The sequence below is a fragment of the Bos mutus genome, chromosome 3 (assembly GCF_027580195.1).
Source record: "Bos mutus isolate GX-2022 chromosome 3, NWIPB_WYAK_1.1, whole genome shotgun sequence".
Lineage (NCBI taxonomy): Eukaryota > Metazoa > Chordata > Mammalia > Artiodactyla > Bovidae > Bos > Bos mutus.
The window spans coordinates 925,437-1,067,156 of NC_091619.1; the positions used below are offsets into that span (position 1 = coordinate 925,437).

Below are 141,720 nucleotides of genomic sequence, written 5' to 3' on the forward strand. Positions count from 1 at the left end.
CTAACAGCCTACTATGTGCCAGGCACTATGGTGGCAGCAGTGAACAGTACTGGCAGGCTCTACCTGTACAGGGCTTAGGATCCAACGAGGGAAACAGACACTGAATACCTAATTACAAATGTGATTAATGCTGCCAGTGAAAATAGAGGGTGCTTGACGGCAATAATGAGCTGATCTAACCTGTTTGGAGGAATTAGAGAGGCTTCCATGCAGAAGTGACATTCAGTGTGAGGTCTGAGAGATGAGCAGGACTTAGTCTAGGGGAGAGGTAGGGGCAAGGGCCAGGGAGGAAAAAATATTGCAGGCAAGGGAACAGGACACGTGGAGGCCCCGATGATGACCCATATGTGGCCAGTTCCAAAAACTCGGAGAAGCCTGTCTTTAAAGGGGGAAGAGGGAGTGTCAGAGCAGAGAGGCTGGGAGGCAAGGCAGAGCCATCCCAGGCAGGGTCTGGTAGCTGATGGGAAGATTCTGGGTCTGATCCATGGGGCTGTAGAGTTACCAGTGAGTTTTAAGCAGGAGAATGAGGTGATCCAGTTTAAGCTTGAGTAAGACCACTGGGGATGCAGACATACAGAACTGCAGAGAACAGAACTGAGCGGACACCAAGAGGCTGTTGCTAGCCGTCCAGGCAGGAGTGGACCAAGGCAGTGACAGTGGAGGTGGAAGGAAGTGGATATAACTTATAGCAGCCGAGAGGAATTGGAAACTGACTGGGGGTGGATGGGGAGAAAGAAGAAACAGTCAAGTGCAGCAGGTCTTTGGTTTAAACAACAGGATGGAAGCTGGTACCCATCCTTTTTCTTTTTTAATCACATTATGGAGGATGATTAACATACAAAAAGCTGCACACATTTAATGGATACAACTTGTTGAGTTTGCAAATAAGTATACACCCAGGAAACCATCACCGTATCTGTGCCATAAACATATCTACCACCTCCAAAATTTCCTTCTGCCTCTTTTTTTAAAAACCTTTAATTAATTAATTTGACTCTGCCAGGTCTTAGCTGTAGTATGGGGATCTTCGATCTTCATAGCAACATTCAGGATCTTTAGTCATGGCATGTGAACCCTTAGTTGTGGCTACGGGATCTAGTTCCCTGACCATGGTTTGAACCCAGGCTGCCTGCATTGGGAGTGCAGAGTCTTAGCCACTGGACCACCAGAAGGAAGTTCCCTTCTGCCTCTTTTTATGTATTATTATTATTTTGAGATAAGAACACTTAACGTAAGATTTACTGTCCTAGCAAATGCTTGAGTACAATATAGCATTGTTAACTCTAGGTACTAAGCTGTACAGCAGCTCTCTAGGATCACCTCCTTTTGTATCTGAAACTGTACCTTTTGACTAATGCCTCTCCTTTCCCCATTCTCATCCCCTGACGACAGCATCCTGCTCTCAGGTGGTACCTCTTGAAACACCACTAACGGAGGAGCCAGGTTTCCATTGTTTTGTTCTTTTTCATCGGTGGCAAACTTTTCATAGGGATTTGCTTTCCCCTAGACCGTGGGGCTTCCCAGGTGGGTCAATGGTAAAGAATCTGCCTGCAATGCAGGCGACTCAGTTTTGATCCCTAGGTCGGGAACATCCCCTGGAGGTAGAAATAGCAACCCATTCCAGTATTCTTGCCTGGGAAATCCCATGGACAGAGGAGCCTTGCAGGCTTCAGTGCAAGGAATCACAAAAGAGTCAGCCACGATTTAGCAACTCAACAGCAACAACAAAAGACCTATTCCCAGAGCCTGGACTCAGGCTCTGTGTTGAGAGGACTTGGGGATGGGGCTGGAGGAAGCTGGAGGCTCAGGGATGAAGGCTGTTGGAGGAGGGGCACTGCCATGCCTGCCAGAGGAAAACTAGGTGCCAGGGCCTTATTGCTGGCTGTGTCTGGGAAGCTGGAATAGAGGCACTGGAGGGACATTAAATCAACATTCTCCATCTGTCCATTTAGGAAATACCACCAAAACCAGCAGCCAGACCCTCCCTGGCAGCCACTGCTAGGCCTGTTCATTGGCAGAAGCTGGGAAGCTAGTGGGATCAGGGAGGAATACTTTGGCCTGAAGCATGGCTGTCTCACATAGGAAGGCCCACTGTGTTGTATGCAGGGAGTTAGGAGATGGGTCCCTGACCCTGGATCTCAGGAGGAATAGAAGCAGTTCTCAAACAGGGAGCATTTCTAGAACAACTTTATAGATGTCCCGATGGAACCTCTCAGCAGGCATCTCTAGGGAACAGCCTTTGCCTCCTTAGTATAAACAAACATTTAACTGTACTGCAGGGCTGTCAGAGCTACAGGCCCAGAGACCCAGAGAGGGAAACTATCTTATTTAAGGCCCTATTTCAGACTTTGAAGATCCTAATTCTCAACTCTAGGAAACTTTACTTGGCATCTCCAAGTTAAGTTCAATGATTTATGCTTTGTACTCTTAAGGAAATGGGCATGTTTCTATCTCTGCACCTCCCAACTCAGTTGTGGTTATCTGTTGGTCTTTCCCACTAGACTGTGGCTTCAACAAGGGGTGCGTTTTATTCATCTTTGTGTCCTAAGTGTTTAGCCTAGTACCTGGGCATAGAGTAAGCTTTTAATACATGTTTATGAGATGAAGAGATGGATGAATGGGTGAACAAACTAATTACTAATTAATTAATCTTAACCCAAACCCTTTGCAAGCATCTATTGGGGTTATGAGGGCTGGAGTGACTTTTTTTTAGTGTTTTAAAATTTTTATTAGTTAAGATTAAATTGTTTAGCACTATTAATTTTCCCTTCAAGCACAGCTTTGGCTACATCCTGTCAGTTTTGGGGTTTTTTTGGCTGTGTTTGGTCTTTGTTGCTTTGCTTGGGCTTTCTCTAGTTGCAAGTGGAGGTTACTCTTCACTGCAGTGAGCGGGCTTGTCACTGTGGTGGTTTCTCTCGTTATGGAGCGCAGGTTCTAGGGCACTTGGGCTTCAGCAGTTGTGGCACACAGGGTCACTGGTCTCAGCAAGCTCGGGCTCAGTAGTTGCGGTGCCTGGGCTTAGCTGCTCCAAGGCACGTGAAATCTTCCCTGACCAGGGATGTCCCCTACATTACCAGATGGATTCTTACCCACTGTGCTACCAGGGAAGTCCAACTTTGTTTTCTTTTTTAATTGAAGTATAGTTTATACACAATGTTAATTTCTGCTATACAGCAAAGTGATTCAGTTATACATATTATATATATATATGCACTCTTTTTCATATTCTTTTCCATTCTGGTTTATTACAGGGTATTGAATATAGTTCCCTGTGCTATATGGTAGGATCTTGTTATTTATCCATTCTATATATAATAGTTTGTGTCAGCTAATCTCCAACTCCTAATCCTTCCTTCCTGGAGTGACATAGTTAAAAAAGTGAAAGTGAAGTCGCTCTGTCATGTCCGACTCGTTGTGACCCTATGGACTGTAGCCTACCAGGCTTCTCCGTCCATGGGATTTTCCAGACAAGAGTCCCAGAGTGGCTTGCCTTTTCCTTCTCCAGGGGATCTTCCCGAACCAGGGATCGAACCCAGGTCTCCCACATTGCAGGCAGACGCTTTACCCTCGGAGCCACCAGGGAAGCCCAACATAGTTAAGGGTTGTGCTTTAAAGTAATGAGTCCTCTTATAATAAGGGTAGGGCTTCCTTGATAGCTCAGTTGGTAAAGACTCTGCCTGCAATGCTGGAGACTTGGGTTCTATCCCTGGTTTGGGAAGATTCCCTGGAGAAGGGAACAGCTACCCACTCTGGTATTCTGGCCTGAAGAATTCCATGGACTGTATAGTCCCTGGGGTTGCAAATAGTTGGACATGACTGAGTGACTTTCACACACACATAATAAGGGTTGGGGCTTCCCTGGTGGCTCAGATGGTAAAGAATCCACCTACAATTCGGGAGACCTGGGTTAGATTCCTGTGGGCTACAGTCCATGGGGTCACAAAGAGTTGGATATGACTAAGTGACTAAGCACATAATGAGGGTTAAGTAAGCCTAACTGTATATTTCCGCTCGTGTGAACCTTATTCAACGTCACTCTTAAACCTACTATGTTGTTCAGTGACCTTAATATAACTTCTGACCATAATCTTAGCTGCCAGCTTGATCTCATGTCTAGCTTGAATGTAAACATAAACCATAACTCTCACAGCCAATCCTGATGCTAAATAGATCTAATGATGGGAAGTTTTAGGTCTCTGAAGAAGCACCAAGGAATGCTAAAAATGGGGAGACTGTGAACTTGGGGATAGGATCCAAGGAACTAAAAGCAAGGGCCAAAGGTAGACGAGAGAGACACTTCCTTTCTCCTTCATAACTCCCCCTTCTGCTTAGTTGAGTCTCTGATTTTCAGATACCGACAGGAGACCAGAGCTACGGAGCTATGATCAGAGCTGTTTGGACTTATGGGTTGACTTTACTGATAAAAGTACTGGAATGGATCTGGGGTGCAGGGATGGGGAGCTGAAGTTAACAAGATATGCACGCAAGTCAATCCTGGCCTAAGAGGCAAGAGACCTGGCTTCTGATCCCAGTCTTATCTTCCTCTACTATAATTTGCTTTGTCATTTCACCATTTCAAGGGAGAATGGGCCTCATGTTTTTTGAGGCTTCATATAGTTCTGGAGCTTGACATTTGAGTCATTAGTTGACATTTCTTTCCATTTTTTCCTAATTAAATCTATTTCCCACTCTCCCCTCCTCAATACCCACACCCCTACCCACTCCCCTCCTTCTGTGCCCCTGCCCAGGGCCCCTGAGCCCTGGCTCTCTCCTCTTTCTCTGAGCTGATCTCCTCAACTGGGCTGCTCATTTGAAGCAGGAATCTTCCAATCCCTGTGAGCTGAGGCAATGAAATCCTCATTAAACCTAATAAGAGATAACTGGTCCATTTAGCACAAATTGTCTCCCCATGTTGGAGCTGGGATGTGATGCAGTGAGAAAGAGGGGGCTGAAGTGGGTGGGAAGGAATGGATCACAGTCGCTCACAGGCAAGGCTGGTGCCTGGTAAACACACCCTGGGAGCCTGTCTTTGCCAAGGTCATTCTTTCTATGTCCCTGCCTCAGAGCAGCTTCAGCCTATCCAAATCACCCCTCAATATTTTAGACACTCCTCCTTAGTAGATGGTCCCTTCTGAAGTCTAGTCTTTAGCCCTTTGCTTCCGTAGCAGCAGTGCCCCCTCAGATAACCTCTGACACCCATGCCTTATCTAAGTAGCCCGATTCCTTGGTGCACCCTCCCCCAAGGGACCACTAAGAGTTGGTCAGAACACTTCAGCTGCTGTTGCTCTTCCTCACGCCCCCAGCCCCCTCCCACATCCCTCACAGTGCAGATCTGAATCTCTCCCCATCACCATTAAGCCTGTCCTCTGTCTCTGCTCCGATTTTCATACATCTCAAAGCAGGGTGACTGTAGCCGTGAAATTAAAAGACCCTTACTCCTTGGAAGGAAAGCTATGACCAACCTAAACAGTATATTAAAAAGAAGACACATTACTTTGCCAGCAAAAGTCCATCTAGTCAAAGCTATGGTTTCTCCAGTGGTCATGGATGGATGTGAGAGTTGGACCATAAAGAAAACTGAGCACCAAAAAATTGATGCTTTTGAACTGTGGTGTTGGAGAAGACTCTTGAGAGTTCCTTGGACTGCAAGGAGATCCAACCAGTCAATCCTAAAGGAAATAAGTCCTAAATGTTCACTGGAAGGCCTGATGCTGAAGCTGAAGCTCTAATACTTTGGCCACCTGATTCAAAGAGCCAACTCATTGGAAAAGACCCTGATGCTGGGAAAGATTGAAGGCAGGAGGAGAAGGGGATGACAGAACATGAGATCATTGGATGGCATCATCAACTCGATGGACATGATTTTGAGCAAGCTCTGGGAGATGGTGATGGACAGGGAAGCCTGGTGTGCTCCAGTCCATGGGGTCACAGAGTTGGACACAACCGAGCGCCTGAACTGAACAAGGCTGGGCATCGTAACGAAAAGGAGAACAAGAGAAAACAGACTGGTATAGCAGCAGGAAAGCCCAAGGCCTGGTATCTGGAAGAACTTACACTATTACCTAGGTTCTAAGACACAAAACAGGAGCAGGAGTGAAAGCAAGCCCCTTTGCTGGGGGGTACTTTGGAAGAAGAGGTGCTTCTCTCACTGCTCTGGGCTGTAGTCTCTATAGCAGCGGGAGAGACACGGAGACCTCCAGCAGCTCCTCACTCTTAGGGACTCAGGGTTTCCCTTACGGTCAGGATTACTTTCCAGGCTGAAAATCAGGATCTTGGCCTTTCCCTTTTGAGTTTCTGATAAGCAGCAGGAACACAATCCTCCACCCCCTCTGGGGGGAAAGAGGACAATTTATAGAATTGTTCTGCTGTTCTTAGCCCTCATTGAAACAAAGAATTCATTTCCGTCTCTCAGGGTGGCTTCTGCTGCTGATGGTCATAATTTGCCTTCCTCTCACTCCCTGACCTCTTGATCTCTTTGCTTTTGTGCTCAAAAAATTATTAATATTTCTCTTCACTCCATATACAACCTCTGGCTGCTTCTCTCCTTTTTTTCAGGGTGAAGTTGCATCCTTAGGGATTACTTCCTCCACCTCCACACCTGCACACTTCTCTGTGGGCAGGGCCCCGGGCATGGGGATAAAGATTAATCCAGCAGGAGGAAGACTGGAAAGGTCCCTGCTTTGGGGACCTCCCAAATTGAAATTAATCACAGCTAGCATTTACTTCTCACTCGGTGCTCTGCACTGTTGTAAGAGCTATGTGGATATTGACCCATTTAATCTTCCCAACCACTCCATAAAGTAAGTACTATTATTATCTCTGCTTTCAGATGAAGAAATCAAGGATTAGAAAGGCAGGGGGGGGGCGGTAAATAAGCTACCCAAGGTAACACGGAAAGTAAGGGGCAGAACCTGGATTAGGATCGCCTTGGGTGGTTTCTATGCTCATGTGTCTTGCTTCAAATATTCTGCTGCATCTCTGCTGTGGAGAGGGGTTCCCAGCTTCTTCCTTGCCCCTGGGGAGCTCCAGGCTGAGAGGACATGCTTAGGTCTTGCTCCAAAGGCCCGAAGTTTGATGGGGAGGCAGATATCCTGACCTGGGGAGGTTATGTCTAGTCTGATGGAAAAGACACAGGCTTTGCTTCCAGGACCATCCATCAGATACTGGAGACTCAACCCCACGATGTCCCCAGTTTGATGAAAGTTATGTGATTAAATTCCAGTAGACTCAGTTAATCCAATTAGAATTGTGAATATTACCGTGAGAGAGATTAGAATGGAAGAAAGTTGTGAGAGCTTGACTGGGGTCCTCCCTACAAGGAGGGGAGGAAGAAGCAGGATTAGCAGGAAGCAAAACTGCTGGTGGAGGGAAGAGGGTACAGCACCCCATGGTGTGTGGCCTTGCTGAGGTCAATGCCTGGAAAGCAGGGGCTTGCTTCCTGGTTCTCAACCCTGGCTGCCCATCAGAATTCCCTGGGGAGGTTAAATCCTGATGCTTGGGATTCACTACAGAACAATTAATCTTTGGGAGTGAGGCCAAAGCACTGGTGTTTTTTAAAGGTCCCTCAGGAGATCTAATACACAGCTGATGTTGAAGACCCTTGGCTGGAGATGGGGTCTTAAACTTTGGCATCTGGAATGTTGACTGGCTTTTGTGGAGGGGAGTCTGGAGAATTGTGTTTGCTGTGAACAGAGCTGGTAAGAATCAGAGATTAAAGGGAGCAGGCAGGGTGGGAAGTTAAGGGACCAGGAGAGGGGAGTGAGATTACTATTTGGCTGTTAAGGATCTAAAGAAATTTAGCTTCTCTGTTGCTGGGGTTTCGAAGTGAGATAAAAGGCCAAGGGAAGGGTAAAGCTCTGATAACCCAGTCCCTCGTCACATTGAGAATCACCATCAAACCTGAATAGCAGAAGGTAGACAGGAAGCACTCACTAAGCGAAGAATATTCTCTTCCTTGGCTCTGGATTTTTTTCTTCGAAAATTTTCCTAAATAGTATTGCCGCCGGCCTCCTTTCCATGCAGAATAAAAAGGAGAAAAGGCTGTCTCACAGATGATATTCCAAGAGCATCCCTTCCTCAGGGCCCTTCTATTATACTTGCTGTTTCTACCTACCTGCTACAATCTCCACTTAGATGCCTGCCTGACCACCTGTATCTCTCAGTTTCTTCAGGTATCTGCTTAGATGTTATTTTAGCAGAGCAGCTTTCCCTGACTCTGGAAAGAGTAGCAATTGCTCCTTTCCTTCCACTCCCTATTCATTGTATCTTGCTTTATTTGTCTCTCATAGCATTTACTACAACCTTGTGTTTTCTATTATTTTTCTATTGCCTCTTCCTGGTCTCCAGTATAGAATATTCTGAGGGAGGGACTTTGTAAAAAAAAAAAAATTTTTTTTTTTGTTTGTTTTTTCATTGCTATAGCTCCAGGGCCTAAAATTATGACTGGAACATAAACAAACATTGAAGAATGCAAGATGCAAGAATATCTGCAAAATGCAAGATTAATGATGAGTAAATTAAAAGCCCTTGTGTCTGCATGCTGATGCGCGGCTGTTTGTATGTATTTGTGATTATATTTATTCCTATTTCTCTGGGTTAGGTATACTCTTTATTTTTAAACTGTGTGTTTGACCGTACACATGTGTTTTAGAACATATGAAGGACCCTCTGGTCTGTGCATAGAATGCTTCTGAATGTGAGTTTGTGTTTCTGTGTCCTCCTACGTGGATGTACCTGGACCATTCAGCCTAGAGTCAGTTATCTGTGGAAGAAAGAGGCATCATAACTGCCTCAAACCAGCAGAGGGCACCAAAGAGCCATGAACCTTGGCTCCGGGGGCTGAAATCCAGAATCTTGGCGGGTAATGAGGGACCCAGGAGACTTAAGATCTGGGAGGAAAGAAGTGGAGACCTCTCTAGACCAATTTTGTAAAGTTGTGCAATTCCTGTGCGATTTCTGTTATGTATCCTCAACTCATTGCCTAGGACCCAGAGGTTCAGGCACCCCCGGTGCTGTGAGCAGAAGCATCTAGTTAGGGGTTGGGAGAGAGGCTGGCTGTTAAGAAAGAGGAGACCCCTATTGAATGCCTTCATCAATCTCACCAGGAATTCCTTCTCCCCAGCACCCAGAACCCTCAACCCCAAAGGATCTCAAACTCTGTGCCTCCTGTGGCTGTCCTCCTCTTCGCTATTTGAAGCCCTCCAGTTGAGTACTTCTCTTTCCGGAGGGGAAGATAAGATGAACAAAGGAAGGAGTCATTTACTCCTGCCCTCCACCAGCTGAGGACTCCAACACAGCCTGGCCCCACTGTGTGCTGGGTGAGGCCCCCTGGCGGGGACCTCAGACCAATCCAGGAAGCAGCTGGAATTCTCCAGCTTTGCCTTTAGAAGGTGGGAAGAGGAGTGATTCCTTCCCCACCCCCAGCATTCCTAAGTCAATTGAGAATTCCCAATTTGAGAATCCAGAGGTTAGATTCTGGGTGTGGAATTAACAAGAGAGAGAGAAAGAAAAAAAAGGATTTTAAGCATTTTGATTCCATGAACCACCGCCTGCCCACCCCCTCCTCTCCCAAACACGCTTACACACACCCAAACACACACAAACACTCACACACCCTTCCCCACCACAGTCATCCCCTGGGCTAGAAGCTGATCCTCAGCCCATGCCCCGCCTCCCCAATCCACTGCCTAGTTCGGTAGCCTGGGACCAGGGCTGTGTATATAGATGGGAGGGAGGTGCGGGTGGGCAGGGGTCCCGCCGTCTCTGCCCCAGCGCCTGCGACTCTCACGTTGTTACCCGCTTTGCCCTCCACCGCTTTCTCTCTTGGCGCTCCGTCCATCTCAGTTGCAGCGAGGGGTGTGAGTGTGTGTGTGCGCGCGCACTGGGGGGGGCAAGGGGAGGGCTGTGGAGGGAGGCGCCGTCGGAGGGAGAGTAGACGTCAGGAGGAGGGACGGAGGGAGAGAGGGAAGGAAGACAAGGGGGGAGAAAGGGAGAGCAGAGAGCGAAAGAGACCCGGAGAGATAAAGCTCCAGGCGAGAAATAATAAAAGGGCGAGGGGGAAGGAAAGGGGGGCGAGAGAGAGGGAGAGAGAGAGAGAGAGACGGGACCGCGAGGAAGGAGAGATAAAAGAGAAGCGGAGGGAAGGGAAGTGAGTTTGTGCGCGCGAGTGAGTGTGCGTGTGAGTGTGCAGGGGCGGGCGCGGGCGGGCGGGGGGCGGGCTCCCGGGCTCCCCTCCTCCCCAGCCCGCTCCTCTCGCTCCCTCGCCAACTCCGGGCCCCAGCCGCGGGCGGGCGCACGGCGGAAGGACAGCATGCTGAGCCTCCTCGTCTGGATCCTCACTCTCTCCGACACTTTCTCCCAAGGTAAGCTCCCCTACCCCCCAGCTCCTCCCGCTCCTGCCCTTGCTCCCCTTCACGCTTCCCCCGGGGGCCGGAGTGTGCGCCCCGACCCGGGGAACGCCGAGGGGCTCGGCAGCCAGCGGCGGGTCCCCGGGGGTCAGGACGCCACGAGGTGGGGGCTGGGTCCCCGCGCGGAGTAACGGGGGCTGCGGGGAGGAGTTTTCCGTTGATTTGCCCAAGTTGTTTCCTCTGGCTGCGCGGGAGAACCGAGAATCGGGGCCGCGAGGGCCGGGGGTCGGGGTGAAAAAGGGATCCGACCGCTCAAAGTCTTTTCCGGAGCCTCTGGCAGCTCTACTCACCTCCACCCTCTGAGACCCGGAGTCCGGACGCCTGGATCCCGGCGGGAGGGAAGGCTGGGAAGAGGGTGGGATCTCAGATTCGGGGGACGGAGGTGCGCGGAAAGCGGGGGACCCAGGCTGCCGAAGATGTAGCTGAGGGAATCCCGGCCCTCCTTCAGCCTAGCCCCTGGCGTGGCTGAGTCTGAGCCGCGGCTCCAGACTGCCTGGGGCTGCCCCCTCCAGAGGAAGGGAGGGGTGCCTCGGGGCCTCTGGTGGGGATTTGAACCCTTGCCCGCGGAGGCTCCCTGTCTGGAGTGGAGTTCCAAAGGCAGCTTCTGGCCCGCTGGGTATGGAAGTGGCCATTCGCTGGGGCGGCGGGAGTCGGGGGCGGCTAACACCTTCGGGTCAGAAAAGTACCGATGTAGCTTTATTTGGGATCGGCTGGGAAGAGCCTGGGAGATGGAGGAGAGGTTGAGAGATGCGGGAGAGGTTGAAAGAGATGAGGATGTTAGTGTATCCCAAGGCTGGGCTGGCGGGGCGGCAGGGGAACTGAAGAAACCGAGGGCCCAGACTTCAGCCCCTACTGGGCTCTGTTTGAGTGGATTCTTGTCTCTTGGATCTGACTCTAAGGAAGACTTAACCCTGCTGAGCTAGCCGCCCCCCCACTCTACCCCCGCCCCCAAGATGGAGCTGACACAGAGAGATTGACATACAAACACCAAAATCCAGTCCTAGACACCGAGACAGACTATTCACCTACTGAGACAGACATACCCGCGAGCATTCCCCACACGAAGACAGACACATATACACAAAGACACTGACACATCCGAGGAAGACAGATTCCTCCCCCATAGCAGCGTATTCGAGCACCCAAACACACCATAACTCACAGACACAGTACATGTATGCAGTTGGGCGTTTGCGAGGACACAATACGGACCCACACACAGAAACCCTTCTGTGAATCCCAACCCTCCAGCAAACAAAGAAACTTGAACTGGCATTCCTATAGGCAGATACCTATGGAGATGTTCAGGCAACAAAATGGAGGAGGTGGGCTCCTCTTGGGTGGTGGTGGGAGGGTGGATCTGGGAAGAGGAAAGTTACTGGGCACCGAGCACCCTCAGGCGAGGCCCTGCTACCGGTTCCCTTCCTGGCCTAGTGGGTGTGTGTTTAGGGGTGGGATGTTGTATTGGACCCCTCCCCTCTCCTCCCGGCGGGGCCCTCCTGCCTCTGAAGGCAAAGCCTGGCAGAGTTGGTGGGGGCGGGCCTCCCATCATGTCCCTAAGGCTCCCACCCCCCTGGGTCACACACATGCATACTTAGCATTTGGGTAGGGCCCACGTTCATAGTGTGAGTGGGGTGGAAGTGGTGCTGGGGGAAAGGAGGCCTGGTCCTGAGGTTGGCAGGCCAAGCCAGCCACTTGGCAGAAAGTTGGGAGGATGACTTAAGTTCTGACTTTGTTCAGCCAGGCTGCTGGAGGAGGGGGAGGGGAGGAGGGCCCACCGCGGTGGGGGAGGGGTCAGCTGGGTCAGTACTGGTATGTGCTGGGGGCCAGCGTCTGTCTGCCCCTTTCCTGCAGCCTTAATGTGTCAGCAACATGGATACGAACAAGCTTCAAGGAACAAAAGCTGCAGTTCGCAAACAGGAGAGGCATGTGGACTGAGGCAGGATGGAAGGCTCCAAGAGAAGAAGAGTGTTGGGTGCCTTTCTGTCTTGGCGGGGGAGGGGTCAGGGGTTAGCTGAGCTTCCGTCGCCCATCATCCTGCAAGGGTGAAAGCAAGACCTGATGAAAGTGTACACAAGTATTTGGGGGTGGGAGGGGGGATACCAAAGGGAGCAAAAGGGAGAGGATAGAGCAGAGGGGAGAGGAAGTCACTCCTGAGTGTTCCTGGGAGGCTGAACAGGGACTGGAGAGCAGGCAGGGTTGGAAGGAGTAGGGACCTGGGAAGACGGGGATGCTCACGGGACTGGGCAGGAGAGGAGGGGGGCGGTGGCAGGACCTCTCTCCTCAGCCTCCATCCTTAGAAAGAAGGAGTTGTAGGCAGGGACTGGGGCAGTGAGAGGAGAAACTGAGGGGGGTCGCCAGGCTTTTGAGGGAGGGTGATGGGCAAGTGCGGAGAAGGTGGGAGGAGAAGGCAGTTGAATTGAGGGGAGCGGAGAGGAGAGAGGAAGGGAACGTTCAGCCTAGGCAGAGAAATAAAAATCGCGTTTTAAAGAATTTCAATGGGCTTCATCAATCTTCATTTTTCACTAAATAATTTTCTGTATCTTATCTAAATGAAAACCATTATCCTTCCCCCCGTTTCCATCATGCGCTGGCTCCTCAGACTGATTGCGCCGAAAATTGAAATATTTATTCATTTTCTGGGAGATTTTCTCGCTCCCCAGTCTCAGGGAGGAGAAATTGAAAAAGAAAGATTATAGCTAATCAGAGCAATGTGGGATGACAGGCCGGCTCGGGGCGGGAGCTGCCTCCAGGGGAGGGTGGAGGTTGGGGTAGGGGAAAAATGTGTCCCTCCAGCCCCTAGACGTCCCCTGGGCATCCCTGCCACCACTTGGCAGGGTGGCGAGGAGTAATGGGAAGAGGCCCCAGGGCCTCCTAAATTCCCAGTATTCAACTGCCTGAGTACAGCTACATCCAGACAGAGAACAAGAGTCTGGAAAAAAGAGTAGCTGGGAATGGACTCCCTTCTCATCGTGCCCCCCCACCCCACACACACACACACACTTCAGATGGCCCACATTTCTGACCCAAAGCAGGATCTTGAGATTGGGGAAGAGCAGCGGGAGACACGGCAGAAATCAGGATACCTGGTCCCTCTCCTTGACCTTGATTGGACTTCTGCTCAGACCCCAAGAGAAGGGTGTAGACCCAGTTTTCAGGGCCTAGCACTACCTCCAGCTATCGCTCTGGACCCCAGAAGCTCCTGGATCAGGAAGAGGAGGAGAAGCTGTCTAGGCCTCCCACCTTCCGCTGGCTCCCATGGTTGCATGGTTGGTTGTCTCCTCTGCCCGTGGCTCTCTGGTGGGGTAGGGATGAGGCAGCCCAGCCTTGTCCCTGTTGTCTCCTCTGCCCGTGGCTCTCTGGTGGGGTAGGGATGAAGCAGCCCAGCCTTGTCCTTGGCTCTCACCCCATGTTGACCTGAGAACCAAGTGCTCTGCTGAAAACTCCTTTAGAGCTTTATATCCTCTGGGACTAAGTCTTCATTTCTCTTTTATCCTTTCACTTTCTGACACAGTGCTAAGTGCGATGAGTGCCCTTAAATATCTGATCAATTGATTGACTCGATGAGAGCGCTACGGTGTTGGAAGGAGGCAGTATTAAATGGTCTTAAATCACAGACTCCTGTCCAGCTCCCTGGCTAAACCCCTTTCCCCCCAGGCCACTGGATAGTTGTGTCAGCTTGAACAAGCTGTGTGCTTTCTCTGTGACTCAGTTTGCTCGTCTGTACAGTCAGGATAGAAATAACATTTCATACGGTGGCAATGGCGTGTTAATCCACATAAGGTGCATGGAGCAATGTCTGGAAAGACATGCCCTGCCAGTGCTTCTATTAGGACTTCGTGGCTGGACACGGGCAGCCCAGTTGCTTGCTTCCTTTCCAGCTCCTCCTTCTCTTTTTGTTTTCTCACTCCAGCAGCCCAGATTCTTGGTCCTGGGCTCCAGCACCTCTGCCTTGTATCTTTTGTGGAGAGAACTGGGTTGTGGAGGACCCAGAAGGGGAGGCTAACCAGCCTTGGTTGGAGACCTCAGGAAGGGTTTGGGGAAGAAGAGGACCAAGTGGAAGAGGGTGGCATTCTAGTGAGAAGGAGCCAAAGCTCTTATGAGAAATGAGGAACGCTAGCCCCGAGGTGGCAGCGTTTCAGAGTCTGGAAATCATATGGATCATTTATGGAGCCCTTGTGCTAACTACTTTATTTGCATTATCTAATTTAATCTGTACAACAGCCCCCTGAGATCGGCTCTGTAATTATCCCCATTTCATGGCTGAGAAATCGAGGTTTAGACAGGTTGGGTATCTTGATGGTGTTAATGGCTGGGGAATCAGCTCCTCTCAAATACTTCCCCCACCTTCCTTTGACTGGGATCCCACATGCCAGCAGGGATAGATGCTGAGCCAGGACTGGGTCCTTCCTGATCCAGAGCTGAAGGAAAACTCAGAGGAAAAAGGAGAGAGTGCTCATAAATGGAAATTCATTCAAATTCCTAAAACCATCTTTTATTCTGAGATTCTGTCCTACATTTTTGGGTGTTTAACGGGTTTTTCTTTGGTAATATAACAGTGACCATAAATGACTTTTAATTTTTTGCTTGTTTATTTATATTTTGTATTTATTTGACTGCTGCGGGTCTTAGTTACAACAAGTAGGATCTAGTTCCCTGATCTGGGATTGAACTTGGGTCCCTTTCATTGGGAGCATGAAGCCTTAGTCACCGGACCTCCAGGGAAGTCCCGTAAAAAGCGCTTTACTTGGCGAATGGAAAGGTTTGCAGCTTTGTGTTTGTTTCTAAAATTACACACAGCCTTTATAGGTCTGTGAGCCGCAAACTTGGAAACTACCCCTGCAACGGGCAAGACTGACTTGTGGAGAGTCAGGGGGTGGGGGCCCCACTGAGTGGGGGCCTGGGGAGAAAACCAAGACGGTGAGCTTCTAACTCAGCCCCGTCCCTGGCAGACACAGAGGCTGGGGTCTGGTGTTCTCATCTGCTTTGGGAGGCCCTGCCTGCCCTAGGGTAGGGAAAAGTGACTGTAGAAGAGGTGGTCTCCCAACCAAAGCATCAAAATGACTTCTTGTCAAATCCCTACTGTGCGCTCTTCACACTCATTGTTTATTCCTTTTAACAATGCCCTCGTGAAGGAAGTGTTACCCCCATTTTAAGGATGAGGAAACCAAAGCCAATTTTAATTAACTTGCTCAGGGCCATCCCGGGAGTATTAGATCCCAACAGATTCAAACTCTTTGCTTTACTACAAAGCCCATGGTCCCCTGGGCACCCTTCACCGCAGAGGCACCTGTGCGGTGGCCTCCCTTCGGTTGAGGTGGCTTTGGAGGGCAAAAGAGGGCGCCTTCCTGCTCTTCTTCCCCACAGTGACACCGTGCTCCTCCTGGTGCCTGGCTCAGCCTGCTCCCCCAGGGCTCAGCCGAGATGCCTAGACCACCAGCATCTTGCTGTCTTGCTTGGATGACCATCTGTTTTATTTAGTGGGGATGGGAACTCCTTGTCTGTCAGGAGCAGGAGGTTTGTAATGCCGCAGATCTCGTCTTCCCACTTGTAGAGTCTTTTTAACTTTGTGTTGTTTAGTCACTAAGTAAGTTGCGTCGGATACTTTTGTGAATCCATGGACTGTAAGCTGCCAGGCTCCTTTGTCCGTGAGATTTCCCAATCAAGAATACTGGAGTGGGTAGCCATTTCCTTCTCCAGGGGATCTTCCCCATCTAGGGTTCAAAGCTGCATCTACTGCATTGGCAGGTGGATTTTTTTTTTTCAGCCACTGAGCCACCAGGGAAGTCCTGTATTTATATAGTGCGTTCCAATTTTAGCAACTTTTTCACATGTACAGTCTCATTTGGTAGATATATTACAACTGTCCTATGATACGAGCAGTGTAGTTATTATTTCCCCCATTTAATACATAATATAATAGTCTTAGAGAGCTGAAATGACTTGCTAAGGGGAGGTTGGACTGGAGGGAGGGGATAGGGGCAAATGCCTCCATCATCCCAATTTTGGGGATGGTTTCCAACCAAGGATAGGGACATCCCTGTCTATGCATCCAGAGCTGGGAAGGCTATGTCCCTTCCCCATCTACCAGCTCCTGCCTGGTTTCTTCTCAAGGCCTCCAGGCCACTTTACTTGGCCCTGTCCTGGAAGATGCTTTGACCTGGAAAGGGCTGGGATTGGGAGCGGGGGAGTGGCAGGCAGTGGTCAGCAGGAAAGAACAAAGAGGCTGCCATGTCCTCAATTCTGAAATGTTATGTCAAAGAGAGGCTGTCTCAGGAGTCAGGAAAGAAAATGAGTCCATTCTAAGTGAGAGAGAAGGCGGTTCTCTCCTGTGGAGAGCTTGCTTTGTGTTTTGCTTGCATTAGTAACTCATTTAATACCAACAGTAAGGACTTGCCAGGCAGTCTAGTGGTTAAGACCCTGTGCTCCCAATACAGGGGCCATGAGTTCAATCCCTGATCGGGGAACTAGGATCCCACATGCCTCCCAGTGCAGCCAAAAATAAAAATAAATTAAAAAAAATTTTTTTTAAGTACCGGCAGTAACCTGTTAGGAGTTATCCCCATTTTGTGAGTGGACAAAGAAAAACAAAGAAGTTAAGCAGATTGGCCAACATGATATATTTAAGTAGTACAGAGCCAGGACCAGATCCCAAGCAGGGAAGTGGGAGTGGGAGGCAGGAATGATTCCAGAGGGAAGCCCCTGAAGATGGATGGGCACACCCACCCGTTCCACATTGCCGCCGCATGCAAGTCTCACTGTGCAGTGTGTGTGTCCACGTGCACACGTGTAGATTCCTCGTGGTCGCCTGTGCACTTGCATACACAGCCGCTTCTCACCCCCATACACCTATGAATAGATCTCTCTCCCTTTCCCCCGGCCCACCCATTCACCAGAGAATACAGCCGTGTTCTGTGTCCCATTCCCCTGCCAGCCATGGCAGCCATCCTCTGAAGAGTCTTTGAAGGCACGAGTTTTTGTCTTGTCTTGCTCTGAAGATGCACACACTACAAGGTTGTGAAAGTTGGAACCCTCAGGTTCCCCATTGTGTGATTCTGGTCTCTCTCCGTCCTGCAGCCCCCGCTCGTACACCTTCCCACCCACTGATTCACAGACAGTGCAACCTGACCGAGTTCTTTGAGCTCCTGGGATGAAAGCTGACTTTCTTTTTTGCTGAAGATCGCATTTTTCTTTCTCCATCCTGCTCTCCCCCACCCTGCATCAACTTTCTCCAAGCTCCCAATTTCTCCCCCTCCACATTTAATTTCTCCAGCAACTTTTATTAACCTCTGTAGTCTCAGGGAGCTGAAGCCTCATTCCTCTCTGCCCTCCTTGAGTCCATTTAACAAAATTGGGATCATATTGAAATAAATGGGCCTTGTAGCCAGCCAGCTTCCTCAGGATTCAGGGTCTTAAATCCAGGGTGGAACTCTGTAGTACTCCCTAGCAAATTCCATTAGTTTCCCAGGAGATGCTGCTGCTGCTTCATTCCTCCAGGGGCCTGACTCTGGGAAGGTGATGGAAGAATCTCCCAGAAGGCCATGGGGACTGGGTTTGAGGCAGCAAGGGACAGCAGGTATCAGTGCTCTGCGCTGGCAGGGCTGTCCCTGTAGCCTGCCCTACTCCAGGCCAGATTAGAGTCATACATCCCTCTTCCCAACTGGCCATGTGATGCTTTTCTTCTCTGCCTCTTCTTTCCTTCTAAAGCAGTTGAGGGAGTCCATCCTCACTGTGTGGGAAGAGAATCCGGACTTGGTTCCTTTATCCCACAGAAATGTGTTGTGTGCTTACACTATGTTCCAGGCACCAGTGTTGCCAAAAGAATAAAATACTACCTTTGCCTTTAAGTGTCTCGCTTTGTGATTTAGATGCAAATAACTTAGCTTCTGAAGGTGTCAGTTTACTCTTCCATAAAATGGGGAGAGTTAGTTTTTTTCAAGTCAGCAAATGTATATTACTATGTATGAAACATACATTATGAGCTACCAGGGAAGCCCTGTGTAGGCATTATGGGGAATAAAAAAACCCCACGATATCATATGGTCCCTTCCCTTTCAGAAACTAAGATGTACAAATATATGCAAAGGTTCCAGGTAATGCTAGGCTTGGGTGTATTTGGCGCCAGGAGAGCAGTGAGCGCAGTCAGAGCTGGGGAGCTTGCTGTGGGCTGAAGAGGCCAGGAAAGGCTCCATGGAGGAAGCGGGTCTAAGGATGGACAGGATGTGGATGTGGCAGGAAGAGGGAGAGCATTACCAGGCCGCCTGAACTTCCCGAGTCAAGGTGTGGCTGCTGGAATGCGCAAGGCCCATGGAGGCTGGTGGCAGCTGAGGATTTGGGTTAGGGAGAAATAATGGAGGTGATCCAGAACAGTAGTCTGGGGCCTGACCCAAAAAAAGCCTGGAAATGCCAGGCCTGAGACCTCCTGTAAGAAGGAAGAAACAGGGATTTCTGTTTTTAAAGCAAAGGAAGTGTTAAAAACGTTGTGATCCCTACTTCATTCTTCACCAAACCCTCCTCTTGTCTTAAACTCCTCATCTGTTGGAGCCACTATAGAGGTTTGTGTGCGTGTGTGCTCAGTCCCTCAGTCACGTCCAACTCTTTGTGACCCCCATGGACTGTAGCCCGCCAGGCTCCTCTGTCCGTGGAATTCTCCAGGCAAGAATACTGGAGTGAGTTGCCATGCCCTCCTTCAGGGGTTCTTCCCGATCCAGGGCTCAAACACCCATCTCTTGCGTCTCCTGCAAGGGCAGGTGGATTCTAGTGCCACCTGGGAAGCCCACTGTTGGGGTTTACCCACTGTTGAGGTTTACAGCCACTTAAGTTGGCAAAAAAAAAAAAAAAAAAAAAAATGGGCAGATGGTCGGGCTTGACTGGGTGGAAGTGAGCAGAAAAACTTAAGAGAAAATCAGTTCGCCTTGGGAAGTCTCAGATCTGTGACCAGAGTTGGGGAGGCTTGAAATGATGAGACCTTTTTTCTCTTCAAATCCTCAGGTCTAATAAGATAAAGATGCCCGGAGGCAGAGTTCAGTGGTAAGCACTGCAGCTTGGTGGATACCTAGGTTCTTTGTCCTATGTTCTCTGGGAACCTGGGCTGGGTCTGCATTCCCAGAATCTAGGGGATCCACCTGGTTTCATCAGAGGGCCAATCTGGGTTTATTTAGTCCCTGCAGGGTCAATCCTGGGCCATTTCCTCTGGTCAGTGGCCAGAGATGTGTGTGCATTTGGGAGCTGAGCCTAGGAGATTCTTCAAACGTCTTCAAGGAAGCCGGCTCTGGCTTTTCAAATGGAAACCTTTGAAGGAGATTCCCACCATGGGAGTGAGCCATAGGGGTGCATGCCAGTGTCCCACTAAACTGGTGTGTTTTTAATGGCTGGGCTGGGCTGGGCATGCATGTAGGCACCAGAGATCCAAAGGTAAGTGAGATTTGGTCCTTGTCCTTGAGCCACTCTGGGGCGGGTGTGGGAGATGGATGTATAAACAGATATTGACAATACTGTAAGATAAACGCTGGAAGAGAGGTATGTGAAAAATGCTGAAGTCTAGCTATCGGAGAGGGGGGAGTGGAAGAGGCCGCCTGGCAGGGGGAGGGCACAGCCACAGATGTGAGGCCGGGGCTGCGGCTGGAGCCTCTGGAATGCAGCGCTGTTCAAGATATCCCGGGCTTGGACAATCCCTGATTGTGCCCCCTGCTCCGGATGGAAGGAGCTGAGGAATCCGAAGGAGTGAGTGAGGTCCCTCCCAAGGATTATGATTTCCAGGAACAAAGGCAGTTTATATAAAGCGTGCTTTCCCCAGATCTCCCAACCTCTTGTGTCCAGTTCCCTCTCCCCTATCTGTACTCCCACCCTATTGAGCTGATTTCTAAATTAACTTTGTCCTTGGTTGAGTTTTTTTTTTCTTCTCCACCCCCTTCCTAAATTCTCCCAGGAACAGCCTGGGGCCCTGCTCGCTCCATTACCCAGCATTGTCAAGCCATGAGGTGCTTTTAACTGCTTCTTCCCATTCGATTCACTTAACTGGGAGGTTATTAAAAGGAAAGAAGCTGAGATGGGCAGATGGGGGCAGAGAGAGAGAGAGACAGAGAGACAAGGGAGCGCGAGCAGGCAGACGGGTTAGGTGAAGCCCCAGAGAGAAGTTGGGGTTTTCTTCATTGGGATTCCCTGGTCGTCCAGTGGACTCCTGGGTTTTAATCCCAGACCCTGAGCAATTGATCTCAAACCCTATGTGCTGCTCTGAGCCTCAGCCCCCACCTCCGTGGAAAGCTATCCGCTTGACCGCACTTTGGGGATGATTTGAGGGGACTCCCAGAAGCCCCTGAAGCCCGCTCCATCTTTGTCCACCACCTCTCCCACGCTCTCCTGCTGCCAGCGCTGACAGCTCTCCAGCCTCCATCCCCAGTCGGCTACTGCCTGGATGATGTTTGAGTCTACACTGATGTGCCTATCACCCTGCACACATCTGGGACTTCTTCCCTTACCAGGCCGTCGGTGAAGTGAGAATACAAATTCATTTTAATGTCAGTTTGAGCCAAATATAATTAGAAGGGGAAATCTGACTTGGCAAAAAAAAAAAAATGCATTGCAAAGCAAGTTGAAATGACTTCTGGATTATCTGCACTGCTGCTGCTCTCCATTTGTGCAGAAAATTGAGAGAGGAGCCCATATCTAAGGGATTTGGTTTGTGCATGTTGCCTTTGGTTTCATACCAGGGTCGTGTCCTAAGCCTGGTCTCTTTCAACACACCCTTGGAACTGGATAACCCCTCAAGTGCCCTGGGACCTCCTGACCAGAGGGCCAATGGGAAAGCCAGAGAGGCTGCCACCCGCGTGAGCAGGACCAGGTCATGTCACTGGAGCCTCAGTTTTCTCATCTATAAAATGGAGACAATAAGACCTACGTTAGAAGGTTGCTGTGAGGACTGAATGAAGGAATCGATGTTAAGGAACAGTATTTGGAACACAGTCGGTTTTCAGTAAATCATATTGCACAGTGCCTGCTGTTTTTTTACAGCTCATAGTCCAAGGCAGATCAGTAGGATGAGTGAAGAACAAATAATGGTGCAAATACAGATAAGTCTATGTGAACCATGCCAGTGATGTTGGTAATCCCTGAATTTATGGTCTCTGGAGTGCCGTGTGGCGGGAGCTTTGAGATGGCAGCAAATAGAAAGCACCCTGCTTTAGAATTAGGTCTAATCCTGGCTCTGAAGATTCAGCAGGCTCTTCATCTTTGTGAGCCTTAGTTTCCTCATCTGTTAAATGGAGTGATAGCAACCATTTACCTCTACTTTAAGCCCTGGGAAAGCACTCCTTGGGCAATGCACAGTAAGCAGGACCAGAAGGTTTAGGTTTAAATCCCTCTCTCTCCACAAGGTTTCAACTCAGGATGTTAGAACAGTGATTCTCAAACTTGAACATGCTTGTGAAGCACCTGGGGAATCTGGTTAAAAAGTGCAGATTCTGATTCAGAAGATCTGGGGTCAGACGGGATTTCTGTGTTGGCACCAGGCTCCCAGGTGATGCCAATGCTGCTTGTCCTTGGACCACACTCTGAAGTGTTAGAGGATGTGTTTCCTCTAGGGAAATAGAGCTTCAGCGTTCTAATGGGAAGCAAGAAAAAATAGAATTCATTTACCTGAATTCACTTTTCAGCTGGCTTGGTTGTGTAACGGAGCCTGGATGGGTCATTGATTCAGGACCATCGATGTGTTTGTTTTAGAGAAGCAGGTTGTGTGACAGGAGAAGGGGCAGTGCATGCTGGCCTGCCCATCTTCGGCCCCAAGACTAACCTGCACAGCCTTATCCCCAGCACCTCCCACGCTCCCAGCCACCTCTACTGTATCCCACCAAGTGTTCACTCATGCCAACAGCTGCCGGCTGCAGAGTTGAAAAGCAACTAGCCAGTATGTTGGTGGAGACATGCCTCCATGCCCGAGCCAATCAGTCCTCTCCTTTCTTTTTTTAAATGAAAAGAGTAACTCCTCATAACCCAGCTCTCAATTGGTGGGGTTTTGGGGGGAAAAACATGTTGACTGAGCTGCTAGCTAGGGCCTAGGCTTTGTTGGCTTTGGCTTGAAGGTTTGATCATGAGCAAAGTGAGATCTGGGAAGGAAGGTGGATTGTAGACCTACTTGGGGTCATGGTTTTCAGGCAGGAATGGAGGACCACCCCTGGGCAGATCATTTTCTCACACTCATGTAGACCTAATGGTTGTTCAGGCAACGTGATGAGCTAACTCACTCTCTCCCTCCCTTCGTGATCTGGGTGCAGAGCCTTAGGCTGTCGAGGCAGGTCCACAGGCCAGAGAAGAGCACCTCTGCCCTCAGAGTTTTCTGATAAAATGGGTTGCTCCGTATATCTAGGGAATCCTGTCCACTAGGGGAAAGAAGAACCCCCAGAAAACTGACTACACTTTCAGCCATCTTCAAGTGCAAACTACACACATCCATCCTGAGGAGTTTCAGAGTAAACAAAGAAGGAGGTAGGGTCAGTCAGACCGGGCTTCCTAGAACACAGATCCTAGGGTCAGGAGTGAAGGTGGAGAGACAATTCTGGAAGAATCTGGACACCTTTGGACTCTCAAGATCTCTCTCTTTAGGCAGGACCAACTTGAATCAACCTGGATGCATCCATGTTTGTCCTTTTTCTGAAGAGAAGGGAATTTCATTTGCTCTCTCTGCCTGCTCACCTTCAAGTCAGTTAATCCCTGGCAAGCAGAAAGTTCTTCTTTGTGTCTAACCCCAATCCTTCCTGCTCTTTCTGGAAAAAAAAGAAAAAAGCTGTCTTATTGGAGACTATAACTGAGTAAGAGTCCAGAATTCTTTATGCCTGTAAGAATAACATTTCCCCTAATAGGTTCATTTTTCTCTCAGTGCAAGCCTAGAGAGGTCAGAGGTGACACTGTCTTTGAGGCCTCAGTTGAGGTTGAGCAGGTTGTCTCTTTAGGGAGCAGGTCTACTTTCCAACAAACCGCCAAGGCTGTCTATCTTCCCAGTGTCCCCAGTCAGGGCCAGAACTGTAGTGTTCCCAGGAACCTGGCTGAGCCACCGTGCCCTTCCTTGTCCAGTTTCCCCTTCTCGGTGGCTCAGAGCAGCTGGAGGCTGTCGGGCTCTGGTGTCCTTCACCAGGCCATTGTCTCTGGTGGATGGTTTGAGGGCCCCTCCTACCCCCTCCTCGGGGGCCAGGCTGAGAGAAGCTCTGGCATCTGGGGCAGCACTGGGTACCTGGAGGAGAGTGGGGCCTGCAGGGGAGATGGCAGAGGTGAGCCTAGGCCACAGTCAGGACCTGATCTAGCTTCAGAGCAGGAACATCTTCCTCTTGGAATTACATATTGTGTGTGTGTGCACGCTAAGTTGCTTCAGTCGTGTCTGACTCTTTATGACGCTATGGACTGTAACCATGAGGCTCTCCTATCCAGGCAAGAACACTGGAATGGGTTGCCATGCCCTCCTCCAGGGCATTTCCCGACTCAGGGATCAAACCCGTGTCTCCTGTATTGCAGGCGGATTCTTTACCACTGAGCTACCAGGAAAGCCACACAGGGATGTCCTCAACTGAGCTATCCATGCCTGGGTGGACAGAGTGGATCCCAAGTGACATCAGTATGGGCAGAGAAAGAAAGGGATAGGGTGTCTGCCTTTGGAGATCTACTAATCTGATGGAGTGTGGACTAGGATACCAGACTGTATTAGATCAGTGCAAACTTGTAGCCCTAAGCTTGAACTTGAGGGCGGAGGCTTGGTTTCTGCAGCTCACTGTAATAGAGAAGACAGGTTGCCATCTTCCTCAGGGTCTAAACACACAAATATCATCTAAATAAGCGGGGCATTTTGAACCCTGTTGTACATTTGCACAGGAGAAGATGGAAAGAGATACTGGAGCTGTGGGATCAGTTAGGGAAGGTTTCCAGGAGGGGACAAGAAAAGGAAAATGGACCCCAGTGGGAAGGACTGGTAGGGCAGGACCCAGTGGGAAAGAAGAGACTGTTCTTACAGGAGGGTTGGGTGGGATAAGAGTGGGAGCCGGGTGGGGGAGGGCTATCCAGCTAGGGCCCCGTGGGCTGCTGGCTCCGGGAGCTATGAGCTGTGGTGTCGCCTTGTCAAACTGTGGCCCCTGTAGCATTCGCACCGGCCGCGTGACATACTCCCACATGGCCAAGGCGGGGAGAGGAATGGTGTTACAGCAGCTCCTGGTCCCTTGAGGACAGGGGAGAATGTGAGTCCTCGAAGAGGAGGAGCTGACATGTCTGGGGGGAGACAGGCGCCTGGCCCTCTGGTCCTTCTGCAGGAGACAGTGGGGGTGTTCCGAGTTGGCTCTGCTGTGGAGCCTGCCTGGGGGGCAGCCTGTCTTTGTCAGGCTACCCCTGTTTCAAGGGTAGCCACGGCCCGAGGGCCTGGAAGTGCTGCCTGGCGGCCTGGCACGGGACAATCTGTCCACCAGCACAGACGCGCGCTCCACTGCGCAGGGCCTCTCCCTGCCCCCAGCTGGATGCTCCCTGGGCCCCTTCCTCCCGCTGTCCTTCCCTGTCTGTCGGTCTGTCACTCGGCAGGAGTGAAATGTGCCCTGCTCCTGGAGCATTTGGTGCTTGATAATTTGTGGATTATAGCTAACTCTCGATAAAGATTCCCCTAATTGCTTGGCTCACCTCAGGTTCTATCATCAAAGCAAAGCCGTGAGGCCCCCCTCTCGCCCTCCTTTTCTTTTTATTATCTCTTAATTAATCACTCTGGCTTTCACACTTAGCAGATAATTACAGTCTCCTGGGCACGCAGCTCATTTTCATAACCTCCTGCTCCAAGCCCGCAGCAGAGGGGGGAGGGGAGGAAGCGGGAGAGAAGGGGAGAGTGGGAAGAGAGATGCTGGAGGGAGGTGGGGGCAGCTGGCTGCGGGTGCTGAGACCAAGGGAGGGGAAGAAAGGGACCTGAGCGGGTGCGTGGAATGCTGAGCGGAGCACAGGCCCAGAACCCCTGGTCAGCCCAGCAGGCTGGTGGAGGCTCTGCTGGTGGTAGTCAGGAAGTATGGTCATGCTTCCTGGGGGAGGCTCCACCTGGTCTATCAGAGCTAGCACAGCCAGAGCTGCACATCGCTGGCTCCCTTAGCCTCCCTGGTTGTGGGGTGGGGTGAGGCAGGGTGGGATACAGCAGGAGGTGCGAGTAGGCTGGTGACCAGAACACTTGATGAGGAGCAAGAGATGGTCCCAGTGAAGTTCATCAATCCTATGCTGGGAAGTGAAGTCTGCAGGGGTGAGAAAGGATGACAGGGAAAGAAAGGGCAGGGCCACCACCCAGTTAGGACCCAGGACTTGGTCTGGGAACATTTTCTGAGGAGAGCAGGACACAACTCTGGGGCTGAATCCCTAAGTTACTTCAGTTGTGTCCAACTCTTTGCAATGCTATGGACAGTAGCCCATGAGGCTCCTCTGTCCATGGGATTCTCCAGGCAAGAGACTGGAGTGGGTGCCTATGCCCTCCTCCAGGGCATCTTCCTGACCCAGGGATCGAACCTGCCTCACTTAAGTCTCCCCGGCTGGCAGGTGGGTTCTTTACCAATAGTGCCACCTGGGAAGCCCACTCAGGGAATAACCACTCCATAATGGTGATTGGGTGAAGAGGGGGAAGGCCTAGCACTTAGACTTACACCTTTCAGGCACTGTGCCAGGAGTTGACAATATGCTCCATTTCACAGATGAGGAAAACTGTGACCCAGGAAGAAGAGGTAAGGGAGGGAGAGAGCACTGTTCCTGATGGGCCCTCAGCCCCGGCATAACCACAAACCTTGGGGCTTTCCTTGGGCTTCCAACCTGAAGATAAATAGCGAGGAGGATGTCCAGATGATGCATTTGAGAAGACTGAGAGACAGTAGAGTTTACTCAGAGGGTTAGACACAGAGCAGGACTGGAACCTAAAGTTCTGGCAAGTCACCACTGTTTCCCACTGCTGTTCATCTTGTCTCTGAGGGCAGGGCTGCTGGTCTGCAGGACGTGGTGGAGAATGGGGGACGTCCATTCTTTCGCTCTCTGTATTGAGTTTTCTTTCTTCCCCCTAGCACAATGCTTGGTCTTGAGAAAGAAAAGAATTGGATCCTATGGACCTTTTTGCCATTAACTAGCCATGAGACCTCGGAATTGTCATATAATCTGAGTCTCAGTTTCTTCACTGGTCAATGGGAATCTTGGAAAAACTGCAGATGGTGTATGTAAACAGAGTTCCTGGCATATGACAGGTGCTTAACAAATGGGAGCTGTGACTGCTATTGCTATTCCTATTGTTATTACCACTACACATGGAAGCACCTAGCCCATGACCTTAGAAGCCACATCAAACAAGTTAATTTTTTAAAAAGCGGATGAAGGAGGGAGAGTGCTTTTGTTCACCTTCCTCAGTAAGAGACGGCACAAAATTTCTACACTGTGCCACTTCTGGGATGTACTGTTGAGCTGTGACAACCCAGGTCACTCTGTCCCGGTGCAGTTTTTCTTTTCACAAAGAAGTTGTCTGTTTGGGCCAGGGCTACTTCCAGCTCAGAGCTTATTGGCATCCAGCTCCAGGTAGGGTTGACATTCCCCCTTTGCTGACCTCCATGCCTCAGACTGCCCACTGCACCTGCAGCAGAGCCCCTGTGCCAAAGTGTTAAATGTGTCCAGTCTCACTCAGATAGTTTGTAGCTTCTGTCTCGGCTCTTGGTTTCCCAGGGACTATGGTAGGAAAGTCGACATTCAGGAGGCAATGTGGACGGGGCACTGGATTGCGAGTCTAGCTGTGAATTTTAGCTCCATTGTGGTTGTCGGGAAGTGTGCCTTATGCGGTGACCTGAGCCTGTTTTCTTATCATAAAAAGAGAAGGGTAATAATCTCCAAGATTCTGGCTGCACCGTTTTCTGACTCTTTGCCATCCGGGGGGAGTTCACATAAAGGACTGCTTCTTCCTGAATGAGGCCCTGACTCTCTCTGATTTGGTTTTTGAGCCAGAACCAGATGTATTGATTTCAGAGAGCCAGCGTTGGGGTGCCCTCGGAGAAGCATTGCTTGATTAGGAACCAGGGTGGAAGCAAACTTTTTATACATTTTTCAGATCTGGTCTGGACTCTGGGTAAGAACAGAAGTACCCTTCTCCCTGCAAACACACACACACACACACACACACACACACACATGCACAGAGTCTGCCGTCCTGGGAATGGAGATGATCCAGCCTGCTCTGGGAAGGTTGGGGACCCTGGATCAAGGATGTGGGTGCTTGTGTGTGCCTGTTGATAAGAGTTTGTTCCTTAAGAAACGTGCTCTGATCTCACCCTCAACTTTAGCTTTGGTCTGTGAAAAGGTTTCGCAGAGTCTTGTGGGAACATAAACATTTGGCGGATTTCTTTCCCTGAAAGCTATTTCTTCTTTCTTTTTCTGGGAACTTTCGCCAGCAAGATCAAGGCCCCTCCACCCTCCCCTCCTCCCTCCCCTCTGCCTGAGACACCCTACCCCCTCTCTCCTCCTCCCCGCAATGAAAACAAAGTCATCTGGTGGGTACTGGGGATCATCGCAGAGCAAACTCAGCCAGAAGAAAAGAGTGAGGCAAACAGATAGCTCTCCCAAGAGGAGAAATTATAAGAAGGGAGGGGAGAGAGAGAAAATAAGCAAATGGCATCAGTGGTGAAAAGTGAATTCCAGGCATTTAAAATTCTTTTGGTTTTAATCATCTCAGAGGCCGACCAGAGCTGAGCTGTGGGGGGAAGGGAAAAAATGAAAACCAGGGCCCTCTCCTAGGAGCCAGAGCCCAGGAATTTCGGTCTGTAAAGACCTAAAGCCTGCGCTATGTAAGCTTCTCCATCCTCACCCTCCACCTCCCGCATCTGATTCTCAAAAGGGTTACCTCCTCCAAGGGCCTTTTCTGACGAACCCTCCCTTTATCTCATTTCACAGGCTCAGTTTATACTCAGTTTTAAAGCACTGACCTTTCAGTTTTCTACCAGATTGCAAGTTCCCCAAGGCCCTGGATTCTGTTTTGTTCAAAACAAAACAAAAAATAACAAACAACAAACCCCAGCCTCTTTCATAAGTCATGCCCGGGCCTTCTCGGGGAGGGTCAGGGCCCCCAGAGAAGCTTCTGGGCCTGCTTTCCTCATTTGCAAAATGGATTTGAAGAGAGGCGCTGAGCCTGGAAGAATCTCCAGGAGGAACTGGGAAGCTGGGAGGGAGCCTGGCAGGTCCCGGTGCCCGTTGTGTTGGGTGCTTTGGTCTCGAGGTCTGTCCTTTCTTCTTGCCCCCTCCCTCAAGGCTGGGGCTGGGTGTTAGGAAAAGCAGCAAGTGAAGCCCCTGGACACCGGGGTTGGGGATTTTGGGGGCGGGTCACAGATTCTAAGTTCTTCTTGTTCCCTGGCCAGAGGGACAGGGTTTTTGAAAAGGTCTGGATATCTTGACAGCCTAGCCAGCTGATAGGTGGCGAGGCACAGAGAGAAGCCCACCCAAGGTTTCAGAAAAGTGTTAGTTGCTCATTCGTGTTTGATTCTTTGTGACCCCATGGATTGTAGCCTGCCAGGCTTCCCTGGCCATAGGATTTTCCAAGCAAGACTACCGGAGTGGGTACCCATTCCCTTCTCCAGGGGGTCTTCCTGACCCAGGGATTGAACCCAGGTCTCCTGCACTGCAGGCAGATTCTTCACCCTCTGAGCCACCGAGGCCTCCTCTTCTCCTAGGCTGGCCCCTCCCTGTGTGCTCAGCATCTTGCTCCTTTCTGAGCGCCCTCCCTCTCCTCTCATCCTCCGCTATCTCCTTCACCATCTGGAGGCAGCTCTTTCCTTTCTCCTGACCACTCACTAGGTGTTTCTCCCACTTTTCCACGTCCTCTTTCCCTTTCCCTTTCCCTTTCTGACTTTGTTTCTTATAATGCACCTCCCACTGCCTTCCCCCAACAGGACTATAGACATTGAGAGCTCGAGGGTATATTTGAGCTGATCTTAGATTGGGTGACCTGGATTTTCATCCTGATTCTTCTTGGGCAAGTGATATGCTATTTTGGAGCCTTGGTTTATTCAACTGTAAAACAAGGAGTCACTAGCTTCCCAGGTGGTACTAGTGGTAAAGAACCCGCCTGCCAATGCAGGAGACATAAGAGACCCAGGTTCAATACCTGGGTCAGGAAGATCCCCTGGAGGAGGGCATGGCAACCCACTCCAGTATTCTTGCCTGGAGAATCCCTATGGACAGAGGAGCCTGGCAGGTTACAGCCCATAGTGTTGCAAAGAGTTGGACATGACTGAAGTGACTTGGCACTCACAGATGATGCAGATGATGCTGCCCTGGAAGTACTCTTGAGCTTCTGAGCAAAAGGGCAGGATCTGGAGTTCAGACTGCTTGGGTTCAGATCCAGAACCTGCTGCCATCATGACCCTGTGCAAGTCCCTTCACTTTGGTATAGAAGAATAGCAGCATCTGCTTCGTAGAGTGATCATAAAGATTGAATTAAATAATCTGTGTAGAATGCTTCGAAGAGGTATCTGAGATGCTTTAAGTGGTATATGATAGCTCTTATTGCTGAATTGAATCCTAATATTTTGTGGTGTGGAGTGATGAGAAGGGCCCTTGGATTTGTAGTCTGAAGACCTGGGTTCAGATTCCAGCTTCCTTCCCGATTTTCTGTGTGACCTTGTGCAATTTCATTTCAAGTTGTGAAGATAAGTTAATGAAAAGTCTTTGGGGACAAGGGGACCTTCTCTCTTGATCTTGCACCTGCTCCACCCTCTGTGCCTAGAAAGATGCCTGACATGGGCACTCAGGAAATGTGTGTGACCTAAATCATTGAGTATAAGGTACTAATCTATGAACGAGGACATTGAGGCTCTGAATGGGAAAATGAATTGATTGAGATAGATACAGCTAATGTTTGGTGTGTTTGCATGTGTGGGTGTGTTTGTGTGTGGGTGCATGCAGGGAGAGGGGGTGCTGTCGTGTACTGTAGGATGTCTAGCAGCATCCCTGGCTTCTACTCACTAGAGCCAGTAGCAACACACCTTCCATTCACTGGTGTGACAATAAAAGATGTCTCTGGACATTTCCAAGTGCCCCCTGGGATAAAATCGCCCTTAGAAAAAGTGAAAGTGAAAGCCACTCAGTCGTATCCGACTCTGCGACCCCGTGGACTGTAGCCTGCCAGGCTCCCCTGTCCATGAAATTCTCCAGGCCAGAATACTGGAATGGGTAGCCATTCCCTTCTCCAGGGGATCTTCCCAACCCAGGGATCGAACCCATGTCTCCTGAATTGCAGGCAGACTCTTTACCATCTCAGCCACCGGGGAAACCCAAGAATACTGGAGTGGGTAGCCTATCTCTTCTCCAAGGGATCTTCCTAACCCAGAAATTGAACCGGGGTCTCCTGCATTGCAGGTAGATTCTTTGCCAGCTCAGCTACCAGGGAAGCCCTGGAAATCAAGTCTTCTGACCCCCAATCCATAGTTTTCTCTAAAATGCCAGATTGTTATTTCTCCCTTTACCCAAGAATTTAACCTTGACCCGTCTCATACAATTAAGAGAGAATGGTTTATGTTGTTGAGGAGTAAGTAGAATATTTCAATCTCTAGACCATTTTAGGAATGATTAAGTCTCCACTTAAACCATGACTTACCAACAGAGGGGCCAGGGAATGACTGGGTAGCTGGCAAAGACAGCCACTTGGACAGTCCATTGGTGGGAAGTGAGTGGAGGCCCTGACTTTCTTTAGAAACATGTGATGAGGATTTCTGGGAGGTCTACCTCACCTCTGCCTTGAGCAGATAAAAGGAGGCCCCTGTGGTGCCAGACCGTAGGACTAGCTCTTTTGGGTCTCAGGCACCTGATTCACCTCCCACTTCCCTCAAATCCCCTCCTCCTCACCCTGGCCCCTACCCCCACCAGCTATAGCTGCTGAGACTTCTCTGATGTCCTTGGGCACCTTAAAGTACAGAAAAATCAAAGATTTAATCCAGCCCTTGAAAGTTGCCAATGAAAACCAAGACTCAGGAGTATAAGTGATTCACTGCCCCAGAGCAGATAGGAGAAGTTCCGCCTTCACCCTGCCCTGCCCCTCATCCAACACACACACACACACACACACACACACACACACACACAGAGGCCACCCAGCAGTTTGGAAAACTACTGCTTTATCTCCACAGACCTCCCTGTCTCCTCCCCCACCATTCCCAATTGCACAGATCAAAAAGTCCTTTCTTGGTGCCTGGGGGTGGGGTGGGGAATAGATAAGGAATCTATTGCCCATTAATTGCTAGAAGAGTTGAGGTCCAGAGAGGAAGGTGGTGGTCCCCAGAGAATCTTGGGTAACACTGCTTCTGGGACTACCAATAAATCACCTCCCCACCACACACCACCCCCTCCCCAGCCAACTTCCCTTATCCTTCAACCTCTGCCCCCATCCCTCCTAAAGGGCCTTGTCTTGCTGTCATGGCAACCAGGGGATTAGGGCCATCTAGGAAGCCCAATGACAGGGGAGAGGGCTTAGAGGAGAGTCAGGTGGAAGGAGGAAATGAGAGAATGAGGTGATGATAAGGAAACCTAGTCTGGTGGGGGGAGAGCAGGGCAGAGAGGAAGGTGAAAGGAAGGGAGGGGATGAGAGAAACCTCATCCATCCTAAGAGAGAAGGAGGGAGGGGCGGGGAGGGAAGAGAGAGAGAGAAACCTCAACTTTTATTTAAAATCAGAGAGCAGTTGTACGCCTGGAGTCGTTGCCATGGCAACGGCAAAGAAAAGGAGATAGAGAGCTTGTGAAGCCGTGAAAACCCAATAGGGGTAAATGTTTAAAGCCAGGAACAAAAACCATTCAGAGATAATTAAGTAACAGGCTGCAGGTTCCAGACTCCTGCCCATTGTCAGGGGACTTGGCCTGAGATGCCAGCTTGCTCTACCTCTCCTCCCCTGCCTTTATCCTTGTCCTCACTCACCAAGAGGATGTCCAAGCAGCAGCTAGGGAGCCCCGACCCTCCTTCCAACCTTATTCCCTTTAACTGGGGACTGCCCCTCTCACTCCAGTGCCAGCTCCCTGGACCAAGGCTGGACAAGATTTCTGTCCTCCACTATTAGGAAAAATACAGTCTTTGTAGGGGAAACAGCCAAAAAAATGCTTTGGTCAGATAGAAGAACTTGTGGACGCTAAATTGCTAGATGGACAATTAAGTTGCAGACTTTATTCCCTTGGAGGACTTCGAGGTTAAGGGATGCAGATGTCACCGGCAGGCTGACCTCTGTGCTGACTGTCACCCTGTGGGTCTCTGAAATGCTGGAGTGCCTGGGCTCTTCCTTCAGAGGGGGAAGTCTGGGAGCTTTGCTGGGGCTGTTTAACTGTGTTTAATTCTACCTCTAATTCCTCTTTGAATGCTCCTTAGGATTTTTTTTCCCAGCAGGCTTAATCTTCCCAAGCATCAAGATGGCCAAAAGCTAAGCTGATATTTTGAGGGTTAGGTATACTCGGCAGAAATAAAAAAGAAAGAAAATGCCAAAGTACTTTTTTTGTATTTTAAAGGAGTCTCACTCATTCACCTCACTCCCACCCTAGACATCACAACAACTGGCTGTCCCTTTACCCCGTCTCCTCAGGGAAATAATCTTTTGAGTTCTGCCTCCCCCTACCTTCAGATGCCTCCCAAGAAATCCTGGATATCAGAGAAGACTGTGATGTTCTTTCCTTCCTCTCATCTCGGAATGCAGTTCTGAACTGAAGGCCAAAATAGCTAAGTTGCAAGAGTCCTGTTTTATATCGACAGCCTTCCCCCAGCCTGCCACCCACTGTTATCACCCACCTCCAGTCCATTCCTCCAGATACTCTCAATTTTATCCTTAGACCAGCCCGTCAGAGAGTGGCAAACCGAGACTGAATGGTTTGGGCTCCTCGAAGAACTGCTTTTACTGAGCTGAGCCTCTGGCACTGTGCCATCAGCCCGCACTGAGGAACGTTCTAAGGGGCAGCCCTGTGCAATTCCTTATTTTATTCATGGTAGGGACGTTACCCAGAACATGGTTCTGCACATCACAGTGAGCCTTGTGTGGGGATCCACAGAAGAGAGTTCTGTAGTGGCACTTTCCTAAGGTACCGGTTAGTGTTTATTTTATGGGTGCTGTACATTGCATCACTAATTTTGAATTTTTTCCTCTGCACATGCTGCTTGGAAGCTCAAGGCTAATCTTGCAGTTCATCTCTGATGAGGGGCTGAGGATCTTGTGGCAAATATTTAATATATAACTCTACCTGCCCCTCAGTTTATTTCTCCAGTGCTTACTCTCTTTCCCTGTTTGCCTAAGTACCACCATCTATGCACAGTGTCTCATGTCACCTCTTCATTTACTGTTTTTTTTTTTTTTAATATTTATTTATTATTTGGCTGTACCGGATCTTAGCTGTAGTGTAGGAACTCTTCGTTGCGGCATGTGGGATCTAGTTCCCTGACCAGGGATCAAACCTGGGCCCCCCTGCATTGGGAATGCTGAGTCTTAGCCACTGGGCCACCAGGGAAGTTCCAATTTATTGTTTACACAATTGACCCTGTGTGTGCTGCCTCAGGTCTTTTTTGTAATGAATAAATGAAATGAGTTAAAATATAGAAAACGTATAACATAGTGCCTGGCACACAATAAGCTAGCAGCTACTGAAATGTCAGCTACTATTTTAAGTAACAAATAATATAAGTTGTCTGTAATCTTCCTTTTAGAGGTGCTATGATGATGGAGCAGAGGCTGTGGAGAGCTGAGTCCCCCAGATTAAAGTCTGTCTGTAAATACAGTTAACTCCCAATTGACCCAGTAGAGGGAGAGCCTTGACAGAGATAACACTCAGCCACCGTTTCTTTTTGGTCTTTTTTTTTTTTTTTTAACTTTGGGATGCATCATGGTGGTGCTCATGATGATAATAATCAGATTTACTTTGCTTATTAGAGTTGACTTGGATGGCTATTTAAATGAGTTTCTAATTCCCTGCTCACACCAAGACTGGCAACCGAGACATTCTGGGTGGCAAAAGGAATCAACCTGCCTGGGATTAAGATTTTTCCATGGATAATCCCCAGAGTGAGAAGCCTACATGCGAGTAATGGAGAGCTGATAGAGTTTCATTGGATGCCTGACGCCCAGCCAGAAGAGGGTGAAGACTAAGCCCAGGGAAGGTAGTAGGGTGAGACAAGGAGAGGTTGACAAAACGTGACCTCTGCTTATGAGCTTGGCGCAACCTGATCTCTGTCATGTGAGGCTGGCCCTTTTTTTCCCCAGTCAACCTTTCATTGAGTCCTGGAGGAAGAAGAAAGCACAGACACAAGCAACAAAAAACGGTCACCCATAACCAACTTGTTTTGTTCAGCCCTGCATTTATTGAGCATTTACTACATGCTAGGCACTGCTAAGTTCGCAGTATGCAAGGAGAGGAGAGTTCTCTTTATGGCCTCAGAGTGGGCTTCTGGCTCTTTCTGTTTCCTATGAGTTGGAGAAACTGTCCAGCGAGTACACAGTCCTGAAATGAGCACCTCCAATCACTCGTCATATCCTCCTTCCCCCTTCTGCGCATGCATTGCTTAAGTCCCTTTTAAGCTCTTCTTTCTCATGTTTCTCTCCAGCCCTCCCTCCTTTTCTCTGTTACCGTTCCAGGGTCCTTTTCTCTTCAAAGTTCTTTTCACACTTTTCAAGATCTTTCTCTTTTGTTTCTATTAAAATAATTTATTTTAAGAAAGAAAATAGCTTTATATTGTTTTCCCCCTACCTTCTCTTCTTTTTTTTTAAAAAAAAAAACTCTTTCCCAATTACTTGCAAGAGGAAAAAAAAAAAAAACCCAGCAGCCCTCCCAGTCTCTCAGTTCTTTTGCTCAAAAGACAAAAGATCCTTCAGAATTAGAGAGGAAGGGGGAAAAGCAAAAAAAAAGATTCCAGTTAAAAATCTTCATCAGGGTCAAAAACCTGACTGAAAAGCTTTGTTTGAAGGGAATGTGAAGCGGGGGGAGGAGGGAATTGGCAACTAGCAACTCTCAACCTCAAAAGGCAAATATCTTGAGGGTTGGAGGGAATCTGGAGATAGTGAGCATTCCCACTGAAGTATTGGAATAGCTTTGATTTCCTTTTTAACCAGAGAGGCTTCTCCTTCTGAGGCTACTAGAATATGCTGAGAAGAACTAAGGTGGCGGGAAAGAAAGAGAAGCTGGAAACTACCGTTTTAATGTCATCTGGTTGAGAACTGTCAAGAGTCAGAGTCGGGATGAGTGGAAAGAAAATCCAGGCCTTGAAATCTCAGGCCCCAAAGGGCTGCACTGCTGTTCCTGGACTTAATACTTTCTGAGAGCGAGAACAGGAAGAGAGTAAGCAGGGTATAGGCGTTGGGGAGGACCAGGGGAACTTACACCGTGAAAGCCTAGGAGAGATCTGTGGGCAGGTGGGCGGCCACAGGGAGGATGGAGAGAGACGGCTGCCCACCTGGGAATGAAACCTGAGAGGGCGTGTGCTATACGGAAAGAGATGGAGGTGGGGAAGCAACGTTCCAACTGATCATAACTTCTCCAGGACCTACAGGCATTAAAGATTCAGAAATGTCCTCTGAATTGAGGAACAGTGAAAGGAGGGTGACATGGGGCATTACTGAAGGAGTGTCACGAATGAGAAGACTAGAATGAGGAAGAAACCACCACAAAGCTGGACACCTAGACAAAAAAGAAGTGCAAAAAACACAGGAACCCATATAAATGCCTACCTTCTCTACGCTGATGCTGGTAGACGGGGCAGCTTGAGAACTATTTGTGGCCAGTGTTTAAATCCCAGGCTGCTTTTGCCTCAGCACCTGGTATCCAGCCATCGATGGATGTGTGACAAGGGAATATGAGCCCATTTTAATATTAGCCTGAACAAAACATGATTAGGAAGAGAAATTTGCTTCAGCAGTTCTGGCTGCTGCAGCAGAGAAGTTACATAAGGTTTACATAAATGACTTGAGACCATCTTCCCCATTCCCATTCCCAGGTCTCTGACTTGAACAAAGAAGTAGAGGCCCAGAGCCTCCACCCTTGCCTTCTGAAAGTTCCAGAGACAGACATGCTGCCTGGGAGCAGAGCTAAGACCTTCAGCCTATAAAAGGACATTGAACAAGGGCACAGATCAAATAAGTCAGTACATAATGACATACAGGCAAAGGGGAAAAGGGGGAGAGGAGGGCAGGGAGGGGCAGATTGGAAGGGGAAGGAAAAATTGCTGAGGCAAAGTGTGGCTCCTGACTCCTCTCCTGTGATAGGGGAAAAAAAAAAAAAAGAAGGAGCAGAGTTACTCTGGGACAGTTGCAGAAGAACAGGATGGATTTAGGAAGGAATTAACTCTATATGTCCTGTGTTATTATGGCTACAATTTAAGGTGGGCCAAGGAAAGGAGGCGGAGCATTTTGGAAGGGACTCTTTAGGTGATTGGGAGGGACTGAGGGAGTCGATGGCAATGGGGATGACTCTCGGGGTGACGTTCCTGTGGTACGGAGACGTCCTAGACTGAGCTCCACGTGGCCCCCTTAGAGCGAGCTCTTCACTCAGGGTACTTCATCTGGGTGGAGGAAGGCAGGAGTGGAAACTCCAGGCCTAATTGCTAGGTCTCTCTCAGCTCTTCCAGGGAGCACAGGGCAGGAAATTCCTCAAATTCCAGGCTTGTAGGATCATTGCTGAGCGTAACCGCAGAGCAAGGGAAAGAGGCAGAGAGGCAGAGAGGGCGTCCTCTCCATCTTTTTTCCTCCCCAGTTTTAAAGCAGCAGCAAATTAGAAGGGTTTAGCGGGGCTGATAGCTAAGAGAGAGGTCCTAAACATAACAGTCTCCTGTAAGGAAAGTTCCAGGTCTGGGAATCCCAGAGAAGCTAGACCTGGATTGAGTAAGTCTGAGGTTGAAAATAGATTGCTGTGGACTGGGACAGGAATTTTTCCCAGGGATTTTTTTTTTTTTTTTTTTCTTTTTAAAGCTCTAAGGAGTAACTAGCGGAAAGGAACTTGCTTTAGTAGGGCATGAGCAAGAACTATCTTGTTGAAATAAATGATGGTGGAGCAGGGAGAACATTGAAAGAGATCTTGGGGATTTACAGAATTTCGTTTTGCTCAAAGGAGGAGGTCAGTCAGGTCTCCTCCCACAGCACTGGGTGGGGAGGGGAGAATCAGTGCTGTTCCTCATACTGTTCCCTGCACTGCTCATACATCTTCTCAGCCTGCGTGCTCATTCAAACCAGTGACCCCTCTTCCCATCCTGTGCCCTCTGAAATCTGGATTTGCCTCCAAGATATACTTTTAGTGCCTCTCTCTTAAGTAGTCTTCTCTGCTCTCTCCAAAAATCTGTTCTTTCCTTTGAGCTTCTAAAGCAAATTGCTTGAATTTCTTGATGTGGCAGTTATATTCTGTCTTAATCATAGTGAGTTGTTTACCTCGCCTGTCTCACCAGACTGGAGGATAGAGTGTGTCTTATTGCTGTTTGTAATTTCCCTCTTCTCCCCAGCACCAAACAGAGTGCCTCCTGCACAAGTACACACACACACACACACACACACACACAGCTGTTGAATGAATATTCTGGTCATTGGCAGGTCCCCATAATGAAATTTTAATTCAAAATCTGGTTCCTCTTCCAGCTAGCCACTTCTGTTCCTCCCTATCACTTAATATGTGCTCAGAGAATGCAAACACTTTTTTAATATTATCTTCAGTAGAACATAATTAGGTGCCACTAAAAATTCATTATCATGCTTTCCAAAGCCAAAAAGAAATGACTTTCATTATCCACACCACCGGTCTTCCTCAGTGGTACCAATAACAGATGCGAGTGTTTACACCAGCGCTGATGGTGGGCCCCCAGCGGAGGGCAGTGGCGCTCACTGGGGTGGCGGAGGCCGGGGCGTGGCCCTGGGCCGCTGTACGCCTGGCTTCTCAGTGGCTGTGTGTTCCGGGATCTGTCCAGGGCGCTTAGGGTTGGTGCTCTCGCCCTCTGCAGCAACCTAAAAATGGCCAAAGTGGGCTGGCGTCAAGGAAGTGGCTCCACCAAAACCTCAAAAATTCAGTCCAAAGTGGTGTACCCTGGATTTCATTCTAGGGCTGTTACATTCTTTCTTGGGACAGAAATAGGGAGCCTTTTTGGTGCTTCTTCAGACCCTCACGTCCCCTTTTGTTATCAGATCTCTTTCCTGGGTAGCAAGTGCAGGGTTTTCACTGCCCTTGAATGTGGATTCTCCACCAAACAGTTCAGCTGGCTGCACGGTGTCAAAATGACCCCTTGGTTTGGATACTTGTGTCACTGGTGAAAGGATCGCACTGCACAACGCATTGTCTTGGCCTCCTTCCTGATTGCTGAATGAGCTGTGTGACTTTGAACAAGTTGCTTAACCTCCCTGGGTCTCAGTCTCCCCTAATGTGAAGAAGAAAGGGGAAAGCAGAGGCTCTTTTTAGCTGTTGCTTTCGTGTCTATATATAAAGTTATTATGTTTTGAACTTTCTTCCCTTACTTGTGGGAAGACTGAGAGAGGGGTCTTTATGAAGGAGTTTTCTTTAGTCCTTTCTGTGCATTTCAGGGGTAAATTATACCTATACTCACCAGGAGATACATATATAAAAGAAACTACAGATAAATATAACGTAACCTGAGGCGTTAAATACTGAAGGGACTGGACATAATACTGGCTGTGGTTATAGATGGTGTCATTTGGCCAGCCTTCCTTAAAAAGGTAAGTCTAGAGCAGGGCACAGAAGGAAGAGACAGGCTTGGATTGCAAGGGGAGAAAGAAATCCAGTCCAGGTGTGTGGGCGGGTGCCTTGGGGGTGGGGCTCGGTGGGCAGCTATTAAAGCCTTGTGCACCTGGATTCTCATAGGCAGCTATTGTGGGTTCTTGAGAAGTGGGTCAAGATAATGAAGTTGGAGAGGCTGCAGTCAGATCTCTGGGCAAATGGAAGTGGGGAAAGTCAGAAGCAGGGAGGATGCTGAAGGGGCCATTATCATCCAAATGAGATCAGTGGGATGCCTGCAGTGTGGAAAACTTTGTAAGTATCTGGAGGAAGGCAGTCTCAGAATTATATCAGTTCAGTCATTTAGCTTGTGCTAAACACCTCCTGTGTTCTGGCATGTCAGTTCTGGAGGTGCCTAGTCCATGAACCAGGATACTGAAGATCGGATAAGGGATGGAACTAGTCCAGTGCCACAGAGCTGATTCTGCTGAAATCAGGGCTGGAAATCTCAAATGCTGATTCCCATTCCAGTGCTCTTTCTATGACAGCTAAGTACCACCCAAATTCCTTGAACTCAGTTTCCCTATTAACTTTGACATAGCTTCTGAGAAGTTCCTCTGAATTTAGACTATGTGACCTTAACACACCCCAGGAGCTCTGCAAACGATGGGCTGTCCCCAACAGTCAAAAGTCAGGACTTGCCCCAGATGCTCTGCCAGCTGCCAGAATCCCAGGCTCTGAGATTTAAACTCCCCACACAGCTTCCAGCACCGATTGCCCAATAACTTGATCGGAAGGGAGGAAGGGGATCCAAGTGTTCAGGCAAGTACTGCTCTGCTGGGCTCCTCTCCTGCCTGTCCACATCTGTATCCCTTTGAAGAATGTGAGAACATCTGCAAGCCTTCTGCTGAAGTGCCATGGGCCCTGTTTCCAGGCTGCTTCTTCCTCCTGTGGTTTCTAGTCCGGCTGTACCCGGTGGGGGTGCAAGTGAGGGGAGACCTAGGACTTGGTCCAGGAGGAGCCAGGAGTGACCGCCCTAGATGATGTTAGGGTCCACAGATGTCTTCTGGAGTTCTTTTTTGGAGCCCTGTGTGGCTCCCACAATTTCCTCTCCACAGGTTTGGCCTGCAGCCATGAAGTGGGCCAAGCAATTGCTAAGTTCCTGGCCTGGAAGTCCATGCCTTTCTCTTCTGGCCTTGGAAAACAGTAGAAGGAGCAAGTTGTACCCCTAAGTGATTGTTTTACATCCCCATTGTCTTTTGTGAGTGATAGGGAGTGACAGGAGGGGGCTGACCCCAAATGGACATGGCTGCGCTTTATCATCTTTGTCAACAGAAACCTCGGTCATCTTACTGAGGGTGAGGGCACCGCTGCTTCAGAGGGTCAATAGTGTGTTTTCATTTCAGTTAGTTTCAGTTCGTCAAGCAATTATTGAGTGCCAGGCCCTGTTTGGTGCTGAGGAAACAGAGATAAATACAGTATAGTTGCTTGCCTTCAAGGCACACAGTTGAGTAAATTTTTATTTAAGACCAACAACACATATCTCAGAGCAGAGACTGACTACAGGGAAAGGTATTTGGGGATAGAGAACAAGGGACAGTTATGGAAATCCCCTACTAGCAGACCAGGCCAGCTATTCTGCCTTCTCTGAGGAGCCGGCAGCTTCAGGACAGAGGAAGAGCACAAGAGGAGGAGTTAGGAAACGTGGGTGTCTTCTCCTTGCATCGCCATACTGTATGCACCAGGCAAGTCCTTAATTGCTCTGGCACCGTGTCCTCATTCTAAATTGTGTGTGTGTGTTAAGTCTCTTCAGTCATATCAGATTCTTTTTGACCGTATGGGCTGTAGCCTGCCAGGCTCCTCTGTCCATTGGATTCTCCAGGCAAGAATACTGGGGTGGGTTGCCATTTCCTCCTCCAGGGATCAAACCCATTCTCTTGTCTCCTGCATTGGCAGGTGAGTTCTTTACCAATTCTAAACTGAAGGGCAATTAAATAATTTCTTAGATCGCTTCCATCTTTAAGAGTCAATCCAGGAAAACTTCCTGGAAGAAGTGCAATTTCTCTGTTTGAAAAAGGGGGAGCGGGGAGGAATATTAAGTTACTGTTCTGGAAAAGGTATCCCTGTTGTGTAGTATCATCTGGAAAAAAAAAGGTGGGAAAGGATGGAGGGAGGGAGAGAATGGAGACAACAGATTTTTTTTTTAATATATCTTTTAAAAATATTTATGTATTTGGCTGCACAAGAGACTTAGTTGTGGCATGCAAGATCTTCAGTTGAGGCATGTGGGATCTAGTTCCCTGGCCAGGGATTGAACCTGGGCCCCCTGCATTGGGAGTGCAGAATCTTAGCCACTGGACCATCAGGGAAGTCCTGTGACAACATGTTTTGAACAGATACTGTGAATAAGTAGCAAGGGAACTGGCAGATCTGGAGGATGAGTGTGGAAAGGCTTTTGGACCCAGTGCTTAGATCATAAGGGTTTGTAGAGAGAAACTTGAAACAGACCTAGCAGACGAAATCCGGATGTTTTCCTTAAGCAAGTATCCCCTCCAAGGCGCTGCAGGGTCCGCCCTGACCCCAGAATAAAGGCAGCTCACCACCAGCTGTATTTTTAGGAGAGAGGGCGGTGTGGTGAAAACTAAGACAGTGATTCCTCAAAGGCTGGAATGACTTGCCCTCAGCTGAGGAAACAAGACCAAAAAAAGCGGTCCTCCCAGCAGCTGTGGGCAGCCCAGGTGTGGATGGCCGATACCCTGTCACCAAGGCGGCCATGGCAACTCCTCCAGAAAGCCCCTTTGTATCTGCCTCCTCTGAGTGGAGAAGACATCGTGGAGTTTCTTCTCAGTGGTCCTGCCTCCACAAGCTCTTCCCAACTGTGTTTCATGTTGGGAACTCCCTAGTGGGTTGTGAATGGAAAAGAGCACTTAGGATGAGACAGGTCATGAGTGTCCTCCACCAAGAATCCCCCCATTCTCTCCTGCCCACCAGAAAAAGGACAGAACGTATACAAATTCCTCAAAACGCACCTTTCTTTCAGTGTGCTGGGTGCACTGAGTGGGAAAGGGGAGAGAGTGAGCCAGAATGGAGGGGCCCAGTAAGAAAAGGGGAAAGAGAGAAACAGGAGAAGTAGACCAAGAAAGGTGAGTGAGAAAATAAAGAAAACATGGGCTTCCTTGGTGGTTCAGTGGCTAAGACTCTGCACTCCCAAAGCAGGGGTCCCAGGTTTGGTCCCTGGTCAGGGAACTAGATCCCGCATGCTGCAATGAAGATCAAAGATTCTGAGTACCCCAGCTAAGACCCGATGCAGCCAGATAAATAAAGAAAAGAAAAGAAAGAAAGCAGAAGAAGGAAATGGAGCAAAAGAACAAGTGAAGTGACGTTAAAGTCGCTCAGTTGTGTCCAACTCTTTGTGACCCCATGGACTACACAGTCCATAGAATTCTCCAGGCCAGAATACTAGAGTGGGTTGCTATGCCCTCCTCTAGGGGATCTTCCCAACCCAGGGATCAAACCCAGGTCTCCCTCATTACAGGAGAATTCTTTACCAGCTGAGCCACCAGGGAAGCCCACAAGAACAAGAGAGGCAAGGAAATAAGGCTTCTGAGGTTGAGCATGTAGCAGGAAGGGCAGGTGGCCCAGAGAAATCGGCTGAGACTGGAAGCTGGGAGGCCAGAATCAAGAGAAGAGGGTCTTGGGGGATGGGAGGAAGGAAAGGTCAGGGGGCAAAATAGCCAAAGAAAGAAGAGCAGAAACAGTGAGATGAGGAGGGAGAGGTACAGCCAAGAATGGTACAGAAGAGAAAAAGGAGCAAAAAGGTTAATGAGGAGGGGAGGCCAGAGGGGTGAGGGGACCGAAGAGGGACCCAGGAGCAGAGAGGAGAGGGCAGGGAGGGAGTCGCAGAAGAGGCACGCCTGGCTGGGTTAATGAGCCGCTCTGCCTCTCCCACTCCCCAGGAGAAGTGCACTAATTATGCCTCCATCCTCCCAGACAGGAGGAAGTTGGGAGGGCTCAAGAAATGCCCTCACCCAGCTGAATGGCCGGTGGAGTGAAGGGTGGGAGGTGGCCAGGCTGGGGTCAGGGGCAGGATGGCAGCTGGTGCCCCTGCCCCGGATTAATCAGGCTTCCCCCGGACTGGTGGTGGGCGGGCACACTGCCAGACGCGGGTGGTGTGGTAGGAGGAGGCACACCTATCTCAATTGGCCTTGTGGACTGCTGTCCTCTTGGGGATGTGCTAAGAAAGCCAAAGAGCTCGTGAGAAGAGGGGAGGAAGGAACTGCAGACAGGGGTTTCTTCTCCCCGGCATGGGATATTTTCCCCTGCCCAGGATCACTGCTGGTACTGATGCTCTGCCTCAAATCTCAAAGGCACTAAAGTGAATCAGAGGCAGGTGAAACTCTAGCCTCAGGCTGCCCCAGTGTACCCCCTACTTCTGTTCTGCTGGGTATCAGAGGAGCCAAGTTTCATATACTAACACCTGGACTCACTTATCTGCACTCGTGTATTATACGCCCTCTAGGTGCCGTGGAGGACGAGGGGCAAATGGGAGCCTACCAATGTCCCCTGAGTGGTTTATAACCTAAACCAGGGAGAGATGGGGACAGTATACTTAGGGAAATCCAAGGGAGTGAAGCACTCTATGGAATTCCAGCTGTGTAGCTTTTAAGGTCTTGAGCAAATTTCTGAGCATCCATTCCCTTGTGCATGAACCATGTGCCAGGCACCTTTCTGAGCAACATTAGTACATCTATGCATTAATGATCTTCGGTTGTCCAGGTATTTTGGCATCCCCATTGGACTGAAGGGGCTTCCCTAGTGGCTCAGAGCGTACAGCTTCTGCCTGCAATGCAGGAGACCTGGATTCGATCCCTGGGTCAGGAAGATCCCCTGGAGAAGGAAATGGCACCCCACTCCAGTACTCTTGCCTGGAAAATCCCATGGACAGAGAAGCCTGGTAGACTACAGTCCATGGGATCGCAAAGAGTTGGACACGACTGAGCGACTTCACTTTCACTTTCACTTTTGGACTGAAGAGGAATCTGAGGCACAGAGACTTGTGCCTAAGTGACTTGTCCAAAGTCTCGCAGCTAAGACATGACAGAGTAGCTGTGATTGCAGTCCATCTGGCCTAGAGATCGTGCTGCCCACTACCTACCCTGCTCTAAGGCCTTTCTCTGAGATGGAGATAATGAACTGAGTGCAGGGCTTCGGGGAGGAGTGGATCAGTCGGAAGCATCTAGCACACACTAGGTCCTTGATACCTTTGTGTCCTACTGGAGCAAGGCAGTAGATGCTGTATTGCCCTGTGAGTAGCAGAGCCAGAAAGCTCAGAGCAAGGACAACTGACTTCATTTTAGGGTGCTCTGGGAAAGCTTGACCATCAAAGAGAATTAATAGGAGTTCAACCGTAGCGGCAGGGTAGGGGTACCCCCCCGGGAAGGAATGATAATCCGGAGACCACTTCAAAAAGGACCAATACTCCTGCCTTCTCACTCCACCCCCTTGCTGGTTTTACTAATTCAATTTCTTCCTACTCCCTGCACAACCCCACCCCCAACTATTGCCAAGTCCGTAACAGAAGGCCAGCTCACTCTTGCCTCTAGGCTTGGAACAAGCCACCATTGTCACTACCTGGAATGCCCTCTCTCACTCTACTGCCTACCCTTGACCTTCACTGCCTGCAAAACCAGCCACAGCATTCTAGGAAGAACTGTGACTTGATTTGTCTGCTGATCGGAGTCTCTCCCGCCTGGGCCCCTCAGAGTGTCCTGCATGATCATCTGCAGTAGTTGGTTTATTTTATTTTATTTTTTTTGTATTTATTCATTTATTTGGCTGTGTCAGACCTTCATTGCATCATGTGAGACCTTTCATGTGGTGAACAGATTGTCTCCTTGGGGTGCGTGAGCTCAGTTGCTCTCAGGCATGTGGGATCTTAGTTCCCCGACCAGGGATTGAACCAGCATCCAGGGAAGTCCGCTAGTTGGCCTATTGCTTGAACAATCCCTCCCTAACACTGGGGAATGTGTAGTTAACTGTGTGTATGTATGTCCCATCCAGAATGAGTAGAAATGGGTTGTTGGTGGTGGTTTTGTCTCTAAGTCATGTCCAGCTTTTGCAACCCACCCCATGGACTGTAGCCCAATGCAGCTTAAATGAATTGAGGGTTAATTTGGGCTATTTCTTTTAGCTGTTGCAAAGGTGGATAAAAGTCCAACTTATCACTGTAGCAACTGGCTATCGCAAAGATCTCTGGTGTATTCCATTTGCCAGTAATGTGCCAGGCCTTCAGCCAGCACAGGGAAGCCAGTGAACAAGAGGGTTTCCATCGCTGGGGGGCAGAAAGCACGGGAGGCGTTTTCTCCTGAGAAACCTCAGGGTCAGCTCAGATGACATTTTTTTCATTAATTTTTCTCTCTTTCTTTCTAAGTAGCAGGTATATAACACCTTTCGGTTTACTGTTTCACAAACCCTTCTTTCAGTTCTCATTACAGACCCATGAAGTAGGTATCATCTCCATTTTATAGGTGGAGAAACTTACCAAGAGAGGATATTTACCTTCTCCGGAGCCAGGTAGAGCCGGGATGCAGATGGTGCTCTCTCTCCAGGTACTAGTGCGTGTTCCCCTGCACAGCACCGTCTCATAAAAATTACCCTACCTGGAGGCTTCATTTCTCTGTAAGTTAGAATAAATGACCTTTATCTCTGTGGTCATCTGCTCAAATCTTTATTAAGCACATAATTGTGTCTGGCTCAGAGTGGATGCAGTACAAAGGGGTACGTATGGCCCAGCCCCTGCCCTCTGGGGCCTGCAGTCTAAGCCAAGGCACTGACATGGATAAGCCTGTACAGGGCATGCAGGCAGGAGAATGAAAACAATAACCTAACATGAATCGACAGCAAAGTATTTAAAGGCTGTGCGAGGCAAGGATGAGTACGTTTTAGGGGTGGGACAGGATGAACAACTCTTGCCAAGCTGCCTGGGCAGTACTCCACAGTGCCAGACCATGGGAGTGCCTTTTCAATCCCCATCCTAATTCTCTCTCCTCTTGCTATAACAAAGTGTGTGTGTGTGTGTGTGTGTGTGTGTGTGTCTGCACATGTATAATTCTTCAGGCTGGCAGTGCACAATTTGGGTTGGTTGTAAGGCAAGTAGTTATGGGAGTCCTATATTTAGATAATGATGGGGAAACTTTTAGCCCTCCTGTAGCAATATAGTAAAATTTACTCTCCTTCAATATACATCAAGTTTATCTCTTCACATGGGCGCTTTTATGAGATGGAGTGAGCACCTGTAATGTAGGGAACAGAGAGAGAGAGAGGGAGGGAGGGAAGGAGGGAAACTGAAATCAGAAAGATATGAATTTTAATCCTCAACCTGCTAATATTTAGTCACATTCATGACACTGGGCAATTTATCTGAGCTGGCTGAGCCTCAGTTGCCTCGTGTGCAATTGGGAAAATTATCTCTGCCTTGCAGGGCTGTGGAGAGAAATAAGTGACATTGTGTGTATAAAGCACTCTATAACCTGAAGGCCAAACGTATTTTTGTTAAATTTTTTAATATGTTTTTAGCAGATAATGCACATGGCACAACATTTTTTTAATGTGAGAAGGTAAACTGAAAATCTCTTTCCCCTTGTTGCCTTCTAGCCACCATTTCCCTCTTCCTTGTGTAGTTTGATCCTCAAAATTTCTGTATAGTTGGCAAGACAGGGTTTTTTATCTGTATTTTTTAGGAATGGAAACTGAAGCCCAGAGAGGTTAAACAGTTTGAAAACGGTGGAATTAGAACCCAGGTCCTCCTGTTAATAACCCAGCTCGTTGTTCTCTATATGTTACACCAGAAGGCTTGGTCAGAGATGCCCCCGCAGGGTGCTGACTCTTGTGATTTGAGGTCAAAGACTCTTTCAAAAATCTTATGAAAATTGTTGACCTCCCCTGCAGTGCCATTCAGATTCTCCCATATAATTTTATGTGATTTCTGTAGAAGCCCTCCCCATAATGCCTTCCTTATATCCTCAACAAGGTGTTAGCTTCATGGGACTTCTCTGGAGAGCAATGGCACATGCCCAGAAACCTGCAAACAGAGACTGCTCCCCACGAAGCCCAGGGTTCTGGAGTCAGAAGATCTGGGTTCAACTCCTGGCTATGTATGCCTTAGTGACCTTAGACAAGTCTGTTAATTTCTCTGAGCTTCACTCTCCTCAACTATTAAATGAGGTTGGTATTCTCTGCTCCCAGTGAGTTGGCTACTGACACTTATAAAGTCATTGTGCAAACTGAAATTATACACAAATCTACCTTGCAAGGCCTGGAGGAACTGCCGCAACCAGAAAGTAGAGTCACACTTGGAACTTCACCCACTGACTTGGAAAGTGCCCGTTCTGCTTGGTGGAGGCTGTCTAGCTGTACTGCCCCCTGTGGAGTTGGCACTCAGAATCGAGGTCCTTAGAACTAGGTGTGAGTGCTGACTCATGTAGCTCTCAGCATCCCATCATCAAATTTCAGCTCCATCTGCTTGTCCTGGTCCAGAATGAGTGATAATCCCACTCTTAAGACATGTCTCAGTTAAGACATCTGTAAGATGGAGCCGCAAACAGCCTGGTAGACGCAAGGCTGCTGCCTGGGAAAGCTTCCCCTCCCCTCCCCCGTTCACTAATGATTATGGGAGGTTTTATCCCCCCAACAAAAGTGTTAATTAGATATCATTCTGAACAGGGATATTACACAAATGGATTAAACTCAAACCAATCAACAAGCCAGTTCTGGCTTCAGGTCTCCTGACTGTGGAGGGAATTGAAGACGGTGATGGGAAACAAACAGTAGGGTGTCTCCCGTAATACAAAATAATATGCAGGAAGGTTCCCTTGGCTTCCAGCGCCATGCCTTTGACAGCAGATACTTTTCCTCCTGCTTCCTTTGCCTTCATATTCCTTCCTCCTTATTCCTTTCTTTCTCCTCCACTCCATGTGCATATGCACACACACCGTCCTGGACTGCCCAGTGGACTGTGGTACTTCCCAGGTAGCCTAATCTTTAGGCTTGGGGCCAGGGTGGGGATGAGAAGAGACTCTGCTGCTGCTGCTGCTGCTGCTAAGGCGCTTCAGTCGTGTCCGTCTCTGTGCGACCCCATAGATGGCAGCCCACGAGGCTCCGCTGTCCCCGGGATTCTCCAGGCAAGAACACTGGAGTGGGTTGCCATTTTCTTCTCCAAGAAGAGACTCTACCTGACCCCAATTCTAATCCTTTCTGTCACTCATCATGTTTCAATGTGGATTCGTTGATAAATCTTTTACAGCCATTAGTTTTCTTATCAGAAGATAGAGTACAGAATTTTTGAGTCCCATGGGTGTGCAGTAGGTACTTAGTAGATAGTCTGCTGAGTTCAAAGGACTCAGCGCCTGGAAGCATTTTGTGGCCTCGCAGTGAATTCCTGGTTACTGGTCACTCCCTGTGGGCAGAGAGTAAAGAACCGGAAGGGAGAGTCCCATTTTGAGCATTCCCATTTGATTGGGCCTCCCTGGTATCTCAGATGGTAAAGAATCTGCCTGAAATTCGGGAGACCTGGGTTCAAGCCCTTGGCTGGGAAGATCCCCTGGAGAAGGGAATGGCAACCCACTCCAGTATTCTTGCCTGGAGAATTCCATGGACAGAGGAGCCTGGCAGGCTACAGTCCACAGGGTCACAAACAATCGAATATGACTGAATGACTTAACACTGATTGGAGGAACAATTAGAGAAGCCTGAAAAGTCTTAAGAACATGCAAATGAGAACAAGACAGGGTAAAAGTAAGTATTAAATACTTGGCTTGTAGTGGCAGCTGGGGAACTAGAGGAGGAAGGAGAAGTCAGGGGAGGGGGCAGGTTTTTTTCACCATGGGAAGAAAGCCCCTTACACAAGCCTGGAGAGGATTGGGATGGAGGCTGGGTCTGTGTGGCTGAAAGCAGGAAGTGGGGACCAGGAACAGGGAGATGAGGTTGGTATAGCCAGGGGGCTGGTTGTGTAGTGGAGGCTCTCTGAGGGCACCACTGACTTTCTCAGCACCCCAGTGCCTGATGAATAGTAGGTACTCGAATGAGTGTATGAAGTTGGATTTGGTGTGATGAACTGTTAGGGAATTAGGACCCCACCCATTATCTCTGGGATCAGTAGGAGTCAGAAGGGTACTGAAGACAGAATTTTTATATTGCTTTCCTTAGGAATGGGGTGCAAAGGGTATAGTGTGGAAAAGGAAGTCCATTCAGAGCCTTCCCATAATGTCTGAGGAGAGATGAACTCTGGCTATCCCTTGCTCTTTTTTCCCCCCCCCAATATTTATTTTTTTATTTGGCTCCTCTGGGTATTAGTGTGGGATCTGTAGTTGCAGCATGAAGTAAGAAAGTGAAAGTGTTAGTTGCTTAGCCCTGTCCGACTCTTTGCAGCTCATGGACTGTAGCCCACCAGGCTCCTCTGTCCATGGAATTCTCCAGGCAAGAATACTGGAGTGGGTTGCCATTCCCTTCTTAGGGGGGATCTTTCCGACCCAGGGATTGAACCCAGGTTTCCTGTATTACAGGCAGATTCTTTACTGTCTGAGCCACCAGGGAAGTCCAGCATGCAAATTCTTAATTGTTCTTAATTGGCATATGAGATCTAGTTCCCTGACCAGAGGTCGAACCCAGGCCCCCTGCATTGGGAGCACAGTCTTAGTCACTGGACCGCCAGGGAAGTCCCTGGATATCTCTTTCTTTAACTCCAGATCCATCTGCTCTACCAAGTGCAAGGGCCCCCCAGCCCCGACCAAGCGCCCTTTCACTGGTTGTCCACAATCTTTACAAATCATCCCCGCCAAGGATAGGAAGTTGGGGGAGGGGGGGTGCTCTGCTCCCTTTTTGGAGTACCTCATCCCTGTTCCTATAACTCCGCTTTACAGGAAGCATCATGGTTCTTTCTGAATGGTCACCTGCCTTCTTCTCTCACACCACCCCCCGATTCCAGGCCAGATGGTGAGCTTTTTGGTCTCATTATTCTGCCGTACCTTCTCTTTCTTGCTTTGCAGCTCATTTTATTGTTGATCCCTACCACCACCCCAATCAGCAAGTTGTTTGATCATTGTCTCAAAGCCGGCTGTTGCAGAAAGAATCCATTTTCTCTTGTTTGGCCCTTGAAAAATGGTCACTAGGACTGTGGAGCTGATGCTCCAGGAACAGAATATGAAGTTTTTCTTCATCCTTCTCTTCTCTGCTTCTCGGAGCCTCAGATTCCCATAGATTTTTCCTCTCCCAATTTCCATTCTATTTCATAGCCAAGTGGTTGGCATTCTTCATGTCCATGAACCCCCAGGCTCTAATAGGATCCTGAGCAATGCCTAAAATAGAAGAGTGGTTGTCAGATCTCTGTTATCTAGCTACCTGGGTATTTTACTTTGTGGTACGCATGTGTGTAAGCATGTAAGTGTTATGAGTGCATGTCTTGGGGGTCAGGACATGTGGGTTCAAATTCATAGTCTCCTCTTACTAACTGTAAGACCTCGGGGCATCACCCTGTTGAGCATCAGCTTTCCAGGGCTGAGTTTTTGTGATTCAAAAGCAAAAAGAAAGTGATTTATGGATTATAAAGCTGTTCATCAAGTGGAAGGGATTTTTATTTCTTGGTAACTTTACGTTAGTCCTGTTGTCCCTTATCCAGTCCATAGGGGTCAAGAGACCAGAGGCCTTTATGGATCATCCACAAGTTGGATAGTTAAAGAGCAAACATGTTTTAGATAATGCGGGGCTGCTTAGTTATTACTGCAGATCACCCCTTTGTTTCTCATGCTACCAGATATAAATGAGTATAGTTTTTCACTGAAGAAATTGAGGCACGTTAGGGTAAGTCAACATTAGATTCTGTGTTTTCTACCTAGCGAACATCTATATTGAACTGTGTGTGTTTTGTATTTAATTTTGCCTTTGTGTTGTTTTTCTTGCATCCTTTCCTTCTATCCCTTTATGTATTACCTCTTATAATCTACAAACTGTATCCATCGCCCCTGCCTCCTGGCTAGGTAGCTATTCAGGCGCCCTCCTTACCTCTTGTAAGGGATCAATTACTTACCATCCAGCAGTTTCTTTTTTCTTATGGAAGGAAATCTGTTTAGAACAGCTCCCTTGAGACAGGGGCCCCGGGCAGCGTGTGTCACAGAGAAGGGAGGTCTGTGTGGCTGATGTCCTGTTGTGTGACTTCATGCACACATGCTGACAGCAAGGACTACAGAGGGTTTGCCCCATCTCTGACATCCCTTGTCCGTCAGTGGAGGGCCAAGGATATCAGGAGGGAGACCAGAAGACCCTGCCCTTCACACTAGGTGGGTAGATACAGAGGAAGGAAGGAAATCAGGAAGAGAGAATTAAGGCATAATGAGTACCTACTCTGCACTAGACAATCTGCTAAATATTCTACTTACCCATTTCATGTAATTCTCATGGAGCCCTGTTAAGTAACTTTATTTTCTAGGTGAGGTGGTAAGGCCCAATTAGGTGAGAGTGGAGCTGGAATTCAAACCCAGACCTATCTGACCCCAGGGTTCCTAGTTCTTTTGAACCGGTCCATCCTCTCTCAGGGCTTCTCTGATGAAGGAGACAGGTCCTGTCCCTACTAGATGGAGACTGGCTGATAACTGGAATGGGGTGTTTGGATGCTTTAGCCACAATCTGTATCCTGAAGCAATAGTGCTAATAATTTGGTAAGAACACACTTCTAGCCTTCAGACGAGATCGGGTGCGTTCAGGGTGGTATGGCCGTAGACCTAGCCTTCAAAAAGACATTTTACTACCCCAGTGTCCCAGAAATCTACAGAGCCCTACAGAACCACACACCGCCAAGGAGATCTGGTTTCCAGGGATAGATTTATGCTTTTACAGAGTGTACACATACACACACACATACATACACACCCACTGCCAGCCTGTGCAAAAATTTCAGAGACCCAAGGTGTCGGGAGATACTTCCCTGAAAGTGTTAGTTGCTCAGTCATGTCTGACTCTTTGCAACCCCATGGACTGTAACCTGCCAGGCTCCTCTGTCCATGGAATGGCCAAGAATACTGGAGCGGGTAGGCATTCCTCTTTTCTAAGGGATCTTTCTGACCCAGGGATCAAACCCAGTTCTCCTACATTTCAGGCGGATTCTTTACCTCCTGAGCCAATAGGGAAGCCCCTTCTCTGTATAACCAAGTATAACCAAGGGATACTGGGATAATCCAAAAATGTTGTGGTTTCTTTGTTTTTATTGAAGTATAGGTGATTTATAGTGTGTTAGTTTCAGGTTTATAGCAAAGTAATTCAGATATATTTATATATTCTTTTTTAGATTCCAAGTTTGTTGGTTTCTTTTTTTTTTGATAGAGAAGAAGTCTTGGGCCTTACACTGCAAGACAAGGGGCACCAATAACATAGACTGCAATGCAGAGGGCTCCCCCTGGAGCACAGAATTGGAGTGCAGAATGTCAAAATATGTGTTCATTCGCTTATGAATCATTGTTCCAGACTTATTTTCTGGTTTGACTCATTGAGGCGGATGCAGCGTTGAACTTGTAGTGCTGAGTGTACATATCAGCTGGGGGTGTTGAGGGGCAGTGGCAGATAGTTTAGGCGGTTTGGGGAGCCGCGTTAGGATGAAAAACGCACAGCTCCCTTGCAGACCTGGGCACGATGAAACATGCTTCATGCTTAGGTAACAAGGTCATCTGTTGGGTAACCCGTACTTACAAACGGTGAAGGGGTATAATAGTGTGCTAGAGATGCCGTAACAAAATACCTCAGACTGGGTGGCTTTCACAAGAGAAATTCATTTTCTCACAGTTGTGGAGGCTGGGAGTCCAAGGTCAAGGTGTCAGCAGGGTGGGTTTCTCTGCCTGGCTTGCCGAAGGCTGCCTCCTTGCTATGTCCTCACATGGTCCTTCCTTTGCAGGCACATCCCTGGCATAGCTTTTGCATATCCAAATTCCCTCTTCTCATGGGGACACCAGTCAAACTGGATTAAAGCCCACCCTCATGGTCTCATTTTAACTTAATTACCCTTTTAAAGGCCCTGTCTTCAACAGCAGTCACATTCTGAGGTCCTGTTAGGGCTTCAACAGGAAATTTTGTTGTTGTTGTTCGGTCGCTCAGTCGTGTCTGATTCTTTGCGACCCCATGGACTGCAGCAGTCCGGGCTTCCCTGTTCTTCACCATCTGCTGGGGTTTGCTCAAACTCATGTCCATTGAGTCAGTGGTGCTATCCAACCATCTCATCTATCGCCTTCTTCTCTTCTTGCCCTCAATCTCTTCCAGCATCAGGGCCTTTTCCAGTGAGTCAGCTCTTCCCATCAGGTGGGGAAATTCGGGGGATACAATTCAGCCGGTAACAGGGGCACAGAGAATGGAAACTTGCAAGAAAGAGAGTAAGAGGGTGCATGGAGCAGAAAATGGTAAGTTCTCCCACAGGAAGTGCAGCTTGTGTGAAGGAGATGAGTTCATGGAGCCTGGTGTGACTGCAAGGGCTGATGTCCTCCAGGTCCAGTGAGGGCTTTGTCTCATGATGCCGAGGACTCCTGATGGCTTTCATGTGCCCTGGTCTAAGGCTGGAAGGGGAGGAGAGAAGGCAATTTGAGGTGGAGAGCAGGCTGACTGGACGAAAAAGACCGGAAGAGCAGACCCATGAAGACAGTCAAATGAGCGCAAGGAGCCGGGGGTGAGGGTGGTGAAGGCCCCCAGGCTAAATGGTTTGGCTTTGATCTGTCATGTGTCTGAGGAGCCTTGGCAGGTCTGCAGGGGACCTCTGTGAGCACTGGACATTAATGGGTCCTGGGGAGGTACAGTCTCAGTTCTGCCCTTGAGAGTTGGCTTTCCTATGATAGAAAAGTCCCAAAAGATTCCATGGGGCCACTGAAGCATAAGAGACCCACTGGGGCCGTGAAGCCTGCTAATGACATGGGGCCTTCTAGTGACATGAGGTCTTCTGATGACAAGAAGCAGTGAATTCACTTCTGAAGTCCCTGGCACCTGGGTTCAAATTCTGGTTGGCCCTTAGCCAAGTTACTTCATCTCTCTAAGCTCTGTTTCTCCACTTGTGAAAGGAGTTAATCATATCTCCTTCTCAGGGTGGTGTGAGCATTAAATGAATCGGTGCCTATAAAGTGGCTAGCAGAGTGCCCAGCATACATCAGTGTTAAAACGGACATTAGTTTAAATTGTTAGCTGTCAAGCCACTTTGCTCCTTCCAAGCCTTGTTTGCAGTATTCCTCCTCCAGGAAAGGCTCTCTGACTAGTTGCATGAGACTCATGTGCTCTTGCAGGCTGAACCTGGCAACTTTGGGTTCCCAGGTAGCTGTTAGCTTGTTGTCCTAAGTGTCCTAGAAACATGGTCTCCAGAGCAAGGGCCTAGCTCCTCTTCTCCCCACCTCTCTCCTCAAGGCCCAGAGCAGATTCCTGCCTGCCTGCGGGATGCAGGGCTGAGCCTGGGGGTGCCTGACTGGTTGGCCCCCTGTGACTCACTCCCATTCCCTCTCCAGGAAATCATCCCAAGCTCTGTGTCAGCTAGACACCAGGTCAGACCAGCAAGCCAGCTGCTGGCAGCTCTGCTTGAATTGGGGGCTGACTCTGTGGCTGCAGACCTTCCTGGGAGGCTCTCCTGGGGCTGGCCTCCCCTCTGCCTGGCTGGCTGGGTGGGAGGCCGCTGTTTCTTCCTCAGGAAGGTGATGCTGCCTGAGGAGGTAGAGGTCTGGGCATGAGTCTCTGTTGCATGCCTGGCGCTGTTCTGGGCCGTGGTGATCAGCAGTGATGAGATGAGTGAGGCTCTGCCCTGGTGTGTCTGGAATGAGCTGGTTCATGGCTGTGAGAGTGAGTCCAATGAGTGAATTAACAAGAACATATCAACTAATAATAAACATCATGATGAAGAAAATTAATAGGGTGACACGAAAAAGGCTGACATCTTCCAGTCCTTTTCTGACATTCCTCATTCAAGGAGTGCTTCTTCTTGTGTAATAGGAGAAACTGTTCTCTCTCTCTTTTTTTTTTTGGGCCATAAGTGGCTTGTAGGATCTTAGTTCCCTGACCAGGGATTGAACTGCATGCCCTTTGGTGGAAGCATGGAGTCCTAACTGCCGGAATTCCAAGGAATTCCCAGGAGAAACTGCTCTTAGCTCTCAGAGAACTCACAAACTGAAAACTGAACACAAATAGGGTTCCACAGGGTCTGGGGAGAAGGGAAAAATCCTGTGTCGTGTGGAGCAAACAGTTAACTGGCCCACTTGATTTAAATACTCCAGGGGACTTTGTCTCCTTCATCGCTTTAACTTCACAATCTAGAGAAGTGGGATGCAGTAGGTTCTCAGGGAATACTGTCTGGCTTCAGGGGGCTGAGTCGGGATTAATGGAAGTGGACATTATGGGGAGGAAGAGCTTCATGTTGTTGTTCAGTCGCTATGTCATGTCTGACTCTGCAACCCCGTAAGCTGCAGCCAGGCTTCACTTCACTGTCTCCCAGAATTTGCTCAAACTCATGTCCATTGAGTCAGTGATGCCATCCAACCATCTCATCCTCTGTCATCCCCTTGTCCTCCTGCCCTCAATCTTTCCCAGCATCAGGGGCTTTTCCAATGAGTCAGTTCTTTGCATCAGGTGGCCAAAGTGTTGGAGCTTCAGCATCAGTCCTTCCAATGAATATTCAGGGTTGACTTCCTTTAGGATTGACTGGCTTGATCTTGCTGTCCAAAGAACTCTCAAGAACTTCTCAAGAGTCTTCTCCAGCACCACAGTTAGAAAGAGCTTCATAGACTGTTTAAAAAAAAAAAAAAAGTTTATGGCCAGAGCTGTCCAGCAAACAAAAAAAGGCTGCTTCAGGAGGCAGAGAGCCCCGCAACCCAGGAGGGTTCAGGATGAGCCAGGCTGACCACACGCTGGGCATACCAGACTGGGAACTTCTGATTGAGAAACGGTGGGCAGAGCGACCTTCACTGTCCCTTCCAACGCTGAGACTCTGCCATGCTGTCACTACCTCTCTCCAGGCCCAGCCTGCCCTGTCTTGCATCATAAATGTTTGGACTATGGTGACAATGCCTGTGCCTTGCTTCAGTAGATTTGCCCACAAAGAGGAGTCCTGACTGCTCCACATGACAAGGGAAAATCACCTGAAAATAGACTTCCCTTCCCTGACCCTGCACCTCTGTCCCTGTTTTATTTTTTCTGCATCAAACTGCCAGCAGTAAAATTGCTGGACGCACGGCATGTGCTGTTTGCTTCCTTTATGGCCTCTCATTCCCACCAGTTGGCCAGTGGAGAAAACAATTAGTGGCATTGGCCCGAGACACGGGCTGGAGGACAGGAGAGCAGCCAGTGCTGAGCGGGCTGTGGGAGCCAGCCAGGCTGGGGTGGTGAGGGTGGGACGAGCGTGCACTCACATCGCCATATGCCTACAGCCTTTCATCCCATGCCCACACCAAGTCATCAAGCTGTTTTTCCTCCGACCACTCCGATTGTTCCTGAACCCGCTGTCTTTGCGCTTGTGCCTGAGTGCCGTGTTCCCCTGCCTCCCCACTCCTTCACGTCTCCTAATGGGCCAGTGATGTAAATACAGTCTGGCTCTGTATTGATTTTCTATTTCTAGGCCTCCTTTCCAAATGGCCTAGATGTTGCTACCTGTGTTGATGTGTCTGTCTCAGAGGGAGGTCCCAGAAGGCAATGGATGTGTCTGTCTTTATCCTTTATAGGGAGCTGTGCTTGTCACCTCTGGGTGTTGTTGTTATGTTTTTTGGTTTGTTTTGATGTGTTTGGTGCTTTGTTTTTTGGCAACCATGCCATCTCCTTGTGAGCTGATGACTCGCTCATAGAGCAGAACTCCGAAGAGAGGAGGCAGGTGATGCACAAGGGGTTCTCCTGATCAGAGCGTGAGACTGGGTGTCCCTCGTGTTTCTTGTACCCTGGACAGTTCCTCCATTGCTGCTTCTGCCTGGGGGAGTGATGTAATCCTCAGTTCATTCATTCATTCACTTATTTACTTCTTCAGTTAGCCATGGTAATGAAGACCTTCTAGGAAACCACTCCGGGGCTTGCAGAGAGTGAATGTAAATATAAGATCCAACCTCTAACTGCGCGTCTAAAGGGAGAAACAGAATTGTAGACAGTGTATGCTATAAAGCATAGGACGGAGACCCCCACAGCCGAAGTAAGAGGTGGTGAGATGGAGAAGACCAGAGACGGGGACTCAGATCTTGGCTCCAGCTTTTACTGGTTTTGTGACCTTCTTGAGCCCATGTTCAGTGAAGTGATAACGTCTACTTTCTAAGATTGTTGTGAGGGAGAATTAAGCTGAATAAAGAATCTGCCTGCCAATGCAGGAGATATGGGTTCGATCTTCTGGAGAAGGAAGGGAAGCTGTCCTAGAGAAGGGAACGGCAACCTGCCGGGAGCCGGTGAGAGGCACTCCACTCATGACAAAGGTCATGAGGAAGGAAGGAGGCTCGGCATACGTAAAGGCGGGATCGAGCCTCAGCAACCCACTCCAGTATTCCTGCCTGGAGAATCTCATCCAGGATGAGCCCGGTGGACTACAATCCATGGGGTGGCACAAGAGCTGGGCATGGCTGAGTGACTAAACAACAAACAAATATGTAGTCAGAACCCTGTCATTATGGATCCCTCTTTTCCATGTCTGGGGAGAATATAAAAGGAGTGTCTCACTTTGCCTGGGAAGTTAGGAGAGCTTCACAGAGGAGGTGGTTATTGAGCTTCATCTTACAGCACAGAGAGCAGTTGCCCAGGTGGAGATGGAGGGGAAGAACATTCCAGAAAGTGGGAACTGCCATTTCCTTAACTCGACCCTAGTAAGGAAAAGGCCTGGGGAATTCCCTGGCCATCCAGTGGTTAGGATTCTGCACTTTTACTGCCAAGGGCCCACGTTCAGGCCCTGGTCTGAGAACTAAGATCCCGCAAGCTGTGTGGCATTCCCCCCTTCTTCCCCTGCCCCCAAAACAAATAAAGGCCTGGCGTCTTCAAAGAAGGAGGGCCAGAGTGTGCTGTGGGATCATAGCAGAGATAAGATGGGGAGGAGAGGAGGGATCTGGATTTGGATGGCCCTGGGTGTCCAGCAAAAGATTTTGGATGATATTGCAAAGAGCAGGGACATGATGGAGGCATTTAAGCAATACGTGGTATGAATTGCATTCATGTCTAGGGTAATAAACTTTAGGGGGCAGTATGGAAGTGGGGTGAGTGTGGGCCTGGGAGAGAATATATTAATAGTCATTCAATAAACATTTACTGAGCAGCTATTACGTGCCAGGCACTCTGTGTGCACTGGGATACAAAGATGGAGAGATTCCTGAAGGTGACAGGTAGATGGTAACACACCTTGTGTTGTGTGGTGTTGTAAGTTGTGGTGAGGGTTTTGCTGGAGAGCAGCCCTGGCCCTGTGGAGGCCTGAAGGAGGGGCAGCTAATCCTAAAGGCTGTGGACAAGGCCCCTCATTCACCTGCACGGATGTGCATGTGTGGCACAGTGCCCAGGGCCATCATGTACACAGACAACCACACCAGGTGGTCCTGGTATTGAGCTTGTCCACGAGAGCGAGAATAAGAGTTAGAACCAAGGGAATAACAGCTCAGGAAAGGAGGCGTTTACTTCCAAAACAGTATTCTGGAGTTGGAATTGACCATCAAATTGAGGTAAGGATTGAGGGAGAGGGAGGAACCCAGCCTCTCTAGGGACCAGTCCCTCAGGAAGATCCCGAGGCTCCAATCTAAGGGGCAGGAAGGGTGGTAGAGCCCCTGGTGGGAGTGGCTAGAAAAGACTCCCCTTGGGCAGCAACTGCAATGTGGGGCTGACGTGTCTTCTCTTCATCTTGGAACCTAACCCCGGGGAATGTGGGCTGATTTCTCTCTACCTCCCTCTCCTTCCTCTTCAGATTCCTCATGTTAATCCTCTCCCAGAAGAACCAGATCACCTAACCATGTGCAGGACAGCAAACAAGTCAACCTCCTACTGTGCTTTCTGTACATTATGAAGCCCTAGGCTGCTGTTAGGATTTTGGCTGTCATCCTTGTGGGTAGTAGACTGAATGGATGGTTGGAGGGAATGGGTTTGGAGAGCTGGAGATGGGATGGTTTAGGCAGTCAGTTTCAGAGCTTCTTTCGGGGGAAGGAAGGTGAGAACAAAGTTCAAGGGCCTTCACAGAAGCTCAGAGAATTTGCCGTACTACCCAGCACTCCCAGAGCTCCGGCTGCCAGCAGGAAGGTGTGGGGTGAGGACCAGGAAGAGGAAGAAAGCTCTTCAGAAACCCGAGACCAGAGGCAAGCCCAGGGCTGCTAGCGGATGTGTGATGGTGTGGCCCTTCCCCAAGGGACAAGTGTGTGTGTGTGTGAACATGAAAAAATAAAAATAGTAGGGAGGGATAAATTGGGAGATTGGGATTGACATATACCCTCTATATAAAACTGATAACTAATAAGGACCTACTGAATAGCACAGGGAACTGTACTCAGTACTCTGTAATGGACTAAAGAATCTTAAAAAAGAGCAGATATATGTATAACTGACTCATTTTGCTGTACACCTGAAACTAACAGCATTGTAAATCAATCATACTATACTCAAAAAGGATTTCTAAATAAATAAATAAAATAAACATGGGGACACAATTGCAAGGTATCCTAGTAACCAACTGGCATCTCATCTACCCTCTCATAGCAGGAGGAAGAGGAATACTATCTCCAGGCCAGCACTCCCCGACTCCATGCTCCTGTTTACCTCCACCCTTTGCTTGGCCCCTGCTGCACTCCTCCCTTCCCCCAACCTGTGGCCTCCACCCCAGCCGGGATCAGATATGGCCTTTGTCTTTCTGCCTGGCTGCTCCCTTTCAGGGCATAAAGGCCTCTGTGTCTGGGATCTGGGAACACCGATAGTTCAGGGGAGCTCGAGGGGCAGCTTTGGGAAGTCAGATGGGGCTCCCCAAATACACACCTCCCCTCTCCACCCACTGCCCCTTCTCCTCATGCTCTTCCCCTGGCCTGGATACCCCATGGCAGTGCTGTTCCCAAAGCTGTGGAGGAGGCTTCTGCTTTCCTGGGTCCCTGCTTAGGGAGGGGGGAGAGGAGGAAACAGAGCAGAAAATGTGCCTTCTGGAGAGCACTGAGGAGCTGGGGCTGGGAGCCACAGTACGGAGGGGAGGCGTCTTCCCCTGCACCACCCCCTTACTTCTGCCAGTACCAGCTCTGGGGGCACCTAGGGGTCTGGGGCTTCTGGCAGCCCATGCTTGTTGGCCAGTGGGGGCTTCCTGTGCGGACCCCTTGTATTCACTCCCAGATAAGGGAAGGTGCCCATGACTAACTAGCTTAAGGTGAATGGAAAGCCACAGTGTGGATGACAAAAGGGCTAAAGCAACTTCATGTCACTGTAGAGTCATAACTGTTCCTAATAGCTACCATCTACATAGCAGTTGTATGGTTAAGCACTTTCTATGCTTTCAGTTCCTCTAATCTTTGCAGTCGTATTTTGCAGATAAAAGAAACTGAGATTCAGAGGGTGGCTTCATTCGTCTCCAGTTACACTGCCATTGAGGCAGTAGAGCACTGAGGTTGGGCTCCTTGCTCTTTGATGCCAAAGAGAGCCAGTGTTTAATTTTATTTTTCCATTCTAGCACTGCAGATTCCTAGACAAGTTAGGAATTAGACAAGTTACTTAATTTCTCTTAGACTCCACATTTCTGTCTGTAAAATGGGGTTAATGATATGTTTCGTAATGGTAGCTGTTGAGGATTCAGTGAGACAATCCACACAAAATGACAAGCTTGATGTCTTGAATATTCATTCATTCATTTAGCAGATGTGAACTGGGTGCCAGTTTGATGCCAGGGATGTGCTACATGCTCGATTTACAAAACTGAGCAAAGTGGCCATGGACCCTGCCTTTTTGGAAACAAGTAAGGTCTGCAAGGCCTGATAAGTGCCATATATAGGAAGCATGATGTAAAAGGCAGGTATAAAAAAAAGTGGCACAACAGGAGGTAAACCCACTTCTGCCTGCCTTGAAAGGCAGGGAGGTAATACCCCAGCCTACTGCTTCAGGGCTTACTGTCACATCTTCCGTGGAGGAGGGGACAGTGTTCTGCACCCACTGGGAAGTCCATGCCAGAAGAGCTTCCATCCTTTCTGGACACCCACTTAGTAGGAAGTGGACATACTGGGCTTCCCTAAGGGACAGTGGTAAAGCTTCTAGAAGTCATAACAGATTCATTTATCCATTCAGTATTTTTAAAGTACCAAGCACTTTTTCTAAAGGGTGAGGATACAGCAATGAACAAAACAGAGGCAAAAATTCCTGTCCTCATGGCCTTTATAAGGTTCATACAGGAAGAGAGACAATAAATAAGTTAGTAGGTAAAATACATTGCAAGTTAGATATTGATATGTGCCATGGGGATAATAAAGCAAGAGAAAGGGAATCCAGAATGTGCCGGGGTAGTGGTGCAATTTTAAGTAGAATTTTAAGGGAAGAACTTACTCAGAAGGTGATAATTGAGAAAGATCTAAAAGAAGCAGTAGAACGCCCATACTTTTGACCAACTGCCTACAAATTCAGGGGTTCCCACAGCTCCTTCAGTTTCAATAATTTGATAGAGCTCACAGAATTCAAGAAAGTGCCATACTTACTTAGAGTTTGGGGTTTTATTTACTTATTGGCCACAGCAGGAAGGCTCTTAGTTCCCAGACAAGGGATCAAACCTGCACCCCCTGCAGTGGAAGGGTGGAGTCTTAACTACTGGACCATCAGGGAAGTCCCCAGTTTCTAAAGGATACAAATCAGGGCCAAGCAAATGAAGAGACACATGGGGCAAGGCCTGAGGGTCCCAGGTGCAGACCTGTGTCTTCCCCTTGTGGAGTGAGGCCCTCACCCTCCTGGCAGAGGATAGGACACCCTCCCATCAAGGTATTCCCCAACCAGGAAGCTCCCCAGTGCCCAGAGGTTTTTTTTGTTTGTTTGTTTACTATTGCTCCAGTCTTCAGCCTCATCCTCTCCTTGGAGGTGAGCAGGTCAGGTCTGGCTGATATCAGTGGCCCAAAGCCCCACATGGTTGGTCTTTCCAGCAAAACCAGCCCCATCCAGAATCAGTCACTTCATCAGCATAAAGCCAGTTCAGTTCAGTACAGTCACTCAGTCATGTCCGACTCTTTGCGAGCCCATGAATCGCAGCACACCAGGCCTCCCTGTTCATCACCAACTCCCGGAGTTCACTCAGACTCACGTCCACTGAGTCAGTGATGCCATCCAGCCATCTCACCCTCTGTCATCCCCTTCTCCTCCTGCCCCCAATCCCTCCCAGCATCAGAGTCTTTTCCAATGAGTCAACTCTTTGCATGAGGTGGCCAAACTACCGGAGTTTCAGCTTTAGCATCATTCCTTCCAAAGAAATCCCAGGGCTGATCTCCTTCAGAATGGACTGGTTGGATCTCCTTGTAGTCCAAGGGACTCTCAAGAGTCTTCTTCAACACCACAGTTCAAAAGCATCAATTCTTCGGTGCTCAGCCTTCTTCACAGTCCAACTTTCACATCCATACATGACCACAGGAAAAACCATAGCCTTGACTAGACGGACCTTTGTTGGCAAGGTAGGGTCCAAATGCCCACTATGAATAACAAAGACTCTCCTATTATTTGGGGAAATCCCAAGAAGTTAGAATCCCTGTCCCAGGAACCCAAGACAAAGGCCAGACAGATTATTACAGGACAAGAACCTTGAAAGAATCCCAAGGACTTGGGTTTTTACTTTGAATAAGATGGAAAGTCAGTGGCAGGTTTCGGGCTGAAGTGACATGATATAATTTCTGTTTCAACAGGGTCACTCTGACTGCTATGTTAAGAGTAAACTATGTGAGGAAAGGGTGGAGACAGGAGACTCTTCAGGAGGCTATTGCAGTAATCCAGACACAAGATGATGGCTTGGGCAACAATGGTACCAATGGAGGCCTCGTGGAGTGGTCCTTCTCTGGAATTAGCAGGATTCGTGGCTGGATTGGGTGCAGGGGGAGAGAGAGAGAACAGAGTGCAGGGTGACTCTGAAGTTTGTCTTGAGAACCCAGAGGAATGAAGTTGTCATTTACTGAGAGGATCGGGTTTGGGAGTGGAAGATCAGGAGCTCAGTCTTGGACATGTTAAGTCTGAGATGCCAATTACACATCCAGTTGGAGATGTTAAATAAGCAGATTTGACAGGTGTGGCTGGAGTGTGAAGGAGAGATCAGAGCTGGGCAGAACTGCTAGAATACCAGTGTAGAGATGGTATTTTAAATTATATAACTGGATGAATTCACTGACAGGGGTGAATGGAGCGGGAAGACAGCCAAGGACAGGCCTGTGGGACTTTTGGTGACTCCCAGTGAAAGATAAGGAGTTACTAGCCAAGGAGGCTATGGATGGGACCGGGGAACAGGAAGGGAACCAAGAGAGTGTGGGGTCCTGCAAGCTAAGGGAGGGATTACTGACTGTAATAATTGCTGCTGATCAATCAAGCAAGATGAGGGCTAAGAGGAAGATAAATGTTGGATGTAGCAACTTGGAGGTTGCTGGTGACCTTGACCAGAAAAGTTCTGGTGTGAGTTCATGACAGAGTGGGAAAAGTATGCATTACAGGTGCTCTAAAGGAGAGCAGAAAAAGGGAGCTGGGTATGGGATCCAGAGAGTTTAAAAGGGGAGAAAATGTAGCCCATTTTTATCCTGATGCCCATGGAGAGAAAATAGCAGTTTAAGAAACTGGGGATGTTTGGTCATGAGAAGAGGAGACTCTGGGGGCATGTCATAACTCTTCACGTGCTTAAAGGACTGTCATATGGAAGAGAATTAGATTCATTTTATGTGACTCCAGAGAGAAGAGCTGAGGGTTAGAAGCTGCAAAGAGGATTGTACCATAGCCTCAATAAGAATTCTGTGTCCCCATTTATTTACTCATTCAAGAAATCAATGTTGAGCCTATAAGGGAAGGAAATTCAAAAAAGAGAGGATATACATATATCTGATATAGCTATAGCTGATTTACTTTGCCGTACAGCAAAGTAAACATTTTACTTTGCAACACTGTAAAGCAACTATACTCCAATACAAATTTTAAAAATTAAAAAATATGAAAAAAAAAATCAGTGTTGAATGCCTGCTTTGTGACAGGCACTGGCATAGGCACCAGGGAGGGTATGAGGAAGACTCCTTTGGCCAGTGGATGAGAACAACACAGGCTGACAGTTGTAATAATATGTGTGGAAAGTGCTGACAAGGGCCCCTGTATCTGACTGGGGAGGGGTCCGGGGTAGGGAATGGGGGTTCAGGGAAAGGTCAGGCTGGGCAGGGGAGTCATAAATGATCGCGGAGGATCTTCTGTCTCCTGATAACTGAGAACCTATTTGGCCTAAATAAATGAGGCTTAAAAAGGTACTTGAGCCTCAGTTATCAGGTACATTTTCTGGATGACTAGGCCATGTAGATACAGCCTTAATAAAAATGATGGCTGATAGGTGGGTGGTGCTTTATCATTTACAGAGCACATTTAATCCTCAAAACAGCTCTGCTAACATCGTTCTGTTATCCCTGTTTTATCGTCAGGCTAACTGAGGCTCAGAGATGTGAGCTTTGCCTCAGGTTGCATAATTATTCTAAGGATGGAGTTGGGGCCAGAACCAAGTTCACAAGTCCCCAGTCCAATGTGCACAGCCTTCCCGGGGCTGCCAAAGGCTCAGCCATGCTGATTATAACCTGCTCTGACCCACGCAGGGAAGGGCTTTGGTGCCAGAGTTTGGGTCTCTTGTGAAATGTCTCATAACCCGTGCCCCCTCCCGTGATTTCTTGGAGCTTTCGGCAGTCTGCTTCCCACAGAAAATAATCTGCTCTGATTACACCAGTTTCCTGGCCTCTGCCCAGGACTTTGTCTCCTGTGGCTCCCCCCTGGCACTGACCCGTCCCCTTTTCTTGTTCTTGCATCATCATTCTCTTACTTCCAGGAGATCTCTGGAATGCAAGAGTTTGGCTTAAAGCCAGATTCTTTTGACTTCCTGGATCAGTGTCCTTGGGTTCTCTGGTGTTGAGGAGAACTATAGCATCCAACTCAATGGACTTGAACTTGGGTAAATTCAAGGAGATAATGAGGGACTGTTGTGCTGCAGTCCATAGGGTCACAAAGAGCTGGACACGACTTAGCAAATGAACAACAGTAACAATAGCATCCAAACAATTAAAGAGGGTGAGATATCCAAAAAATGTTAGGATGGAAGGAAGAAAGTTAGGGTAAGGATAATAGTAATAATGGTGGTGATGATGATAATAACAACAGCTTACCTCGGGCTTACTACCTATGAGGAAATACTAATATTAATATTATCTCCGTTTTGCAAGTGGGGAAACTGAGGCACAGAGAAGGCAAGCCCGCTGCCCCAGGTTGAGCAGCAGAGTCCGTTACTGAGTCAACTAGTTGAGCAGATGTGCCCTACTGCCTCCCTTAACAGGAAAAAGGAGGAGAGAAATAAAGACTCAAGGACGCTTTCATTCAGCAGGATTTTTTTGAGGCTTCGTGGTGGTGCTGAAGCTACGGGGAAGAAATAGATCTAGTTCCTTCCCTCAGTCAACTCACAGCTCCAGCCTCACAGAGCATCAGAGTGGGGAGGATCTCAGAGATGCTGTCCAAACTGGGACACGGGGAGGTGAAGCAAAACACTCCGAAGGAACAGGGAGCATGCACCTTTGCCCACATACAAAAATAACATAAAGCATACAAGTTGGCAGTTCAACACAGGCCCTTGACAACTGCAGCCAAGCACCTGTTGTAGGAAATTTGTGGCTGGGTGCTGCCACAGGCAGGGCTCAATGTCCTTGTCACCCTCAGCTGGAGGGGAGTTGCAAGGGTAAGAAATAGTATGATGTTGGCCAAGAGCATGTAAAGTGTTAAACTGTGAGAAAGAACAAGCGGTCCAGTTTGGAAGGGGTAGAGCTTACTTGTAAGGGAGAAGTAGAAGGTAAGGGAAAGATGCTAAAGGATGTGGCCCAAGCTGAGCCCCGAGATACCAAGAGAAGCAGTCAGGTGGGACTCCTCCAGAAAGGCTTCCTAGAGGAGGGGACCTTTGGGTTGCATTTGAGAGGAAGAAACGCTTGGATTAGCAAGGGATGGGGAAGAATGAATAAAATATTTGTAGGACAAGGTGGTGTGGGAAGTGGAAAGGGAGGAGAAACTTGCCTTTTGAATTCAACAGCTGTTAGTTGAGCATCTAAGAGCCAGACTTCCATGATCGTAATTAGGATGAACTAAAAACAAAGCATCCTTGGACTTCCCTGGTGGTTAAGTGGTTAAGAATCCACTTGCCGATGCAGGGATATGGGTTCGATCCCTGGTCCGGGAAGATCTCACATGCTGCGGAGCAAGCCCACAGGCGCTAGGGCTCTGCTCCGCAAGAAGAGAAGCCATCCCAATGAGAAGCCCATGCACCACAATTAGAAAGGAGCCCCCACTCTCCGCAAGTAGAAAAAGCCCACACACAGCAACGAAGACTCAGCACAGTCAAAAATAAATAAATAAATAGAGCAGAGAAGATCTGAAAGATAACATCAACCACCCAAGAAACTGACAGTTATGAAACAGTACACCTAATAACTGAAGAATAAAAGTTCATTAAAATAAATAAAAATATAGTATCCTCAAGGAGCTTATAGTTCAGTGCTTCATGGAGTCATATGGTGCACAAGCAATATGGGAGCTCGGGGTGGGGTCTAGGCCCGGTTGAGGAGTTAGGGTAAGTTCCTGGGGGCATGAACCCTGAACCGCCTCCTGAAGGTTGCAGAAGAGTGAGGCAAGTGGTAGAAGGGGAGTGTGCAAAGGTGGAGAGCTGGAAGCAGCTCAGTGTGCAGAAACCCCTGACATCTGAGATTTCTAGATGATAAAGTGCACATTGGAGAGAGCAGAAGGTGAGGCTAAAGTAAATAGCAGCTAGGTCAGGCAGGACCTAACCTAATTTAAACTTCATCTGAAGTCACTGGGGAGTCACTGTAGGGTTTTACATGGGATGATGATACCAGATTTGTCTTCTGGAAAGATCGTTCTAGCAACTGTGTGGAGAACGGATTTAAGGGGAGCAAGCTGGAAGCAGAGGGCCAATTAGGAGGTTATTGCAATAGTCCTGGGGAGCAAAGACAAAGACTTCAACCAAGGGAGTCGGCATGGAGAGGGAGGGATAGGATTGAGACCTATGTAGGAGGAGTGTTCGCGGTACCTGTTATGAGCTAAGAGACAAAAAATGCCTGGGATGAGTGCCTGGTTTAGATGAGGATGGGGAAATTGCAGGTTGGTGACCAGAAGGCCTGAGGAAATGAGATTGATGATGCTGAGATCACAGAGTCACGGCTCGCTTGTGACCCAGGGTCGGAGTCCACGGCTTATGTGGACTGAACTGGTCTCAAGTGCTGGTGAATAATTCCTAGAAATCCCTGGATGAAGACCAAGAGCTTGGCGGTTTTCAGGTTTAAAGCCACAAATCAGTTTCTGGAGGTGGATATTGGGTGGGGGGATTGTCTGTGTGTGTGAATGGTTGGAGAGCGTTTCTAGAACATTCGACCAGTGATTCCTGAGTTTTAAGGACTTCTGCATCTCAGGCAGTAGCACTGCCCTCCAAGGCACTGGCAGCCTCCTAGTGAGAACAGAGGGTCAGTCCCAGCTCCTTCCATCCCAGGCTTCTGCCAGAGGTCAGGAATATCAGATAGAGGACTTGGAGGCCCACAGAAATACAGGAGAATATTGCTTATGAAAGCAAGGAATCACTTAATCTTGAGAGGCCACTCAGCACTGCAGTACAGAGTGTTCAGTGCTCAAGGAATCTTTATGGTGACAGGGAACTGGGGAGGGGAGAGGTGGAGATGGCACCTGATTAGGAGTCTAGAGAGACCGGAGTTTATGTCCTGGCTTTGCTGTTGACTTTGGAGGATTCACTTCACCTCTTCGGGTCTTAGGTTTTTCATCTGTGAAATAAGAGGATTGGATTAGATCAGCTCATACGGTTTTTTCCCAGCTCTAAAATTCTGTGATTCTGAAGAATGCAGTCAGATAACTGCTGCCCATTTGATCCTTCCCTGGTCTCACTATCTACACTTTTTCTGAAATCTTTCCTTTTCTTGACTCTTGAAAACTCAAGAGCAGGAAGTCCTTCACATCTGCCCTCCGTTTCTCCTGCTTCAGCACAAAGCTTGTTGGGGAGAATGAACATCTTCTCACTGTTGCTCAGAACCAAGGCTCCCTCCTCTCAGCCTTCAGTGTTGGCTGAAGAGTGTCCTCATCTATTCTGCTGATGGAAGGCCCTGGCGAGTGGAGAGCAAGGAGCATGTGGGCAGCCCCTGGCAGCTGTAAAATTCACTCACACACTAAGTGCCTTCTCGATCCTTCCACCCTGTGCCTGTGCTTATTCTGTTTTCTCCCCTTCCCGCGGCCTTTCCTGAAGCCAGGGGAGGTGTGAGAACCTGGCTCTCAGCTCCTCTTTTCAGCTCTGGTCGTCTACAATCACAGGTGATGAGCTTCTACTGTTTTTCGTTCATGGCCACTCAACAAATATCCACGGATGACAGAGTTGATGTTAACGAAATAATAACAATGACTAATATTTTAAAGGATTTACTGTGTGTATATTTCATACAGGGGCTTCCCTGGTGGATCAGCAGTAAAGAATCTGCCTGCAGTGCAGAAAATGCAGGTTTGATCTGGGTCAGGAAGGTCCCCTGGAGGAGGGTATCGCAACCCACTCCAGTATTCTTGCCTAGAGAATCCCAAGGACAGAAAAGCTTGGAGGGCTTCAGTCCAAAGGGTCATAAAGAGTCAGACATGACTGAAGCGACTGAGCATGCACGCATACCTCATATAATCCTCACAATTATTGACACTGCTGCTGCTAAGTCGCTTCAGTTGTGTCCGACTCTGTGCGACCTCAGAGACGGCAGCCCACCAGGCTTCCCCGTCCCAGGGATTCTCCAGGCAAGAACATTGGAGTGGGTTGCCATTTCCTTCTCCAATGCATGAAAGTGAAAAGTGAAAGTGAAGTCGCTCAGTTGTGTCCGACTCTTAGCGACCCCATGGACTGCAGCCTACCAGGCTCCTCTGTCCATGGGGTTTTCTAGGCAAAAGTACTGGAGTGGGGTGCCATTGCCTTCTCCAATTATTGACACTACCAATAAACAAATCATAGCCACAATAATGCCAACAACTAGGGTGCCTGTCACCCCACTTGACTTCTGCTCATCTCCTCTTTGGAGGGACATACAGAGTGGAGGCCGACTGTCTTCTCCCTCCCTTCTCCTAACTCATTCTCCTCTCTTGCTTACTCTTCCCATGGAGTGGATGCAAGAGTCATTTCCCTAAAATCTACCCTTCAGTGGCTCCCCATCATCAACAGTGTCAGGTTCATTCTCCTTAGAATGACCTTGGAGGTCTGCCAGGCCATCCTCACCACCCCCTGCCTCCACCAGGATTCCCATAATTGCCTTCACCTGCTGTCTGGTTCCCCAAGCTGAACATGGTTTCCCTTCCCCTTCCTTAGTTACCACATTTTCCAACCATTAAGTCCTGTTGATGCTACCTCCTTCATGTATTTCATGTATTTCAAATGTATTTCCAATCTATTCCATTTCTCTTTATCCACTGTCTTGGTTTTACATCCTTATAATTTCTCTCCAGGAACAGGGCTGCAGCTCCCTGCTGTGCTACCCTCCCCAATGACTGGCGGAGTATTTTATCTAACTCTTCATTTACTCCTCTCAACCACTGTGTTAAAATCCAAAGTCTTGGTCCCGCAGGTAAATCTCTTTATGATCTGGCCCCAGCCTGCCTCCCTTGCCCCATTTCTCTTTCTCTCTTTGTTTCCCTTCCTCATCAGAACCACTTGCAGAGGGACTTCCCTGGTGGTCCAGTGGTTAAGACTCTATGTCCACTGCAGGGGCGTGGGTTCGATCCCTGGTCAGGGAACTAAGATCCCTCAGTCACGCAGTGTGGTCAAAAAGAAAAAAAAGGACCACTTGCAGATCAGAGTTCACCAAAAATCCTTGTCTCTGAGCCCTTGCTAACCTCTACATTCTGCCTGGAGGAATTCCTCCACCCTCACCCTAGTGCCCCTCTTATCTGCTTTTAAGTGAATGTCACTCAGTTGTGTCTGACTCTTTGTGACCCCGTGCACTATACAGTCCATGGAAATCTCCAGGCCCAGAATACTGGAATGAGTAGCCTTTCCCTTCTACAAGGGATCTTCCCAACCCAGGGATCGAACCCAGGTCTCTCACATTGCAGGTGGATTCTTTACCAGCTGAGCCACAAGGGAACCCATGAATACTGGAGTGGGTAGCCTATCCCTTCTCCAGCGGATCTTCAGGATCTGCTTGTAAACACCTCCCATTTTTCAAATCTAAGTGATATCTAAGTGATATCACCTCTGATAGTACTCCTGATAACCAACCTCTACCCCTCCTCATCCAGTCATGTCCAACTCTTTGTGACCCCATGGACTGTCAAAGTGTTGGGAATGGGTTGGAGCTGAGGGTGAATGAGGGTAGACAGCTTCAACTTGCCAGAAATTCTTCCAAGAAGTTATCAACAGGATTTCTCACCAACAAGTTGCCTGTGGATACCTATGGAAGCATCCTTATCGCTTTTATTTAATTTTTGATTATTCCAAACTGCATGCTGAGTGCTGAGCAATGTGCCAATGGCCAACCCAGACCCATGCCAGGAACTCCTCATGACATTTCCTTACGGTGGTTCTCAAGCCCACTCCCCATCCTCCTACCATCTTGGGGTTGAAGGTCTTCTTACAGATCTTCTGTCCAACACCTGCTCTTTGTAGATGAGGATTCGGGGGCCTGGACAGGAGTGCTGGCTCCACCACCATCTCCCTGGTTGTAAATGGCAGAGCTGGAGTTCAAGCCAGTTCTTCTGATTTCCAGCTGATGCACTCTTTGCTACTCCCTCTACTAAAACCTGCTCCCACCAAACTGCTGTGAGAGTTCCTCGTTCATCTATCTTCCTCCATTCTGTTCAATTCAACAAATATTTATTTTATTGAATTTCCACTCCTGCAGAGCAGGCCGTGCCAGGGAATATTGAAACGAGAGAGAGAGAGGGAGAGATGGGGAAGATGAAGTTCCTCGTGCTGACAAGTTTACTGCCTAAATGGTGGGTGGAGGTGGGGTGCAAAGGAGGCGGATATACAGGGAGCTTCCTGCTGCCCCCTTTCCTGCTCCATCCACTGTCCCTGTTTGACCGCTGATGAAACAGGGGCTATTATCTGGCACTCAGTGCAACCAAAGCCGAAACGACTTGCCACTGTGCCATCTGCCTTTCCCTCTGATGAATGAGAAGGAGGGAGCGGGGAGGGGCTGGGAGTCTATTGCTGCCCCACCTGAAGAAGCAGGGAGCTGAGGAACAGACCACACTCAGGGAGAGGAGGGAACCGTTCCTGAACTGTGAGAACCTGACATTTGCTGTCATGCCCAGCAGCTGTTCACAGCACTGCAGCTCCTCTCGCCTCACCCCACCAGGCGCTTGTCCACTTCCTTCTGGAAGAAACACAACTTAAATTCTTTACGTTTGCAGCCCTAACAGAGCTGGGGGGAGTTCCAAGAGAGAGAAACTGGTCAGTCTGGGGGACCTGAAGAGTGGGCAGCTTTGATGAAGGACCGAGGAGGGGGTCTGTGTCAGCAACCTCGGCTCCTCCAACCTCCTAGGCAGGAGCGGCAGCCCCTCCTGGTGCCCTGGCCATCCAAGCACCGTCTTGGGAATGCCAACATGCCATTAATTTGTGTGCCTTGCAAATACTTTATTAGCATCTCATGGTGTTGAAAGTCATGTAATTATGAGCAGAATTTATATGTCGCCAGGGCTGCCTGGGCACCCTCCCTTCATCTCCTTCCAGGCACTGCAAATATTGAAGGCTGCCTTAGAAAAGAATCAAACCCACCCACCTTTATATCTTTGCACCCCGTAGATAAGGTTTTAATTGAAAATCGGTTTGTCTGTTCCCCGTGCCTAATGACAAGCCGCGTGCATGGCTAATGGAGCACACCGGCAGGAGCCCAGCACCCTCATGGAAGACCAGGGTGGGTCCTGGGATGGGGGAATGGCAGTCACTTTGACATCTTCTCCCCTCCCACACTCACTTTGGGAGGTCCTCTGGTTTCTTACTGATGAGTAGGTGCTGGTCTTTGCAGGCAGGATTCCTCTCATCCCCCTCCTCCCCCATTTCATGGCCCGTGAATCTCCAATAAGGACAGGATGCAGCTCACTGCCTGCTTCCTCCCTTCTGCCCGGGACACGCTCCTCCCACCCCCCATCCTGCCCACTCCTTTCTTCCCAGCCCAATTGGGCGAAACACCTCCCTGTTTGTCATCATGGCTCTCTTTTTCACCTCTGGGACTGCTGGGAGACCTCTCACCCTACCCAGGACACTCGTCCCAAACTCCTCATTGCACTCCTTCCCCCACCTGCCCTGGGCCCTCTTGTTCCATGAAGCCCCTGTAGTGATGACTTAGGGCCTGTCGTCCTTCTAGATCTGCCCCTGTGTGTCCATCCTGAGTACTTGCCTCATCCATTGGACTGGAGCATCCTGCACCCTCTGTAACCCCTCCTGCACCTGACGAGGTGCTCAGCATGTCCTGGGGTGAGGGGCTGGGTCACAGGCTCTGCCTTCTGCCAGGGACTCCTGTCAGAGTGGTTGATCTGAAAGGTTGATCAAGTGGGAGAGGGAGGGGTCAGCTTGATTGCCTTGCCTGGGCATGGGTAGAGTGTTTGGTTCGAGGCTCCAGGTGGAAGAAGAGCCCCCAGGACTTGTCGGGCATGGGCGCCCATGGCCTCGACCCCCCACTGCCCTCTCTTGGCCCCTAGTCACATGTCACTGCTGTCACATTTGGCTCCAACGATCATTCCCCTGCCAGAGACCAGGAGGAAGAATTCATTTCCCAGCTTCAGCCAGGCGACTGTGAAATATGATTTCTAAAGTGTTAATAATGCATCACGTTTAGATAGCACTTTACATCTTGCAGAACGGCTGGCTGGGCAGGGGGGCTGGCAGCCTGGGCTTGGGGCTGTGGGGCTGGCTGCCGGCTTTCATTTCAGGACTTCTCATCTGGAATGCATGTCTACTCCTTGGGTGCCTTAGTTTCTCTTTCTAAAAGAGCCTTGGCCTTCTTCAAGGGTGTAGAAGTGCCCTCCCTTTGCCACACCCCACCCCCTGCTTCCAGACCTTTATTTATCATCTCATCAAAAGCCCCCAACACTTCTTTCTTCATTCATCAAACCCTGGTTAAATGAGTGTTGTGTGCCTGGTCTGGGGATGAAGAGATGTTATAGTCCCCAGGGCTCTTGGCATTGGATGGGATAGACATGTGAGTCCCCCACCCCCAGCACTGTGGCCTAAAGTGAAGGCAACTGAGGGTTTGACACCCACCCACCCTTCTGCTGGGTTTTAGGGTTGAGGGAAGTGTGGGGTGCTCTCTGCAGACTGCCAGGGCTTCCAGCTTCCAGGGGAGCCCAGCTAGCTTACCACTGTGGACTTGGAGAGGAAACTCTACCTTGTCTTTGGTGGTCTGCTCAGAGCCAATAAACTTTTAGGGTCCTTGAACTCCTAAGGACTGGAACCGTTCTGAGCTCTCACACGTCAGCCCCTGTGCCTTTCACACGTGTTTAAGTATGCTCATCTTTTCATTCCTTTCCAAGGCATTTTATAGACCTCGAATATTCCCCTCTATCTATGTCACTAAACCCTTTTGTACCTATCACTGCAAGGGCTTGAGAAATCTCTCCATTTCCCAGCCCACATCCATAGCCACTGATTCCAGGAAGACTTCCTAGAATGATCTGAGCAAAAGAGAAGGCATATAATCATTATGATGGGTTACCCCAAGTTCCCCCATGGCTCCCGCCTAAAAGGTAGCTGCCTTGGCACACTGGAGTCCTAGGGTACTACCCTCTCTGTAGCAGTTGGCCCTGGAAAAATATATGGAAATTCTATTTTTATAAAATCATATTTATTTTTTGGAGACCCGGATCTCTCATTTCAAGGAGTCCTGCCCAGCCACCAACTGTCTTTGCAACCTCTTTGGACCTCAGTGTCCTCATCTGAAAAATGAGGGGAAGATGGTCACCAGGGCTTTCTCTAACAGTGTCTTTGATGACAGTCCTACTTCAAACAATTCCTTAGTGAATTATTAGGTAAAGAGAAGGAGCCCTTTGATAAGTGTATAATTGCCTTCCAGCTGATTGACTTCAGAAATTAAGCAGGGGGCTGTGTTTTCCTGGAAGGTGGCTTGCCTGTGCTCTGCAGTGACTTCATAGACTGCTCCTGTCCTCAGCCCTGGCCGTGACCCATGGTTCTGGCCTGGAGTGGAAGCTCCCAGAGGGCCAGGCCTGGGGCTCTGTGACTCTGTTTGCACTTCACCCGGCACCACTGGCTGGATGCTAACTCAAAGCTCTGTGCAGCCAGGGATGAGGAGGACGCTTCTCCTCGCCCTCAGCCCTTGTGACTCCTCTCACTTCCCAGGAAGACAATTCTTCACAAAGTTTTCCCAACGGGTTCTGCTGCCGCTGCTGTTGAGCTGACACCATAGCTGACGAGTTATTAAAAATCCTTCATTATTATTCTGTACCATCGCTCTCCCTCCTCCCTGCCTGCCCTGCCCCAGGCTTCCAAGGCCCATGGCTGTCACTGAGAAATGCCTGGAGGCCCCAGCCGCACAGAGGCAGGCTTTTCCACTCCCTCCCTCAAAGTGGCCCCCGCAGAGGCGGCAGCTGGCCGGAGGCACTGGGTCTCACCCAGGGCCGGGGATTCTCGCACCGGCGTTCCCGACCCGGCTTTCGGCAGAGCCCAGGGAGCTGGTGCAGGTATTTCAGAGGTCTTTCTGTCAAGAAGTAGTTGGAGACGGATCTTCCAGGAATCTTGGTTAGGGAGACATCTCAGAGGTGTGCGCATCCCAGACGACGTCAGGGACTGATGCTTCATCCCCTGGGGAGAGTGACAGGCTAACTCCATCCTCCCCCTGAGCTGGGGGGTCCAAACCCAGCTCATCCATCACACGTCCCGATAATCAGATTTGGCTGCAACAGGAGCAGAGTACTCAGCTCCTCTCCCAGGCACTGCGGCCACGGGTCCTGAGAGATGGAGAAAGCCTTGCTCCTTGGAGGAAGGATAGCCCAGAGAGAATTGTTCCCTGTTCCAGAGTCAGGGGGCCAATTGGCAAAATCTCTGGAGTGTCCTGGTGCCCTCCCAGCACCTTCCCTGCTGCGGGGCTTCCGATGGACACCCCATGAAGGCTTCCTGTGCCCTGTGTCCAGGCAGGTGACCCCAGGGTTGGAGCTGTGAGCAGGAGATAGATGTTGGGTCTCTGCTTCCTGACCTGGAGCCCATTCACTTATTCTCTGTCATATTTCTCTCTGCTCACGCTGCCTCTTCAGATCTGACTCACTCCTCCTGAGGTCTCAAGCATTAGGCTCCTTTGCCCTGAACCTCACAGTTGTGTTCCATCCCACTTTGTAGGACCCTGGGGCAGAAAGTTCCAGGCAGAGAAGAAAACATGCACGGTTAGCCTGAGAATTCAGGGCTAGCTTCCCACCTTGCTTTGGCCTCCAGGTGGAGTTGTTGTCTTTTATTTGTCTCTACCCTTGATTGCCCAGATGAATTTGAACCACCTACCCAGAGGTGTGGAGGGAGAAAAAAAAAAAGAAAGCAGATTATAGTTAATGAAGTGAAACTGTAGTTAAAAACATGGCCTTTAGGATTGTGGTAGGAAGAGAGTGAGAGCTGGGGCCTAGAGTTGACCAGTGCACAGCAGGGCACTGGGGTAGGCAGGAGGGGTCAGGCTTGGAACAGGGGTGACTGTTAAGGGCGGGGGTAAAGATTCGGTTTCTGTGTTCCTATATTCAAGAAACATCTGTTGATCACTTCTGCTGACCAGACCCTGAGGGAATCTGAGATGCGTTGGCTTCTAAAAGCTCATATTCTAGTTCAGATTTGGTGTTAGAATGATTGTTAGGACAGGTTCAGATTGGTATGAATGTTTGGGTTGATGCTGGGTTAGGGGTTCTTGCTTGAGGTTAGTGTGGAAGGAGGAATCAGGAGGGTTGATGTGGGTAGATGTGTAATCGTACAGGTCGGTGTGGGGCTTCCTCCAAGGCTCTGCTCCTTGATTCCCCCCTCCCACTGCTTACCCGAGCCTGTCTCTGCTGTCTAAGGCATCCTAGACTTACTGGAATCCGTTTAATGACAGCAACCATCTGCTCTCCCTCCTGGCGATCAGCCCCTTCCTCCTTCCTCTTCGCCACCTCCTTCCGCCTCTCCTGGCAGGTGTCCTGCATGCTGCCTTTCTGGGGGCGGTGGGCCTGATACTCCTGTCCCCTCGCGGCTCATGTCCTGGGCATCTTCGTCCTTTGCCCCTCCTTCTCCATCTCCCCGCCATATGCGCCCACTCCACTCCTTTCCCCTGCACACTGCCCACCTAGCTCAGGCTCTCTCTCTCACTTCTGTGGGCACAAGTTTGGGACCGTCTCTCTCCAGTGGGGTTCTTCTGGTTCTCTGGCCTCCCCTTGTTTCCCCTCTTACCCTGAAGCAATATTTCCTCATGACTCCCCTCCCTGCTTCCCTTTTGATCTGTTTTCTAGGGTCCTGTCAGAAGACCCCTGCAGCTCTGATCTCAGCCTGCCCTTCCTTCTCTGTAGATTCCTTTCAGAGAATCTCCCACCCCATCCTTCCAACTCACTGCCTCTTGGGCTGGAGAAATTTCTTTTCATCTCCCCTCATCAGTCATGTGGGGCGGATCCCAACCGGGAGCAAATGGTTTTTGTTCAGGAAAGTCATTTCCATGGGACACAAGGGGTTGAGGAATGCTGGAGTGGGGGGCCTGGGGTCCGGAAGTGACTCTTCCTCCCTTGTTTTATTCCAAGGTGAAATAGAGTGACTCCAGGGCATCCTTTTCCTCCCTCCGTTAGCCCCACACCAAGATCTAGAGGGTAGCTGGATGAAATGCCAGGGTCTCAGGTGTGGCTTAGGAAGGAAGTTCCAGAATTATCTGAGTCAAGGTCACACCACTCCCATCCCATCTCAGAAAAGCTGCACATAAGCTGCTGAGAGCCAGGTTTCCAGAGGCTTCTATTTATTCCCCATCATCCTCCTTGTCTTTTTCTTGCTCTTGGAGCTCTCCTGTGCTCCCATGAGAACCTTCTCCCACCCCACCCTTCCATCCTTCCTTCCCAGAGCTGTGAGCTTGATTGACTCTGATACCCAGGCAAGGCATAAGCTACTCGTTGGAATGCACGGCACCCTGTCCCCCTCACAGGGAGATAATCGAGGAGGAATATTGGCTCGTCCAGGAAACGAGGTGCTAAATTTGTTGTGAGATTGGTGTCACAAGCAATCAAAGGGCGCCTCTCCCCATCGAGGGCTAGGCAGCTAAATGAGAAATCATTAGGTTATTGCAGAGACCGGGGACAACAGAGGTGGAGGAAGGAGAGGACTCCCCCCGCTTCCAACTCTCCATTTCCCTGGGGGGCAACACAGGGAGATCAAAAAGGGAAAGAAAGAATCAGAGATGCAGAGAGAAAGCATGAAGGGAGAGGCAGGCTGCTTTCTCCAGGGTTTCTCCTGTATCTGAATGGATGTCTGTGCATCCATCAGGCATGTTCCTGGCTTCTCCTCTGGCATCTGGGCTGTCCTGAGGCTGACACAGAACACAGGACAGAGAGACAAGTGAGCAGGGCTAGGTGTCTCCAGGTCAGTGAAATTCTTACAAAAATTTTGTAGCAGAAAAGTTGAAAAGGGCACGAGCACATGGGAGAAGCTGATGAGGGTCCAGGCCAGAGGGGCTGGTTTGGAAGGGATGAGAGAGGAAGATCAATACTTTCTTCATAACCCCTCTGGGAAGACTACCTGGAGAATAGGAATTTGAAAGATTCATAGCAGACACTGAATGGGAGCAGATGTTGACCTGCTAGATGTTGGGGTGGCTGTACCTGTAGAATGCTCTCCCCTTTCTGCTAAATTCCTGCCTCCTTGTTGGAAATAAGACCAAAGAGCTGCTTTGGCTTTCACATACTTTGGGGAACAGTCCCCGGTGTTCATGGCCTAGAAGAGAAGATCTCTCCATGGACTCTTGCCTTGGTCATCAGCACCAGGTCTTCCCATCAATATTCTGTAAACTTCCAACAGTAGTTAGATGAATGATTTGGCTTTCCTGGGTTTCTCTGTTCTTGGGGCATTTGCGTTTCATTTGGCAGGCAAACTGAGTCAGGCAGAACAAGAAAGATCAGGAGCAGACAGAGAGACCAGTGTTCATCAACACTGAAGACCTACCTGTGGGTGCTCCCTCCCCTGTGCTGGCTGCTGCAATTGAATACCACCATATTGAGACCCTGCTCCTCCAGCTGTTAATTACAGAGCCTCCACTGCTGGGCTCCCTCAGCTCCCCGCAGCAAATTAACATTCCGTGCCCCTTGCACATGTAGGATGAACCAAGTTAGATGGATCGATTGAGCCGCCGGTCGGAGCTGCTTTTACTTTATGCTGGATTGATCCAGATGACCCCAACTTGGGGCCTCTAGAAGCGCCTTTGTGGGAAATCTTTTTAATGGAGATTAATTGGAAAAGCCCCGAATGTCCTAGTTATAGGCAGAAAGTGCCCCATTCTCCGTTTGGGTGGCTACGTACCAACGCTGGTACGTAGATGTGCACTAACACACACAAGCTCACTAGGCACGTGAACAAGCACACACCGAGCACCCAGTCTCACACACACCATCCACCTTCAAATAGCCACCTTGGTCCTTTTGATCCTTCTAAGCCCATCCCCAGATCTTACCAGGTGGACACAGGGTGAGTCTGCAGCCTGGATCAGCCCCAACTTCTACTTCTGTCTTCCTGAATCTGGACCTCTTTCTATGTCATGCCCCCAGTCTTTCTCAACAGCCTAGAAGTTTCTGGAGGGCAGAGACAGGAATGCCCAGGAGAAACTGTTTAATTTTTAAAGAGATATGACCTTGGTTCTAATTTCTTTATCTGCTTAAATTCCCGCCACTTCCAACTGCTTGCTGGTCTTTTATGTCTCCATGACTTGGCTCACGCTGTTCCTTTTGTCTGGAATGCCCTTCCCCCAGCACTCTGGCTGTTGAAATCCATCCTGTCCTCAAGACTCAAGGCAGTTCTAATCAGTAAATGAGTGTTTACTGGATACCTACTGTGCGCCAAGCAAGGTCTACAATGTTTAACCAGTACGATGTAGAAAGGACTGACGACAAATAAAGGGCAACAAGACAGGGGTCTCAGCCCAAGGGCAGACCGGGGTGGAAGTCAGACTTGGGAAAAATTCATCGATGTAATGCTCTTTCCTTGACATCACTCCATCGGGACCCTCATCGTGCCATCTTGCCCAGATATTCGAGTAGAAGCTAGGTGGTGGCAGGAACAGGTCTGTCGTCTTGTTCACTTTGCATCCCGGAGCCCAGGGCCGGTTGGTAGTAGACACTCCTAAAATGCTTGTTACATGAATGAATGAATGTCGAATTGAGTTGACGTCCTCTGGGTGCGGGTGCTTTATCCATTCATTCAGATCATCGTATGATAAACATTTATTGAGCACCTATTGTGTGCAAAGCACATTCTGGGACAAACACAACCAACATCATATCTGTCACCTCAAGGAGTTTGCAGTCTCTTCATGTGAATAAGGAGCGAGAATAAAATACAATATAGTTAGTTACAGAATAAACTGCAGGTCTCAAACTACACGAAACATTGAAGTTTCATGGTTATTTGCCATGGGACCAAAGTCTTACTTAAGCCTTGACTGCCAGCCTAGATGGTTTTTTGAACTGTTTTTTTTTTCCCCCTGCAGATGGCTCTGTTCAGAATTCCTTCTTTTAAACTTCAGTTCTGCAAATCATTTCAGTCCACCTTGATCGAACTGTTACAAATTGATTATTTGATAGGTGTGTGTCCAAAGTAAGATATGAGGTGTGTGAATAGAATCATAAAGAGCCAGAATTGAAAGGGATCTTAAATATTATCCAGAGCCCTCTGGAACATTGCTGTCTGGTGGTCATCCACCCTTATCTTGAATACTTCTAGTGACAAGGAGCTCACTGCCAAGTGCTACTAGAAAGTTCTTATGTGAACTAAAAAAATCTGCTCCCCTGGGAGCCACAGTCATTAATGTCCATTCTAGGGGTTTGTAAGGAAGGCTCAGCGATGGAGCCTGGGGATTTGCCTTTGTTATGGGCGTGATGCATGTCTGCCAAGGCAGCCTTTCTCAGAGGCACTAGTGCGGAGCCAGAGCCAAGGTCAAGGCCACTCGTCAGAGCCCCATGCCCTCCCAGGTTAGTTGCTCGCCTGGCTCTCAGAGTCAGGTAGTCCATCTGGAAGTGCTGGAGAATCTGCAGAGTCCCCTGTGCTGAAGGGTTCCTGACTCTAGGAGGCGATTAAGGTCTAACACCTGGATCTGACCTGCTGCTATTTCTTTCTTTCTTTCTTATTCTTTAACTTTGAGGTGGGTGGAGTATGAGTTGATGCAAAAATATAACAAAGCTTATTAAACTTAGCAATGGAGAAGTGTCCGCAAGAGGTCCTGTCTGGTCTCTGTGCTGTGCTTAGTCACTCAGTCATGTCCGACTCTTGGCGACCCCCGGTAGCCCGCCAGGCTCCTCTGTCCATAGGGATTCTCCAGGCAAGAATGCTGGAGTGGGTTGCCATGCCTTCCTCCAGGGGATCTTCCCTACCCAGGGATCAAACCCAGGTCTCCCACATTGCAGGCAGATTCTTTACCATCCAAGCCACAAGGGAACCCATGAATACTGGAGTGGATAGCCTATCCCTTCTCCAGGAGATCTTCCCAACCCAGGAATTGAACCGGGGCTCAGAAGACCCATATTTCCTTCTGGATCTTTTGGTTTCCGGTTAAAGAGGAGAATGCCTTCCTTTCTGCTGCCCCAGCCCTCATGTTTCTGGATTTCTCAGAGTTAAGGCTATTTATTCTGGCAACTTGTTGGCTCAGATGGTAAAGAATCTGCCTGCAATGCAGGAGACCTGGGTTTGATCCCTGGGTCAGGAAGATCCCCTAAAGAATGGCATGGCAGCTCATTCTAGTATTCTCGTCTGAAGAATCCCATGGACAGAGGAACCTGGGACACTACAGTCCATGGTGGTCACAGTCCATGGTGGTCGCAAAGAGTCGGACACAACTGAGTGACTAGCACTTTCACTGAAAAGTGCCAGAAGACGTCTATGGAGACGGTCTGGGGACCAGCCTGCATTTCTTCCTGGGCTTCGAGCCTGCCAGGGGGCTTCAGGGGTACAGTGCTCGCTACTTTCAGATTGTATTCTGAAGCCGTATTCATAACATGGTAACTAAGAATGTTAAAGCAAGCGAGGGAGCTTTCAGAGTGGAACTTGTAGAGGCCCCTGTGCCTCCCTGCCTGAAGGGGGAGCCAGAGGGAAGTGGTTCACGGTGGGAAGAGGGAATGGGGTCAGACCCGAGGATGGACTTCTTGTTTCCTCGGGGTTGGTAGGTGGCTGACAGGTGACACGCTGGCTTCCCTCCTGGTGGGCACACTGCTGCCCAGGACAAGAATGCACTAGCCCGCTGTGGGCTCCTATGGGAGGGGGAGAAATGACTCGGGCCCCCTTTCATTTGTGGGTAGACACCAGGGCCTTCCATGGGCTGCCTTAGGAATTACCTCAGATCCAGCCCACCTCATCCTCTCCTCCTCCCCCACCTTGGCTAATCCTTTCCAAAATCCCTTCCATTTCTCAAGGATTTCACTCCTTTACTTTGACCTAAATGCTCAAGACCTTCAGTTGAGGCCAGAGGGTGGTAATCCGCCCCAGATCTCCCCGCCCATCTGCCTGCACAGCCCCCAAGGGCCTCTGCTGGCCCCACCCCTTCTCCTCCTCGGTTCCCTATCCCAGATGGTCCTGTTCCCTCTCCCAGATGGTCCGTTACACCTTTCCTGACTCTCACTCCCCATTTACAAATGACGTCTTCCCAGCTTCTCCCTTGCTGCTTCCCCAACTTCTTTTAGGGAAGGCAGGGTGCCCAGGTAAAGACTCCTGACCACCCCCCCCATCTTGCCCCCATCATCATCGCAGGATGAGGAGATCTGGGGCTGCACCCTGACCCTGGGGGAGAGAAGCCTTCTGTAACTTGGAGGCTGCCACCAGAATTGTGGGGGGGGCATGCTTCCCCCAAATACCTTTTCCCTTTTACCGACCCCAGGGTTCTTCAAAATAAAGGTTCTGAACTGGTGATTAAGGTCCTTTCCAGCACCAGCCTTTAGATTCTCTCTCTAAGTTAACATTCTCTTTCTCTGTTCTGTCTCTTTGTCTTGTCCTCTGTCCCTTCTCTGACTTTGCGACTGTCCTCCTCGGCTGTCTCTTCTGCTTCCCTCTCTCTCCCTGCCTTTTGCTGTCTTTCTCCGTCTTACCCTCTGTCTTCTCTCTGAGCGAAGTCCTTGCCGGCCACCTGCCTCCTCTCTCCTGCACTGCCCTTCCCTCGCCCACTGAAGCCAGGTTGAAATTCAATTTTTTCAGTAGACCATCCACCACCCCTGCCACCCTCCCCACTTTCTCCTCCCGCCTGTCATACCTGCTCCAGCCAACCCCACTTGGGCTTGCAACGCTGTTGTCCTTCCCATAGAACATTCTCAGGGTCCCCTGCCAGGGTGCATTTGCATAAAGTTGTCAAATCAGGTCTGGCCCAGGTGCCTCAGGCTGGCAGGGCAGAGGGGGCTAGACAGCCAAATACAGCAGGGTGGGGGGAGTGTTCCCAGCTGCACCTGCCCATCTTTTTTAATTCAGGAGCTTGGACATCCTTGTGAGTTGGTCTGGGCTGGCAGGTCACTTTGGAGACCCAGGATTGCCTGCCCTCTTATCCTCTCTTTTTTTTCCCCACCATGAACCTACTGGAAGGGAACCAAAGACTGGCCTTTCTCAGCTACTGTCTTAATGTCATAAACTTGCAGCCTTCCTTCCACATGCCTGCTGGAAGGAAAGGCCAGGATGGCCCTGGGTGTGCCAACTCTCTCACAGTCTGGAGCACTGGGCTGAGTCCTTAGAAATGTCAGCAAGGTCCACCTGAGGCCCCGGAAGAGCAGCAGATGCAGTAGAATCTTAGAACCTCAGAGCCAGAGAGGTCCTTCAGAGCCTAGCACTTTATCCCCTGCTCGTTACAAAGAGCTGAGACCCAGAGAAGTGAAGTGACCCCTCCTCCCCACCCCGCAAAGTCCTGCTGCTGGGTGGGTTGGAATCAAGACCGGAAAGCCCCTGCCTCCTGACTTCTGGCCCATTGCACTCTGTCCCTCCCGGCAGGCAGTGATGGGCCAGTTCCCCTGGCCTCTTTCAAGGTTCTGTTCTGGCCTCTTGCAGTGACTAACACGCTGGCCCAGACCCTAAACTCCTGTGTCCTGTCACCATGAATACCAGCCCTGCGGCCAGTCGCTCTGGTCTGTTCAATGCAAGGAAACCAGGCCAGATTGTGGCCACTTATAAAAGCCCATCTGGTCCCTGGAAAGATTCCCCTTCAGCTGTCCCTACCAAACCCCAGCCTTGGAGATAGACATCAGGGTGGCTTGGCCAAGCTGGTTGAAGGGAGGGACGGGAAACTGGTTCTTCTGCCTCTGGCTTTGACCTTGTGGGGTGAGAAAGGACCAAACACGGGAAGAGGGTGAAGTTGGAGTTGAGGCGTCTGTTCCTCAGGCCCGTGCTGCCCACTGGGTCTTTTCCACTTCAAACTGTGATGTGCAAGCAAAGTACTTTGGTATGGTAAATGCTGGTGGGTAGCAGGGTCGGGGAAATAATAGTCTTTGAATGCTTAGTAACTTGTCATGGGGGCATCCATCTGATATCTATATCACCAGACCTCTACTCACAGCCAAACCCGAGATTACCTGCTGGAAGCAAGTCAGTGCAGCTTTCTGACTCCTGACCCCTGACTCGTCCAAGAAGAGGCCTTATAGTCACTGGGTCACATCACATTTGGACATTTGGATTCTAGGCTGGGCCCTGTATAAAGCAGAGTCTACAGAACCACAGCCCTCATGCCAGTCAGCTAGATGGAGTGGTACTTTCCTCCTGGCAGCTTCTCTCCCAAGGGTCCTGAACCTGCTTCTCTCTCTGCCTCCATGTCTCCACTGTGGGGCAGCCAGGATCTCTGTCTTTCCTCCTAGGTTCCATGTCTTTGCCCCACCAGCGCTTGCTCTTGCTTTCATTTTCTCTCTCTGCAACCCCCCTTCCTCCCTTCTCCCCCCTGCCTTTTCGCCTCTATCAAAAGTGCAAATCTCTCTTTCTTCTCTCCTCTCCCTTTTGCTGGCCTAGCCCAGAGAATCTCAATCCTCTTTTCTCCATGAGAGAATCCAACCCAGGGGAGGGGCCCTCTCTGGCTGTTGTATTTTTCATAGAGAGGGAGAGGGGATGGCTGGGGAGGGGGAGAGAGCCTGAGGGAGGGTGGGAGAGCAAAGATGTGAGGGCAGAGAGAGAGAGAGGGAGGGTGGCAGGAGGAAGAGTAGAGTGTGCAGAGATTTAGTTCCATCTGAAAGCTGTCGGTGCGAATCAAAGGCTTCCCTTTGAACCAGCAGCGATCTGGAGTGGTGAGCATGGGGACTGCTCCGGCCCAGGGGGTTCATTACTGCTCGTTTGATAAATCTGGGGAGACAGGGCTTGGCCTCCACCACCCCCATCTCCTGCAGCCCGGCTTCCTTGGAGGCTCCTGTGCTTGGCCCCACTCCCTCTCTGGTTCCCAGCTGGCCTGGTGGGCAAGGCTCCGGGAACATGACCACCAAGGTCCATGTGCCAAGACACGAGTGCCGAAAGGCGCCTGTGCAGTGTATTTGAATGCAGAGGTGCAAGAGGGTGTGTGTGTTTGTGTGTGTGTGGGCACCAGTGAACATATGTGCTTATATGTACATGTGTGCACAAGAAGTACACAACTGTGTCTGAGGATCTGTCAGCATTTCCAGCCTCTCTACGGTAGATGTAGAGGTCACTTCCTAGTTTTCAGTCAAAAATGGGATTCAGGGACTTCCCTGGTGATCCAGTGGCTAAGACTCCGAGCTCCCAGGGCAGGGGGCCTGGGCTCAACCCCTGGTCAGGGAACTAGATCTCACCAGTGCAGACAAGTAAATATTTTTTTTGAAAAATGGGATTCAAGGACTTCTCCCAGTGGTTCAGACTCCTCGCTCCCAAAGCAGGGGGCACAGAGTTAGATCCTTGGTCAGGCAACCGAGATCTCACAGGCCACATGGGTTGGCCAAAAAGAAAAATTTTTTTTTAAGGGATGGAAATCTCACTGTCTTCACCAGGCTTTTGTTGAAGCCTGGTCCCCAGTCCCGGGAACACACCCCTGGGAGCACATGTGTTCACACGCAGAGGTAGGGACAGGTGGCCTCTTCTGTGCTGTGCGGAGGAGGAGGAAGGTGGAGAGCTAGCTGGGCTGGATAGCAGTGTCGCCCCAGGACACTCAGGGTGGGGAAGGAGGGGTGACGTGGTGCTGAGAGACAGGAGAGAGTGTCCTAGAAAGGGGACCCTGCCAAGGGGAGACAGAGAGGCCCCAGTCTGCACAGTGGCCAGAGTCTGAGCTGAGAGGCCCGGGGGATGGTGAGAGACCAGGATGGAGAGATGGCATTCCAGGGGAGCCGGGTGTCCTGGCCCCTCACTGTGCTTGCTGGCCCAGACTCTTCCCAGCTGTGTGCCTGGAAGGAAGCTGCTTATCTCTTTGAATCTTGTGCCCTTGTCAGGGCTAATAATGGAACCTACAGTATCAAGTTGTCGGGTGCATTGAGTAAACTAGTCTCAGTGCGGTGCCCGGTACAGTGACTGGCACGCCATAAGCAGGGGCTGTACAAGCCCCACGACTCCTACTAGGGTGTTGGTGGCTTAATAGATGGCGTTTTGTGATTGACTGAAACCTCTAGGTGCTGGTAACGGACCTGCCAGGCTTTGGACCCGCTCTCCGTTCATGTAGGAACATTTACCCAAGCCTTCTCTGATGGATGGTGGCTGCATGTGGGGCAAAGCCTGAGCGGTTACAGAGTACAGGCCAGATCTGAGAAGGGACATTGCCCTTCTGGGAGGTAAACACAGTTAAGATGCAGGTCTGAGTGTAGAGTGGAGATCAGAATAGTACATGAGTGCAGGGGTCGGGGGCACCAGAATTTCTCTGGGGTGGTTGTGGTGGGTGGGAGCGGAGGCGGGGGGGTGGCATGAGTCCCATACATTCAGGAAATGCTTCTTGGATATTGTTACGGCACAGCATGGTACCAAGAGCAGGGTGTGTGTGTGTTAGTCATTCAGTCTTGTCCGACTCTTTGCAATCCCATGGACTGTAGCCCACCAGGCTTCTCTGTCCATGGAATTCTCCAGGTCAAGAGTACTGGAGTAGGTTGCCATTCTCTTCTCCAGGGGATCTTCCTGACCCTGGGCTCAAACCAGGGTCTGCCGCATTGCAGGCAGATTCTTTACCGTCTGAACCACCAGGAAAGCCCCAGGGAGTATACTGCCTAAAAGTCCTGAGTTCATCCCCATCTCTGCCGCTTCCTTATTTCCCTTTACTCTAACATGGAGACCATAACCACCACTGTGCCGGGAACAGTGTCTCTGAGGCATGGGCAGCAGCGCCCAGTACATAGTCAGCGTCTTCTAATCGGGAGTTAGCATTACTAAGGAACATGGCTAGCTCTGAAGGAAAGGAAAATTCAAGCATCTCTGTTCTCCAGCGGCTCCCAGGAGACAGGGAGAGGCAGAAACGCACACACATGAGTAACTTTTAATCCAAAGCAGGCTGTGATAAGTGCTAACGAGAAGCTCAAACAATGGGGAGGGAGAATAGGGAGGAAGCATCCCAAGATGAGGGCCAGAGGTGCTTTGAGCTGTGGGGTAGGGTGGTGAGGCCCAGGGTTAACTCAGAAGGAAGGAGGGCTGGGGGGGCATCAGGGAGGAGCCCAGAGGCCTCTGCCCTATGGCACCCCTGGTTTGCTCTTCTCATTTCTCCCCAAGGTCCCTCTGTGCTCTCCTTGCCCTCCCCACCCTGTTCAGCTCTTCACCTGCCTGCAATCCCTGCCTGAGCCTCCTTGGAATCTCCTGTCCTAGTGACAATACTGGGGCGGGGGCACCTGGTGTCTGAGATGCCCCAGCCTCCTGGCAACATGTCTAAAGGATGGAAACAATCTGGAGATGAGGCCCTGGCGCCCTGTGACCACACTCACCATCACCTCCCTGCCCTGCTGTCCTTGTCTTTCTCTGCGTCCCCATCTGCCTGCCATCCTCAGCCTGCCTTGGCCTGGGTTTCTGTGGCTCGCTGGGTTTTTGTATCACTAGATCTTTGCTGGTGCTTGTCTCTCTGTGTCTCTGCCCTGGGCACGTGTCTTCTTTTTTCCTGGGCTCTTTCCAACCAAGATCTTCTCTTCCTCTTCCCTTCCTGCTTCTCCTCCATTCTCTCTCCTCTCTCCCTCTGCTTCCCAGCGTCACCAGCGCCCCTGCCAGGCTCCCTGTTGGTCTGTGAGTGTGCGAGCTCCCGTGCACCCGTGTGCAGCACACTTCCTCTCTGCCTGCCTTCACAATGGCTGCTTGAGCGCTCACCAACATCTGCCAGTGTCTGAAGACAGGGAAGCAGCAGGCTGAAAGCAGAAGGGAATTCACTTAGACACACACATGGGGCTTTGCACTTGCCCCAGACTGGAGCTGCCAGACAGGAGAGGCTGCTTATTCGAGGGCCCTGCTTTTGCTTCCGAGGCTGGTCTGTTGTCAGCATTCTGTTTGTGCTCAGGCCCTTCTTGATTCCCCTCCCACCTGGCTCCCCATCCCACATAAGACCATTCCCCTGCATTTTTAGTATTTCCTGGAAGTAGCGTGTAGATGTGGCAATGGGGCTGACATTTCACCCCCATGCCATGCAGACTCCGTTCTGTGTCACATATGTCACAGCCGGTGGAAGACCCAGGCCACCAGGACTTCTGAGGCATGTGTGTGTTCTCTGATTTGTGTGTGTGCTTGTGAGGCCGCTGGTACCAGTTTCTGGTGCCTTCTTGACACCCAGTACCTCCTTTTCAGTTGTAAAGCGACCTCTGCCCTTCCTGTTGTGCCTGTTGATGCCTATATCTCTCTGCTCACTTTCTAGGCTTTTTTTCTCAGCAGTCCCCATATCCCCTCTTCACTCACCCCCATCATTGCACCAGAACCTTCCAGAGTTCTGTTCCCCTCCCTATCCCAGCTCTGCCCCACATTCCCTGCTTCAGGGAGCCCCCCAGGCCTGCCCCCGGCATTCTTACTCCTCTGCCTGCAGGGAGAACCCTGTCCTGCCCTCCCACTCTCCTGCCCTGCCTGCCTTTGCCGCAGTCCATGAGCCTGACCAGGAGAACGGGGTATCTGCCTCCTTCCCTGATGGGGTTGCATGGGCAGGACTGTTTATTCAGGCATTTGCTCATTCTCACTCCATCAATCAACAGACTTATTCACAACTCCTTTGTGTGCCTGGCAGTCAGGCCCTGTGCTGGGTGATGGGGCAGACGCTCTGAGTGACACAGTCCAGACGCAAGGAGTTCTCCCTGGGCAGGACAGGGGTGGGTAGTGCAGCAAGGTCTCGCCCACTAGCAGAAGTGGGAAGTGGGTACAGAGGGCTCTGACAAGCAGGGAGGACTTCACAGGGGAGGTGATTGTTTGAATTCCAAGGGAAGGGGAGGGAGCAGTGTTCTGCTCAGGAAAGGCCTGTATAAGGACCTGGAGACAAGGACAGAAGCCTAGGGTGTGCAAAGAAGAGTGAGTAGGCCTTGGCCGTGGCACAGCAGGCTTAGGGCTTTCTCCTAATCGTGATCCAGGTCAGGACAACCCACGGGCATCTGGACTGTGGCTCAGATACTTCTTGGCTGCAGAGGCTGTTTGGGGGTCAGCAAACACTGCCTGTCACTTTTGCAGGCTCAGGATCCACAGGACCTTTCCATTGAGTTAAACTCCTGAGACCCTTTGTTTCTACTCCTCTCTGGACTCTCTTGGGAGTCATTGCTTCCATCCCCCTGTCTCCAGACTAAATTGCTTCAACCAAGCCTACGCCAAGACGGAACTGTATTTCAAAAACCCCAGAATGACAGATGTCGTCTGTCATGTCACTGCTCAGGTTTCCATCCGTCCCTCTGATTATCTAACTGCCCAGGATAAATAAGCTCATAGCTACCATTCAGAGAGCACACTCCAGGGAAGGTACCAGTCAAATCATCCACCTCTTCCCATTTAACTCTCCAGCAGTCCAAGGTAGATGTCATTGTCCCCCAGTTCACCAGTAAAGAGTATGAGGCTCAGAATAACTTGGCCACAGTCACACTGGTAGGAAGTGCGTGGCAGAGGCACTACGCAAACCAAAGTGTTTCCTAAACCTCTACTCTTCAAAGGGACTTTGCAGTCCTTGGCCCAGACTTGTCACTGTATAGGTGAGCACATGGAGAAGACCGAGAAGGGGCAGTGACAAGGCCAAGGTCACACCACTCCCTCTGGCGAGACGCCCACCCATCTCTGACTCGAACTCCCAGGGCCTCCCGCCTCCATCCTGCTGCCTCCTTGACCTACCAGTGGACAAGGAACCAGCTTCTCACTGTCTTCAGGAGACTTCAACAGGAGACCAGGGTGTCCAGGCCCCATGCAGGAAAGCTGTGAATATAAATTCCATCTCTGAGCCAGGGTGCACAGGCCACTCTACCCGGGAGCCCTTGACTTGGGCTCCGGGGGCCGTGGGAAGGAGAAACGTGCGTGTGGAGAATTTGCAGCCTGTAGCTGCACTAGAGAAATGCGCAATGATATGAATAAATTTGAATAATAATGAGGGCAATGACTGAATTAATAATACCGGCTGCTCACCTGACCCACCTCTCCCCCAGGATATCAGCACCTGTCACCCTAATCCCAGGAAATATGGGTGAGCCTTTTCCTTTCCCCTTAGAAGACATAGATGGTCTGTCAGATCAGGAGAGTTGGGGAGCTGCTGTTTTTAACTTCCTGACACCCTGGAGACCCAAAAAACTGGATTTACACACTTAACCAAGAGAGGCTGCCTTGTCGTAGTAAATCATATGCTGGCCATCAGTCCACTCCTAGCTCTGCCCCTTTCTCACTTGGTCTCCTTGATATGCAACGACCAATGTGGATGCCAAATGTCCAGGGAGATTCAGAGAGAAGAGACAGTGTGGGCCTTGGCCTTGCGGAGAGGTTCCCATTCTAATGGAACAGGTGAGGGGGCAAGACTGCCACCCACAGCCGCCCTCTACCCACAAACAAAAGCATGGAAGTAGCCTCTGATAGCTTGGGAGAGGAAATTCCATGGATAGAGCTGTGACAGCAGGGCTGAAAGGTGGGACAAGCTGTGTTTGCCTAGGGAACTAAAAGATCAATCTAGGAGGACTTCCTGGAAGAAGCAGGAAGGTGAGGCAGTTTCGGGAAGGTGAGAAATGGAGCTGGAGGAGGAAAAAGAAGAAGGGAGGGATGAGAAGAGTCCTGTTCCTGGTGAATAAGAGGGAGGTCTTGGAATGGGCAGGGGACCATTCATTTGCATACTCGTAGGAGTGATGGAGGATCAGAGAGATTTTGGAAAGCTGGGTTAGGAAAGAGTTGGATCTGAGGACTGTGGTCTCTAAAAACTTGGAAGCTGGGGAGGGAAAGAGAGGGAGGAGTCCCCAGAGTTCCGGGAGAAAACTGATTTGGGTTACCGAGTGTGACAGATTGGGGACGTGCGTGGGAAGCCCCAGACCTCTCCCTGTGCTGTCCCGCAGCCCTTCCATCTCCTGGGGCCCAGCGCGGGAAGCTGACAGTCACAGTGCAGTGCCCAGGACTGCCCACCGCCAGGCCGACCAGCGGTGGCTGGAGTGGGGGGGCGGGCAAGGGGGAGAAGAAACCTGAAATCCAATTCCCTGCTCCATTTAGGCTCTGCAATTAAAGGCAATTACTCTGCAGTTCTCTAATCAAATGCTCCCGGCCGAGCTGCCAGCCGGGCAGCCATGTGTAGCTCCGGCAGCCAGAGGGAGAGTGGAACGAAGTCACGTGGCCCTGTCAGCTCCCACGGGGCGGGAGGCTGGGCGTGTGCTGGTGTGTCCATCGTGTGCATGCACTCATGCCTCCAGAGCTCAGGGGCAAGGGGTGAACACGGGACCAGACAAGCGTACAGGAAGTGGGTTCAGAGCTACTTTGTTTGGGATCTGCCACCAGCCACCCAGGAAGCTTATTTATACACATACAGGTGGACGTGACTGTCCCACAGAATATGTCGTTATGTCCTCGCTGGGTGCGTCCCAGGGGGGATTGCAGTTGGCGTAGTTGCACTCGTGTGTCACCTTACTTTGGCTCGTGTACACAGGTCCAAGCGGGGATATGGGAGGATAGTCACCTCTCAGGGGTTTCGGGCAACCGTGCTATCAGCAGCAGCCTGTGTTCTGGATTCGTCACCCAGTGATGTGGGTGTGGGGACGGGTGAGCCCTGGTCGCGGTAGCTGAGGAGGAGCCCAGGACCTGAAGTGCTTAGGCTCAGGTTTGCGTCCTGCTCTGTCCTTAACTCGCTGGGTGCCCTTGGGAAAGTGACTCTCTCTCCTCAGTGTCCTCGTCTGAACAAGGAGAGGCTTGGACTAGCTTGGTCTCTGAGGCCTTTACATAACACTGCACCACTTTCTATGCTTACTGAGCACCTCAGCTTCTGAAACCAGTCCCATGGGCCATGGAAGGAAGGAAGAATCAAGGGCCAGCACATGGCTTCTTGGAGGGAAGGGTTTGGGGCTGACGTTGGGTAGGGGCCAGAGGGTCCAGCTTCCTGGCCTGCGTCTCTCTCTCGGGCCACCGCGGGGTGGGAGCGGAAGCCTGGGAGGCACGGCCTCTTGTGCAGCCCTCTCCTCACTCATCTCCTGACCCCGTGCCAACTTTGGCTTTGACAGGGACCCAGACCCGCTTCAGCCAGGAGCCAGCCGACCAGACCGTGGTGGCCGGACAGCGGGCCGTGCTCCCCTGCGTGTTGCTCAACTACTCGGGGATCGTGCAGTGGACCAAGGATGGGCTGGCACTGGGCATGGGGCAGGGCCTCAAAGGTGAGTGGGGCAGCCCAGCACCTAGCCTACCCATCTTGGCCTCCATCCTCCCACCAACAAAGAGTACTGGACTCAACATCCTTTCGTTCCCCACCACATTCCTTCTCTGGGCTGTAGCCTCCCCTCTCCCACTTCTGTGTGAGTCGGTCTCTCTGCCTGTCCCAAGCTCTCTCTCTGCTGATGTCCAAGCTCCACAGCTCTGCCTGTCCTCCTGGGTTGCAGACTGGCTCACAAAGGGCCAACGGGAAGCCCAAGGAATCAAGGGAAACCAATAGACCTTTACGTAGGACAGCTTTAGACAGACAGACACCACGAGAGGAGCCGCAGGCAGCCAGGCCAAGCAGGAGGGGCTGGGAGGCTCCAGAGCCCCCTGCAAGAGCCAAGGGAGCACATAGCAGCTTCTAGGTCCTGCAAGTGTTTCCTGCCAGCTTGGCTTTGCTCCAGCCTCTCTCTTGCCCCCTGCCCAGGCAGTGTCTGTTCTGTGGCCACAAATTCATTGTAATTTCAGCCTAAGCGCTTATTTATTCATTTAACAAGCACTATGGAGCCACTTCGGAAACAAACATAATGTGCCAAGGTGGGGACAGGGGGAAGCCTCCTTTATTCCAAAGCAAGTAAAGATACTTATGGAAAGGCCGCCTGGCAGAGTGAATGGGGGAGTCAGAACCCGCCTCTGCTGCCTTCCAGCTAGGTGACCTCAGGAAAGCCACTTCACCTCTCTGGGCCTTAGTTTACCACTGTGTAAAATAGGCATAGTAGTTGCAGTCTGCCAGCTTTATAAAAGTGTTTGTGAGTTTGGAACCAAATGAGAAAATATGTGAAAACACACTGCTCGCTGTCAAGCAGTGTAACGGTAAAAGCATGGGAGGGATTATGCATTTTTATTCTTATTGTTATCCAGGGCTTGAGACTATTTGCTGCGGGTTCCGTGCATTAGAGCAGGTAGGAGAAATTTGTCTGTATGGAGCAATCTCTATGAAGGAAGGAGAGGGGCTGGCGGATCTATTGATGATGGAAAGAGAAAGAAACTGGGAGAGAGAGAGAGATCAATAGATATGGAGTGAGAAGAATCGATAACCTCTGAACAGAGGGAGGCAGTGGGAGGGAGTTGAGGGCAGGGACCACGAGAGCTGACAGAATGTGAGGGGTGGACGAGAGCCTGGAGGCAGGAGGGAGAAGAAGGCTGGATTGGAGAAGCACAGAGGTATGCCTGCCCACAGCCGGGCGAGGCTCCTGCAGGTGAGGGGCTCCTTGGGGTGCGGGCAGGACCCTGCTTCTCGCATCCCTCCCTTGATGAGTGAGGGTGAGACCTTCGCCCGCCTTGGGCTTCCCTCTGGCCCCAGTGAGCTCATGTCTGAGCTGCAATGGCCTATATTTCCCAGTGCCCATACACCCTCCCCTCTTCCTCTCCTTTTCTCCCTGCTGTCTGCCTTTTTTTTTTTTTGCCTTTTCTTTCCTATTATTATGAGAGACATTTGTCTGCAAACAGCTTCGGAGATTTCATCTGCTCCTGCTCAGCTCCCCCTTCTGCTCTCCCTCATCTCGTCCTGCTTTGTGGCTCCCCGCCTCAGCGGAGGAGGCTGTGACATCGCAGTGTCTGCACAGGGACCTCATCCCTGTCGAGGGCCCCCTGGGCCCCAGGAGAGGGTGGAGGGAGGGGTGCTGGCTCCCAGTGAGACCCCTGGGCCCTGATGTGGGGAGAGGATGCACCCTTGGGGGCAGGGCGGTCCAGGCGAGCCCCCTCGGCTCACCTGGGCTAGCCCTTTCTCTTCCTGCAGCCTGGCCACGGTACCGCGTCGTGGGCTCTGCAGAGGCCGGGCAGTACAACCTGGAGATCACAGACGCCGAGCTCTCTGATGATGCCTCTTACGAGTGCCAGGCCACGGAGGCTGCCCTGCGCTCCCGGCGAGCGAAACTCACCGTGCTCAGTAATAACCCCCAACACCCCGCATGCACCCCCTCCACCCTCACCGCCCCGTCACCTCCTACTGTCTCTTTCTCTTGGTGTCCTGGCTGTCCCCCGCTTCCCCAATGTCCTCTTACATTTCCCAGTTCTCTGTCTCTGATCCTGGCCTCATGTACTGTCCTGACTATCTCCCTTGCTTTCCCTCCCCCAATCCTTTAAACTCCTTCCAAAGCCAAGTTCAGATAGAAGAGAAAAAAAATGGGCACGTGGGCACCCATTCTGGACACGTGGGCTGTGTGAGCTCTGGCATCCTCTCTGCCCTGCCTGTGCCCAGGCCTTGCGGGGACTGGGCTCCGCCTTCAGGACATAAATTGCCCCTGCCAGACTGGGGGCATGGCGGGGCAATGGAGACCAGGCCTCTCCTGGCAGATGGGCTTGTTGGAAGCTTCTCCATTTCTTTCCCTTGCAGCTGCCCCAGAAACTGCTCCCTTCACTCCTTTCCCTCCATTCAGCCCCTCTTCCCTTCTCGGCCTCTGTTCCCGTCCTCAGCACTCACCCTACCTTCTCCACTTCACCTCCAGGCCTCCTCAGGGAACTGGGGAGCAGAACTGGAAGGATCGGGCCTTGAGGGCTGAGAAACGGGGAGGGGGTGGGGCAGGGGTCCTGGCTGAGTCTGCAGGAGTCACTGGAGGGGGGCTTGTCTCTGAAGAAGCCTGCTGGCTGCCGCCCACAGGGCACAGAGCAGATGTCCCTCTATGGTAACACCCGGGGCTATTTGCATAATGAGGGGATCCTCTCCTGCACGCACCAGGCAGGCAGGACCCAGTACCGGAATGAGGCCAGCTCTGACACGCCCTCACCCCCCCGCCCCCCACCTCCCTGGCGGCACCTCCAGCTCCATCCATCTTTCTGTCTCCCTCAAGCTCTGGTGCTCTGCCTGGGCCTCTGACTCTGCTCCACTTGTCTCCGGCTTGGCTCCGTCTGCCTGTGACCCTCTTCCTTCCCTTTTGTCATCTGCTCCATCCCTTTCTCTTTGCTGCTCCCATCTGATCTGTCCTGCCCCCTCTCTTTTCTCTCCCTATCCCCAAAATTGTTGAAGTGGGGGAATCCCCCCAGAAGGGATGGGAGGAAGGAGCGGGGAGCTGAGCTAAGTGAGTCTGGACACAAGGAAGATTCTTAGCTGGGGGAGAAGGGTGAGGACGAGACAAATCATCCGAGCATGGCGGGAAGAGGTAGGATGGGAGTCAGGAGACCCAGGCCATTCTGGCACCGTGACCCTGAAGAGGTCGTGACCTCCAGTCATCTGTTTTCTCATCAGTAACATGGCATGATGATGCCGCCTTTTCTTAGCAACTGCTGCTTTGCTGCTCCCTGAGTGGGGAGTTGTAAACTGTGAAGGTCTGGGCAGATGTGAGGTGTCAGAATAAGTGAGCACCAGAGGGACCCAGCAGTCTGTTTCTCTGGATGTAAAGGCCCTGAAGGACTAGGACTCCAGGCTGGTAGATGACTCACTTTTCCTCTCTGGTGAAGACACATGGGGAGAATTAGCATCGAGCAGGATGGAGGTTAGGGGGCAGGAGTTAGCTGACCACCAAGAGTAGGTGTGGAGTGCTAAGGCATCAACTTCCCCTCCTCACTGGAGAGGGTATGAGCCCCATGCTGGACCAGGCATTCCAAGGGAACACGAGATACTTACGAAACCTTATCTCTTCTTTTCTCCTCCCTAACTGCCTCGGCTTAAGTCCTGGAAGATGCTACTTCCAGACTGGAGACTGCCATTTGAATGAAGGGGTCCTGATACTGTTCCTTCCCCCTCCTGACCCAGCATAGAGAGGGAGAAATATCGAAAGATGGGTAAAGGCCAGCCAAGACCCTAGATATATAACAGGAACTTAGTAATGACATCCTGCAACTTGGTTCAATCAAGGAAGGCTTCCTGGCAGCGGAGAATATCAATGGGAACCGTTGGTGGAGAAGTATCTTGTCTAAAAGCTTTCGAGTCAGTGAGGGAGGTCTACACGAGCAGGGAGCTGGCTGGCTTATCTGGAGGGTGTTGAGGATGTGGATCTCTGTAGCCTATCTGGGTGTTTCAGGTGGATGAGGCCCCAAGAGTAAAAGAGATGGAAGATGCATCCGTCTACTCCTTTCCCCTCACTCTGTCCCTTCCTCGTCTCTCTGGAACTCTCACACCCCCTGCCTCCTGCAGCCACATGGAGGCAATGAGAAGGCAGGAAAGTTTGTGCAGCTTCCTCTGCTCACCTGCCTAGACACAGCTTTTGTTCATTCGGGGCTCAGAGACTGGGCAGGACCGAGTGGAGAGTGTGCTGTGTTCGGTGTGTGGAATCGGCCTCCCTGCACATGGCCAGCCTCGTCACCTCCCCTCTCCTGCAGCTATAACCCTCGGTGGTCAGCCCCCCACCCCAGACCATCCCAGGCCACAGAATGGCCTTGCAGAACTCTGAGCAGCTGCCTCCCACTCCCTGGCAGACAGACACAGACATAATACAGATCTACAGACCCACAGCTCCCTCATTATTCACAGCAATAACGTCGAGTGCAGTGGTGATGAGCACAGCTCTGGGTCGGCAGGCCTAGAACTCGTCCCAGCCCTGCCGCTGAGCTCTGAGCACACTGGCCTGACCTGTCTGAACCTCAGTGCCTTGTCTATAAATGGGGGTTGGGGGGCAGTCAATGGTATTTACCATGAAAGGATTAATGAAATATACTCTGTGGTGAAGACGCAAAGAAATCCTATGCACGAAGTGCTTGAGCTGACACCTGGTGAGCGGTCAGTGAGTGGTGGAGATGTTGTCGATCATGTTACAATTTACAGTCGGTTTCACACCCTTGATCTCCTTTCATTCTCCCAATAGGAACTGTGGGGAACAGATGTCAATGTGCTTTTTGAAATTTTACAGACAAGGAAACTGAGGCCTCAGACACGTAAATATTGATATACAAATTTAAGTTTCAAATCCTAAAATGTGCTCATAAACACACTCATGGGGACTTCCCTGGTGGATCAGTGGTTAAGACTCCAAACTCCCAATGCAGGGGGCCAGGGTCCTATCCTGGTCAGGGAACTAGATCCTGCATGCCACAACTAAGGCCTCACTCACTGGAAAAGATGGAAGGCAAAAGGAGAAGGGGATGGCAGAGATCAGATAGCTAAATGGCATCACCAAGTCAGTGGACATGAATCGGAGCAAACTCCGGGAGATAGTGAAGGACGGGGGAGCCTGGTGTGCTGCAGTCCATGGGATCGCAAACAGCTGGACATGACATAGAGACTGAAAAACAACAGCCAAATAAAAAAAATAAATAAATAACCACCTGGACACATGCTGTCTAACTAAGCTTAGTAGACACCTCAACGGCCATATTTTCTTCTCCTCAGATACTAAGGTGCGCTAGTGACAAAGGTGGGCGGTCTTTCCCTAAATAAAGGGTGAGGACCAATGTTCCAACGGAAGGGAAAGCTGATGGGAGAAGAAGCTTTCCCCTCTTCTGCCCAACTAGGACTGTCCTCCTGGGGTATGATAGCGCTGTGTGACCTCAGAGGGGCCCCCCACAGACCAAGAGAGCCTGAGTGGCAGCTCCATTTCTCTCTGCCTTTCTCTCCTTCCCACCCCGTTTGCCAATCTGCATCCATCTGCCATTGGACCCATGTACACTAGCGAGCAAAGAGGAAGAGCCCGGGATGCAGCAAGCAGATCACTGGCCAGCCAGGAGCTGGAGGCACTGCTGGCTCTTGTCCGAGCACTAACGTGAACACGTTGCGCATGTCACACGTGACGGCCCCTCTTCCGCCTCTTCCGCCCTCGTCCGGCCTGCGTGAGGCACTAAGTGAACACATCGCGCACGTCACACGTGACGGTCCTTCTTTCGCCCTCGTCTGGCCTGCGTGAGGCACTAACGTGAACACATCGCGCACGTCACACGTGACGGCCCTTCTTCCGCCCTCGTCTGGCCTGCATGAGGCACTAACGTGAACACATTGCGCACCTCACATGTGACGGCCTCTCTTCCGCCCTCGTCTGGCCTGCGTGAGAATCCTGGGGATGGGCATCGTATGTCCCTGTCAAAGAAACTGACCTGGCAGCGTCACCCGCGGTCGCTTGACGGATGAATAAAGGCGCCAGGACTTGAAACCAGGGCAGCCTGCTTCTAGATCCTGGGCTGGCCCCACCCACCCACTCTGCGTGCACCAGTTGAGCAAAGTGCTGGGATGGGCTACAAGAGGTTCCTCTCCCCGGAAACCCCAAAAATGGAGACCGTCATCTCATAAATTCCAGAACAGCCCTGCCCAGGACTGGCCTCATGGGTACCCCAGGGTCTCCTCTCAAGGGCTCCCTTGGAAAGAGCCTTCTGCGTTTCTCTGGTCTTCCTGGCAAAAAAGCAAACGATACCCTTTCACATTGCTGGCTGGTGAACACGAGGTATACCAAATACCAAAATTATAATAAAAATCCTTCCATCTTTATCCCATCAACTACTTATTCCGCTAATAGCCCCAAGGATGCGTCATCAACCAGCCTCTGCACTAGATCTTAGGGCTTTGAGAAAAAAGTAGCCCCTGCTCCCAGGGAACTTGCAGCCTGGTTCACCTGAGTGTTCCAAAGCCTGTGGGTATAGGACAGGGACCTATTTCCTGTTAATTCAAACATCTGACTGATTCGATTCCTTAAGCATTTAGCCAGAGCCTGCTTTGGTCATGTTCTAGGCACCGGAGACTGTATAAATATTAATGTGATGGAGTTCCTACTTTTCCAGGGATAATGGTTTTGTTGGAGAGGGGACATGGATAACCCTCATAAGTAACCCAAAGACAAGCTATTGATAGATGGTGCTCGGAGCTTCGAGTGACTGCCTGGGAAGCACAGAGGCGGTGGTTGAGGAGGGGGATGTGGCGGGGAAGGCCCTGTGCAGCAGCTGGGATGTAAACAGTATGGACAGCAGTTCAAGAGAACCTGTGAGGGAAGGGAGCAGAAACAAGAAGAGGAGGTGGGAAAGTGCAGGACTTGACCTGGGGAACATTGGTCGCAGGTCAAAAGGCTTGCAACTCATGCCCGTGGCAGCTGGTAGACATGGGAAGTGGTTGAACAGGGAAGTAGTACAGACTTGGCTGATCTGTAGAGAAAATAACCTGCCAGCCATGATGGATGGGTTGAGGCCAGCAGGGGCTGGAGGCAGGGAGTCCGTTTGGGAGGTTGCTATGATAGACCCACTCATCCAGCTGCACCAGGGCGGAGGAGCAGACAGGAGGGAATGGATGTAAGAAGCTACGTTGGAAGCAGCCACCTTTCTGTGCCAGGTCCCCCAGACCACAGGAGCAGCAATTCAGTGATCGTGAGTTAGGGGGTAAGGATGGCACTGTCCCACCAAGGGGTGGATGTTCGGTAGGAGAGATGCCTCCAGGGGCAGGGCTTTCTGTCCTCAGGGCACTGTTGGCCACATCCTGGACTGACTCTGCTCTGCTCTTCCCCACAGTCCCCCCAGAGGACACCAGGATTGATGGCGGTCCTGTGATCCTGCTGCAGGCAGGCATCCCCCACAACCTCACATGCCGCGCCTTCAACGCCAAGCCTGCTGCCACCATCCTCTGGTTCCGGGACGGGACACAGCAGGAGGGTGCTGTGGCCAGCACGGTGAGACCCTGCCTGCTCCCCCAGCTCCTCCAAGGCCGCCCTCTAGGTCACCTTCCCTTTCCCACATGAATCTGACCACAGACTAGTGGAGAACACAGATGTGGAAAGCAGCCTTAGAAGTCATGTGGTCCGATCCTCTCATTAAATAGCTGGGCAAATTGAGGTCCAGACAAGAGAATTCTCAGGCCCATTCAGTAGTTAGCAGAGACTAAGAATAACATTGAGAATAGCTACATTAATTAAACACCTATAGTGTAGCAGGCACTGTGCATGCTAAGGTCTATGGACAGTCTCTCTTAATCCTCACAGGGGTTTCATAAGTTAGCTGTTAACTTCCAATTCAAAAAGAGTGAACTGATGTTTAGAGAGGTTGGGTGACTTGCCCAGGGTAACACACAGCTGACACGCAGCAGAGCTGGGGTTTATACCTGGATCGGACTGTAGTCTCTTGCTAACGGTCCTCTCAACCTTCTTCTCCCAGCTTCTAGTTGGTGCATGTTCCTAGTAGGCACAACTAAGAGCTTGGGGAAGCAGCGATTATATGGACGTTTTATAGATAAGTAACCTGTTGCGAGAAGGACATCAAATGACTTGCCCAGGATCACGTGGCAAAGTTGTGGTGGAGCTGGAGTTAGAATCCAGATCTCCTATTTGGAGCTCCTCTTGCCAGCTGGGGACAGGCACAGGTGTACCCAGCCACTTGCTAGATGCTGCAGGAGGCACTTCTCATTGAGGGGAGAGACCTTCCACCTGTGCGGCCCCAGGGACTGGCTGGATTTGCTCTGCCCTGGACACTCTGTGTCACCTCGGACAGTTCACATCTCTCTGGCCTTCAGTTCACCATTTGACAAACAGTTTGGCTTCGGTGGTGCTTAACTTTCTCACCACCAAGAACCCTGTCATTTTTCCCCTCTATGGTTACATGTTTTGAAATATTTTGGCAACCATACAAGCCGATTGGTCAATGGCCATTTGTCATCTACTGCCCCTTCTTTTTTTTTTTATATTTATTGAAGATGGGGCTTTGAAGCAGCAGGAGGAAGCCAGTGTTACTGCACTGGGCCGGTACCGCTCCAGTACCGCGTCAGGCCTAGTAAGACGCTTGTACTGCTGTCAAACTGTGGGCCGCCACTTTGCCTAATATTATGGTTTCCCCTAGGCAGTGTGCAAACAGCCTTGGAAAACAGCCCAAGGGTCCTATGATCATGTCTCATGTTGGGTATCATAGAACCATTATGAGACTTTGAGCCTGTGAGTCCCTTCCCTGCCCTCAAGGAGTTTACGTTCTAGCTGGAGAGACCCATGCACAGCACAGTGCCTAAGAGGCAAGGCGGATGTGACCAGAGCAGTGTGGAGGACAGATTGCCTGTGAGGGCCACACGTTCAGTCTTGGAGAGAGTCCTGAGAGCTGGGATTAGCAAAGGAAGACTTTCCAGAAAAGGACAGGCTTGGGTTGGACTCAGGGTATTCCAGGAACGAGACTTAAAACCATGGGGTTAGTAATAGGGTATCAATGTTGGTTCATTACTTGTTTTATGTATCAGGTGTAACATGTATCACACTAGTGCATCATGTTAATAATAGAGGAAACTGGGGTTGGGGAGGAGGATATATGGGAACTCTGTATTTTCTATTCAATTTTTCTGTAAAATTAAAACTTCTCTTAAAAAATAAAGTTTATTAGTTTAAAAAAAAAAAAAAAAACCTAAACCTGAGGAGGAGGTAGGGGCTGGAGGAAGGGCAGAGCTTCAGGTTGAATGCCCCTCCAGCAAACCTAGCTCTGTGTGGGTCACCCCAAGAGCAGAGGAAGGGGCTTTTAGCTTGACCGTGTCTCCCACCGTTATTCCCCACCTCATCCTCCCACCCCAGGAACTGCTGAAGGATGGGAAGAGGGAGACCACCATTAGCCAGCTGCTCATCAACCCTACAGACCTGGACATTGGGCGTGTCTTCACCTGCCGTAGCGTGAATGAGGCCATCCCGAGTGGCAAGGAGACATCCATTGAGCTCGACGTGCACCGTGAGCAGGGTCCCGGGGAGGGCGGTGGGGGGCGTGGGGGGGCAACGTGCACCCTGGGGGGCGGCACCCTTTGGAAAGCACAGAAGAATCCCCCAGGGGCCCTGGGACAGATGCTCCATTTCTTTGTCCTCTTCGATTCCCTGCTTTGAACCGTAGGCTTTGAGAGCTGGCACAAGAGGCATCAGCTGTGAGCCAGGCAGTTCCCGGGTTTAAACCGTGTGACTTTGGGCAATGACGTAATCTCTCTGAGCCGTAGTTTCTAATTCTGAATATGTGCAGAAAATAAAATGCAGGCCTACAGCTCCTTATCGGAAATTCCAAACCAAAAGTGATTGGGTGGCAAAACCTGAACGGAAGCTTTTTGTAGTCTTTTATTTAATAACTCAGTTGGAATAGCCATATATTTCACAGCAGATATATTAATGTGTTTCTATGGGATGTTGCCCAGATTCTTCTGGGGGTCTTACACAATAAATGGTCTGTGGTCACCATAACCTTTCTAACATTTGAAAAATTCCAAATTCTGAAACACATCTCATTCCAGGGGTTTCAGATAAGGGATTGTGATGACCTATACCTGCTTCTCAGGGTTGTGAGCGTTAAGTGAGATATAGTGTAAGAGCATCTCACATGGAGTATGCTACTGGGTAAGTGCTCAATAAATTCCCACTGCCCAGAAGAGTGGAAGTGTGGGCAGCAACTGGAGAAACGCCCCACCCCCATCCTGGCTAGTGAGCCTAGCGAACCCACACTGACGCCTAGTGGTCACAGTTGGTCACTACACCGTCTGATTAATTTGTCCCTTTGGTATCATCCTTGGTCCTCACCCTAGCCGGCCCCTAGAGGCTCCTGGAATAAAGGTGAGGAAAGCTTATTTACTGGAGCTGGTACACTGCAAACTCAAATTCCCAGATCACCACATGGGTGAGGTCTCAGTGTATGTGCTAGACAGAGAAAAAGAAATTTGAGGGACAGAAAAGACCCTGACCTGCCGTCCTCTGCTTTGCAGACCCTCCTACAGTGACCCTGTCTATTGAGCCCCAGACGGTGCAGGAGGGTGAGCGCGTCATCTTTACGTGTCAGGCCACGGCCAACCCGGAGATCCTGGGCTACAGGTAGGAGGGGAGGGGCGGGGCGGGGGCACACCCTGGGGAGGGATACTGGGAGGCCCTTGAGATCCGGAGTGGGGGACTGGGGAAGACAGGCCTCTGGATGTGGGGGAGAGAGCTCCAAGGCCTGACCCTGCTCTGTGTTGCCTCCTCCAGGTGGGCCAAGGGGGGCTTCCTGATTGAAGATGCCCATGAGAGTCGCTATGAAACCAATGTCGATTATTCCTTCTTCACGGAGCCCGTGTCCTGTGAGGTTCACAACAAAGTGGGGAGCACCAATGTCAGCACTTTAGTCAATGTCCACTGTGAGTAGCTGCAGGGGCAAGGGCTTTAAGGGACCTGGGGTGGGATGGGGAAGGCTGTGGGGCTGAGGAGACAAGGCAGGAGGAAGATTGGAATTGCCCCTCCCCTCCCCGCCCCGATGAGATCAGGACCCTGATGATCTGTTTCTCCCTTTCTACCTCAGTTGCCCCTCGGATTGTAGTTGACCCTAAACCCACGACCACAGACATTGGCTCTGATGTGACCCTCACCTGTGTCTGGGTTGGGAATCCCCCCCTCACCCTCACCTGGACTAAAAAGGACTCAAACATGGTAAGAAGCTCTCCGCCTCTCCTGGACACTGGGCGGTAGGAGCCTGGCCACTGGTTGGGAAGAGGGGGGCGCAGGGGGCACAGCATTCTTTTTCAAGTTGAACCTGAGATATTCCCAAGTTCTCTGGATTTGGAAGGACGGTGCTTGCAGTCAACCCCACCCCTCCTTGGCAGACAGCTGGCTGCTTCAGTGGCAGTGAGAGGGACAGTGACCTGTGGGTGGGAGGGGGAAAGGGGGCCGGAGTGGAGCCGCTGCTGTGGCAAGATACCTGGTCAGTGAATGCTGCACAGGAGGGTGGAGTGGCTGGGGTGATGCACTAGAGAAGGCTGAATTCTACAGCTCTGCAGAGACCTATCGGAGAAGGCACTGGCACCCCACTCTAGTACTCTTGCCTGGAAAATCCCATGGACAGAGGAGCCTGATAGGCTATAGTCCATGAGGTTGCAAAGAGTCAGACACGGTTAACGCAGCAGCAGCAGCAGCAGCAGAGATCTATATGGGACAGTTTGGGCCAAAGTTGCAGAAAGGGATTTTAGAGCAAAACTTCCTCATTTGGCAAGAGAAGCACTAGGAGAGACCACCAGCAGTGGCTGCATCCTCTTTAAAAATCAGGGCAGCTTCACCTGCCCTCATGCACCTCCACCCAGGTCTGCCCACTCTCACAGAGATGCTGTGTCTAAATGCTAACCTCTTTAGAGTCAAGGGATGGACCAGATAAGATTTGGGACTCTGCTTCCCTTCTGGGAATTCACTTGTGGCCCTTCCTGCTTTCTTTCCAACGCCTCCAATGTGGGGGCCCACATGGATCTAGGGGCCCAGGCCTCCTGGCTCCCCACCCGAGGCTGCTCTCTCTGCCCAGGTCCTGAGTAACAGCAACCAACTGCTGCTGAAGTCGGTGACCCAGGCCGATGCCGGCACCTACACCTGCCGGGCCATTGTGCCTCGGATCGGAGTGGCCGAGCGCGAGGTGCCACTTTACGTGAACGGTGAGGGGCCTGAGGAAGGCGGGTCGGGGGGCCTGGGGGCGGGCTGCTGGAGGTTCCAGCTGGCCCTGACCCTGTCCTCTTGCTTGCAGGGCCCCCCATCATCTCCAGCGAGGCCGTGCAGTACGCTGTCAGGGGCGACGGTGGCAAGGTGGAGTGTTTCATCGGGAGTACGCCACCGCCAGACCGCATTGTGAGTGGGCCAGGCCTCGGGCCAGCCGCTTACTTCCCTACCCACCTCAGCCTCCCCTCCTGCTTTCCCCAGGCCCTTCCTATACCCTGCGCCTCTCATCCCCTGACTCTGTCCCTCTCCCTGCTCACACGCCACCTCGTCTCTTCTTTGTTGTGTGACCCTGAGCCAGTTACTTGGTCTTTGGAACCTCAGTTTCCTCATCCATAAAACGGGGGCAGTGATCCCTACTGAACAGAGTTGCTGTTGCCTTAGTGTGAGAGGCCTGGTGAAGTCTTCTTGGATGCGCTGCCCGTTCCCCTGGGCTTTCACTCCTGCTCGCCCCTGTCCCTCACCTCCTCCTCCTTCCTCAGCCTCCCCATCTCTTCCTTGCCCACTGCTGTGCCTTCCACCCCAACCCTGCCCCATCAGTTCCATCCCACCCAGCCGCCCACTCCCCTCCCTTCTCCTGCCTTCCTCCTCCTACCAGCACCCCGCCCGCTGCTCTCCACCCCCTCCCTCTCCCTCACACCACGAGCCATTAATTCCTTCCGTGACCATTAACCGTCAAACCCCTCATCACATTTAATGACCATTTGGCTAACTCCAGGGCTGCCCAGGGACACTTCATTACCACGGCCGCCTGGGCAGCAGGCGGCTCGGCTCCCGGGGGGCCTCGCTTTTAGAGCTAGGAGGACTGATCCCTAGAAAAGAGCCAGTTCTCGGCGGCTCCCTCTCCCTGGGGCTCCACTCTGAGGGAGGGGACACAATGGAGGGGGCATGCCCCAGCCTGGGGTACGGGGGATGGAGGAGCCCGGGAGAGACTCCTCCTGGTGACAGTTCCCACTCATTTATAAGGGTCTGTGGATGGGTCTCCAGAGCCGGTGGGTGGGTTCCTGTGGGGCTGGCTGTGGGGTGGTTAAAGGCAAGGCCAAAGTTATGTTTAGTTAAGAGCCTCAGACTATCAGAGCTGGAGGGAAGCTGGAGCACTATCTATCTAGCTTGGTCCTCTCCTTTTACAGGTGAAGGAAACTGAGGCCCAGAGATGGGAGGGAGCAGCCACCCAGGGCTCAAAGGAGGATCAGGCCGAGAGCCCAGGGTTCTTGGCTGTCCGTCCAGGACTTGTTCCCACATGTTGGTTCATTGGATCAGCTGGGGTTATTACGAAAATAGAGATTCCCAATAAGAGAAGCCTGAATTCTAACTTGGGAATGATGTGTCTTTGGGACACTGGTCTACCATCTTCCAGGTCTACTGGCTTCCCGAATAAAATTGCTCTCCCTTGCCTCAAAAACCACCACTACCAAATAGAGATTCCTGGGCTTGTGCCCTAGAGAGTCATATTTAGGAGCTAAGCCCCAGGAATCCTCATGTTAAAGAGTGTCCCTACACTTATCTGAATGGTCACAGCATGTGTCTCGAGCAAGTCTGGGAGCCGCCGCTCCTCTTAGACGGGAGGTTTGATGCCAGGGTTGGAGGCAGCAGGTGTGGCTTGGGCTTGTTGTAGGGTGAGCATGGATCTGGGCTGAAGGGCACACGGGGTGAGGCTATGACTGTGCCTTGTGGTGGGTCAGGTGTTTCCACCACCTGCCTCTTCCTCATCCCATCCTGCCCTCCCCACCCCAGGCATGGGCATGGAAGGAGAACTTCCTGGAGGTGGGGACCCTGGAACGCTACACAGTGGAGAGGACCAACTCAGGCAGTGGGGTCCTGTCCACGCTCACCATCAACAACGTCATGGAGGCCGACTTTCAGACCCACTACAACTGCACCGCCTGGAACAGCTTCGGCCCAGGCACAGCCATCATCCAGCTGGAAGAGCGAGGTAACCGCGGCACTGGCTGTGTCGCCAGGGCACAGGGCAGCCTGGGGACTCCGCTCCCTCTTCTCTCCAGGGGCATGGCTCAGAGACACTGCTCTCTCCTGGGCCCACCACAGCCTGGTCTTGTGCTCAGCTGGGAAACCCACTCACTTTTTTAAACATTCATTGAGCATCTGCTATGTGCCAGGCCCCGCACTAGAAGCCGCAGGGACAGATGTACATGAACACAGTCCTTGCCATCCGGGAACTTTCAGTTTAGTGGAGGACCTAGAGAGTGGCAGGAAATGACTTCAAATGCAGAAAAATGAAATGATCTGTAAAGGCAGTAACACTCCATACTTCACTAGGTTGGTATGAGGATTAAATGAGACGATATTCATGGAGTACTTGGCATAGAATAGGAAGCTTTGGTTCCCCCGCCTCTTCCCTAGTGGTAAAGAATCTGCCCGCCAATGCAGGAGACACAGGTTTAATCCTTGCGTTGGGCAGATCCCCTGGAGAAGGAAATGGCAACCCACTCCAGTATTCTTGCCTGGAAAACTCCACGGACAGAAGAACCTGGAAGGCTGTAGCCATGGGGTTGCAAAAGTTGGACATGACTGAGTGCACCCACACGCGCAGACACACACACACCTTTTCATAAATCCTTAGTGTGATAGGAGACACATATTCTCTCCCTTAAGGCATTTCTAGCCTGATAAAAGAGACATAATACTTTTGAGTTTCTTGGAAGCTCCCAACTCTGATAAGGAAAAAGTTTTTTTTTTTGTAAGAACTAGCTATTTGATGTGGGAGATGGGGAGAAGTTACTGTGGGGGGTGGGGGGGGGGTCTGTCTTAGCTAAGGGCACCAGCAAGAGCAAGGAGTTGGTGGGAAAGAAGAGAGCAGATGAATAAGGAGGACTCTGCAGGAAACACTTCTGAAAGGGAAGAGCCCTACATGGATCTGATCTATCCAGGACAGACAGGAAGGGAGAGAAGACTGGAGGCAGGATTCCTGGGTCCTTCTCATCTCCAAGGAGCAGGGGGATCCAACCAGAACTGCCTGAGCCCTGGGAGGATAGGTGCAGATGGAACAGTCACAATGGTGTGGATGAGGAAGGCAGTGAAATAGGTGGAAACACAGGTGCCAGTGGGAAAGTCTGGGGACAGCCAACCTCAGACAAGAAAAGTCTCCCAGGCAGGTGGGCTGCAAGAGAGGGACAGACAGACCACCACGGCCAGGGTCAAGTCGATCCCAACTCTGATGAAGTTAAAGTGAAGGTCTAAATCCAAACACAATGCAGACTTCCTCTCAAATCCCACCTTGACTTTAACTGAACTCAACTGAAACAACCCTGTGCGAAGTCCAGGGGCCTGGAGCTCGGCGGTTGTGAACTTCAGCCATCACTGAGTTCAGATCCCCTGTGTGACCTCATCCTCACCCTCCGCCCTTCCTTCCCACATCTGAAGAGGTGTTACCCGTGGGCATCATCGCCGGGGCCACCATTGGTGCAGGCATCCTGCTCATCTTCTTCTTCATCGCCTTGGTGTTCTTTCTCTACCGGCGCCGCAAAGGCAGTGAGTATGGGCCCTGCTGGGGCCACAGCCCTCCTGAGGGTCTCTGACAGGCAGGGCTTGGGAGGGGCAAGGAGGGATTGGCAGCTGCGCTTTCCAGGCCAGGTAGGTCCAGGCTGCGGCCCTTGTCCCCAGGTCGCAAAGACGTGACCCTGAGGAAGCTGGACATCAAAGTGGAGACCGTGAACCGGGAGCCACTCACGATGCATTCTGACCGGGAGGATGATACTGCCAGCGTCTCCACGGCGACCCGTGTCATGAAGGCCATCTACTCGGTGAGAGTCCAGCTCCTCCCTGGCCTACCCTCTTCTTCACACTCTTGGGACCAGCCCCACTCCAGGTCACTGAAACTGCCACTGTCTGCTCCCTCAGTTGACCTACTTTGGTCCCATCCCCTCCCCGCCACACACTCATACATACAGACACAGAAAATGCACACGCTCCCCAGGCTAATTTTCTTCCAGCAGAGGACAGGCAGGTGGGACCTACACAGGCTTCCTTCACCCCATTCTCCCCGCAACAGCGTGTCAAGAGTTTTTTTGACCCAACTGTAAGTTCTCTGGCCCAACTGCCTCAGCGCTCAGATGAAGAACAGCCCCAGAGAGGGGCAAGGACATACTCAAGCACTGCACATTATCACAGAATTGGTGCTAGAACCCATATCTCTGGCCTCTTCCCACTACACTCCAGAGTCTCTGCGGGGAGAGGACGGGACCTCTGCCCCTGCCCCAGACCCTTCCTCTTAACAGGCAGCCTCTGGGTGTGGGGATGGGTGGGCAAGGCGGGCGAGAGCAGGCGTCCATCTCCTGATGCCCAGCTCTGGCTCCTCTGCAGTCCTTCAAGGATGACGTGGACCTAAAGCAGGATCTGCGCTGTGACACCATCGATACCCGGGAGGAGTATGAGATGAAGGTGCGGACTGGGGAAGGGCCCCCTGGAGGGGCACGGGACATGGATCGCGGGCCCCAGGGGTGGGCAGAGCGGAGGTGAGGGCAGGTGTGCGGAGGAAGGGTCAGGAGATTACTGAGGGAACAGAAGAGATGAAGAGAACCCGGGCAGAGCCAGAGGAGGCCCAGAGGGCCATGATGAGACTCCACACCCCTCCCCAAGAGGAACCCACCTCATTCTCTTCTCTCATTGCCACCCAGGACCCCACCAATGGCTACTACAACGTCCGTGCCCACGAAGACCGCCCGTCTTCCAGGGCAGTGCTCTATGCTGACTACCGTGCCCCCGGCCCTGCCCGCTTCGACGGCCGCCCCTCCTCCCGCCTCTCCCACTCCAGCGGCTACGCCCAGCTCAACACCTACAGCCGAGCCCCGGCCCCCGACTACGGCCCTGAGCCCACGCCCCCTGGTCCTGCTGCCCCCGCTGGCAACGATACTGCCAGCCAGCTATCCTACGAGAACTATGAGAAGTTCAATTCCCATCCCTTCCCCGGGGCAGCAGGGTACCCCACCTACCGACTGGGCTACCCCCAGGCCCCACCGTCCGGCCTGGAGCGGACCCCATACGAGGCATACGACCCCATCGGCAAGTACGCCACCGCCACGCGATTCTCCTACACCTCCCAGCACTCGGACTACGGCCAGAGATTCCAGCAGCGCATGCAGACGCATGTGTAGGGCCGGCGCCTGGCCGGGGCATCTCTGCGGGGCAGAGGAGAAGGCTCTCACAGCTGTTCCCTGATATTCAGGGACATTGCCCGTTGTTGCTCCCGTCCTGGACCGGCCTTCCTCCTCCCACCGCGGCAGGCAGGGAGCAGGTCTCCCGGAAACACCCCGTCCCGAGGATGGTGCTCTGCGCATGCCCCAGCCTCCTGGGCCTGCCCTTCCCTCTTCTTCGGGAGGATGTGTCTCTTCTGACCTGCACTCTTGCCTGGCCCTAGTCTGGGGACTGGGAAAGTGAAGGTTGCGGAGAGCAGAGGGGCCACTTTTTAGCATTCCCTTTCTATGCCGTCCCTCTGGTCTCACGTGAGCGTGATGGGGGCGTCCTGTGGGGAGGAGCAAGCGTTGGCCCAGGGGACACCGAGTGTCGGGGTGGGTGGCTCTGGTACAGATAGATTGCCTGGCCCGTCCCGTCTGTTGTCCGCATCACACCTTGGGTGCATCTCTCCCGCCTCGGGACTGCAGAAGGGACCTTGGATTTGTTTTTTTAGCCCTGGCACCGAGTTCGGATCCAGCCCTCGTTCAGCTGGGATTAAAATGCCAAGTCATCTTGGCTGCCCACTGTGGACCCCTGTCGCTCTGCCTGCAGAGGGATCCAGGTATCTCTCCTAACGCTGCCCTTTCCTCCTCCTCCTCCTCTGTGCTGGGCCAGCCGGATAGGTCAGGGGGGTCGTGATGGAGAAGGATAGGTCAGGAACCAACCACGTCCTGAGTCACCAGCAAGACATCAGCGTGCTACATAGCAGTTTCCAGAACCCACGCTAGAGGGAGCCCATCCAAGCCCCCTCTCCTCCCCAGGAGGCCCCACTTCTGCTTTAATGAGCCTGCCTGCGGAGTGGTGGTGAAAGTGGGCATGCTATAGGCTTTTTCAAAGACAACAAAACACAATTTAAAAACAAAAAAAAAACCTCACTTGGGGTAAAAATATAAAAAGAAGCTGTAGGGAGCTCCCCACCCAAGTACAAGTCCCAGTGTACTGGGAAAGGGGGAACCTGTTCTCTATCAGATTTCCAGTACCTTCCATTACTCTTTCAATCTCGAAGCACTTTGAATCCATTTTTAAACATTCAGGTGGTGAGACCTGTCACCCGATGGGCTCTATAGGACCAGAAGAGGGCCTGGCTGTCAGGCTCTGCTGTCCGGCCTGGCTGTCAGGCTCTGCTGTCCTACCCCAGAGCTGACCAGCTGGTTAGAGAGGCCACTTTCTGGGGGACATCTGTGGGAGATGTTCTCTTTAGACGGGTTTTCGTTTGTTACGTATCTTTTTTTTTTTTTTTCCCTGGACCAATCAGATTCTTTCTTCCACTTTCAGTGCCTTGAGTGTCCTGCTTTGGTTGACCGGCCCTGTGTGGGTGGCTGCACAGGAATCCGGTACGGTCAGCGCAAACTCACTGCCAAGTGTTGCAGAGTTTAGGGGATAGACGGGCGAGGGGACCTAGTAAGAGAAAGGGCTGACCCAGTAAGGTCACGCGGAAAGGCACTGCAGGCAGCCGCGGCCCACGAAGTCTCCCACGCCCAGCCTCACCTCCATACACACTCCTGCACTCACGCCCACATACGCATTCCACATTCTCAGCCGCCACCTCCTGACCAAAGAGAACGGGCGCTCCAAAGAGAACTCACTCCTCTGCCCCGACCTTCCCTTGCCAAGAAGCGTGGTCTGCTCTTCCCTTAGCTCAGCCCTAACGGGAGGGTCCTCTGTTAAAATTCCCAGAATGCGTTTTGCCCTTTCTCGTGGTCGCCATTCATTAGTCATGTTCGCTTTAATGAGTTACATGCTCATCAGCCACGGGCCATCGCCACCTTTGCAGATGGGTCTGTGGGGTGATATTCCTCGCCATCCCCTGGCAGTAAGGACAGCGCATACCCTGTAGCTCCAGTTCTGGCCTCTTCAGGCTGCGTCTGCATCCTCCTCCACTTCAGCACGGGCAAGTCCCATGGACCGGCCCTTTCAGAGGCCTCATACAGGTTCACAGCGTTATTCCAGCCTTACCCCTGGAAGCTGACTCCTTCCTGCTCAAGCCTTTTCTGTGAGTTTGGTGACGTGGTCCAATAAGGATGCAGGTCCCTGTGCAAATTCAGGCATATTTTGATGATTTTCACAGAAGCCACGGGGTAATCTAAACAGTTAAAATCTAAAGATGGTGGCTTTTTAAACAGGAACATTCCAAATGACTTCTGTTTGGCCGCGTTCTCTTGTTCCTCCTTTTTGGTTTTAGTACTGGGTCCATTCTGTTGGTGGAGAGGAGGAGGCCCTGAGGTCACGGTAACTCAGCTGACACTGCAGGGAGCATGAGAAGTCTATTGGAAGCCAGATAGACTTACTTCCCTGTGAACACCGTGCAAGGCACAGGGAGGTGTCAGCATTCAGGACTGCCTCTACCCTCTGCAGTGTTTACTCTAGGCTGATCAGAGTCTGAGTGGGGACCGACCTGTTAAGCCAATGGAATTGCCTTTCTGGGGCGTGGCAGATGCCCTTGAGTTTGGGCGGTTGTTACCTAAGGCTGGAATCCCCCAGCACGGGGCCTCAGCCCTTGATGTGGTCACTTTGGTGATTCTGACTGCCTTCGACGTGCTAGTGCTGGTGAGAAGAGCAAGGCATCCGGAGACATGGGACCCAGTTCTGAAGCTGCCATTTACTGAGTGACCTTGGCCTAACCTCTAGGTTCATTGTCCAATATTTTCTAGTCTTTAAGATGAGGAGGGAGAATTGTACAAACCTCAGATTGTCCGACTCTTGCGTATTTTCATTTGGTGAGGTGGAAGGGCCTGCCATTCCTGGCAAGGATTTGGTAACAGCGGGTGGATGGGTGGGGGGAAGTTGAAAGGTTCTTCTCTTGAAAGAAGCTTTCACTGTGGACTTCATCCTCTTGTCAGAAGTGTTGTGAATGAGTTTCCACTAAAAACCCCTTGATCTCAAACAGCAGCAGAAAGAATATCCTAAACCTCAGTGAAATTGATGTGGGATTATCCTTTGGACATTGTGCTGCTCCCCACTCAGAAGGCTGACAGGTTTGCAAAGGTGTCTCTGGCCAAAGCAGGGCATGGTGAGTTTCCTTCACTGTGCCCCCAGGTTGCAGGTAACCTCTGTGGGGAAAAATGGAAGCAGCCACACTCCGCCCACGTCCTCTGGAGCACTCCCATGGCCCAGAAGGCTGGTCTCACTGAGCAAGGGGAAGCCTGCAGACTAAGGCGTCTTGAGCTAGAGAGCAAGGTGTGAGAACAGCTGACCTGTCTGTTCAGGAGCAGTTCAGAAGGGCAGGTGGTAGTGAGGAGGGAGTCCAGCAGTTATTGACTTCAGTTCTGCGTCTTCAGGAGGTTCTTGTGATTCTGGATGACCCACAGTCTCCTTGTGGAGGGTCCAGCTTGCATCCTAAATTGGGATCCCCCACCAAAGTCTAGCCACAATATTTGCATGAAGCAAAGTCCAACGTAAGTCAGAAAGGAAGGGAGGTCTATGCTCTCACAGATACCTTGCCTTCTTGGGATGAAAGAGATTAGTTTGATCTCACCCCAACCCTTCTTGTCTCCAAGCACTGCGCACCCTAGTCCAGGTGCTGCCTTTCTGGTAATTTTGAGGGCAGCCTTTTCTGCTTGACAAGATGGAGAACACTGCCCTGGAGTCTCTTTTGCCCTGGTACCCTCTCATTAAATGGGTGGCTGTCTGTCAGGAGCTACACGTCCCGGGCTTTCTCAGATGGAATCAGATGGCGTCTCAGTGTATTTGGCTCATGTGTGCTGCCATTGTACATGGGTCACTCGGGTTTGGAGAAAGCCGTGTTAAAGCCGAGGCCTACCCCAGCTGTACTGAACTGGCTCAGTGACATCACTTCCTCAGTCTTTGCTGAGAGGGTGATTCTGTCCCCACTGCTGTATGCAAAGCACCCAGGCTGCAGAAACCCTGGCTTCTCTGCCAGTTTGGTGCTGCGTGCCATGAGCCAGGTCACCCGCTCTGTGCCTCTCCAGGCCCTTCTGCATGGCAGGGAATCACTTGAAAGGCATCAGTGAAGCTTCTGACTCTGGCGGGACCAGTGAGGACGTGGTAACAGACCACTGAAGTGCGCAGACCAAGAGATGTAATTGGAAAGGCATTTATTTTTGTGAAGAGGCTATAAAATTAGCATTTAAATATCCCATCCCCTTCTCCTGGCCTTCCCCTTACCACTGTTGCTCCCTTTCTGAAACAGCCTCTTTCTGAAAGGCATTGGCCTCACTTATCAGCTGGGTCCTGACACTCCACCTCTGGGCTTCTGGAGAAGATGGAAGGATGTGTGGCTCGGGATGTTTCAGAATTCGGAAGATGGGTTTGGGGGGGGTGGGGGGTGGGAGGATCACATTTTCTTGCATCACTGTGAGTGAGTTCCAGGCCCTGTCCCTGGAAGAATAATTGCTGCGCAGAAGTCACAGGCCATACTGGGCGATTCTGGTACAAGCTTGCCCTTAAAAATAATAACAGTAATGATAATAACTCTGTTTGCATAGAGCTGTCTGTCACTCATTCCTACCATCTCCTGTCCCCTAATCCTGGCTTTTTGCTGTCCCCAACAACTGGCCTTTGCAAGTGTTGGTGGGCCAATAGGGGTCTTCTTCATCTGGAGATTTTTAGATGCTGTCTCCTGGGAGTACCCCTGACTCTGGGAAGAGAGCAGCCAGGTTGCCAATACAATCAAACTCTGACACAATCTTGCTAGCAATAGTGACCCAGGAGATTTGGCTGCCTCCAGTCACACCAGAATGAGGTCCAGGGCTCCCTGTGGTCACGTTTTCTAACCCCACTCTTCTTGGGATTACAACCACCATTTCTGGCTCCAGTTAAATTTTCTCCACTCAAGCCCCAATAATAAATGGGTCCATGATGATAATTAAGAGGAAAAAAATATTATTTTTGTTAGAACAGACCATCGTAGATTTTTAGCAATGTGTATCTGTGTCCCTCACACTTTTCCTATTCTGCCTTTTTTCATTTTCCTTTTTTTTAAATATTATGTACTATATTTTTAGTCTCAAACACACTATATATTATATATATTTAATTTTTTTATATATATAAATATAAATGTTTTAAAAAGTACCATGTTTTGTGGTGTTTAATGTACAAGCAGCTCTAGTTACTTAAAAGCTTGGCTGATTTGGGGTGAAATGACCTGAATTGGAGGAGAAGATTGATTTTGGGATTGAGATGGCAGAGACTATCTATTTGTGTCACCTCCAGGCCGTGGGGCAAACACGTTTTATTCACCAGTTTGTGTCGCAAAAGCCTGAGGCCAATTGTGGCAGTTCAGGGACAAACAGCCAGAGGCTCCCTGCTTTTGGAACACAGCATCCAAATGTTCAGTGCCAAATTTGATTATGGGAATAGGAACGGGAGACTGAATCTGGGATCCAAATCCCAAAGGATTTGGGAGTGTGAGGGTGAACAGGACTGATTTCATTTATTTTAAAATGCAGTGGTTTAGGTAAAAATTCAAAATTGCTGGGTCACCAGCCCTTTGAACTTGAAGTGAAACAGAATGAAAAAACAGATGGTCCAGCAGTACACACACACGGGCCATCCTGCTGAGAAAGTCTGGATCCCCAAGTTTAGTAGAATTTGCAGAGATTTTGCTTTGCTCTTTTCACAGCAGTGTTAGAGGATAACTGGCAAAAAAAGGAAAAAAAAAAAAAAAAAAGAAGAAGAAGCTGCTTTCAGATAATGTTTTTGAAAACTATAAATCACAAAAGAAATACAAGGGTTTATTTCCTTCAGCCAGGCTTCCCTAGTGGCTTAGACGGTACAGACTCTGCCTCCAATGCGGGAGACCTGGGTTCAATCCCTGGGTCGGGAAGATCCCCAGGAGGAGGACATGGCAACCCACTCCAATCTTCTTGCCTAGAGAATCCCATGGACAGAGGAGTCTGGCAGGTTGCAGTCCATAGGGTCGCAAAGAGTCGGACATGACTGAGCAGCTAACATACACATTTCCCTCATTCGGTTAAGAATCCGGCAAACCAAAGATGGTCCACAGCAGCCTATTTGTACTCAAGGGACATGAGACACAGTCATAGACAGATAGGACGTAGGAGATGAAAAAAATATTTGAGAGATAATGCAGCCCATTTTCAAGAAGACTAGAGCACGACCAAGAACTTCTACGGAGGGAGGGGCAGGATGCAGTGGGGACTGCAGTTTAAGTGCGTTCTGGACCATGAGCCTGTAGGTAGTCCATGAGGCGTTCAGTGATGAACACCTGGACGAGGATGAGAGGCCCATGCAGTGTGACTCTAAAGTCTTCAGCCAGGTAAGTTGAACTGGCACAGGTAAAGTATGGCATGATAGTTGAGATCCAGAAGTGAACAGAAGAATTGAAAAAAAAAAAAAAACAAGAGAAGAAGCAAGTTTATGCAATCATGGAGGCCCAAGTGCATTCTGTTAGGCCAAGTAGCATTAGGCAGGGTATCTCCTGTGCTGTGCGTGTGCTTGGGATGCACTTTGTCTCTGCATCCCCAGAGCCCAACCCCAGGGTCAGCAGGCACCTGGGGGCAAGTCTGTGAGCTGTATAGGGTGCCACATGCTGCTTGTCACTCCAAAGTTCGTGTGCCCTAGGTCCAAACTGAAACACTGGAGTTTGGAGCAGAGAAAGAAGACCAACCAAGAAGATGGGAGACATAGGTTTGTCTCAGGTTCATCTTCCAAGCCAGCTGAGGTGTAAGATTTGGGGGGAATGAGGGTGGTAGGGGGCATGACCTCCTTTTTGGTTGGTGGTAGATGACAGTGTGGTGTTTCAGGAATCTTAATCATCAGCCTCCTGGTTCCAACCAGTCTGGGGTCTATGGATTTGTGGTCAACGTGTAGTCATCATCCTCCACCTGGGTGGGGAGTCTTAGTTCCCACAGAACAACTCAAAGAAGTGTGTCCGATTATTAGCTGTGTCCCTCAAGAGGAACTAGGACTCTGTTTCATCACTGAACTGTTGTTTCTTGACTGCTTTCCCTGTGTTTGTAGATCCCCTCACTTCCCTCATTAGTAACTGCTAGAGTCTGCCCTTCGGAACTCAGAGAAGGCCTAGGACAAATAAGAAATGGGGGACACAGGGCCCTAGGAGGGTCCTGCAGGGTCCTCTTCAGTTTCAAGTCCCCCTTTTCTTTGATATTCTTCAATCCTTAAGGGAACAGGGGTGGGTGGGACAAGAAATGGAATAAGGTTTTAGATGGTGAGATTAATCATAAGCTTGGCACGGGGACTCGGTTTTAGGGGGAATCCATTCATATCTAGGCCACAGGAGCCTGTCTCCTGTATTAGACCTATTCCTGTGCAGGGGCCCAGGCCCTTCTTCAAGTCACTTCCAGCCTGAGGGCAAGTAGTAATGACACCAACAGCCGCTTTACCACCACTGTCTGCAGAGTTTAACAAGCTACTCTCTCCTTGAGAGTGCTCCTGCCTCACAACAGGAGCTCTTGCCCTTGGTACAAACCTGCTCCTGTCTGTACTTTCACACCGAAAGTGTGAACTTCAAAGTCCTCCAAGATCACCTTAGATCACTCGGCCCTCCCTTTCACTCACCCAACATTTCAACACAGTCTAACGGAATCATGCCTTGTTTTGAGTAACCCCTGCACTTTGCTGCCTCTATGCTTTTATCCAGGCTCCTTTTTTTTGCCTGGAATGCCCACGTCCTTTGACTTTCTTATTGCAAATTTTACTCATACTTATGGGTCAGCTCAAAGGCCATCTCTCCCAGGAAGCCCTGCCTGATTTATCACGAACTCACAACAGGAGCTCTTGTTGTGAGCTCTTCTCTCCCTCCTGTGAAGTCTTAGGACAGGTGGCTACATCTCACTGATTTCATTTGTGACTGATGCTTTGATCACAGGATTTTGTGTATAACACATCAGTATTTTCCTCTTAAAATAAGGGCATTTGAAGGCAGGGATCCTGTATCTTTTTGTTTGTTTGTTTGTTTAGTATGCTCATCACCCAACAGACTCCCTGGCACATAGCTGCTCAATATGTGCTAAAGGAATACAGGGATGGAGAGAAGGGAATCAAGCACACCAACATAATGCATAAAGGAGATTTACCCTGGAGGAGTCCATCCCTGATGAAGTGGGACAGCATGGTGATTAAAACATGGGCTCTCAAGTCAGTCTGCCAGGCTGACAGACATTACCAGTACTCACTAATATTGAGTCCTCTATTTGAGTCCCCTGGCTATTGGGCAAGGCCAGCCTGACTAGTTTTGGCCAGTGTTCTGTAAACAGAAGTGACATGTCACTTCCAGACCAAAGCATTTAATTGCTAGTGAGACCCTCCAGCTCTTTCTTTGCCTGCCATAGCAACGGGAGCTCATTTATTCCAGATGGTATAACTTCAGTGGAAGTCCCTCTCGGCCTGGGTCCCTGAGTGGTAATGTGAAGCAGAACCCTTTTGCCAACCCAAGATGAACATGCAGTTTGAAGGAGAAGTGAATCTTTGTTTTGTTAAGATACTGACGTTTTGGAGCTGTTTGTTACTGCGACATTGCTGTGCCCTATCCTGATTGATACACAACTTCATTGTTTGCTCCTGCTTCATCTTGAATAATGTTGGGGATGAAGAAGTTTTCTTCTACCCTTCTAGGTTCTTCAAACTTGTTTAAGAATTAAATTGACATGAGGCAGATTAATAAGAGCAAATCACCCAGAAATTAGTAGCATGTATACAGGGTAAAGATCCAGGAAAACTGAGTAGCTTACTTGATCAAAGCCCTTTCCTTAAATACCATCCTCAGCTAAAGACAAAAGAGGAGGTTGAGGGTGGGGAGAGTCAGTTATGGGAAGTTATAGTCACCCAGTAAACAAGGGTGATTATGATACACGTTTAAGTTTTTGTCTTCTTCCTTGGTAAGAACTTCTAGAGATTTGGTCATCCTACTCTTCCCAGTACAGGGAGGGAGACTCTCTGATAAATGGAGGTTTCCCTTAGAGGTGTAAATGTTTCTTGTTCAGTTGCCCAATCCTGTCTGACTCTTTGCGACCCCATGGACTGTTTCTTACAATAGGGCAATTCCTACTTCTTTTAGAGCCCGTCCCAAGTCTCCTGTTTCACAGAAAATACCCAGATTAAAACAATATGCCAAAAACATATTTTAGGGTGACAAATTCTGTTCCCCTACATTAAGTTACTTTATCTCTCTGCATCTCACTCTCCTCCCTGTGAAATGGACTAGTAGTTCCTTTTCCCATATAAAGTACTTAGCAGAGTTCCCAGCAAGTGAGTATTCAGTAAATGTTAGCTTGTATTAGCCTGGAGAAAGGGGAGCAGTGAGCATATACCTCTTTCCCCTCTGCCCCTTTTCCTTAGAGACATCACAAAAGATGTCAACAATTGCCAAAGGTTATGAAAAGACCATGGCCTCTGGAATGAGAAGATTTAGGTTAACATCCCAGCAGTGCCTCCTGAAACTCTGATTCAGGGCAGGTCAGCACATCTTTCTGAACTGCCTTTTCTTTATCTGTACAATGTTGTGAACACTCAATGAGATGAGGTACACAAAAACCCTTTGTAAATTGCTAAAGGGTATTCAAATGTGAGTTGATTACTTGGGTCTATTAACACTCTAGCATCCCACTCCCACACATCGCCACTCTGCAGCATGCATGCCACACACCTTGCTCCTACAACCATACCCCCACCCCTACCCTTGCACACAAGATACTGGCAGCTCTAACAGTGGCCTGGTATTGATAGAATGTTCCCATCCAGCTGGGATGACAGAGACCGTCTTTATGGTCCCCAAGGTTCTAAAACCAAAAGACCCACTCTGCAAAGCAGAAACCTGGGGGAGGAGAGAGATCACTTCATGGCACTCACTTTCCCATTTCCTTTACTCATTGTAATTAACTACACAGAGGCGACCTCCTGGGGAGAGCAGAGCCATCAGCTCCCAGAACTGAACCAAGAGCTTTGTCTTTTTGTTCCTCTCCACATAATACTGCTCTCTTGGTGGTCGCTATGCAAACGCATCCTGCATTCATTTGCAAACTGGGGAATATTTCATATTTTGAGACTCAGATAAATGTTCCATCTCCCCAGAAGAGACACAGGTTGGGACTTCTTTGCAAATAGTCTCATGTCAATCCTCCTAGTCTGGCTGCTCAGTGATATTGTAGCCTGAGGGATGACCAAAACCTTGCTCTTCTCAGAGCCCTCACAAAAATAGATGCTTACCTGTGGAGAAGAGAATCTCAAAAATTGAAGGCATCTCTGGAGCCAACTACGGACCCAAAGGAGGAGCCGCTATTCTGCCTCAGAGACAAGGCTTTGCGTCAGGGCCGTCAGGGGACTGGAAAACAGGGTGGCTTTTTATGGAGTCTGGGCTTTGGAATCTGAATGTTTGGGCTTCCCTCCAGCTTTCCCAGGCACCAGCTTGATGCCTTTGGGAAACTCATTTGACCTCTTTGGGCCTCGGTTTTCTCGCTGATAAAAATTATTCCTTCATTCATGCAAAAAATATTTATCGAACATTCCCCATATGTCTGGCATTATTTCAAGCCCTGGGGGCTACAGCATGGAACATTGCAAAGTCCCTGCTCTTGTGGCACTTATGTTATAATGATGTGAGAGGGACAATAAACAGATAAGTGTGTGTCAGATGATGGTTAGTACTCGGGAGAGACACAGAGCTGAGTACAGGGGATCATGAGGGATGGACTGTGTTGGGTGGTCAGAGAAAGCCTCTGTAAGAGGACAGGTAAACTTGGAAAAAGAATATTCCAGGCAGAGGGAACAGCAACTGTGAAGATCCTGAGGCAAGAAATAAGGAATCTGTCCAGAAAGAGTAGAAAGAGGTGGTAGGAGATCCTATTAGAGAGAAAGATGGAGTCAAACAGATCCATGAGAACTTGTAGGCCATTGAAAGGACTTTGGAAATTATTCTGAGATGGGAAAATGAATTAAATCAAGCCATATATGATTGCTGTTTTCATAGATCAAAAATGATCGAACATCAGCGATTTTATATGGTTCAACCTAATAGATGTAAAACATTGCTGTTGCTGTTTAGTCGCTAAGCCACGTCCAACTCTTTTCAACCCCATGAACTGTAGCCCGCCAGGCTCCTCATGCAGTATTGTTAATTTATTATCACTACTTTTTTAAGAAACCAAGTTTTTCTATTATTTCAGCAGGATTAATTAAAAGACATTTCTTCCTTCCACTGAGCACGAATCTGCCTCCTTGCAGTTTTCCCCCAACGCTGTAATTCTGCCTTCAGGGCACTGCTGTCTGTAGTCACCACCCCCTTTTCCCAAACAACTCTTTTGATATTGAAATACAGTTGTCAAGATGTCATGCTTCTTCCCAGATACCTCTTTTCCAAGTTAAATAATATTTCTGATTCTTCATTTTCTCTTATGATATGGTTTCCTGACTCTTCCACATCTGCCCTTTTGAGTGAGTTTTGAACAACTGCTAGAAAACAACCTCACCCACTTCATCCCACTAGTCTGAAGGATCATTCCCAACCTCAACCCAGTAAGGTTCTCTATGTTCCTTCACCTTCTTACAGTCAGTAAGTACAGACAGTATCTTCTGACTCTTCCCCAAAAGAGAGTGGAGGTCCCTTAACCTTCAGTGACCCTGAATACTACCCCCTCCACTGCAGTGAGAATACCAAATTCTCAGACAATAATCCCTAGAAGATGGAATATGAGGGGTTCCCAGGCCTGGCACCTCAACCTAGATTCTTCAGGGTCCCCCAAGACTTGGAATGCTCTGTGTGGAATGGCCTACTTGGAATTTTTTAAGGGCTAGCATCACAATGTTTCAGACTTGGCTTCTAGGATTTAAGATCTGTTAGCTGTCTGGTTTTGAAACCGTGCAACTCAGATTGGGACTTGAACCCATGGCCTCTTAACTGAGATCACACACCTGGTCTCAGGAATTAATGAAGCACAGATTCTTGATGTCTCCTTACAGAAAGAATTCAGAGGCAAAGTGATAGGTAAGAAGTGGGTTTATTTAGAAACACTCTGCAGACAGCGTGTGGGCCAGACCAGAAGGCGAGAGCAGCGCCAGGGCATGGGGTTGTGTTTTCATAGGGGTGGGTAATTTCATAGGCTAATGAGTGGGAGGAGTGTTTGAGCTATTTGGGGGAAGGGGTGGGGATTTCCAGGAATTGGGCTACCACCCACTTTTTGACCTTTATGGTCAGTCTTGGAACTGTCCTGGCACCTGCGGTGCATCAGCTTGCTGATGTGTTAAAATGAGTATGCACTGAGGCTTAAGGTCTAGTGGAAATTGACTCATCTGCCATCTTAGACCTAGCTGGTGCTAGTCAGTTTATGTCATGTCCTTGGGCTATGTCTTTTTTTTTTAAAGGTTGTGCTCTGTCCCCTTCCTTTCTGTGTTCAGTTTGAGAATCAGGAGATATGGGTTCAAGTCTAGTTATGGAAGCTTTCTGAGTCTCAGTTTTCTTATCCATAAAATGGGAATAATGATCCTATGTCATCAGCTGAGGGAAGAGCTAGCACAATGGGATATTAAGTGAGCATGTTTCCCCAAACCCACCATGAGGCCTGGCCTTCACTACTATCCCCTAATCGGTCCTTCAGCTCTGCCCAGACCTCTGCAGTGCCTAGATGTTTTCTCTGTTTCCATTCTTTGTGTCCCTAGATTCTGTTCTCCACAGCAGGGCATTGATAGTGATTCCCTAGGGGATTGTTACCCTGGGTGCATGTATGTGTGGTCAGTCATGTCCTACTCTTTGCAACCCCATGGAGTGTAGCTTGCCAGGCTCCTCTGTCCATGGGATTTCCCAGGGAAGAATACTGAAGTGGGTTGCCATTTCCTTCTCTAGGATATCTTCCTGGCCCAGGGATCAAACCCAGGTCTCCTGCATTGCAGGTGGATTCTTTACTACCAGGGAAGCCATTGTTACCCTACTTGGGGAGAAAAAGAATCTCTTCTTAGTTTCACCATCAGTACTAAAAAATTAGACTTTAACTACAATTATGCAACCTGAGTAATCATTTTAAAATGTAAATCATATCACTTCACTGCTTTGCTCTGGGCCTCTCACTTCTCATTCCACCTAAAATAGAATCCACTCTCACCTCCAACAGGCCCTACCTTACCTGGCTCCTGCCGACCATCCTCAACTGGTCGCTGAGCACTCTAGTTCCACCAGCCTTGCTCTCTTGATCCCTGGATCCCTTTCTTCAGTGAAACTACCTGAACTGCGGTGGGGTACTTCTGGGGGACCAGAAACTACCTGGGGTGCTTTTAGTATAAGGAAAGGAAGTGTTGCTCAATTGTGTATGACTTTTTGTGACCCCATGGACTGTAGCTCACCAGGGATTCCATGGCTTTCTCCAGGCAAGAATACTGGAGTGTGTAGTCATTCCTTTCTCCAAGGGATCTTCCTGACCAAGGGATCGAACCCTAGTCTCCTGCATTGTAGGCAGATTCTTCATTGTCTCAGCCACCAGGGTAGGGAAGAAGCTAACATTTATTAAGTAAATGTGCCAAGCACTTTCACAAACGTGATTACGTGCAACGTTCAGAAGAATGGGCCTTGGAAGCCAAGCCTTAAAGGGAATTCCCCATTCTCCATCCCAGGTCCCATGGGGCCAACTCAGAAAAGCTCAGCAAATAAACCCAAGAAACTTCCAGCCTCAGAGCCCCCAGGTCTCCAGCTCTCTCCTTCTAATAACCTAAAGGGCTATTAACAATCTCTTCATTTATTAAAGCAATATTTTTTTTTTTTTTGGATGCCTGTCCCTTTGGTCTGACCACATGTCACAGAATGAAGCTGGAATGCCAGATCATCCTTTAAAAGGGCAGCCCCTCCCTAGGGTAGGAAAAGAGAGACAGACCTCATTGTTCAAAACCACCCCTTTCTTTCTCTTTTAAAAAAATATTTATTTATTTGGCTGTACCAGGTCTTAGCTGCAGCATGAGGGATCTTTGATCTTCACTGTTGCTTGCTGAATTTTTAGTTGAAGCAATTGAACTCCTAGTTGTGATGTGTGGGGTATTATTCCCTGACCTGCGCCTCCTGCATTGGGACCACAGTCTTGGCCACTGGACCACCAGGGAATTCCCAAGAATTGTCCCTTTCTTATGGGAGGGCATAGTCCCCCAGTACTGCGCACAGGTTTGGATTAGAAACTCTATGTGGAGGAGGAGAATTCCCTGGTGGTCCAGTGGTTAGGACTCTTCATTGTCACTGCCAAGGGCCCAGGGTTCAATCCCCGGTCAGGAAACTAAAATCTCACAAGCCATGGGGCCAAAAAAAAAAAAAAAGAGAGGGAGAGAGAAAGAAAAAAGAAAATTCCATGGAGGTAGAAAAACCTTAGGGCAAATGTAGATACTTTGGGAATTCTGGTAGGTTGAGGACAAAAAGTCTAATATTTGAGTTCAACCATGTGGGCTGGTTGTGCTCTGAATCAGGGAACTGGGATCTGTCGATGATGGTGAACTCCCTGAGGATAGGGAAACATCTTTACACTTTTTATCTGTCAAAAATCAGGGGGAATTTGGACCACTGAATTGTGAGTTTGCTTCTAAGCACGAACAACTAGGATTCCATGATTCTGATGTCTTCTAGGGATACCAACCTAGTGGCAATGAAGCAACCTGGATTTTTAGGACAGTACATTTCCAAATGCTCCTCACCAATTTTCCATTCAGAACACTTGGCTTCTGTGTAATATTTATGGCAAACCGGTAGCAAGAGGAAGAATGGAAGTTTTTTGACCCTAAGTCTTTCCCACCAGAACTTGTTTCCTTCATACTTGGCATGGACTTAGTGCAACATCTCTGACGCCTGGGCCTCCATAATCACAGGGAAGAAAAAGAAAAAGCAAAAAGTCAACTCACTCCTATTTAAAGACTCAAATCAGGAGTTATCTCTTCTGGGAAGACCTCCACTCCTATGACAAATAAGTGATCCTTGCTTGTCATCCCGAAGCACCCCCCTAATACACTCCCCTCCATTTGTGCCTCTGCCATTGTTATTATACCCAGCACAGCTTACCAAAGTATCAACACTTGAAAAAGGAATTGTGGTGCCAGCCATTAAAAAAAAAAAAAAAAAAACTTCTTACTTTCCATAATATGGTGCCCTCCAGCTAATAGCCAAACTCTTTCCTTCCATTCTCAGCTAAGTTTCTGGAAATCCAAGGCTGGTACTTTCCTGCTTTTATCACTTGACCCTCTGAACACACTACAGTCTATCTTCTGATCCTGCCAAATGGATCTTGCTCTAGTCATCAGATCCAATGGTCACTTTTCAGTTATTTTCTTCTGTTATAGTGTCACTTTAAAAGTTTTGTTTATTTGGCTACCCTGGGTCTTATCTGCAGCATTTGGGATCTAGTGCCCTGACCAGGGATCAAACCCCAGCGCATTGCATTGAGAATGCACAGTCTTAGCAACTGGGCCATCAGGGCAGTCCCTAGGATCATTTTTTTCTACGTGGCTGCCTTGGATCTTAGTTGCAGCTCCTGAGTTCTTCCTTGTGTCATGTGGGATTTTTTCATGCCACTCTCCAGTTGTGGCTTACAGACTCAGTGGTCGCAGCACTTGGGCTCAGTTGCTTCAAGGCATGTGGGATCTTAGTTTCCCAACCAGGGATTGAATCCACTCCTGCATAGCAAGGTGGATCCTTAACTACTGGACTACCAGGGAAATCCCACTAGAATCATTTTTTTTAAACAAAAATTCATCATGATTTTCATACAAATACAAAATTAAATGTGTCCAAAACTGTATTTAATCATTAATGAGAGATACAGTTAGATGTTTCAACTGCTTTAAAGGAAAATTCAAAATATCACACTTAGATAGGTCAACCAGGACTTCTGAAATGAATTTTTGTCCACGAGGCACTAATCAATTGCACTCTACCATACACAACTTGTTTGCATTTCGATGGACAAGAATCATTTGAATTATTAGCTTTCCACAACTTAGAGGGTATAAAACAGCAAATAGACAGTGAAGAACAGAGATAAGCTTGATAGGGAAGTTAGGCAGGACATCCATCTGTCTTTTTTTCTCCCTTTTAAAGCCTTTCCCAGTACCTCCTTGGCCTGTCTACTAACGACCATGCCTAGAACTCTCCCTTTTGCTCTGCGGTGTCACCTCAAATTCTCCTACACCTGACTACTCTTTCTCAGCAGAAGTAGGCTCTTCCTCTATCTGTCCCTTAAATGCAGGTAGTATCCAGTGTATTGTCTTGGACACTCTTCTCCCTCTACTCAGGCTTTTGAAGTTAATCTCATCTATTCTTTTGTCTTTAAGTCACTAGAGTTACACTGATGACTCTCAACTTTCTATCTCCAGCATAGCTTCCTTCAGAGTTGCAGGCCCTACATTGTAAAAATAGTTTCCCAGAACCTCAAATACAACATGCTTTACCTATAAATCCACCTTTTCTTCCTTGGATAAAGTCACCTTTTATCCGCTTCGTGTCGTGAAGTCGTGAAGTCACTCAGTCGTGAAGTCACTCAGTCGTGTCCGACTCTTTGTGACCCCATGGACTGTAGTCCACCAGGCTCCTCCATCCATGGAATTTTCTAGGCAAGAGTACTGGAGTGGGTTGCCATTTTTATCCACTTACTTAATCTAAAACCTTGGGAAGCAAGCTTATTTTTCCCCCTTCCTTCTGCCTCATATCCAATCAGTCACCAAGACCTGCAGATCCTGCTTCCTTGCTGGTTCTGAGTCTTGCTCCCCATTCCCATTATGCTTGCCTTGGTTCAGGCTTTCTTCACTTGTCTGAATTAATATGGGAGACTTCCATCTGATCTTTCTGTCTCCAGCCTGATTCCATCTAATCCATATTTGACTTGGTTGCTAAAGAATCGTCTAAAATGCAAATCTGATGTGATACTCTTGTCCCTGAAGTCATCCCATGCACAGCTCCCTGTCAAGGTCAGAACAAAATTAAGCCCATTAACAAGTCAATCGAGGGCTCCGTGAACTGGCCCTCTCTGTTGAGCCTCATGTCTGGTTCAGTCCATTTCTAGGGTTTTAGAAGAACACTTGTGAGTCTACTTAGAGTTCCCCATCATGTGGGCCATGTCATTTCCTGCCTCCTTTAAATGGGTTCTCTCCTTGAAAGAGAGAGAGAGAACGCTCTTGTTCATCCCCCTTCGCCTTTTCTAAGCTAAGCCCTGGGCTTTGCCTCCTGCCTGGAGATTTTCTCACCTCCTGCACTGTCTTGATGTGGGTTCCTCATGAGTCTCTTTTCCTGTGCCCCTATCTCTGGACGCAGAGTCACAGACAGGTTTGTGATTGTTGGCCTATCTCAGGAAAAACTCGCTCCCCTGCTTTTTTCTTTCTATGCACTTGGCACATTGGCTTGTCACTGTTTATTTGAGTGGCTTTCTCATGAGACTGGGAGCTCCTTGCAGGCAAGGACTAGGCTCCATATGCACCCCTTTCCCCACTCAATGTCTTCTTCCTACACAGTTTCTGAGGATGGCTAATCTCCTCTGAGGAGGTTTTGAAATCATGTAACTCACACTGGGACTTGAATCCACAGTCTTTTAACTGAGATCACACACCTCATCTCAGGACCTGTTGAAACTCAGGTTCTTGATGTCTCATCCCAGAAAGAGTTCATTGAGAGACAAGTGATAGGTAAGAAGTCAATCTGTGTAGAGAGAGTCATTTCAAAAGGTGAGAGGCCCCCAAATGCAGGAGACATAAGAGCTACGGATTTGATCCCTGTGTTGGAAAGATCCCCTGGAGGAGGGCATGGCAACTCACTCCAATGTTCTTGCCTGGAGAATCCCATGGATGGAAAAGCCTGGTGGGCTACAGTCCATAGGGTCGCAAAGAGTCAGACCTGACTGAAATGACTTAGCACACACACAATTTCATAGGCTAATAATAGGTAGGAGGATTATTCCAACTATTTCAAGGAAGGGGCAGAGATTTCCAGGAATTGGGCCACTGCTCATGTTTTGATCTTTGATGGTCCTCCTGGTGATTGTCACGGTGCTTGTGGGTGTATCACTTAGCATGCTAATGTATTACAATGAGCATGTAATGAGGCTCTAGGTCCATTGGAAGTCAAATCTTCTACCATCTTGGACCTAGTTGGTTCCAACCTGTTTTTGTCATTGTTCTGTGACTATGTCATTCTCCCAAAGATTGTGCCCTGCCCCCTTCCCTCCTGTCTCAAATTCAGCCAATATGTAACATCTATGTATAGTTCCTCTGCCCTATATAGAATCTCAAGGCAGAACAAGAATTGCAGGAAGCCAATAGTAAGTGGCAGAAAAGAACCTGTGATGAATTGATTTGGATCTCTAGTTTCATTTTTTACACCCATTCATTGTTTCATTCAGTGCCTCAGTGCTAAGTCTCTGGGTAAGTAAGGTAAAGGTAAGTAAGTAAAGCTTTCTGCCCTTCAGAAATGTGCAGTCAAATACCAGAGACCTGTATGCATGCAAATGTAATTTGTGACGTAACTGCTAGATACCAGGAATCTGAACACAGTGCCACCTTAGCAGAAAGAAGACAGCCATTGCTTGTAGCTGTTGGGAGTTCAGAGTGAGAACTGCTGCCCTCTGACAGAGACTGGAAGTATGAGAAAGCCTGCTTTTTCAAAAGCAGAAAGGCATTCCAGGCAGAAGCAAGTGACCCGACAAAGATAGAAGCTCTTGGTATCGTTTTTCCTGGGATCAGCCAACAGTCAAAACTTGTCTGTGGACTGGATGCAGATGGGCATACGGGTGCAAACCGGTGTTTGGAGATTCTCCCAGACCTATCCCCACGCGCCCTTGACCTCTCGGACACCCGGTGCAGCCACCCACGCCGGGATAGGGACTCTAGGCTCCCGGAGCGGTGGGGGCGGGCGGCGCTGCGGACCCGGCGGGCACCGCGGGGCTGCCTCTGCTCGCCGGCAGCCGGGGCCTCCTCCGTGCGCCTCTCCACGCCTGGTTTATTATGCACGAGGCAGGCAATTTGCCTTCCGCCCCGGGGACCCATCTCGGAGACAAGAAGGTAGTTTGTTCTCTGTAATGGCTTCTGCTGGAGTGTGGCGGGGCCGAGGCGCGAGGCGGGAGCAGGGAGTTCGGGCGGGCGGGGAGCCGGGAGTAGGGAGCAGGGAACGGGGAGAGGAGAGCGCGGTGCGCAGGGCGCCTCCCAGCGGCCACTCGGAGCCCGAAGCCAGAGCGGAGGAAGCCAACTCGTTTTCTCTACCCTTCTTTCTGCTGCCTTTTTTTGCCTCTTAAGCGGTTTCTTTTGTTTCTTCCATTTCCCTCTGTCTTTCGGCTTCATATTCTTTGAGCCTCACTTAGTGTTTCCTTCCCTCTCCGTCGATTCCTCCCTATCACCGGAGACGAGATGGGTAAGAGGAATACAGGGATAATTAAAACAGTCATCTCTCCCCGCGTGGAATTCAGGCTCGCAGGGAAATTTGGCTCACTCCTTTCCTGGTCTCGGCCACCTCTGCCTCTCTTTTCCCCTTTGGCATATTCCTTTTCAGTTTCTTAGCCAATTCTATTCTCTGTCCCTATGCCCACAGGAAGACACCCTCAGTACCTTGCCTATCATTTCCAGGGGGTGAAAAATCAAGATTGATCCCAAGGAACTCCCCTGGTGTTCCAGTGACTAAGACTGGGGCTCCCAACGCAGGAGTCCCAGGTTCAATCCTTGGTCAGAGAACTGGATCCCACATAGTGCAACTGAATTTGTGCGCTGCAACTAAAGATTCCGAATGCCAGAGCAAAGATCTGGAGTGCCCCAAACTAAGACCCCATGCAGCCAAAAAAAAAAAAAGGACTGATTCCAAGAATGAGCATTTCCTTCTCATTCACCTGAAGTGTTTCCTTCCTGAAGCCAAAAGCCTTCTAGGACAGAGAGAGAGAGACAGAGAGTAAGGAGAGATTGAAATTTAGAGACTGCCAGGCTGGTATCTCTTGGGATTATCTTCTCCCAGTGAGGGTTGACTAAATCAGCCACTTGACCATCTTCTCAACTGTAAGTTTCATTCACAAGTCTCAGAAAGAAGGTGGAAGTTGTGTGTCTCTTTAAGAATTATTCCCCGAGATTTCATCACCCCCAACCTCTTTACTGCGCCGTCAATACCACCAGTTCAGGCAATGGAACTTGTGTCCACGGAGGCATCTGCATAGCAGGATATGAGCGCTGAGTGAGCATCGAGTGCTTGCTGTTTAATTCAGGTGGATGAGCTGTGTGCTCCTGATCCTTTCCTCCTCTCTGAACCTCAGTTGTCTCATCTGTAAAAGTAAAAAGGTTGCATTGGATGGGCTCGGAAATCCACAAACTGTGCTAATCCATGACTCTATGTTAGAGGTAGAGACTGTCCCTAATATCCCAGGCAGGAGACTGTCTTCTACGGTCATAGATTCAGGAAGGTTCTCTGTACAAGGGGAGCCTGTGAATGAAAGGGAGTGTCAGGGTAGGCAGGGGCAGGGAAGAAGGAGCAGGAGTCATTTGGGGCAGATGTGTCTGAAGGAAGCAGGGGATGAGGAGCTGGGCTGGGATGCAAGTGTAGCCTCAGGAAGAGAGTGTGGGGACTGGGAAGGTTGGAAAGTGAAGGGGTGGGGGTTGAAGCCCAGAGCTTGAGGACACATCAGGTGATGTCTTCAGTGTGGAGGAAGTTAAAAGGCTCTCAGGGAGCGAGGAGGGAGTGGCAGGAGGAGCCAGAAGGGCTCCAGCAGGCCTGGAGGAAGAGAACAAGAGAGGGCCCGGACCAGGGGTTGAGCAGGGACAGTGGTTTATGAGCTTCAAGGACATGTGACTTGGAGAGTGAGGAGGAGCTGTGTTGTGGGGGATCTGAACCTTCCTGCTGAATCCCTTCCAAGCCCGCTGTCATCTGAAGACCCTGTCCCCTGAGGTTTACTGGACTTTCTTATTCCAAAGAACTTGTGGGTTTATGCCCAAGGGGTCTCCTCCTCCTTCTCAGGAAAAGATAAGTGGTTTCTTGTGGAAAGGCAGGAAGACCTGGGTGTGTGTGTTTGTGTGGGGCAGGTATATGTACCGCAAGGTCTGTGTAGGGAATGGGGATGCACGTATGGACTGGGTGTGCCTGGATCAGGGCGTAGATGTGTGTGTGTGTCCACACGCGCCCACAGGAATGGGCATGCTGCTGGGGCTGTGTGGGGCTTAAGAGCACCTGCCAGAGCCCAGCCACAGCTCTAGGAAAAGAGGGAGGGGCCAAGGGAAGGTTGAGAACCCGAGAGGAGTGATATAAAGGGAGCAGGCCCAGGCTGCATGGCGGAAGGAGAATGAATGGGCCTGACAAGGAGGAGGAACCTTTCCTCAGTTACCGATCTTATGAAAGAGAACAAAGGAACAGGGAGGAGGCACAGCACAGAGAGAGAGAGGAGCCAAATGGAGGAGGAGGACGGGAGGAGAGAGGGCAGGAGGAGAATGACAAAGCTTGTTGGAGACTGATCCGAGAAGGCGAGGCCCATTCAGCTCAGTAATACTCGTGTACCTGCCCTGGGCACTGTGAGGCTGGGCAGCGAAAAGGCGGTTCCAGCCTTTCAGGTGATGGAAGATGCAACCACAGGTAATTCCACTATGACATGGGGTGGGGGAAGCTGCTAACCTCACCTGGGATTTCAGAGGAGGCTCTAGGGAAGAACGAGCAACACACTGAGATACAATATATAGATACAGCAAAAGGAAGAGTGTGGCAGGCTCTGTGCTGAAGAACGTGGTCTAAGAGAGAACTATCGATCACAGAAGCCTCTTCGTTGGAGCTCTCCCTGCCCCTCGATGGAGGACATCAATCACTCTGTCTTGGTGGGCTGCCCAATATGCCGCACGTATTCTTCTCTGCTCTTTGGTGATACAGACCAGTCTATGTCACACTCGGTGCCAGACATTCCACTGATGCTCAATAGATGCCCCACGAATAAATGACTGAACAAGGGACAATATTTTGTTTTTAGTTTCATTGATGAGGGAGTCAAAGCTGTCCCTCAGCTTTGAAAGAACTGAAAACTAAATTCTTTGTAGATTCCCTGGGCTTAAACAGTCCGTTTTTCTCTTTCTTAAAAAAAAAAAAAAAAGTATGTTCATAGGTTTGATTTATTTTTATTAGCTTTCATTCTGGTCAACATAAAATAATTATAAGAATACAGTGAAATCACCACCATTTTATTTATTTATTTAAAGTTTAGAAAGTTCATAGGCTATATACATTATCTTCCACGTTTTCTCCTGGGAACATTAAAAAATAAAATCCTGTCATGCAACAGAAAAAGTTTTAATCGAAAGAGGAAGGAAAAAGGGGAAGATAGGGGAAGGAAAAGGGGGAAGATAGTGGGTGTGGGGAGAATGCAGGCAGGAGTCTGGGAGACGGGGAGACCCTCCCCCTATCCGTGAGAAACTGCAGTTCCCACCAGCTCCCAGAGCAGAACCAGGGGCGCCAGTTGGGACCCCTCCAGGCTCTGGGCGGCTTCTCCTCTAGAGGGCGCAGCAGAGCACCTTGTGTCGGGTCCGCAAGGCCCCTGGGGTCTGGCATGTGGCCTCTCATAGAGCAACTAGCTTTGGACGAGGCGCGGGGAGCGCACTGTCTCTGCGTCTGTCATCGCCTAAGAGAGCCACGACACAGTCCAGAGAAGCCTTTGCGCTTCAGCCAGGGCTCGCCCCAGTCCCTCCCGGCTCCACTGTCCGCCCAGCTGTGGATGAGTAATGGGTCAGCCGCGCTCAGCATCGCCCCCTCCCGCTCTTCCACGCCCCCTGCCCCCGCCCCGTCCCCTCCTTCCCTCCACCACACGCAGCGTCTGGAGGTTGCCATACTCGGAGAAGGGTAAGGCCGAGCACAATTTGTCTCTGTGTAATTATCTGTCAGGTACAGCTTGTGAAGCCTCGGCCACCTCCCCCCAACCCTGCAAGAAAATAAATTACACGCATGCACTTGGAGACACGGATGGCACGATGCTGCCCTGCACCCCGCAGCGGGCTCATCTCTGGGAGCAACGCGCTGCTCAGGCGAGCCCAGGACTGCTGATACCTGCACTGCGGCCGGACACCCATCCTCCGTCCTCCCAGCCCTGACACGTCTGCTTTCATCTTTTTCAGCCCGAGTGCCTCGCCTGGAGAGAAGGGGAAGAGCCATTTGGCTGCTAAGAAGTCATGGATGCTGAGAGAGAAGGAAAACAAATTCTTAGCCGTTTCTGATAAGAGGAGTTGGAGATGAGAGAATGGCCTGAAAGTTGCCTATAATTTCTAAAATAGACTGTAAGGCAACCGCGATGCAATGACTGAGTCTCTTCTCTGTGACCAGTGATGGTGGCCAGTGTACAGTCAGTGGATCTGGGGCCCATGCTGAGCTCTTTACACACGTTGTTTCATGGAGCACCACCAGGAAACCCTGTGGGATGGGTGTTTTTTGTTCCCCCTGCGGAGATGAGGACTCGGAGACTCAGAGAAGTTGAGTGACCAGCCCTCAGTCACACAGCTGGTTGTGCCTGACTTGAGGCCAAGCTCTTCACTATTATGGGGTGGGGCTCCGCGGAGCTTTAGCCCTTGAAGGCAGAGGGCAGAAGATGGGCTGTTGTGCATTTCTTGTGTGAGCTTCTGTTTCTTCCTCTTTAAAATATGCACAATACGGTCATCTTCTCTGAATTCTTGTAACAGTTAAACAAGATAGCAAGTCAGTGTAGGAGAAAGGAGATACCACACTCTTCTGCCCTCTCTCCACTGTCTTTCTCTATGCAGGGAGCTTGGTGCTATGAGCCTGGTTGGACACAGACATCCTTGAGGACTCAGAGGAGCATTTGGGGTCAGGGGGCCTGATCCTTTCTGTGTGCAGGACTCCACTGGCAGTCTGGTGAAGCCGATGTTCCCAAATGCATACACTGAAACACCTAAGATTATGAAGGAAGCCAATTGTACTGAAATACTGTTATCGAAAGAGTTAAAAAAAAAAAAACCCACACCAAATTTCTGACAGAGTAATCTACCACTTTCTTTAACAAGGCATTCAATAACCAGATCTAGCAGCAGATCTAATAACTACCATAATTTCCAAGTTGTGATGAGTGCAAATAATATTTCAAGAGACCTGCAGCAACTGAGAGAATGTGAAGGCATCTTGATTTCAGTTATGACAGAGGCACAGGCACTGCTAATCCTACTGGGGCTCGTAGTGGAGAAATACTAAATTCACTTAGAGGTTAGTGAGATGTATCACCCTCTCCAGTTTGTTCCCAGAACCCATCGCCCCCTAAAATCTATCCATGGATCCAGGTTAAGAGTAGAAGTGACTGGCTGAAATACATGTTAGTGTGAATTACAAAGTACAATTTAAGGGTAGACAATTGGGGAGACAGGCCTTCCCTGGTGGCTCAGATGGTAAAGAATCTGCCTGCAATGTGGGAGACCTGGGTTCAATCCTTGGGTTGGGAAGATCCCCTGGAGAAGGGAATGGCTACCCACTCCAGTATTCTGGCCTGGACAATTCCATGGACAGAGGAGCTTGGCAGGTTACAGTCCTTGAGGTCTCAAAGAGTTGGGCACGACTGAACAACTTTCACTTTACAATAGGGGAGATCAAATGAAGCCTTCCTTCAGACAGAGAGGTCTGGCAGCACTTGGGCCTTCCTTTGCCTTATGTTTATACACGGAATAAAGGTATACTTGGGAATATACAAGGTGTATCTATGAATGAAGCAACCAAGGAGTAGGGTGGTTCAGGGATCTGCTTGAGTGCCCTGAGGAATAAATAGAAGTTAGCTTAAAGTCTTCAGTGCCCCAGATTCTGGTCCTAGGTGGTCTCCACCTCACTGTGGCCCCTTTCCCCTCTGCCTTCTGTTGGGCTCTGCTGCCGCCTCGCCTCCACATTGCCCTGTGCCCTCAGCTGCCACATGGCTTGTGTGGCTCCACATGGCTCAGTGCTGCACAGCCATGGGCTGTGAGGAAACTGCCCTGGAGAGTTTGGGCTGGGTGCTAGGAGGGAGTCGGGCTCAGAACAGTGGTGGCAGGTCCTTAAAACTGAAGAGTAAGGCCATTTTACATTTCAAGAAAAAGCCACCTGTATTTACTGGAGGTTGAGGAAGTGGGAGCCAGGAGCCCTCAGGCTGGATAAAGTCGGCCTTGCAAAGAGGTTGGTGATGGAGCTGCCCACATGCCATGTCTGAGATGTGAGATGGAGGTGGTGATTCCTTCACCACCCCAGTCTTCTGAGGCTTCACAGTGGAGAGAATGCAAACCTTGGACTCAGAGGGTCCGGCTGTACCCCTGCCTTACTTTGAAATCTTGAGCAAGTGACTTCACTTTTTTGGGCCTGTTTTCTAACTATGAAAGAAGATGAATGAGAATGTCTTCCTCTCTTCTCAGGAGGAGTTGGGGGAATGTGACCAAAACCACTTTGTAAGCTATAAAGTGTTGCTGCTGCTGCTGCTAAGTTGCTTCAGTCGTGTCCGACTCCGTGTGACCCCATAGACAGCAGCCCATCAGGCTCCCCGTCCCTGGGATTCTCCGGGCAAGAACACTGTAGTGGGTGTTACTTAGGTGTTAATTCTTATTAACAGGAAAGTGCGGTTCTCCTCAGGTCACATTTGTATGGTTGTCTTCTAGATCCATCTTATTTGGACTGAGCTTTAATTAAATCAGGAGACCCAGAAAACTCTAAGGAACTTGATCTTGCTCAGTCACCGGCCCTTTCTGATCCAAGTCAAGCATATATATATATTTGGCACACAGTCAAAAAGACTTACATATCTATATACATAGATCTATATATATCTATATATATACATATACATATGTATACATATATCTCTCTCTATATATACATAGATCTATCTATCTATATATATCATGCATGTGTGTTAAGTCACTTCAGTTGTGTTCACTCTTTACAACCCCATGGACTATATAGCCTGTCAGGCTTCTCTGTCCATGGGATTCTCCAGGAAAGAATACTGGAGTGGGTTGCCATGCCCTTCTCCAGGGGATATTCGCAAACCAGGGATGGAACCCGTGCCTCTTATGTCACCTGCATTGGCAGGCGGGTTATTTACCACTAGCGTCACCTGGATTTACCTATTTGGCTTTTCCTAAGATATAAAATTATTAAAGAGCTTATAGCACCTCAGACTTCACAAAGATTCTTTACATCATTCTCCTTCGAGCCTCATAATCCTATGAGATGGTTATGCTTTTTTCTTCTTTACTGATGAGGAAACGGGCTCACTTATACAGGGAATTAGTGGCCAGGTGAGTCCAGCAATCCATTTTATGACTCCTAGCATTTGTTTTCATTGACATTAAGACAGGCTTATGGAGCCAGCGGTGACAAGTTGGGGACTTTGGGAAGGTCATGTACACATTGCTATATTTATAATCTATAACCAACAAAGAGCTACTGTATAGAACATGGAACTCTGCTTAATGTTAGGTACCAGCCTGGATGGGAGGGGAACTTGGGGGAGAATGGATACATGCATATGTGTGGCTCAGTCCCTTCGCTGTTCACCTGAAACTGTCTCAACATTGTTAATCGGGTATACCCCAACAACATGTTTTGGATGTTAGATAAATAAATAAAACGCAAAAAAAAAAAAAAAAAAAAAAGAGGATGGGGACTGGGGAGGTAATACGACTTTTGAAACCTTTACTTGAAAACAGATCACTGGGACTCTTCAGGGTTGTTTCAAATATCATCCAAAGGGTTTATCATCCCTGTTGCCAAGTCAGCTGCCATTACTGGTGTTGGAGAATGTCACAGAGGTTTCAGGGGCTTCCCTTGTGGCTCAGCTGATAAAGAATCTGCATGCAATGCGAGAGACCTGGGTTTGACCTCTGGGTTGGGAAGATCCCCTGGAGAAGGGAAAGGCTACCCACTCCAGTATTCTAACTTGGAGAATTCCATGCATGGACTGTGTAGTCCATGGGGTCCCAGGGTTGGGCATGACTGAGCAACTATGACTTTTCTGGCAGGTCAGCTCCCCTTACTAGTTGTTGGAGGAATGTCACAGAGGTTTCAGGGAGATGCTCTCTGAAGGGAGGCATTCTCTGAAGTAACTTTTTCTGCTCTGAAAGCACCAAGCTTATTTTTAGTCCTGAGTGGGCTCTGCTGTTCTACTTGTGGGGGCATGCTGCCCTCAGGTGGTGACAGCGGTGAACTGCAGATGCACAGAGGTTTCTGGGCCCTCGCTGTGGCACAAGGCAATCTGGTAGACTTGTCACTGTTTGCTGACCTTGGTATGGGGATCTGCCTCAGGCATGCAAGGGGACTTGGTGCCTGCAGACACTGGCTTCCAGTAGCATAGCATCTTCATACTCCACTATGCTTCATCCCCCAGACTCTAGGGTCTCTGAAGTGAAACTGTGGAAGTGTTAGTCATGTCCGACTCTTTGCGACCCCCTGGAGCCCACGAGGCTCCACTCTCCATGGAATTCTCCTAGCAAGAATATAGAAGTGGGTAGCTATTTCCTTCTTCAGGGGATCTTCCTGACCCAGGGATCGAATGTGGGTCTCCCACATCGCAGGCAGGTTCTTTACCTTCCCAGGGAAAGCCAAGAACAGATCTGAGGGGAGGTTGGAGAGGCCATTGTTCAAGAAACACAATACCAGGAGACCTTGAGCAGTTGTTTTGCATTTTATCTGGAATAACTTTTTAAAGTCTTAAACTATGCTGTGAGATAATATGCCCATTTTGCAGATAAGGAAATGAAGACCTAGAGAGTTTAAATTCCTACTTCTCAAACTTTTTAGTTTCATTATCCTCTTACACTTTTAAGAAGTATGGAGAACCCCAAGGAACTTTTCCTTATGTAGGTTATATTTATCCATGTTTGCAATATTAGAAATTAACACTGAACTTTAACAAGAACTTATTGATTCATATAAAATAACAACAAACTTATGTGTTAACACAGATAAATTCTAGAAAGGAGGAAGAAGAGTACTGTTTCACAGTTTTGCAAATCTCTCTAACTCTTGACTTACTAGAAGACATGTCATGTACCCTTTCAAAAACTCATGAGGGAATGAGAATGAAAAAAAAATAAGAATTTACTGTTTCTATGAAAATAGTTTCAATCTTTCAATTTCCTGAAAAGGTCTTGGGGGAGCCCCAGGGATCCCAGGATCATACTTTGAGAGCCACTGGCTTAAATAATTTGCCTGTGGATGCATAGCTAGTGTGAAGTGGTGAAACTAAGATTTCACCCTACACTTGTCTGATCTTACCTGCTCTGGCTTCTCTTCCACACTCACTCTTTCCCTCACTTCCCCTCTGGGCATCAGGGGCCTCTTCTGTAAAATGACAGTGGGGTTCTGGATGGCCTAAGGCCCTTCTGACGCTGACGCTTGATGGTTCAGTCCAGATGGTGGCAGCTCTGATTCCCAGGCTGCAGCTGGTTTAGGAATCCCCAGTGTTTGAGCTTCAGTCAGCTGGAACAGTTAGAGCACCTAATGGACTGGAGAAAGAGCAGTGGGAGGGGATGGGAGGCCTACTCCCACCCACATATCCTCCTGAAAAGACAGCTCTGAGAGTTTAAACTTTTCCAAGGAAACAGACGTCTCACCCCACCCCCAGCTTGTAGCATCATCTGTTTCAGGCCCTGACACAGTCACTCAGCTCTCAGGGCCAGGAGAATGGGGAGAGGCAGAGGTCCTCACCTCTATGGCCTGCTTTTAGACCAAGTCCTAGGATGTACCTCTCTGGATTCCACTCTCCCTTAAAAACTATTGAGCAGAGAAAGGTTTACAAAAGGGCATTTCAGGTGGAAGGAATAGAATGAGCAAAGTCACAAAAACAGGAAAGTACCAGAAATTTCATAGAGTTTTGTCCCTCAGCTGGCATTTTTACTGGTCTTCCCACTCAGTCTCTCCTCCCATTTGCCTGATGCATTGACTATGTCAGAGTAATCTTGTTTAATGCTTATTTCACTTGTCATTCCCCTTGTCAAACATCTTCACTGGGTCCCCTTTAGTTGAAATCCAGCACTCTCATCTGGCATTCAAGGCCCTTTCCCACTGACTGGTACTCTATTCTAGACCTGATTTCCCGTTGCTTCCCTACATGCATTTTTTGGTCGACTCACCATTCCTTATGTCTATCACATGCTCCTTCCCACTCCTAAATCCAAGCCATATATTTTCCTAACAATTCTACTGCTTCAGGGAGCCCCTCGCCCCTGATTGATTTAGCCCACCGGGGTTCCCCAGACTTCAGAATGCTTAAAGCATTCCATTAGTACCCCATCCCTGGCCTTTCTCAGAACCCTCCTGGCACTGTGATTGAGGAAGCCCTCAGTCATAACTGGCTCAGAAACTCCCTGCAGAAGGGAGCAATGTCTTATCTTTTTCCACTACCTTTCCCCTCTGGTTCCTATTACCCACAAGGAAAGATTGATGGCAGGAGAAGAAGGGGGTGACAGAGAATGAGATGGTTGGATGGCATCATCGACAATAGACATGAGTTTGAGCAAATTCTGGGAGACAGTGAATGACAGGGAACCCTGGCGTGCTGCAGTCCACGGGGTCGCAAAGAGTTGGACATGACTGAGCTACAGAACACCATGACCTCCTACACTATGCACTATGGTGGTTGGTATTTGTTGACTTCATCCCTACACGTGCAGGACCTGGAGTTGCAGACAGACCTCTCTGAAGGTGCTGGGGAGAAGCCAGAGGAGGTGACAACAGAGGAAGATGCAGGGCACAATATCAACTCATGCCAGTGGCAATTTGGAGCAAAGAGACTTCTGATAGGGAAAGAAGAGATGCCTCCGAGCAGGAGATGTCTTATTCCTCAATGAATGCAGAAGGTAGCAGGGAGAGGAAAGATAATCTGGCCCTGCTGTGAGACACTGGATAGAGAATTAGCCTGTTTAGGAGTTGAGCCTTACTCAACTTCCCACCTGTGGGCATAACGTCCTTTTCATAGTGTAGTTAAGCAGAAGAGAGAAACTGCTAAGAGCCAGCACATAATTGATGCTAAAAAATTATGAAATCTCTAGCCCAGAAGATCTGGATAAGAGATTCCCATTATCATAAATAACCTGATTATCGTCTCTTAGGCACTAACTTTCCAACTCTCATAGGGTAAAGGAGCGAGGCTCGCCCAGCCTAGGGGTTGCCGCAGGGGCCAGGTTTGCTGACTCTCTGCTGCCATCAGGTGGCCATAAGCTCACAATGCAGTCCGATTGATTTGTCTGCATGTATCCAAATTCGGATAAAGCGGAAGAGATTTGGGTGCGTGAGAAGTTTGGGGAGGAGATCCTGGAGGGCAGAAGAAAATGGGAGGAGGGTGACTTCGAGTCTCTGGGGAGCATGGAGTGACCTGGCCCAGGAGTCTCGTAATCAGGCACAGCGCTGTTAATTCAAGGAACTTTAGAGGACTGAGCCATCCCCCTCACCATCATCCTGACTAGTATTGCCCACAGAGGTGTGGTGAGATCCCGTCCCACAAACTTTTCCAGCTCCATACGGTTCCGTGGTCGTGCTCCAGAATCACCGTCTTTCTAGCCCATTCTTACAACAGGCCTGCTGATACAGGCCTTTGCATGTGCTGACCTCTGTCTAGAAGGCCGTGCCCCTCCGCCCACATCCGTCAGCGTCTAACTTTCGCTAGCTCCTCAGTTCTTAGCTCAGCTGGGAGTGACTTCCTCGGGTAAACCTTCCCCAGGCCACGTCAGTTTCCTTTGATACACACTCTCACAAAGCCATTTCTCTTCGGAGCACTGTTCTCAGTTGATAATGAAGCGTTCATCCCTGTGAGTAGTTGGTTAACATCCATCCGGCACTGCTGTGTAGGCTCTCCTATCCCGAGCTCCCAGGTCTGGAGCCTGATACACGTCAAGAGCTTAGTAACCCTCTGCTGGATGAATAAAGGCATTGCGGGATAGGAGAGAAAGATCTGGAGGCAGTGAGGAGTGGAGAGGATCTTTCTGCCAACTCTGAGGCATGACTGACCTTTCGCGGACTGTCCCTGCCCCAAAAAGAGGTGCGTAAGAACCCCACGCACCTCATTTCCCACTCCACTCCATCCTACCTCACCCCCCACCTACTTCCCAAGCAGGCAAGGTGGACTAAGAAAAAGTTTGACAGTCGTCTTGAAGGGAAGGTTCGCCGCCTCCATATAGGGTCCGCTTTACCAGAGGGGAGAGGGATACGGCTTCCTTGGCCATGAGGCCTTAGGTCCTCTTGTGGGCCACCTGTAATCAGTCTCTGCTGAAGCTGGTCAACCCCCAAAACACACACCACCACTGCCAGGCACTGGAGGAAGCAGGTGTGAGGGAGGCGCATGTGGGCTCCCCTTGGGTCTGATAGCATAGTGACCTCTCCTCAGCAACGAGTGAGCAAGCTCCTTCATTTCTATGGGTTAAAGTGAAAGGGAATGAATGACCCATGGTTTGAGATCCAAAGTACACAACCCAGAAAGCGGGGGTTGTGTACTCAAGCCTAATTTTCTGAGGGTTTGGATTTTTAAAACATTGTGCTTTAATTTATATTTCATTTGCAAAGGAAGTTAATGTGTTCCAAATTCAGAAAAGATTCTTAAAAATCAAACAAAAGTATGGCTTTAGAATATGCTATTTTAAAAATTTGCCAACCCACAAAGTTGGAGGATGGGGAAGAAAAGAGATAAAGCACTTGGTGCTTCAAATTGTTTTTTTTTGAGAGGAAATACTCTTTATTCCCAGAATTAGGTGAGGAGGAGGGAGAATTTTACCTAGAATTCAGGGTAGGTGAGCCTTTCAAGGATCTTCTGGAACTGAGCTTCCACTATGGCTTTATTGTAGAGTTTGAGATGCTATGAGTTTCCAATAATTTCAATATCCCAGAGACACATATCCAATTTTAAAAATTTGGGCTTTGTAAGTGATTGTTAATCTTCCATTTTTCCTTTTCATCTGTTAATGCAAAAATCAAAAGCCATTTATAATTTCAGTCTGGAAAGATCCACGGAGAGAAGACATTTAAACTCAGGAGTTGGAGAACACAAAGAGCAGCAGAATGAATGTGAATTATAGCAGAAGTGGGTCATAGAGGAGGCGGCCAAGGGGAGCATCTGGCAGGGGGGATGCAGTGCCCGAAGCAGTTCTTCTTTCCCATGCTCTACCTTTAAGACAGCTTCTAAGTGGTCCGCCTCTTGGCCTCCAGGTCTTCACCTCAGTGGAGTCTCCACCA

The 141,720-nt window shown here is 49.8% G+C and overlaps 1 protein-coding gene, 1 long non-coding RNA gene and 1 other non-coding gene across 6 annotated transcripts; 2 read left to right on the forward strand and 1 right to left on the reverse strand.

The window, feature by feature from the left end:
- Positions 1-9,967: 9,967 nt before the first annotated feature.
- Positions 9,968-114,689, forward strand: KIRREL1 (kirre like nephrin family adhesion molecule 1). 4 transcript variants are annotated; one of them, XM_070365733.1, is made up of 15 exons: positions 9,969-10,361; positions 91,995-92,144; positions 93,923-94,072; positions 99,541-99,698; positions 101,568-101,718; positions 102,728-102,833; positions 102,984-103,132; positions 103,294-103,421; positions 104,233-104,407; positions 104,497-104,597; positions 106,200-106,398; positions 107,847-107,954; positions 108,087-108,226; positions 108,786-108,863; positions 109,100-114,689. In XM_070365733.1, exons 1-15 carry the CDS (start codon positions 10,310-10,312, stop codon positions 109,574-109,576), a joined length of 2,322 nt encoding a protein of 773 aa, XP_070221834.1. In that variant the 5' UTR covers positions 9,969-10,309; the 3' UTR covers positions 109,577-114,689. The 4 variants fall into 4 exon arrangements, with proteins under 4 accessions (XP_070221845.1, XP_070221850.1, XP_070221834.1 ...); XM_005910589.2 differs by having other exon boundaries at positions 104,281-104,407; XM_070365744.1 differs by lacking the exon at positions 93,923-94,072 and having other exon boundaries at positions 9,968-10,361.
- Positions 41,371-41,443, reverse strand: TRNAG-CCC (transfer RNA glycine (anticodon CCC)). The gene has a single exon. It is a non-coding gene; the product is annotated as a tRNA-Gly (tRNA).
- Positions 114,690-128,167: 13,478 nt separating the features above from the next.
- LOC138985602 (uncharacterized) lies at positions 128,168-132,827 on the forward strand. The gene is made up of 2 exons (XR_011462633.1): positions 128,168-128,597; positions 132,654-132,827. It is a non-coding gene; the product is annotated as an uncharacterized lncRNA (long non-coding RNA).
- The last annotated feature ends 8,893 nt before the right edge of the window (positions 132,828-141,720 follow it).

Coding starts and splice junctions, on each gene's coding strand:
- KIRREL1 (XM_070365733.1), top strand. CDS start 10,310: ATGCTGAGCCTCCTCGTCTGGATCCTCACTCTCTCCGACACTTTCTCC. Junction 10,362..91,994: donor CTCCGACACTTTCTCCCAAG/GTAAGCTCCCCT, acceptor TGGCTTTGACAG/GGACCCAGACCCGCTTCAGC. Junction 108,227..108,785: donor TCATGAAGGCCATCTACTCG/GTGAGAGTCCAG, acceptor GCTCCTCTGCAG/TCCTTCAAGGATGACGTGGA.